Source organism: Triturus cristatus, chromosome 1_2 (genome assembly GCF_964204655.1).
Source record: "Triturus cristatus chromosome 1_2, aTriCri1.1, whole genome shotgun sequence".
In the NCBI taxonomy this organism is placed as follows: domain Eukaryota; kingdom Metazoa; phylum Chordata; class Amphibia; order Caudata; family Salamandridae; genus Triturus; species Triturus cristatus.
The window spans coordinates 292,701,231-292,845,409 of record NC_140580.1 but is presented as its reverse complement, the minus strand read 5'-3'; the positions used below and the strand labels follow the sequence as shown (position 1 = coordinate 292,845,409).

At 45.7% G+C, this 144,179-nt stretch overlaps 1 protein-coding gene across 1 annotated transcript; it reads right to left on the bottom strand.

The window, feature by feature from the left end:
* Positions 1 to 44,266: 44,266 nt before the first annotated feature.
* DNAJC9 (DnaJ heat shock protein family (Hsp40) member C9) lies at positions 44,267 to 102,421 on the bottom strand. The gene is made up of 5 exons (XM_085603775.1): positions 102,018 to 102,421; positions 93,967 to 94,107; positions 74,801 to 75,055; positions 65,836 to 65,922; positions 44,267 to 44,775 (listed from the first exon to the last, which is right to left on the bottom strand). Exons 1-5 carry the CDS (start codon positions 102,201 to 102,203, stop codon positions 44,656 to 44,658), a joined length of 789 nt encoding a protein of 262 aa, XP_085459901.1. The 5' UTR covers positions 102,204 to 102,421; the 3' UTR covers positions 44,267 to 44,655.
* Between the last annotated feature and the right edge of the window lie 41,758 nt (positions 102,422 to 144,179).

The window sequence follows — 144,179 nt, the reverse complement described above, 5'->3', positions numbered from 1 at the left end:
GTTGTGGGTTTATAGGGGAACAAGGTGGGAAGTAATTTAATTATATGAAATTAATTATAAATTATTAGGAATTATAAAATAATTTAAAATAATTTTTGCGTTTAAATTCTGTAGCGGGTTGTGGGTTTATAGGGGAATAGGGTGGGAAGTAATTTAATTGTAATTAAGTAATATTTTTATTTATTTATTGGTATTGATAATTATATTATTGTTAATTAAGTATTAATTGGTAATTAATTATTATTAATTGGTAATTAGTTTTTATTAATTGATTAATTGATAAATATGTTAACTGTATTATTTTATTATTTGAGTGTTTTGTGTGTTTATAGGGGAATAATGTTGGAAGTAATTGAAATCTAATTAAGTAATTATTAAATTTGTTGTTGGGTATTGATAATTAATTAAATGGAGATTAATTATTAATTGGTAAATATTTTACATTATAATAATTTGGTTATGAAAAATAATTTATTGTTGATTAATAATCAATTGGTAATTAAATATGTTTAAATATTATTTATTGATATTTTTAATTAATATACTAATAAGTAATTAATAATTGGTAAATAATGTATAATAATTAATAATTTGTGTATAAAAAATATGTAATTGTTTAATATTTTTTAATTGGTAATTAGTGTTTGATAATTATTTTTTGGTCTAAAAAATGTAATTGTTCAATATTTTTTAATTGGTAATTAATATTCATTAATTATTATTTATTGGTATTTATTAACAATTTATTGCTAATTAATTATTTATTTGGTAGTTATGTTTTTAATAAATATCTATTGGTATTTGTAAGTAATTTTGAGTTATTTAATAATTAAATTATTAATTATTTTAAAGAATTATTTTATTTATAAGTATGATATTTTTAACTTCTAAGCTATCCAACACTTGCCCTACTGTTGCACTCTCTGGAGTTAGAATAGTAATTTTTACCCATACGCAATCCAACACTTTCCCTGCTGTTGCACTCTCTGGAGTTGGAATAGTAATTTTTACCCCTACGCTATCCAACACTTTCCCTACTGTTGCACTCTCTGGAGTTGGAATAGTAATTGTTACCCCTACGCTATCCAACACTTTCCCTGCTGTTGCACTCTCTGGAGTTGGAATAGTAATTTTTACCCCTACGCTATCCAACACTTTCCCTGCTGTTGCACTCTCTGGAGTTGGAATAGTAATTTTTACCCCTACGCTATCCAACACTTTCCCTACTGTTGCAGTCTTTGTAGTTGGAATAGTAATTTTTACCCCTACGCTATCCAACACTTTCTTTACTGTTGTACTCTCGGGAGTTGGAATAGTAATTCTTACCCCTACGCTATCCAACACTTTCCCTACTGTTGCACTCTCTGGAGTTAGAATAGTAATTTTTACCCCTACGCTATCCAACTCTTTCCCTACTGTTGCACTCTCTGGAGTTGGAATAGTAATTTTTACCCCTACGCTATCCAACACTTTCCCTGCTGTTGCACTCTCTGGAGTTGGAATAGTAATTTTTACCCCTACGCTATCCAACACTTTCCCTACTGTTGCAGTCTTTGTAGTTGGAATAGTAATTTTTACCCCTACGCTATCCAACACTTTCTTTACTGTTGCACTCTCGGGAGTTGGAATAGTAATTCTTACCCCTACGCTATCCAACACTTTGCCTACTGTTGCACTCTCTGGAGTTAGAATAGTAATTTTTACCCCTACGCAATCCAACACTTTCCCTGCTGTTGCACTCTTTGGAGTTGGAATAGTAATTTTTACCCCTACGCTATCCAACACTTTCCCTGCTGTTGCACTCTCTGGAGTTGGAATAGTAATTTTTACCCCTACGCTATCCAACACTTTCCCTACTGTTGCTCTGTCTGGAGTTGGAATAGTAAGTTTTACCCCTACGCTATCCAACACTTTCCCTACTGTTGCACTCTCTGGAGTTGCAATAGTAATTTTTACCCGTACGCTATCCAACACTTTCCCTACTGTTGCACACTCTGGAGTTGGAATAGTAATTTTTACCCCTACGCTATCCAACACTTTCCCTACTGTTCCACTCTCTGGAGTGGGAATAGTAATTTTTACCCTTACGCTATCCAACATTTTCCTTTCTGTTGTTTTTTTTGGAGCTGGAGTAGTAGTTTTATTGTCTCTGCTATTTAATATTGTTTTTATTATTTTAGCTAATGTAGTATATAATTAATTTGAACAATATTAAAATTAAATGTAATAGTTTTAATTTGTTATAAATAATTATTTAATTTTTATTTATGTTATTGTTTTATGTGTGTAATATTTTTGCAATTTTTAACATTTTTAAATAATGGATAATTTATTAAAATAATTATTAAAACATTATTAAGTATATATATTATATATTATATGTCTATGTTTAATTAATTTTTTATTAAATTATATTGATTAATTATTAATTTTTAACATTGTGAAATATATTTAATTATGTTTATTTTATTTATAAGTATTAATATGTTTATTTAACATATTTTTTATAACCAAAAAAACCCGATATTTTAAAAAACGATATTTTTGACATCTATATTTTATTTTCGATATTTTTGTACTTACCATGTTGTAGATAGGATGTCGATATTCTTGACATCGATATTAGTGTTGCGATATTTGTGTAGGTCGAATTTCTGACTTTCGAAATTTTGTCAGAGAACCAGGATGATAACCCCTCGGGGCCTCGCTGGAGCTGAGGATGAGGAAAGGCGAGGACCCAATCTGTGAGCTCTTTGGATGCTGAGAGATGTTGTGGAAGGCATCTCCAGGAGCTTCGGAAGAAAAGAAGAGAAAAATGACACAGGATCATCACCTTCGAGGGATTCTGGCAAACCATAAATACGAAGGTTATTCCTTCTATTTCGATTTTCCAAATCCTCAGTATGCTGTTGGAGACTGCGGATTGTTTTCTCCAAGGAGGAGATCCGTTGGGAGTTAGCCTGCACCTCCGGCACCTGTTGTTCCAATGAAGACACTCTGCCATCCATAGTAGACCATTTCTCCTCAAGAAGCTGCATTTTACTGTTGGTTTCCTCAACAAACGGGCGCAACGCACAAATCTCTTCCAACAATAGTTCCAGAGAGACAGGGGAAGGTGGTTTGTCCGGTGAAGGAGGATCTTGTTTCATACGTTTAGTGGAAGAAACAGGTGGAGAAGATTTAGCTGGATTAGAGTGTGAGGAAGAGGAAGAAGTGCGGCCAGTGGTTACTCCAGCCATTTGAGAAGAGTTCGGTGTTGGCGCCACAGGGGCTTGAGATGACATCTTTGAAGGAATAAAAACAAATGTTGGTTTACGTAGGCGGCCCATAAGCAACTGTCAAATCATGAAGGAGACTACGCGCTGCCGCGTTCCGTGATTTCAGTTGAAAATCGGCACACCATGAAGACAGTACAAACCAGTATAGCAAATTGCAGCCTGAGGGAACCTTGGTAGTGCGCGGCAAAATCCTTAAACAATCATCCAAGATAGAATCACAGTTATACCACCCAGAGGGGTTTTCTCTGAGGACCGTACTTATAACTCTGTGATACCACGGTAGTAGGTCACCAATGCAGTTAGGGAAAAAGACATAAAAATGCCCACTCCATCTGTTCCTTAGAAATGCGCCTCTGAGCCCTCTCCGTCACAGCCTCCTTCAGGAAGATGAAAAGAAGACCTCAAGAGGTCTCTGCAGTCAACTAAGAAAAAATAAATAAGTCATCTCAAGGTTCAGCTCCGTGCCCATTCCCAGTGTGAAAGCACTATGGGCTGGCACCATCAGGCGAGGTAGAACCACATAGTCATGTAAGTGACTAAAATTAAAAAGTGTTTTAATCCATGAGCGGGCAATGTTCTAATAGGACTACCTTAGTGGGGGAAACAAAATGAAGCGGGTAAAGATTACATTTCCCAAGTGGATGCGCGAAATCCTCGGAGCCTGAAGAGCGTTAGCAGAAAGGCGCGCACCTAAAATGGCGGCCGCTGTGGAGAATCAGGCGCGATGTCGAAACAAAACATAGCGCGCTTGAAAAATTCTGCGGAATTTAGTTCACCCAGTAGAAGGCATATTCCGACGTCAGATGCCGGTGGGGGACATCGTAGAAGAAGGCTGAAAGGGCATCGGAGAGCGGCGTGTAGGTCCCGGGACTGCGGAGCAAACCCCCTAGGCGGCCATCTTGTGCGGCGTCCCCAAGATCATTTTTTTAAGTGTGCGTTTTGGGACCGTTTCTAGGCAAATTGGGTTTTCAAAATATTCTTTATGCCCTATATCCGTTGCCATGGTTTTGATGTAATGTAACCACTTAATATTTGCAGCTCCGTCTAAAGCTGAGCAGTCAGAAACTACATCTCTGTTTAAGGATGTTTCTGGTGTTACCCAAATTTTATGCCATAAGAGCAATGGGGAAGATTTAATCGTATCATCAATAAAAGGTATCCCAAGTTCACTATGGCTGAAATAAGTAGACATGGATTTGGGGGCTGCCAACAAATAACGAATAAAATCATTTTCAGTTCGTTGTATCTGGTCTGCTTTGACAATCCCCCAAAGTCCTGCCCCATGGGTGCAGGTAGGAATACATTTTGCTTTATAAATTTGTACAAGCTCCTTGAGAAATTTAACAGAGCACCGTTGGCCCTACTGAAGGCCAATTTTCTGGCAAACACTGCCCCTTTCCAATTCCCTCTGCTATCAAAATTAACTCCTAGATAGCAGAAGCTGTCAGTATTTTTAATCTTATCTCTTTTCAGCAAAATTGCCTTACTATGTTTTCTAGAGGTGCTACATGTCATAGAATATGTTTTAGAGACGTTAATTACTAGTCCACGAGTGTTCATATAGTCTGAGAATTCGACCACCGCCCTTTGTAGGCCAATAAAGGTACGTGACATTATTACTGCGTCGTCCGCATACAGAAGAATGGGGATGGATGTTCTGCCAACAGCGGGGTAATCTAACTGAAAGTCCCTAAGATGTTGTCCCACGCTATTAATATATAGGGTGAAGAGGAAGGGTGCTAAAATGCACCCTTGTCTAACTCCTCTCTTGATGTTAAATTTATCAGAACAAGCCCCCCCTCTCCCGTAACGTACCCTGGCCCCTGCATCCCTATATAATTCTCTAATAAATAGAAGGATCTGTTGGTCTACACCCATGTCACTAAGCGTCTTCCATAACATAGAATAATCTACACAGTCAAACGCGGAGCTTAAATCCACGAATGTAATAAATAGGCTTTCCTTCTTGGCTTGAGTATACTTTGCAGTCAGCAACGCAAGATTTGAGCCCTGTTCAATTGTGCCCTTGGCACTGCAAAAACCATATTGTAAATTTGATATGATATCTTGATCCTCTGCCCAAACCTGGAGCCTATTAAGAATAATCCTGCCCGCAACCTTCATTAAGGCATCAAAAAGGGATATAGGTCGGTAACATACGGGGTTGTTCCTATCCCCTTTTTTGAAAATGGGTATAACCACTGCCTCTGACCAAGTTGAAATAAAGCCAGAGGCGTAAGCACAATTTAGTACATTTGTTAATAGAGGTGACCATAGAGATATCTCAGATTTAAATAAATCGATCGGGACTCCATCCGGTCCCGGAGCTTTTCCCGAGGCACTGTCCTTTATGGCCTTAATAACCTCCGCGTGTTCAAAAACAACCCCCAGTGGGAATGGGTTTAAAAGTTCCTGGTTATCCATGCCATTATTATGGACAGGGGTGTTAGGGTTCTTGTATAAGTTACTAAAATGCGTAACCCAGACAGCCCCTGATATGGCTATGTCAATAATATCTGTCTCTCTACCTGACAGAAAAGGGGCATTTACAGCTCTCCAGAAGGCTACATTATCATTTCTTAAACAAGCCTTGTGGAGGTTCTGCCAAATTTCAGTTTTTAACTCAGTTTTTCTTCTGGCTAATGCAACCCTATACAGTTTTCAGTCTGTCTTACCAGTTCCAATGATCTCGGAGTTTCATGTAAGGCCATTTTCAGATTTTGGTGCGCCTTTGAGCAATTTTCATCAAACCAACTCTTTGCTTTATACGTGCGGGTTTTATATTCTTTTGACAACATTTTTTTGATCTCAAAGACTATTGCACCAAGGGCATCAAGAACTTGCTGGTTACTTTCAGACAAAGAGAGGCAGGTTTGTAGCTGATCGTAAACTTTGATAACCAATTTATGCATAAAGAGTTTTGGATCAATTTTTGCCCAGTTAATGTAATAGCCATTAGTACTGGCCAAATTTATTGGTATATCATGAATGACCTCGGAATTTGGTACTGGACCCTTTTGCCCTAGACAAAAGGAAATAGGATAATGATCACTGTGGGAGGCATCTAATGTCTCCCACGACAAGACTAGGGATCGGTATCTAGAGGATAGAAGGGCAAAGTCAATTATTGAATTTGCCCCTCTCCCATTAAATGTTGGTTTAAATTCCGCCATTGGCGAACAGCTTTCATTAATATAGCCGAGATCAAACTCGTATGTCAAGGAATTTAATAGATACCCCAGCCTAGAATGACAAAAATTAGTAGGTATATCTTTCTTATCCTCGGCGAGGTGACAGGTACCGGTAGCATAACTAGTGCATAGGGAGCAATTAAAGTCACCAACCCATAAGAGAGCCAAATCTACATCACCCTTTTTTTCCAACTCTTTCAGTGATTTTCTCAGACTGACTATTATCTCTTCCCATTGGGAAGCATGGGCATTATTATAAAAATTTATAATGGCCATGTTTTTTATGCCCGGCCAGCTAACTAGTAAAATCTGATAGCAATCTGCCGAGATAAACTTAGTGGCTGCAATCCCTGATGTATTGGAAATATAGGTGCATAAGCCCCCTTTGTTTCTACAATGGGTGCTGACATTGGCAGGAGTATTAAAGGTTTGGTATTCCAATAAGTGAGTCTCATGGACCGTCCAGGTTTCCTGGAAACACAAAATATTGTGTTTATTTGTAATCTCAAGCCAGTCTAGACGATCCACTTTGTCCTTTAGACCCGCTAAATTCCAGGAAACTATCAACTGGCCATTTTGGAAAGTGTTATGGATGGTATCAGCCAGACCCTGCCTCTGCCTACTATCTATTAAATATTCATTTCTGGCTGTTTTAGTGTCAGGAGACCATAAAGGTGTGTCATCTTCCCTCACGTTCTCTTCGGTCCAGGTTGTAAGTCAGTCCACTCCCTCAAGACCTGAAAGAGGGGAAAAGCGATTAACAGTGGCAAAGTGCGACATTGGTCTCGCCGTAGGCCTGATATTATGATGTCTTAATCTCAGTATATTTCCTACTAGGGCCCTTGGGTAGAAATAACTTAGGTCTCGGGTGGAAATGCCATCCTCAAAACTCTCTGAATACCAATCCCTAAGATAGTTTGTGGCCCTACGATCCTTACAATTAATAATAATGATATCCCCATGAAGGTCATTTGGTCTTCGACCTACCCATTCCAATTTTCTAACATGTAGGATTTCGCCATCTATATTAGGGGTAGTGGCCTATTCACACTTAGCCATTGTACTACCTTGTTCTTAAGATTCTGATGGGCTTCAAATTTCCCCTTAGTCAGCTCTGGAACCCCTGTAAGTACAATGACGTAAGGTTCTGCCTCCGGTGGGAGATCTATATAATGAACAGGTCCTTTGAGTTTTTTGTCTAGAAGGGGTCTCTTCTCAGTGTATCCCTGTTCGTGTTCCTGCTTTTTACCTTGGACTCTTAATCTCTCTTCCCTAGGGTTTGTTAACTCAGGGGTCAAGTTCGTAACCTTTTTAGCAGAGATGTTATCATGTATGTGAGGTAAGGGATCTGTGCTATTTGCAGAATTAGTTAAGTTCGGCACTATCCTCGGAACAGTGGGAATTAGATCAAGTCTATTTGCTGACATTTCCTTCAATAAGTTTGTGTTGGCAATACCAGTGTCTTGAATGCAACCCAATTGCTCTGCCATTTTCTTTACCCTCTCAATGAGTGGTACCATTAGCGATTTAACCAACTTCTCTATGTTTCCCATTCGAGCTTGATGAGAATGTGCAATTAAATGATCTTGGGCAAATTTACTATCTGAGGTGCCTTTGGTTTTTATGGGGCTAATGACTATTTTAGAATTTTTTGCTCGATTTCCTTTTTGCTTATTGCCTCCCCATTTTCGTTTTATTAGGGGAGCTGAGCATGGTGTTTTCCCAGTAACTTTCTTAATTGGAGGATTGCTCGCAGTCACTACTACTTGCTCCTCCATAGAAGTATCAGATTGAGATCCTATGCTAATATCTATAGTATCAAAGTCCCTACTCCTATTTTGTGACTCTGTGAGATCTTGTAATTGTGGGAGAATACCAATGTCACTTATTAAATCTCTATCTGTGGCTTGGTTAGACGGAGTGGTAGTTAGCTGTATGGATCCCAAGGAGGAACGTTTGTTTAACAGTTCAGAGGACAGGCGCCGCTCAGTAAGCGCGATTTCGCGTTCCAAGACTGAAGCAGCCCTGATCATGAACTGGTTTAGAGTACCTCTAACTGACCCACCCACCAAAGATGCCCTACCAGTTTTTAGTCGAGTATTCATTGTACCGGGGGGAATACAGCTCAGTGTGCAGACACAATTGACAAATACCTTAATAAGGGGGCATAGGATATACAATTGTTCTATAATCTTACATAGGTGTTCTGAGTAAGTCGAGCCAAGGGGGGTGGCCCAGCCCAGCCTTGACCGGCCTCGGATGGCCACAGACGGCCCGCCCTTTGCCCGGGCTTAGCTCGGCCGGTCCCGCGACGCGGAGGAAGCAACGATGATTTAAGCGCCTCCGGGCAGGGAAGTGGGCGTGGGTGGGCGTGTCCGAGTCACCAGGGATTCTGGGATCTGTAGTCCCCCCACTCAGCGGCCGCTTGATGGAAACTGGCGGCGGCGGAGGGGGACAACAGAGAGAGTCACCGCGCACTCACAGCGCGAAGAAAGACATCATCCGAGGGTCTCTGAGTGCAGCAGGGCTCCAGCAAAACTCCCACCTAGAACAACTGCTCTCTGTGTAGTAGAGAGTGTGTAGTAGAGAGTGTGTAGTAGAGTGTAGTAGAGTAGTGAGTGTGTAGTAGAGTGTGTGTAAGAGTGTGTAGTGGGGAGTGAGTAGCAGAGTGTGTGTAGCATAGTGTGTGTAGCAGAGTGTGTGTAGCAGAGTGTGTGTAGCAGAGAGTGTGTAGCAGAGAGCTAGTAGAGAATAGTAGAGAGTAGAGAGTGTGTAGTAGAGAGTGTGTAGTAGAGTTTAGTGTGTAGTGTAGAGTGTGTAGTAGAGAGTGTGTAGTAGAGAGTGTGTAGTAGAGTCAGTAGTAGAGAGTGTGTGGTAGAGTAGTGAGTGTGTAGTAGACTGTAGTATAGAGTGAGTAGTAGAGAGTAGAGAGTGTGTAGTATAGAGTGTGTAGAGTAGAGTGTGTAGAGTAGAGTGTGTAGAGTAGAGAGTGTAGAGTAGAGAGTGTAGAGTAGAGTGTAGTAGAGAGTGAGTAGTAGAGAGTGAGTAGTAGAGTGTGTAGTATAGAGTGTGTAGTAGAGAATAGTAGAGAGTAGTGAGTGTGTAGTAGAGAGTGTGTAGTAGAGAGTGGTGTAGAGTGTGTAGTAGACAGTGTGTAGTAGAGTAGTGAGTGTGTAGTAGAGAGTGTGTAAGAGTGTGTAGTGGGGAGTGAGTAGCAGAGAGTGAGTAGCAGAGTGAGTAGCAGAGTGTGTGTAGCAGAGTGTGTGTAGCAGAGCGCATGTAGCAGAGCATGTGTAGCAGAGCATGTGTAGCAGAGCATGTAGTAGAGAGTGAGTAGTAGAGAATAGTAGAGAGTAGAGAGTGTAGTAGAGTAGTGAGTGTGTAGTAGAGAGTGTGTAAGAGTGTGTAGTGTAGAGTGTGTAGTAGAGAGAGTAGTGAGTGTGTAGTAGAGTGTGTAGTAGAGAGTGTGGTGTAGAGTGTGGTGTAGAGTGTGGTGTAGAGTGTGGTGTAGAGAGTGAGTAGTAGAGTGAGTAGTAGAGTGTGTAGTAGAGTGTGTAGTAGAGTGTGTAATACAGAATGAGTAGTAGAGTGCGTAGTAGACAGTGTGTAGTAGAGTAGTGAGTGTGTAGTAGATAGTGTGTAAGAGTGTGTAGTGGGGAGTGAGTAGCAGAGAGTGAGTAGCAGAGTGAGTAGCAGAGTGTGTGTAGCAGTGTGTGTGTAGCAGAGCGTGTAGTAGAGAGTGTGTAGTAGAGAGCGTGTAGTAGAGAGCGTGCAGTAGAGAGTAGAGAGTGTAGTAGAGTAGTGAGTGTGTAGTAGAGTGTGTAAGAGTGTGTAGTGTAGAGTGTGTAGTAGAGAGTGTAGTAGAGTAGTGAGTGTGTAGTAGAGTATGTAGTAGAGTGTGGTGTAGAGAGTGTGGTGTAGAGAGTGTGGTGTAGAGAGTGGTGTAGAGTGTGTTGTAGAGTGTGGTGTAGAGTGTGGTGTAGAGTGTGGTGTAGAGAGTGAGTAGTAGAGTGTAGTAGAAAGTGTGTAAGAGTGTGTAGTGGGGAGTGAGTAGCTGAGAGTGAGTACCAGAGTGAGTAGCAGAGTGAGTAGCAGAGTGAGTAGCAGAGTGTGTGTAGCAGAGTGTGTGTAGCAGTGTGTGTAGCAGAGCGCGTGTAGCAGAGCATGTGTAGCAGAGCATGTGTAGCAGAGCATGTAGTAGAGAGAGTAGTAGAGAATAGTAGAGAGTGTGTAGTAGAGAGTGTGTAAGAGTGTGTAGTGTAGAGTGTGTAGTAGAGAGAGTAGTGAGTGTGTAGTAGAGTGTGGTGTAGAGAGTGTGGTGTAGAGAGTGAGTAGTAGAGTGTGTAGTAGAGTGTGTAGTAGAGTGTGTAATACAGAATGAGTAGTAGAGAGTGTGTAGTAGAGAGTAGTGAGTGTGTAGTAGAGAGTGTGTAGTAGAGTGGTGTAGACAGTGTGTAGTAGAGTAGTGAGTGTGTAGTAGATAGTGCGTAAGAGTGTGTAGTGGGGAGTGAGTAGCAGAGAGTGAGTAGCAGAGTGAGTAGCAGAGTGTGTGTAGCAGAGTGTGTGTGTAGCAGAGCGTGTAGTAGAGAGTGTGTAGTAGAGAGCGTGTAGTAGAGAGCGTGCAGTAGAGAGTAGAGAGTGTAGTAGAGTAGTGAGTGTTTAGTAGAGTGTGTAAGAGTGTGTAGTGTAGAGTGTGTAGTAGAGTGTAGTAGAGTAGTGAGTGTGTAGTAGAGTGTGTAGTAGAGTGTGGTGTAGAGAGTGTGGTGTAGAGAGTGTGGTGTAGAGAGTGTGGTGTAGAGTGTGGTGTAGAGTGTGGTGTAGAGAGTGAGTAGTAGAGTGAGTAGTAGAGTGAGTAGTAGAGAGTGAGTAGTAGAGAGTGTGTAGTAGAGAGTAGTGAGTGTGTAGTAGAGAGTGTGTAGTTGCGTGTGTAGTAGAGTGTAATACAGAATGAGTAGTAGAGGAGAGTAGTAGAGAGTGTGTAGTAGAGAGTAGTGAGTGTGTAGTAGTGAGTGTATAGTAGTGTGTGTAGTAGAGTAGTAGAGTGAGTAGTAGATAGTGAGTAGTGGAGTAGTAGGGTAATAAGCACGTCGTCATTTCAGTTATTTTACTATGCGCACGTGACGCAAAACAATTACGCAATCACAGTTCTCCACAGAACACTTCCGAGGAGAACATCAAACCCACTTCAATTGTAAGGTTTTCAATGCTGTACTTGTTGCATCCAGTCCACAGACAGTGCCACAACCCGAGAGGTGAACAACAACAAAGACGTGGGACTGGAATTCCATTCAAAGGTGAAAGCATTCAAGTATTACTTACCGACAAGTCACGACATGCATTCATCATACTGCGGGCACGACAGGGCACCCATCTGCAAGAGTATCGCGACATAGACATTCCCTGTTTCATGCGCTTTAGGCATATATGCTGCCAATGCTAGGGAGCCGGTTTATGGGCTTAAACACACATTAAAAAATGCAAATTTAGTTACTAAATGGAATTTGTCCATATCTAATTTTAGCCTAATGTTAAGACCCGTTCGAAACATTGTTGGCATAGCAGACCCATTAAACAGCCACAGGACCTTGGCAGCAATGGATTTACCAAACACTCAGGGGTGCTGTAAAATAACACAACGGTAACGCCAATACACCCGAAACATGCAGAGGCTTTCGATGCATTACCCCCAGACCATCGCATAACATGCACTGCAAAACCCACCGTGCTACAGCATATTTCTCTCCCGACAGGAAAAGCACACACACGCACCCACAGTACAATTAACGAATGTGTACAGCAAAGTGAACAAAAAAGTGCAAGAACTGTGTGTACTGCCGCTGGTAAGAGATCCAATCCCGCAGGGCGTGGATAAAAGGAGACAGGGTGGCAACAAGCAGCGAGTGGCATGACTACAGTGCACTCATTGCACTGGCTTTGGCATAATTTGTGACGCACAATGACGCGCACAAATGAAAAGGTAAGGCAGAGCTGGGACGAGGCTTTTGGAATCGTATCGATTCCAAAAAGACTCGTATGACGAGGCAGCGCATGTGCGCATGCGCTGCCTACGTCAGGCCGAGACCTAAAAAGGCCTCTGGGATTCCCCCTTAAGAATATGCCCATATGTTTTATTGATAGCATGCAGAAGCTATTTAGCAAGGTAGTCCTGGGTAGGGTATAGGAATGGATGGCCTCTAATGAAATACTTACCCGTTGCAGGCAGGTTTAAGGGAGTCAGTTAGTGCCATCAATCAGATTTTCCGCCTCCAATTGTTATATTGGAAAACTAATTATTCTGGGCAAAGGCAGACTATATGTTGTGTTTGCGGACCTTCGTTCCAAGAAGGACCTTGTGGAAGGTCCTTGTTTAGATGGGGGTTTCGGCCTATTTGCATGACATCCTTATGCGGTTACACACCAATACCTATGCACAAGTGAGATGTGGTAGTGCGGGAGAATTAACAGGATCCTTCCTAGTGAACAGGGGAGTAAGGCAAGGGTATAGCCTTTCTCACATTGTTCTCTTGTACATCAATGGCCTTGTTGATTATCTTGAGCTGTGTGGATAATGATGCAACCAGACTGGCCAAGTTGAGGATCCCTGCACTTATGTTTGCGGATGATACCTTGCTAATCTCTAAAACACCTATAGGTTTACAAAGGGTGCTAGATCGTTTCACCAGCTTCTGTAAGAAGAGGGCCCTTGAGATCAACTTATGCAAGAAAAAGTTTAGATTTTGAACCCAGGGAAAAGGGGTCAGTGCCTAGTGGCTGAACAGTAGGCTGCCAAAGACCAGCCGCAAAACTTGCATCTTCCCCTCTATTTTCACTACAGACCATTACCCCAGACCCAAGATCTGCAATACCTATTAAAGGTCCCAATTTAGTTCCACTATTTTGTAAACCCTAAGTTAGCAGGCATCTCCCTTGAGCACGTAACTACATTTGATTATCTGGGTATAACCCTGAAAGAGCGTGTGAGGTGGCACACTTACCTCATTTGCCGTAGGCTTACTTTGGAACAGGTAGCGGGCGAATTATTAAGATGGTACTAATGTCCATGTTCATTCTAATCAGCCCTGCCCTAGAAATATATCATTCTCAAGCATTAGGAACGGTGTGCTGTGGTGCCGAATTATGGGGTAATCTTAAAGTGGACCGATTTATGAGGCAGCTTACAAGATTTCCTGTTAGTACACTTGTGCTGAGACTTAGGCAGGACCTGGGCTTGAGACCAATCTCTGATAAAATAGGGTTATGCCCAATGCTCTTTTGGAGGAGAGTATGGTTTACACCAGAGCTCATTTTCTATCATAGATATTCCATGGATAAGGTATATTAAGACTCCTTTAATGGAAATGGGTCTTGAGAGCTTGTGGAGTCCCTATAGTGCAGTTAGGGACACCTAAGGAATTGCTTAAATCAGTGTGTTGGCAAGCCAAAGATTTTGCGCAGCTCTCTAGGCGGAGCCAAGCATCCTTGGCATCTGCCACTAGCTAGGGGTCTATAGCTGCAGCTTTGGCATTGATCTTTGTCTACCAGCTCTTATAGAGCTAGTTGGGCCCAAAACAAGGAAACTAATGTCGTCCAGTGCTCAATCAGGCACATGCATCGAAGCAAACACCGGTCGCAAACGGGCAGATTCTCAGAATCTGCCCCTTTGCGACCGGTATTTTTGCATTTGGGATGCATCATCCCAAATGCAAAAATCGCAATTTAAGTAATCTCTAAATTGCGATTACTTAAATTGCGATTGCATTTAAGGAATCTCAAATTGAGATTCCTTAAATCCAATGCATTAAAGTTAAAAAATTAGCGATTTCGCTAATAGGGGGAGCAAATTACCATGAAGTTGAACTTCATGGTAATTTGCAAAAACTTAGAAAAATGCACTAAAGTGCATTTTTCAAAGTTCAATTTTACACACACACATGCCCTTGGGGCATGTGTGTGTGTAAAATGTACTCATGTGCAGATTTCAGGGGTGCAACAGGGTGTCCTTTTGACACCCTGGCACCCTTGAAATTGCATGAGCAATTTGCGATTCTCTAATTGAGAATCGCAAATTGAGAATGTCTTCCCATTCATACCTATGGGCCTCTAGGCCCATAGAAATGAATGGGGAGGTATTCCTTAATTGCAACTCGCAATTTGCGAGTTGCAATTAAGGAATGTTTAGAAATCGCTATTTTTTTTTTTTTTTTTTTTTAAACCTTTATTTCTTCAAGAATCTGGACACAGCTATTCAGCCGACAACCCGGAGGTTCGGCAGCTTCGGTAGAGAAGGACAAAGAAGCGTCCACATCGCAGTAAAGGAGCAGTGAAAAGGTTCCATTTTTAAATAAACACAAACACACAACAAACCCCAGCAAGGCAGAAACACTGAATGCCCATGGTGATAGCCCCGCAGGGGAGGCCGGACCCCGATCGTCTAACAGTCACAATACTGTGATAAGAGGAAGAAGGGGGACAGCAGAGGCCCAAGGAGTCAATTAACCATCACATCTTGTGTACTGAGCTGGAAAGAATGTCAAGAAGAAAGCTGTTCCTCGGGGGGATCCAAATCAGGGGCAAGACATATTCCCCCCCTGTATTGATTCCACCGCCCCCAGATGGCGTGCCACTTCCGAGGGCGGCCTCTAGCGCAATATACTGTCTTTTCCCTGAGCATACTCCAGTCCATATTTTCTTTCCACGCGGTCAATGTGGGGGGCCCCACGGAGCCCCACAATCGCGCGATATCCCTCTTAGCGACCATGTTACCCAGAGTCACCCACTGGGTCTGTGCCTCATCGTGATCAGTGGGCCCCCAGACATTCAGGAGACAACACCGCGCTTCCGGCTGCATAGCAATGCCCGTCACCTCCCCCATCACTGCATGGACTCTCCTCCAAAATTCCATGATGACACCACATTCCCAAATGATATGCAGGAAAGTACCCACCATACCACATCCCCTCCTACATAGGCCTTCCTCAGAGAATCCCATATGAACCAGCCTTGGCCCCGTCACATACACTCGATGCAGTATTTTGAGCTGCACCAGCCTCAGACGCGACGGGATCGTAACCTCCTTAGGAGAGGAAACAGCAGACTGCCAATCCTCGTCATCCAACTCGAGTCCGTCCCTAGTCCACTGGTCCCGCAGCCCCAGAAGCATATCCGCCCGAACATTTATCAATTTCTTGTAGATGAGCGAGATCGTGCTCTCTGGCATATGGCCATCAAGGATCCGGTCCTCCAAAGGAGAGGACTCAGGCACCTTCTCACCCTCCACGAGGACTGACCGGAGGGCATGACGCACCTGAACATAGCGGAAAAACTCAGATGTCCCCAACTCATACTCCTTCTGCAACTCTTCAAAGGACTTCACCCTCCCTTTAATCAGCACATCTCCAACCCTGGAGATGCCAATCAAGTCCCATTTATCAAAACCTTTTGTATGCCAAAGCCTACCCAATTTTTCAGATTCAAACAGCGGGGTAGCAAGGGTGAGCCTATCCTTCCAGCCCAGCGAGTCAGTCGCCATCTTCCACACACGCACCGCCACCCCAGTGGGCCCCGTGAGGGACGAGTCCAGGGACCTCGAGTACAACGCCCTATGATAGTTACCACCGCGCAGCAACCATCTGTCCATGGCATAACCAGGGCTGAGGGCAGGGCCATAGAAACCATGATTAATCGCACTCATCTGGGTGGCCCAATAGTAGCGTCGGATGTCTGGAAGCGCAATACCCCCATCATACCATGGAAGCGTCAACTTAGCAATCGCTATTCGCGGCCGCCCATCCCACAACAACGTTCGTTGGAGGCTTTCGACCTCCCGAAAGTAATTGGCCGGTACCCAATCTAGAGTATTCTGCAATGCGTAGAGGAACCGGGGAAGAGACATCATTTTGAACAAGGCGGCGCGCCCGACGAGGGAGAGCGGCAGCCTCCGCCAGCCCTCTACATCCCGCCGCAGGCGCGCCAGGGGGGGGAGCAGGTTCCTCTCATACCGCAAAGCGGAGTCCGTGGAGATAAAGATCCCCAGATACACGAAGCCCTGCTGAGCGATCTGGATCGAACAAGTTCGCGGGACCGGCGGAACCTCGCCACTCAGAACATATAAGTACGATTTACTCCAGTTGATGACGAGACCCGAATTCCTACCGAAAGATGTAAGAACGTCACAGACCACTATAAGTGAGTTCTTGGGCGAGGCAAGATACAACAGGATGTCATCAGCATATAGCGAAATGCGGTCCTCGTGTTCGGGCGACCATCTAAGCCCACGTATATCCGGGTGCCAGCGTATCCACGCCGCCAGCGGCTCAAGGGCGAGGGCGAACAACAGTGGCGACAGGGGGCAACCCTGGCGAGTGCCCCTCCCAAGCTGAAACGGAGTCGATGCCCGGCCATTTACCACCACACTCGCAAGGGGTCCCTCATACAGCAACCGCACCCAGCTCACAAAACCATGGCCAAAGCCGAACTTGGCTAGCACAGCCCACAAATATGCCCATTCCACCGTATCAAAGGCCATCGTGGCATCGAGAGACGCCACGATAGCTGGTTCTCGCAGCGTGCCCGCCCTGGCGATCACACCATGAAGGCGCCGAAGGTTTAACGCAGTGTTACGATGCGGGATAAAACCGGATTGATCCGGGTGGATCAGGTCTCCAAGTACCCTGACCAATCGGGCCGCCAGGATTTTAGCCAGAATCTTCGGCTCGGCGTTAAGGAGTGAGATAGGCCTATATGAGGCACACTTATCTCGGGGTTTACCATCTTTGTGTATAACAACAATTGTCGCCAGTCGCTGATCCAACGGGAGGGTCCCACTCCCCCGCGCCTCCACGAACATGGCGCGCAGGTGAGGGGCAACCCTATCCGGAAACAGCTTATACAGGTCAATCGGCAAGCCATTCGGGCCCGAGGCCTTGCCCGAGTTCAGCGCGCGGATAGCTCCCGCCACCTCATCGACCGTTATGTCTCCATCAAGATCATCCCTATCTACGTCAGAAAGACAGGGCAAAGCGATATCACGTAAGAGGTCACGCGAGTCCTCGGGCTGCCTATCCGACACTGAGGCATAAACCATACGGAAATAATCCGAGAAACACTGTACAATCCTCTCAATTTCCACAATCACCTCTCCCCCCTCTCCCGTCAACTCCGGCACTACTCTATTAACCCGTTCTTTTTTGTCCAGCCAAGCTAGGAGTTTCCCGGCCTTGTCACCAACATCATACAGGCGGCCCTGCTGTTCCCTACTGAGGGTCTTAGCGGCATTTGTCACCAGGTCCTTATACTCGGCTTGCTTCAAGCTCAGCTCATGCAGTGAGGCCTCTGTAACCTCCTCCTCTAGCGCTCCCTCCAAAGCCACGATCTCCTCCTCCACCTGCATAACCTCGCCATCTCTCCGCCGCTTGGCCGCCACTACAAGGGAGAGGGCCTCCCCTCGCAGCACGGTCTTAAATGCTTCCCACAACGACACTGCCGAGTTCACGGACCCCTGATTGTCCTTGAAAAAATTATCAACTGTCTTCACCAGTGCGCTGCGCATCTTGGGGTCTCGAAAGTACCAGGGGTTAATAGGAGCCACCCTTCCCCCTCCCTCGCGGCCGACATCCAGCCTGACCCACACTGGCGAATGGTCCGATATGCCACGCGCCATGTGCCTGGCCTCAGACACCAATGAGGCGTGCGCAGCCAGAGTGAGCAGGTAATCAATCCTAGAGAGGCTACCATGCGCCCCGGAGTGGAAGGTGTATTGGCTCTGTGTGGGGTGCCGGAGCCTCCAACAGTCTATCAGGCCGAGTGTGTCTAGAAAGTCTGGAAGCCACTTCTGAGCCCCCCCAGTGTCTCTGGGCGGGTACCTATCCAGCAGCCCAGAGCCGACAGCATTGAAATCACCCCCCACCACTAGCATACCCCCCGGGAGATCCAGCAAGGCCCTACCCATCAACAATGGTGGAGTCCACCTCAAATGGTAGCGAGGCTCTGACTAGGATGCCCACACCCCTGGACCCAGAGGAGAATCCCGAATGAGCTATGAATTTATAACCCTTCCTATTAAGAGCATAGCACGTGTTCCCTATAAGGTGTGTCTCCTGCAGTAGGGCGACATCCGGCAATGACCGTTTCAAGAATTGCAAAACAATCCCGCGCTTAATGCGATCCCCCAAACCATTAACATTCCAGCTAATAACACTTAAACCCCTACCCCATCCCCAAGCACAAAGAGGCCCACCCCACACCCGAAGAGCCACCATGGAACAGTCCTGAAAATGATCACTACGCCTTGCAGAAACGAACCCCCCAACAACAAACCCAAAATCCCAACTATCCCCCCCACCCTGCACCCCTGCTGCAGCTTACAAAGCCCCCCCAACTTGCAGTGTGCCTGTCGCCCTACCAAACCCAAAATCTACAAAAAGCACCCTAAGGGAGGAAAGAGCTCCCCTCGTCCTCCCGCAACCCTCCGCATTTACTGCACGCTGTTCAAGTCATTAGCTAGAGTCAAATCGAGTCAGTCCGGCTCCGAAGACATCAACCTTGCCCATCCCGGCCACTGTCCCCGTCTGCGGCAGTGTCCTCTCCCGTCCGTCGTCGGGGCAAAGCGTCCAGCCATTCATCGGCCATGGCAGGCGACTCAAAGAAGAATGTTCGGTCTTCGTACACCACACGTAATCTGGCAGGGAAGAGCATGGCATACTTCAGGTCCCTCTCCCGAAGCCGCCTCTTCACCCCCAGGAAGCCCTGCCTCTGCCTCTGCACCTGCTGGGTGAAGTCAGGATAGAAATTCACCGACGCGTTCTGGAAGGGGACCGGGCCCGTCACCCTCGATGCTTGCAGGATAGCGTCCCGATCTCGAAAATGAAAGAGCCGGGCGACAATCGGCCTCGGTGGGGCTCCCACCTTGGGGCTCCCACCCGGCACTCTATGGGCCCTCTCAACTGCGAAAAACTTCCCAAGACCCTTAGGCTGCAGATGGTTAAGCACCAAGTCCTCCACGAGCAGGTCTACAGAAGTCTCATCCGAGGACTCCGGGACCCTGATAACGCGCACGTTGTTGCGCCTGGCCCGGCTCTCAAAGTCCTCCAGCCGACGGGCGGCGAGATCACTCTCGGTCCGCAACTTATGGACCTCGGTCTGTAGTTCCGAAACATCATCCGCGAGGCCCGTGGTCTTTAGGTCCAGGGTTTTAACTCGTTCATTTGTTTTGCCCAAATCCGCGCGGATCAGGTTAACGTCCACCAAGATGGTATCCACTTTGTGCGCCAGGGCATCAAACTGTCTCCCAATCGAAGTCTGCAGCCCTTCGAGCGCGCCCATGACATCCTGCAGCGAGAGCTCCGGGGCCAAGGGTGAGGCAGTCTTCTGTGTATCCGGCGACTGGCTCGGTCCACCCGGTGACCCCTTCTGCTGGGCATAGCGGTCCATATTATTGGCTTGAGTATAGGCTCCCCGCCTGGTGGCCTTAGGCTTCAGCCGATCCACCTCTGCTTTGCCCGACATGGTTGGCACCAAGCAGGTCGGTTCAAAAAGGACGGCCCTCTCTCAGCGAAAGGAATCAGGAGTGATCAGTCCTGCAATGGGCCGCCAGAGTAGCGGGCAGAGCGTCCAAAGGATAATAAAGCAGCCGAGAGCACTCCCTGGGCAGGGCAAACAAAGGGCGAGAAAGTGAAAGTGAAAGGACGGGGACCTCTGTCCGGTAGTTCACACCTCGCCTGGCCGCTGTTGTTCAATTAGAGGTCGGGCATCCTGCCAACTCTAGCCCCTGGCATCCCTCGGAGATAGGCCTCAATCTTCCGCCATGCATAACTCCGGTTCCCGGTGGGCGATCCGACCTCGGGTAGCATCAATCGCCTCCCTGACAAGTCATCTGCACGATGCCATGCATACAGACAGGATTAGAGACAGGATAGTCGACGGAGGGCACGAGGGTCTCGGGAGCTCAAAGCTCACGCGGCCATCTTGGTCAAGCGCTAGGCTCCTCCCCCCAGAAATCGCTATTTTTTAAGCGATTTCTACATGCATAGCCTTTTGCCATTCCTTATTAGCGAATCCTTATTTTTCGCTAATAAGGAATCGCAAATGGCATTGTTGATGCATGTGCCAGAATGTGTGGTGTTTCCAAATAAATCGTTAACCAGGTCTTGTGTTTTTTGTCCCCTTTATAGCACCTGCTGGAAAAGATGGATTATTCCACTGTGTCGAAGATTGGGAGTAAGAAAATACACAGAGGCCATTAGGATGTTTAAATATGATGACAATCATTTAATGTGTTTTGGTGTTAGTAGGTTCCTCTTGTTAATATGGAGACAAAGACAAAAGATGTGTTCCGATTTGGTAGAACAGGTCATGTAAATCATCTAGTGTATTGTTTTCTATTTCCACTACTGTATACATGTACTAGTGGTATGTGATTTAGGTGCCATTTTACCATCATTATATTCGGTAACATCCTTCTTATATTATGTACGCTAGAGCGGGGAGCTATAATCGATTTTGCACTAGTCACTTTAAATGTTGATGTGTATTTATAATTGTCTTACTATTTATTTAAGTAGAGTGTTTTTATGTGAGTGAGACACCGTATTTTAGCCCAGGATTCAGTGGAAGTAGTATTTAGAATAATGGACGGCCCTGTTACCCGCAAAACTTCCCACACCTAGCGTAGACACATATTCCCCGTTATCACTACCAATACCACAATGCATTGGGATAGTAGTGTGATTGTGTGTGGTCTCATGACGCCGAATCAGATCACTTGTATCCTTCAAATAGAGGACCGCCCCTCACATTCATTGCTTGGCTTCTCCATTCCGTTGGAAACCCTGCCTGTCCAGATTGCTTCGACTTGTTTGTTGTTTCTATCGTGTTTGACTCTCTGCACGCCGCGTGAGGCATCCTCGTCAAGTATACTGAGAACATCTTAGAGGTGTTGCTACAGTATCTCTGTTTGACTCTGGCTTGTATCTCTGCAAATCGTTTAAGAAACTACCGAGTGATACTATTTGTCAAGCCGGTTACCCTTTCAAGACCGGAACGAGAAAACTTCCTTTTGTTCAGCTGCATTGCATTTGCCTGAGCGCTGCAGCGAGCGGACTTGCTCGTAAAACCTTCGACACCCGCCCTTCACACATCGCGGAAGAAAGCATCGGATTACTTGGATATTTGGCTTCTTTACACGCTTCACCAACAAGCAACCAAATTAGCGAGTGGACATATTTTTTGTGGAACATTCAAACCAATCTGGGTGATATTCTTTCCCGCAGCTGCTTACTAATCCAATAGCGGCAAACTAAAGACGGTATTGCAATCCAGTAGCAATACTGTATCACCTCACAGTACTCACGCTCCCTGAGGACTTCTATCCTTTGTTCTCCCTCGGACCCTGCTCTTTGAATACTGCAATAACGGAACCTTTATGTTGAACTACAAGTGTTGCAGACTGAATTAGCATTTAGACTATTAAGTGCACAAGCCCAAACTTGGAGTTTAATCTCTTGCCTTTTTTATTATCATCGCTTGGTCCGAGTCTCAAGATACAACAGGTGAGTTGAGACCATACACAGTCCTACATTGTATTAGACAAGAGTATATACCTCACCTCCTGTAACATGTATAGTTCTATTGTAATTATGATTGAACGTTCCTTTTTCTTTTTTAGTACCTACTAGTGGGTTCCTAGCCCATGGTCCACTCCTGCGCTGTGCCTTCTTCATGGAAGTTCCGAGTCTTCTCATCGCTCCCTGGGAATACATGTAGGCTTCCTGTTATGTTGAATTAGGAGGCTTATAGTATCCCCGGGGAAGGTGGGATCCGGTCTTCGCTCCTGAGGATTGTAGGTGGTAGACACCCTCGAGCACTGACAGAAAGCCAAGCCCACGTATATATAGATCTCCTGAGCGAAGTATGGATAGAGGTACTGCATTCGAGGCCCTCGTACCAGGAGCTTCTGCCCCTGTGACTCCTGAACTGTCCATGGCTGATCTCGCGGCTGCAGTAGTTAATCTGCAAACAGAGCTTAGAGAAGTAAAAACAGAAAACCAAAGACTAGGCTTAGAAATAGACGTATTACGAAGTCAGAAACCTATAGACTTAGACTGCGGATCCCCATATAAAAAACCCTATATTCAACCTGCTCGTTTTCATGTTCCTTCCTTCCCAAGCACATCTGCTTTAGACAACACGACTCCCCCCCGCTGTGAATGTCACTGTAGTAACAGCACCCCAAACACCGTTAGCCATGCCTGAGAGATTCGCTGGTGATAGCAGTAAATTCGCTGTCTTCATGAATCAGTGTCATCTACAGTTTCTAAGCAAAGCGGCGGCATTTTCTGACGACGCTGCAAAAATAGCATTCATAATATCCTACCTAACGGAGAATGCGGCACTGTGGGCCGTCCCTTTAGTGGAAAATGATGACCCTATCTTGTATAACTTAACTCGGTTCAAAGACAGCATGAAACGCCTGTTTGCCAGACATTCATATATGCAGGCTAGCGACAACGAGCTACTTGGGTTAAAACAAGGTTCCAAAGATTTAGTAACATATATAACAACATTTAACAGACTAGTTACTGACACCCAATGGCCTGAAGCTAAGAGAACATCCTTGTTTTACAGAGGGTTAAGGGACGAATTAAAAGACATATTGTCCCAAATAGTAGATCCCCCTGAAGATTGTGCATCTTTCATAGATTTAGTAGTAAAATTGGACCACAGATTGCATGAACGAAAAGGGGAAAAAAATCTAGGTTGAATATCCTCGACTTCAGATTCCCAGGGTAGAAAAGAAAGATCTGAAAGACACTAGTGAGCCGATGCAAATCGGAGGCATACGAGGCCCGTTAACACAAGAAGAAAAAGACAAGAGGAGAAAGTTGAATCTATGCCTCTATTGTGAGAAAGGGGGGCATTATGCCCAAGAGTGTCCCGTCAAACCCAGCGTAGGAAAGAAGTCTCCCTTGAATAAAACAGTCTCTGTATTACATTCGGAAAAACTAATAGACTTGGAAGGTCATGAGACCATTCTTCCAAGTCCGTCCTTTATTCAGGTCTCACCATTTTTAGCCAATACTTTCTCCCCAATATCAAGAGATTTGACTATTTCTGTGGTGCTTATTTTATCCCCGCAACATAGAAAATCCTTATCTGTCATGGTTGATTCTGGAGCCACAGGCAATTTCCTTGACATAGCCTTAGCCAAGTCTTGTGGTATTGATTTCATCAAAAATCTCAACCAGAAAAAGTTAGAGCTGTTGACGGATCAGCACTATCCTCGGGGCTGGTGACTTATCATACCCCCGAGCTTCTTATGACCTGTGATAATGGACACACTGAAAGAATAATTTTTGATCTGATTGACACCCCTCATTTTGGGGCCATCGTAGGAGTTCCTTGGTTGCAACAACATAACCCCAGCATAAACTGGGTAAATAGAACCCTCACGCTGAATTCTTCTTATTGTATCGAACATTGTTACCAAGACATAATACAGATGCACGTTCCCTTGTATTGTGCTGGATCTACTTATCCCTCTACTCTTCCTGTGGAATATCAAGACTTTGTCAAAGTGTTCGATGAAATCAAGGCAGTAGAATTGCCCCCGCATAGACCTTTTGATTGCAGAATAGACCAAGTACCCGGGGCAGAATGACCTCTTAGCAGAATCTATGCACTTACGGAACCTGAAACCAAATATCTGCATGAATACCTCCAAGATATGCTTAAGAAAGGTTTCATACGCCACTCGACCTCGCCAGTGTCCTCACCCATCTTTTTCATACCTAAGCAGGAGGGTGGCTTAAGAGCTTGCTTGGACTATCGCGCCTTAAACAAGGTGACGATAAAAAAATAGATACCCTCTTCCACTCATCTCCACCCTTTTAGATCGAGTACGCAAGGCCAAAATCTTTACCAAACTTGATCTCCGTGGGGCCTATCATTTGATTCGCGTACGAGAAGGAGATGAGTGGAAGACAGCATTCCGTACCAAATTCGGCCTGTATGAGTACTGCGTAATGCCCTTCGGATTATGTAATGCTCCAGCGGCCTTTCAATTCTTCATTAATGAAGTTTTGAGAGAATATCTAGATGTATTCGTAATCGTATACATCGACGGTATCCTTATTTACTCCCAATCAGAACAGGAGCATATATCTCATGTTAAGACTGTTCTTCAATGTCTACAAGACAATCACTTATTCGCCAAGTTAGACAAATGTCTTTTTCATGCAACCAAGGTTGACTTTTTAGGTTTTGTCACATCTGCTGATGGGTTGCAGATGGATCCGGCTAAAACATCTGCCATAATCAATTGGGCAAGCCCTCAGAACGTGAAGGAAGTACAATCCTTCCTAGGGTTTGCAAACTTCTATAGGAGGTTCATAGATCATTTCTCTGATCTCATTCGTCCTATTACGAGACTTCTAAAGAAAGAGATTCCCTTCTTATGGGACAATGCAGCTGAACAGGCTTTCCAAACATTAAAAGGCAGATTTACCTCTGCCCCCATAATACGTCATGCTGATGGGACGACCTTATTTCATCGAGGCCGACGCTTCGCAATATGCGGTCGGAGGAATACTATCTCAAAGAGATCCTAAGTCAGGAACGCTCCATCCCATAGCCTACTTCTTCAAAACCATTCTACCGGCTGAACAAAACTACACTATTGGTGAACGAGAACTTTTAGCCATTAAATTAGCTTTTCAAGAATGGCGCCATTATCTTCTTGGTTCCCCTCATGTGATCACAATCTACTCCGATCACCGCAATTTACAATTTTTAAAATCGGCTCGAGCCCTTACACCGAGACAAATGCGATGGGTTTCCTTCTTTAGTGAATACAATTTCATCATTTCTTTCCGTCCTGGAAACAAACATGGTAAAGCTGATGCTTTATCTCGAATGGGTATCGATTCAAAACAATCCATTGACAATCCAGTACCCATCATCCCTGATAGCAAAATAGCGGCAATAGGTGACAAAACACAAGAGGTCCCTGACTCATTCTTTACAAAACTCTCGGTGGAATACTCCACTATGTGTTCTGAGGATTGGTTATCCGATCCCCTCAATACTATAGAGAACGGTATCTTTTTCCATGACAACTGTATATATGTACCCTCTGAAGAACTCCGTAAAGACATCCTTCAATGGTATCATTCTCTGCCCTTAGTTGGACATCCGGGTAAAGAAAAAACCCTTCAAATATGTAAGAGATGGTTTTGGTGGAGAGGAATGAATCAAGACGTGTTTTCGTTTGTGGGGGCCTGTCCCACATGTGCTCGACAAAAACCGTTGCACTGTGCACCTGCTGGACTATTGCAACCATTACCTATCCCACCAACCCCTTGGCATTCTATTAGTCTTGATTTTATCACTGACATGCCTAACTCAAGAGGATATACAACGATTCTTGTTGTAGTAGACATGCTCTCCAAAATGTCTCATTTCATTCCCTTAAAACAGGTGCCCAAAGCCCGAGAACTTGCAGACATATTCATAGAACAGATAGTCCATTTACATGGTTTGCCTTCGATCATTGTGTCCGACAGAGGTCCCCAATTTGTTTCTAGATTCTGGCAAGGGTTGTGTCAACCTTTACAAATAGATCATCGCCTGTCCTCAGCATATCATCCTCAAACAGATGGCCAAACCGAGAGGACAAATCAAACATTAGAGCAATATCTTAGATGTTTAATAAGTACCCTCTCGAGTGATTGGGTCATGGCATTAGCCCTCGCTGAATTTGCTTACAACAATTCCATGCATTCTGCCACCAAGATTCCTCCTTTCTTTTTTTCTCATGGTTACCACCCCAAATTCTTACCTCTACACCTCCCAGTATCCCTATCAGAAATCCCTGCCATTACAGAACATCACACCAATTTACAGAATATATGGAGTCAGGCAAAAAAGGAACTACAAGAGGCTAAAATGCAAATGAAAACACAAGCTGATAAACATAGACAAGAAGGCCCTAGATATGAAATAGGGGATCAGGTGTGGTTAGCAACCAAGAATCTTCGTCTAGCAGGGACTAGAAAATTACAACCCCGATATATAGGGCCCTACCAGATCATAAGTATTATCAATCCCGTAGTAATGAAACTCGAGTTACCCCAAGAAATGCAGATACATCCTGTATTTCACATCTCTTTATTGAAACCATATATCAAGCCTTCCTGTCCTGAGCCACCGCCTCCTCCCATTACAGTAGAAGGGGAAATCGAATATGAGGTCGAAAGAATAGTTGATTCTCGAAGATATCCAGGAAAACTTCAATACCTCATAGATTGGGTAGGTTACACCCCAGATGATAGAACATGGGAATTAGCAGAACATGTACACGCTCCTTTGCTAGTACGCAGATTCCATGCCCTCCACCCCAACAAACCTCGCCCGGTTAGGCTACCTTTAGGGGGGAGAACTGTTACCCGCAAAACTTCCCACACCTAGCGTAGACACATATTCCCCGTTATCACTACCAATACCACAATGCATTGGGATAGTAGTGTGATTGTGTGTGGTCTCATGACGCCGAATAAGATCACTTGTATCCTTCAAATAGAGGACCGCCCCTCACATTCATTGCTTGGCTTCTCCATTCCGTTGGAAACCCTGCCTGTCCAGATTGCTTCGACTTGTTTGTCGTTTCTATCGTGTTTGACTCTCTGCACGCCGCGTGAGGCATCCTCGTCAAGTATACTGAGAACATCTTAGAGGTGTTGCTACAGTATCTCTGTTTGACTCTGGCTTGTATCTCTGCAAATCGTTTAAGAAACTACCGAGTGATACTATTTGTCAAGCCGGTTACCCTTTCAAGACCGGAACGAGAAAACTTCCTTTAGTTCAGCTGCATTGCATTTGCCTGAGCGCTGCAGCGAGCGGACTTGCTCGTAAAACCTTCGACACCCCCCTTCACACATCGCGGAAGAAAGCATCGGATTACTTGGATATTCGGCTTCTTTACACGCTTCACCAAAAAGCAACCAAATTAGCGAGTGGACATATTTTTTGTGGAACATTCAAACCAATCCGGGTGATATTCTTTCCCGCAGCTGCTTACTAATCCAATAGCGGCAAACTAAAGACGGTATTGCAATCCAGTAGCAATACTATATCACCTCACAGTACTCACGCTCCATGAGGACTTCTATCCTTTGTTCTCCCTCGGACCCTGCTCTTTGAATACTGCAATAACGGAACCTTTATGTTGAAGTACAAGTGTTGCAGACTGAATTAGCATTTAGACTATTAAGTGCACAAGCCCACACTTGGAGTTTAATCTCTTGCCTTTTTTATTATCATCGCTTGGTCCGAGTCTCAAGATACAACAGGTGAGTTGAGACCATACACAATCCTACATTGTATTAGACAAGAGTATATACCCCACCTCCTGTAACATGTATAGTTCTATTGTAATTATGATTGAACGTTCATTTTTCTTTTTAAGTACCTACTAGTGGGTTCCTAGTCCATTGTCCACTCCTGCGCCGTGCCTTCTTCCTGGAAGTTCCGAGTCTTCTCATCGCTCCCTGGGAATACATGTAGGCTTCCTGTTATGTTGAATTAGGAGGCTTATAGTATCCCCGGGGAAGGTGGGATCCTGTCTTCGCTCCTGAGGATTGTAGGTGGTAGACACCCTCGAGCAGTGACAGGCCCCCTTTATATTTTGACTTTCTGAATATGTTTTTTTGTTCTATTTTATCAATTGGTGTTTTCTGCTTTCATGGCTCTGTGCCGAAAAAAAGCTATTCTTGATTGATGGGTTGTTCTTATGACCACCTCTTTTGGCCTTCGTACAGGACATACTCAAACCCATGTGCCGCTTTGTCGCTGTAGCATTGCTCCTCACCAAATGGGAGATAGCCATACACTGGGGGAGCAAACACTCACCTACAGTAGCGGCATGGATTAACAGCTTAATGTACCGTCAAACCAATAGTGTGCTGTACACATCCCTGCGGCCACCCACTTTCAGACCAGGGATATCTGGCAGCCACTGAGGGACTGTGTGCTGACGTTAGACTCCTCAGACACCACTCAACCGCCATGAGCAACCGCACTATTGGCCTAGAAAGTGCTACATGACCCAACCTCCTGAGGCCGGCAAACACATGGAATATGCAACTTGTGTTTGTGCCATTATAAGGTGAATTGTGGTGTTTCTAGATTCATTACTGTTGTATGCAGATGCGATACGCCCAAAGGGCTAAAGGGCTTCAACCCCACCCCCGTCGTGTTTCAGCCCAAGCTGCTTCACCTCAAGCTGCTGTGGGCTCGGCTGGGCAGTGTCTGGAGTCCTATCTCCGGCACCCATGAGTTTTTCACAGGTCTTTAAAGACAATTTGCATATTTACATACTTTTGTAAACTGGTTACCGAGGCTTAGTATTTTTTTCTGGTTCCAGTACCCCCTGGGCCCCCAGTCTGCCTAATCCTTACATTTGTATATTAAATTTACTGCTGTAGTGTGAGAATGCATTTCATGAAAAGGAATATAAAGAAGGGTTGCCAAAAGAAAAATGCCAGCCATGTGCTGTTTAAAGAGCCTGCAAAGACCTTGTCTTGACACTAAATAGGATTATAAATAAAAAAGTAGTTATTCATTTGTAATGTGACTTTTCAGTCTTTGTTCACTTTCATTATCAGTCATGGATCATCCAGGCAGCCCTAGAACACAATTAAAAGTGCTTTCTATTTATATTTGCGGTTCGAAGTATGCACAGATAAGTGCTGAAAATACGGCTTTTGGTGACTGTTTATTTTTATACCGTCCGGGACATCAAAATAATGAGCTGGCAACCCTAATCATAAGAGTGGAAATTTGTTGCAGTATCAGCACATTATTTATTTCCTCCACCTGCGATCCCTGATTAATGCCATAAAAGCAATAGTTTAAGTTATATCTGAAACCCTACGCCACCGTCAATAACATGCGGAGTTACTTGAAGTGTGTGGGAGTGCACCCTGCATTCAGACAACTCACTCCTCATTCTCACTCTTCACTTTTCATTCTCACTCTTCACTTTTCATGCTCACCCTGCACTCAGTGATCACAATGCACTCACACTGATCACCATGCACTCCCACCATTCACCCACTCACCCTGTACTTACAGTGATCACTCTACACTCACAATGCACTTGTGCTGTTCACCCTGTACCTCACCTGCAGTCACACGAGTACACAACTCACCCTGCACTCATGTGACACTTCACTCACCTGTCCCCCCTCACTGCTCAATCTGAAATCTCACTCAAACAAGCTCATCATTAACCGTGCATTAATTCTTCCCACTCTGCACTTACATCGGCACCCAAATTCATATGGTCACCTCACTCACCCTGCATTCAATTCTCTTACCCTACTCTCACACTGTCGCATCGCTCACCGTGCACTCACATGGGCACTCCTGCCACCCACACAGCGCAGAGGGTTAATGTGCCTGCTACAAAGAACGTGTACCATGCAGATCACAGAGCTGAGTACGAGTAAACTATCACTTTTGCCCCCTGCCACTATAAAACCACCCTAAAAAAAACACTGAAAAAAAAGCTTGGTGAGGGTTTTCACACCTATAAATGTACATCGGCTGTTCCAAGACTCCAAAGACGAGCTGGAAATCCACTAAGCAGCGGTTTGCAGCTCCGTTTCACTGCCACTGTGGAAATCAGCTCCTCACCAGGTGACCGTGTGAAAGAAGCCAATACCGTGTGAGTTGGCAGGTCTGATAGTCCGAGAGGGTGAGTCGATTTCCAGTAACAAAAAGCCCAATACAACGAAAATGGGCTTCTGCATCTTGGAAAAGTTCAATCCCGGTATGTGCCAGTTGGAGGGTCTAGTTAGGTTTTCAACTTCTCTCCAAATGAAATGTAGAATTAACCACCTAATTCTTCAACTCCTGAAACTCACTCTCTTTACACTGCTCCTCCAGGCTCCCCCTCCCTTTTTCTGATGGGCACTTCGCCTGCAGATTACTCACCTTACGAATAACCTCCAGGTACCAGACTGCATCTGGGAATATTTTCCCCAGCGGTAGCTTTCCAGAGGTGCTAGGTGGTTTCATGCGGCTTTCTTTTAAATGTAACTAGGTCAAATGTCTCTCAAGATTTCAAATCCCATCATATATGTCACAGAATGTTATTATTTGACCTACATGACACCTCCATGTGGTGTTTGGGTCTGAACATCAGGTCTCACAGCATGCAAATCCTGTTCTGCGAGGCACCTGAAGGCTATCAGAGTGGGATGCCAAGTTATATAAGTGTTCCTCCTTCAGGTAAGTCACTTAAGAGGGAGAGATCTCCCAAAAGATGTTCCATACAAAATACAAGCATTGGCAAAGACAATAGGTCTGGGCAATGCAAGAGTTATTGGCGTTATCAATGTCTTTTAGCCATGTTGTATAGCAGGACGGCTGCTGTTCAGCATGGTTGAAAGGCCTTGAAAAAAGCGCAATGATGTGACCAGTGCTAGGCGTGTTATAGCACATTTTTGTCTGGAAGCAGGGGTGGGAAAAGCAAGACAGCACGGAGACAGCGTACACAACACGGGTGAGGTGGACGGCGGGTGGAGAGAAGGTAAATGAAAAGGCATTTAGTATTTGCTAAAACGTTGCCCACATGTTACATAAATTTGACCATCCTTGTGGTTAGCTGCATCACATTACACCAACTACAACCGTCTTTGAGACAGCGATTGTGCTGTCTAAACAAGAGCTAAAAAGGGGTTTAAACCCAGAAACTAGGAAACAGTGCTTCACTTAATAATGTACTTATCATAGTCACTTAAAAGGACGCGACAGTCAATCACCAAAGTATGGTTAAAATAATCTCACTAAATAAAGCATGCGCATAGAATGTGCATTGAAACAACAAGGTTCTCAAAGAAACCTCAAAACACATATACTGAATAAATCAGATTGGATCTAACACGACGTAACCCAAAGGTGGAGCACATCAACCAGTCTCACTAAAGTCCAAATGGATTAAAAACCCAGAAAAATGAAACGAAAGAATTTGCATCATTTTGAGGTTAAATCAGGAAACCAGACTAGCTTTCCCGTCACTTAAATAGACGTGACAGTCATTCACTCAACGTTAATGTAAATATATTAAAGCAGTGGTGGACTTAAAGGAATTACTCAATACATTGATGTGAACAAAAAATTCTTACCAATTGCTTTTGGAGATGAGTAAATTAACTGTACTATCTCCTTGCTGTGTTCGGAGATAATGAAGCGGAGCACAGGAGTCCCGTTAGATATACTTGATGCTGGTGCATCCGCAGCATCAGCGTGCACGTTGGTCAATGCTCAGGAACCTCATCCTAAAATGGTGGCTATTTGGAGGCGGTCTAGGCAATGTACGATTCCAAGTATGCCGAGCGCGGTGAGTGGCATCAGCAAACTATTGATAAAAATCAATACTTTACAAAATCGTAGCAGGTCGCAGGTAAGATAAAAGACACATTGTATCCCCGTAAAGCCAAGCGCGAAGACAGACATGGGCATAGAAATGAAAAACTATTGTTCAATCATAAAATGAAAGGAGCAGGCTTTGGGTGTGATGTGTCAGAGGCCACATTGTAACCCAGCCGTGCACGAAGGCTCACATTGGCAAAATAATTTTAAACTAAAGTCTGATCACTGAATAAATGGAGCGGGCTGCAGCTATGGCGATTCATGTAAGATACATTGTATGCCTGTACAGCCGAGCGCGATGACGGTGTCTTGTTCCAAAGACAGGCTGATGGATCCATTTGACCTCAGTCTTTAAATGCACAGAAAATGTGACGAGATAAGAACAAGATTTACAGACCTGTTTACAGAAACAGAGCTTGGAGTGATTGAAAATACGAGCGCTAGAGTGAAGTGCTCTTCATCAAGGGAAAAAGTAGTCCCTAAAACTATTGTTAAAATGGGAGCAGTGGATGGGTACTAGTAATTGGTCCATGCTCTCGGGGAGGGCTAAACACAGGAAGAGGCATGACACATGCATGATACGGACAAATGAGAAGAAAGAATATGGACCATAGAAAGGAGAAATCCTCCTCCTCGATGAAATGATCCTGCTCCTGGACCCATAGAGAGTCTCTTCCTAGTCATCAGAGCATATTCACACATTGAAAAAGAGGAAGCCGCAATTCTCAACTCCATTAGCAGATGCCTACCGTGCTAGTAGAGGCCTTCTGGCAGGTCTATTTGGATATCTACATGGCTGCTTTGGTACATTCTGGGCCACTCCACATGCCTTCAGTCTCCCTGCCTGTTAGACTTGGCATCTTTTGGCATGTTTCCCCTGAGTTTTTGCTTTCTGACCTCCCAGTTTTGACTCTGATTTTTGCTGGTGTAATGATTCTGCGCTTTTCTCACTGCTGACCAGTGGTAAAGTGCAAGTGCTCCTGTAGTAAAATGTGTTATGGATTGGTGTTTCCATGACTGGTCTATTTGATTTATGTGTTAGTCCCTAGTAAAGTGCAATGTGCGTGCCAGGGCCCATAAATCAAATGCTTTTGGTGGGCTGCAGCACTGGATTGTGCCACCCACGCAAACAGCCTGTAAAGTGTAACTCTGGCCTGCCATTGTAGAGCCTGTGTGCAGTCTGGGACTGCCATGTCGACTTGGCAAGTGCGTCGACTTGGCAAGTGCACCCACTTGCCAGTCCCTAAACCTTCCCTTTTCTACATGTTGCCACCCCTAAGGTAGGCCCAAGGTATCACTGTGGGCAGGGTGCATAGTACTTGAAAGGTAGGACATGCCCTGGTGTGTGTGGCATGTCCTGATAGTGAATTACAGCCACTTTCGTTTTTTACTATTGTAAGGCTACCTGTTCCCAAAGGCCAGAATGGGCAGTTTGATTATAACATCTTATAATCCTACCTTACCCAGGGAACATGGTAGAAAAACGAATTTAGTATGCTTGAACTCAGAATGATAAAATACATCTTTTAGTGAAGTTGGTTTTAATATTCTGCGTTTGAAAATACCACTTTTAGAAAGTAGGTATTTTCTTGCCTTACACACCAGTCTGCCGCTGCTAGCTTGTGTATTGTCTGTCTGGCTTGTGAGTGGCAGGGGAGACTCCAGGAGTCCGGGTGAATAGACCTATCGGTATGTAGAGTGGTGGGAGGAGTAGCACCTGATTCTGAATAGGGCTAGGCCTGCCTTCCACAATGCTGGCTCCGCCTCCTGTGGTGCGTCTGAGGACCCTGGCCCACCCTGACAAAGGAAGAAGGTGTACCTACTTGTTACCACCTACTTGAAGTAGGTGGTAAAATGTGAATATTTTGTGACCTTATTTTGGTCGCAAAACATTCACACGTACCACTGTGATTTGGTATAAGAAAGGGCACCCAAAACATGCCCCTTTCTAATTCCAAATTGCACACCCATATTGCAATTTGGTAATAGGTTACCGAATCACAATTTTTTTCCCGCAAACAAGGAGGTACCAAATTCATATTACAGCCTCTCAAAGCATAAACTATTTGAGATATACTGCACATGAAAGTGTGGGATTATTCTGATCTGAATCTACTTGCGCAAACAGAACACAAGAAATGTCCAGACTTTGCCTCCGGTTATTAACCAGGAAAGAATGGATTGCCCTTTAATCGATTGGTCAGGAAAGTTTCTGTATGCAATTCCACAGATTTCCCCAATTCCTCTAGTCATCAAGCTAACATACTCCAGAGGAAAGTTGGTGGTTTACCAATCTTCACCTTTCAAGCTACCACACATAATGCTTATGGGCACCTCAATCCACCCCAAGCTTCCGTTGGGACAATGTGGGCGGCCTGGAAGGCCTCCAGTGGGATGCAGTATCTTGCTTGGTCACTATAAGAGCAGTACCAATACAAGCTTGGTCTGCTTGTGTACCTCCCAATCCATCAAGTACCCCCAGCAGTATCGGCAGCGGGTAAAGGTTCACCTCCCAAGCCAGCAGCTCCGATACTACGCAACCACTGCTTCCATGTATTGCTGTATAATCGAACAGGCCCAGACCATGCAATAGAAATCTGAGGGAGTAACAAGGGAATTCGGGTGTGTAAGGAGACCCCCTTAAATAGAGCTTTGGGAGTGAGATACGCACAGTAAAGGTAGTACGTTTGTGCCAATCAGAGTCTGGAGGATATTGTGTTATCACTCTAGGGCACATCGATGCATCTAACCAATCTGCATCCTCCAAGGGTCCCAGTAAGCCCTCTCACCTGGTTCTAAGGTGGCTCCTTGTATCCAGGGCGTTGATGATTAATGTACAACATATCTGCAAGAAACCACCTTTCCCCAGTGTGCCCATCATAATCTTTACCTCAACTGGGCAGAATTCCGGGAGTGTTGTACCCTGGGAGATGTGCGTGTGTAGCGCATGTCGTAACTGTAAATATATATGAACCCCACTTACAGCTCCTGAACCAAGCGAATATGTGGACCCAACCAAACCTCTCCCAATTGCGTGATACCAATGGTGTCCCAACGATTAAAACCTTCCAGTGCTGCCACCTCCCTGAGTGAATGTAGAGCTCCATCCCGTATGGTGAAGTGCAGCTCTCCACCCAAGAAAGACCATGCGGGTCACCGCCAATAGGGCAATAGGTATGATGGTACATAAAGCATCAGCATGATCCGTGGGAAGCCTAATGAGGCAAGCTCCACTCTATAGGCTGAGACAGACCAACCCCCAGTAAGCTAATCATTAATTACCAGGAGCTGTGATGCCAGATAATATAGGTATAGGTTAGCCATACATAGGCCCCCATGGTACGGAGCCCACTGACAGTTGACATAGGCCAGGAGTGGTCTAGAGTTACACCAGAGAAAGGAGATAGCAACTGAGTTAATCTCACGAAACCAGTGGCAGGGCAGCATCTGTGAGATGTTTCGAAAAAGAAAGAAATCATGGCAGCAGCATCATTTTACATACGGCTAGCCTACATATTGCATTCAATTGGAGGGATAGCCACTTCTTAAGGTCTGCCCTAATTCAGTGAGTCAGGGGAGTGACTTTAAGAGATCATGTCAGGGTGGAGCACCACTTGAATTCCTACGTAACGAAAACTCAGACAACGCACTGGAATTGTAGCTTGCCATTCAAAACAAATCCTTGATTATGACAATGGTACCAAAATAGACTTGGCTGGGTTGATATTGAATGCCGAAGCCTCAGCAAAAATCTGCAAAAGCTTAAGACACCGGGACCATTGCTATCTGCATTTGAGATGTACATGAGGAAGTCATCAAGGTATAACACAATATGGTCCTTGTGACCCGTGTCTCATTCCTGTTCGCTGGCCTGTGCATCACACCGTATGAGTTGAGCAAGGGGCTCAATTGCTAGCGCAAAAAAGGAGGGGGGAGAAGGGGCATCCCTGCCGAGTCCCCCAACTAATGGAGAATTCGACAGAGACCACTCCAATAATCTGGAGATGGGCAGTGAGTAAAGCACACGTACAAAGTTACTAAATCGGGGTCCAAATCCAGCCCTCTGTGGGCTTGTGAGCTATACCCCCAAGTCCTGTGTCTAATGTTTCTCAAAATCAATGAGAAGCAATGCCAGCTAGGGTGTGAGGTGGTGACAACGAGCGAGGGCTGTGTGTAGGCACCGCAAACAGTGTCTCATGCTCATCGGCATAACGTCAAATTAGTTTGGGTGTATTAGTGTCTGAAGGACTCGTCTAAGGCATGAGGCCAGAATAGCAGTGTAAATTTTAACTTCCCTGTTAATGAGGGAGATGGGCCGATAATCCATACACGAGACCGATAGAGGATGTACATTTAGAATCACTGCAATAGTGCTCTGGTCAAGCCAGTCTTTACCGCTCCGTTATAGAGGTTAAGGTGTAAGGATCTCCCTGCATTTGGAGTAAAACTCCACAGGATAGCCACCAGGGACTGTCTCACCAGGCACAATGGCCGAAATAGCGGCCTTGAGTTCTTTGGTCGGGAAGGGTTGGTCTAGGTTCTGTATTTCCTTTGGAGAGAGCTGTGGGAGAGGCATCTCCATGAGGAGGGTGCAGTGTAGAGTCGGGTGTAATATGCAGAGGTCAGTGCAATGAGGTGAGACTTGTTGAGGGGGGTGGCCACTTGGGCCATTATTTCCAGCACAAAATACCAACCAAGGACCTGGAGGCTAACCAATAGAGTAATTTACAATTTTTGTGCCCCCCACCTGTACACCCATGCAGTGGACGCTCGCCAGATCGGTTTTGCCACCTCGAGCGAGAGGAGCCAAATTTATTCTTGAATCAGGGTCAGCTGTCATGTGAAGGTTTCTTGGGGCTCTGTGGGCGGTTGTGTCTCCAGATGGGGGTCGCAGGCCTCCAACTGAGTGATGTGACAGTGTCTCACCTACTCTTTTCCCTTGAGGAACCCCCTAGCACAGCCTCTGATGGTAGCCTTAGAGACTGTCCAAAGGGTGCCTACGGACCATACTGTGCCATTAGTAGTGAGAAAATAAAATTCTTGTTCTATTGTGTGCGCATAAGTCTTGTCTTGGAGGTACCATGCATTGAGCCTCCACATGGAGCACTGAGCATCGCCCACTGCACCTATTTACACAATCACTGGGGCATTATAGCAGATTCTGCATGAGAGAATCGGTACTTGAGCGACCGACAGTAAGCAGAGGGCATTAAGATCATGTAAATGCACACATGGGTGTGATGGGCTGCTGACTTGTGTGTATACTGTTGGTGTCCAAGGTGCCAGATTCTCCAAACGTCACACAAACCCAAGGTGTTTCCCCAGTTGCACAGGTGGTCTGTCAGAGGGCTGGTGGGTCAAGGACTGCGATGAATTCCCCCTATAAGTGTAAAACCTGCATGTAACTGTGCTATCACTGCCGTGAGCACATTAAGGACAGTGTGTGAGCGGCATGGTAGGAGCATAGAGGCATAGGAGGTTCACTGGTTGGCACTCGTCTACACAAGTGAGAGTAAGATCAACCCTGAGGCTCAGACTAGGTCCAAGCAACCACCATAGGAAATAACTGCGCTGGAGGATTGCCACCCTATGAGACCCTCTAGCTTAACCAGCATTATAGATGCGGTTGTAGCCCTGACATGCCAGGAACGGACATTTTGTACCCATCAGATGAGTCTCCTGCAACATCAGGACCGTGGGCAGGAAGCTGTGAGTGTAATTCAGCACTGCAGAACACCTGACCCGGTCTAGAAGGCAGTTAACATTCCATATCATAATGTGATAAGACGTCATGCTGAAGCAGGAAGTGATCATGGTCCTTAAGGAGGTTTAATGAGAGAACCTTTGATACGGTTGTATGAGTGTGATGTGACAATCTGAATTAAAACCAGCATTGGCATAGCCAATAGGTCTCGCTTTTGGGACCTTATAAGTGTTTAGCAATGCAACAGTTGTTGATGTTGCGCCAAGGATATTCGACTGCATAACTAAATACTTATAAGGTCCCAAAGGCGAGACCTATTGGCTATGCCAATGCTGGTTTCTCTTTGAATTCTGAGACTTGTAGTCTTGTGTATTCCATTATAAAACAGGACTATACGTCCCAGAATTCAAAAGAAAAGGACTGGACCTAGGAGACTTGGCAGCCATGCAGAGTATATACTGCAATTATAGACCTATAGCAAAGTCCTGGGAGATTTTCTCCGGGCATCATTTTTAGCATTCAGAAACTGGGTTAAAAAATTAACTAAAAAAAAACAGACTCATCTAAACAGGGAAGAGTTCACAATCACGGAGCAACAATTTTAGCAGCTCAACTAAGCAGGTGTGGTCAAGTTAGCCCTATGCTGCAGGGTGTCGGATACTGACTTTAGAATCGAGTGCTTTGAAAAGTGTACTTGTGAGTGAGGACGTGCAGGCCCGCCCGATCTGACTTACACTGAATGTAGTGTCTGTTTGTCAGTAAGTTTTTCGCCCCATGGGCCCGTCCCTGCTCTGCTGGGCGTGTACGTGTGGGGACGAGGCGGGGACGAGGCAGGGACCAAGGCGTGAAGGGGACGTCTTATCAGCAGCAACAGCCAGCAACTAAACCAGTCTGGATTCTGGGTCAGATTTGTAGCAATTAACCCTTTTGGCAGCTGGATTTATGTCGTTCACTAGGACGGCTCCTTCACAGCCCCCTTTGTTCTCGATTGCCACGGGGGGAAACACATCTAGGTGTCAGATTCTAAAGCATTTACAGATTGCCCCTCAAAAGAGTGAAAAAAACCCATAAATGCCCGTGTGTGTTCAAATAAAAAAAAATGTCGTTAGTGGAGAGTGCTTGTTTTAGAAAGACAAGACACAACATTCTGAAAAGCAGAGCAAAGGGAATCAAGGTTACCGGTGTGTTTATAAACTAAAAATACTGCGTGCAGTTGCAAAATAAAAATACCATCAACTGAATGCATTTGCTTTGGAAAGCCAACAAACATTACGAAAACACGAGCTGAGCCAATCTAAAAAACAAGCATTGGCATAGCCAATAGGTCTCACCTTTTGGACCTTATAAGTGTTTAGCCATGCAACAGTTGCATAACTAATATAAGGTCCCAAAAGCGAGACCTATTGGCTATGCCGCGAAAGTGATCGCGAACAAACATCAAAGCAGCCAGAAAGTGAAAGTAATCGCGGTCAAAGCGGCGCGCACACCCTCGCACATGCACTGTAGCTCTAGGCTGGCCTGGTAGCACTTTTTGGAGCCCTCTCAACAAGTCACATGCGCCAGGCGAGACCTAAAGAAGGAAACACATTGTCAGGTAACAAAACAACAACCTCTGAAACCCAGTTCCAAAGAAAGCCCTACCCCCTCCCAATGCTCCCCCGCCCCATACTTCCCCCAGAGAAGTATCTGTCGCCCTGTTACTTGAACACAGAGAACAAACATATGCTCAGGTGTGGAGTGGTGGACCCCTCCCTCATGCAACATCATTACCTTTCAATAGATCGCAATGTGTGGGTTGGTCACAGGCACTCCTGCGAGTGGCGTGCAACTGCATTTCTGTGGCCAGGCGCTACTCAAGTACAGAGCCATCTGCGTTCAAGGAAGAGGGGGGCATGTTCTAGTCCATCCACCCCTCTTCAGACTAAATGAGGCTGTATCTTTTCCCTTGTTGAGCGGCCAAGCAGAACTTTGGGCCGGAGGGACTGAGGAACCAGAGCTCAGGGAGGGCGAATGGTCTCCCACACCACAATGCTTTCAACAGGAGCAGGTACAGACCCGTTTTCGGTGCTGAACCACCTCCAAGGCAGCTGTCGCCAAGGCTCCAGTGGTGGGAGGAGGCGATCAGTTAATTTGGTGGGGCGGTCTCTTCTGTTCGCCAGTCCCAAGAGGATTCTGGAGTCTCAAAGAAATGTGTTTTGTTAGTGTAAATCACTTTAAGGCGGTCTGGGAACAAAAGCATTTATGTTTAAAACAAAAGAGCCGCTTCTTGTATAATGACCTAGGTGCTATAGTGTTAATTTGTGAGTGCAAGCATCTCACAAAAAGTGAAAGACTGGTCTCACACACCACAAGGTATCATGCTTCATCATTGTCCAGTCCTCGCCCTCTAAAAACCTGGTTTGATAGAGGGCGGGCATACACCTGAAGACAGGGATGCACTTCTAAAGCTAAGTTGGGGCACTTACAAAAAAGAGTGAGGTTAAAATGCCATTACAGAGGTAATACTTATGTTAATGTAACTGCCATCTGTATGAGGTTTAAAATCAATGGTCGGTGTGATGGAGATTCTACTGTCCCCCCACCGTACTACAAGTGGTCAACATGTTTCGGCCTGCTGGCCCCAAGGGGTCCGTGGCATTCATCAGGACCTATACTGTATAAACGGGCTCTGCCCTTACCGTGCTTTGCTGACGAGGGTTCCACATGGTGGGGTGAGCAATTTCACTCGCCACCGTATATGCGACTAAAATTAACACCTGTAGGAAAAGAAAGCAAAAGTGAAGTCCAGATACAAGTGATACAATGACAAGTCTGGCAAAGGTCATCTAGTATGCCTCATACTCATGCAAGAAATAAGTGCGTGGCTATAAGTGCATTGTCAGGATCCCTAATGCGAGTTTCAAAGTGAAGCGCAAGGGGTTAAACTCAAGTGGTGCCACAGGATTGACCAGGCATCAATGGTCGAGTTGGTGGCATGTCCGCAATTCCAAGATGGCCGCCAAGGTGCTGGGGTCGGCGGTCTAGTTGTTGCAATCCGGAGAGGCTGATGTGACGCGCGCACGCCTGAAGTATTGCGCACTTCACTAAAGACTTTCCCACAGAGAAGACTGTTTTCCGAGTGTTCCCAGTTTGAAGTGTATTACCTTAGAGTAAGAAGTTTTCAGTGTCTTACCCCTTCGAGACCAATCCCTTAGTCAAAGAAACAATACTTACCTGAAGAAAAAAGAAGACGCTTGGAGTTCGTGTTGAGACTTACCCGAGTAGAAATTGGAGACGCCCCGTCTCTTCAGTTCCGAGTGAAGATTCTGCTACACCTGACAGCGAACAAGCAGAAAGCTAAGTGAATTACTGGAATGGTTGAGCTGAAGAGCCAGGTCTTGAGAGCCTTGCTGAAGGAGTTTTAGGAGGGGGCAGGTCTGATGTCTGTAGGCAGCTCGTTTCAGGTCTTGGCTGCAATGTGAGAGAACGATCTTCCGCCTGCTCTGGCTCTGTGGATGCACGGGTTTCAGCTAGTGCGAGGTTGGCAGATTAGAGGTTTTTTGGGTACGTGGAAGTTTGTCGTTGAGGTATTTGGGTCCGCTGTTGTGTAGGCATTTGTAGGCGTGAGTGAGGATCTTGAAGGTGATCCTCTTCTTCACGGGGAGCCAGTGGAGTCTCCGCAGGTGTTGGCTGATGTGTTCGTACCGGGGATGCAGAGGACGAGTCTGGCCGCAGCGTTCTGTGTTGTCAGGAGTTGGTGGAGTAGGGACTTGTTGATGCCGGCGTAGAGTGTTTCCTTAGTCCAGTCTGTCGATGATGAGTGCGTGGGTGACTGTCTTTCTCACCTCTGGGGGGGATCCATTTGAAAGTCTTTCAAAGGATGCGGAGGGTGTTGAAGCAACGTTTATAGGTTTGCTAGGTTTCCCTAGTTGCCCGCAGAGCTAGGGTTCAAAATCCACAGCTTGGCACTTTGCAAAAAAAAACAAGCATTGGCATAGCCAATAGGTCTCTCCTTTAGGACCTTATAAGTGTTTAGTCATGCAACAGTTGCATATCTAAATACTTATAAGGTCCCAAAAGCGAGACCTACTGGCTATGCCTAGCGGCCATTTGGCCGCGAAAGTGATCGCGATCACAATCAAACATCAAAGCGGCCGCGAAAGTGAAAGTAATCGCGGTAAAGCGCGGCGCGCGTGCCCGCGCACATGCACTGTAGCTCTAGGCTGGCCTGGTAGCACTTTTTGGAGCCCTCTCAAAATGTCTCGCCAGACCAGCGCACGCGCTGGGTCAGGCGAGACCTAAAAAAGGGGCCGTTTTCACTGTGAAAATGTGGTGAACATGTTACGTTTTGGGCCATTTCCTGTCGCGGGCACTAGGCCTACCCACACAAGCGAGGTACCATTTTTATCGGGAGACTTAGGGGAACACAGAATTGCAGAGCAACTGTTATTAACTATTGACTTTCGATGCATTTCTGCCTTCCAAATGAAAGACAATGAGTAAAAAGTCACTTTGAAAAATGTCCTATAATTCTCATGCTAGTATGGGTACTCCGTTTTAGAAATGTGCAAATAGCTACTGTTTCTAAACTCTATATTTTGTTCCAATTTCAGAAATACACAAGTGTCTTTCATTCTGATTTTTCACTATATATCTTCCCAAATGAATTACTATATACCCGGTACATAATAAAAAACCATTGCAAGATGCAGCTCAGTTAATGGCTCTGGGATCGTTGGATCTTTGGTGAACCTACAAGCCCTATATATCCCCACAACCAGAAAGCTCCAGCGGATGTAACAGTATATTGCTTTCAAACATGTCATAAATAAATTACAGGTGAAAAAGTTGGCACAAATGGCTGTTTTTTTCAACTCATTAGGTCTCGCCTGACCCAGCGCATGCGCTGGTCTGGCGAGACTTAAGAGGGCACCAAAAAATGCTACCAGGCCAGCCTGGTGCTACAGTGCATGTGCACGGGTGTGCACGCCGTGCTTTACCGAGATTACTTTCACTTTAGCGGCTGCAAGGCCGCTTTGATGTTTGATCGTGATCACTTTTACTTTCGCGGCCCCACGGACGCTTTCCATAGCCAATAGGTTTCGCTTTTGGGACCTTATAAGCATTTAGTTATGCAACTGTTGCATGGCTAAACACTTATAAGGTCCCAAAGGCGAGACCTATTGGCTATGCCAATGCTTGTTTTTAATGTTTCCTATTTTCAACTGTTAGTTTCTATAAAGAAGCTTTGAAGGATCTACACAAATGACCCTATGCTGAATTCAGAATTTTGTCTGTTCTGAAATTTATAGCTATCCAGGATCCATTACAATGCCAAAATTGTGTAAGAAATGTTGGTTTTCTGACAAGTCTGTCATTGCCTGAAAGCTGGTAATGGTGATTTCAGCCCCACAAACCCTTTGTTGATACCATTTGCAGGTAAAGAACAGGCGCTTTCATTTGCAGCACTTTTCTCCCCATTTTTCCCCAAAAACCCTGGGTACCTTTAGAATCTCCCCTATATTGGAAGGACGCAAATTTGGCATGGATACCTTATGTGGTCAAAGTTACCTAAGCGTGACCTATCACAAATAGCCAAAAAAAGACTTCGCACAAGGGCGTGGGGGTGGCAGCCTAGCAGCAAAGGGGTTAATAATATGGATTGTTGAGTTTACAGATTGTATGATTTTAAATAATCAAACTAAATTAAATTGAATATCACCGGAACCCTTACACCAGTTACCCATTATGTATTTTGGATATGTACTTGGTTTATTTTAGGATAGTTGGCTTGAAAGGCAGTTTTCTGCAAAGTGCAACAATGGACACTAATTGGAATTTAAAAAAAGAAATTGTTGTAAAGCAATGGACGATGTCTAGGGTATGTGGATGCACGCAAAATTCTGGGACCCTTACCATTTGAAGATTTCACAAAAATGTAGTTTCTAGCTCAAATGGATGAAAACAGCTAGAGACTGTTTACATAAGTTGCATTTTTGATGAATAATTTAGGTAAACCTGCAGCATTTTGTTTCCTCCATGCCACGTAATCATAGTAGCTGTGACAAAGAAAGCTCTGAAGAGCGGTTTAGAGATTGTCAATATGTTGCTGAAATCAGTGGTTTGAATGTGCAGGTACTGTCCGGTACTGGGAACCTACAATTCTTCAAACTGAACAGAGTACATCCATTTCAAGAGCAGTACTTCTAGAATGCCATTTAAAGCACTGGCCAAAATCCATATTTTTTTGGGAACTACAGGTTTTTAAGGCAGGTTAGAAAAATTTGCTCTTGTGATTGCCTCAATTGTTTTCATCAGTGAATTTATTCTTAAATATGTGAGGCTTAAAGCAGTTGCTACTCAAGTCCGTTACACTGCAGTACATGAAATTTGACCTTTGCACTGTTGTAACACATGCATGAAGGCATGCTTATTACAAATAGTCCTGCAAAAAGCAGGTTATAGTGGGCGAAATTTTCATTGACTATGCACATACACATACCAATCATACTGCTGAAAAAGTGACTGGGTAATTTAAAATATTGGAAATTGTGCTTCAGGGTTGGAGAGCACCAAGAACACATCTACTTGCATAGTTTTAGAAAGTTGGACAGCCCACTGGGCACTACAACGTCAGAGTGAACCCTACAGTTAATATGCTTTAACCATTACTCCAAAACTATAGATGAGATTTTTAAAACATTTATTTAAAAAATATTATAACATTTGCTCAGAATCAAACCGATATGAACAAACCAACATGTAAGTAACTATGTGAAACTGTGACAAAATGCTTCTGCTGCTATACAGATGCAATCACAACGCCAGATAAAATGTTCCCAATTACAGATCTTTGCAACAAAGCACAATTACTATCCAGTCCAGCTATTTATCCTTTCAACCTTAGTACGCAATTAACATGGCATTTAAAATAAATTATGCTTAACAATCTTCAAGTGCTTAGAAAGCCTAAAACATGAAGGGCTTTCAAAATGGTGCTCCACCAGGTGACTCGTGTTCCACAGTGTTGTCATGCCAAAATGATCCTCCAATGGATGCTGTGCTTGAATACTGCTCATTTTTTCCCACGCTTTGAGTCAGTATTTTTTTTTGACTTCTTAGAGGTATTGCAATATTTTGCTTCCATGTCTTCCAAAAAATTGTCCATTTGCTGTTTCCGGTCTTTCTGTCTGCTCTAAAAAGGATGAAAAATAAAGGGTATTAGTCTACGACACAATGCAGTTTAGTGTTACCCATTAACATAACATTACTTCACAGCATGCCACTTGCTGAAACCAGCAACCATTTCTACCTTTGCACATTCGTGGATAGGTATCCCATTATGCGCTACAGCTGTAACTGAAATGTATCCATGGAGATGGTTAAACCCTGTTTGCAGTACTCCGAGAATAAGCCTAGGAGAGCAATACATAGTTGAAACGGTAAACTACTGGTTCATGTATGTACTCAAGGAAGTATGCTGGTTAACTGCACAAAACTTACACTGTACTCCAATTACATGTTTAACGCTTTCTACATTTCAAAAAAACTGGTATTAAATGATTTGCAGGGTAAAAAAAAAAAAAAGCACATTTAGTTTGGGAAAGAGTTGAGAGATAAGCGGTGGTGTATTATGTGTCTGGCTGATTTTTTTAACGGTTTCTTTGTAAAAATGTTTTGTGGCCAAGGTAGTCCCTGACCGAGGAGGGACAGTAATGAGACTACTAATCTATCAAAAGCATAGCACCCTCATGGCTTATGCTGTGCGTGTGAGTTTTCTGACTGTGTCTCAAGTGTATCAATTCTTGGTGAAAGTTAGGTGGATTGCATGCAAATCCAGGTCAACTCTAGATGCAAAAGGATTATATTACTTACCCTGTAGGCATCTGTTCTTGGCATCTAGAGCTGTGGAGTCACATGCTTTGCATACTCCTGCCATCTAGTGTTGGGTCCGGATGTTTGCAAGTTGTTTTTCTTCGAAGAAATCTTTTCCAGTCAAGAGTTAAGGGGACTCCTCCTTTTGGAGACAGTGCACATGGGCATCTACTCCATTGTTAGATTGTTTTCCCACAAGAGGGTAAGAATGGAGTAAATGCGTGTAGTATAGAGATGTCCATGTGATGTAAATAATATGAACTGCAATGACCACTGGTGACTGAAGAGGAGAGGACACGTGAATCTACAGCTCTACATGCCAATAAGATGCTTACAGGGCAAGTAAAATAATCCGTTCGAGGCATGTGTGCTGTAGATACACATGCTTTGAAGAGACTGTATAGGAGTTCCCTTCAAAAGCAGTTGCTAACCAGTATGCGTTGCAGTTGTTTGAAAAAGTGTTGTCAGCACTGCCCGTCCTACAGTGGCTTGTTGACGTGCCAATACATACACACAATAATGTTTGGTAAATGTGTGTTGTGTAGACCATGGAGCTGCTTTACAAATATCTACAGGAATATTACCCAAGGCGGCCATGGATGCTCCTATTTTATGAGTAGAATGTGCTTGAGGAGGGATAGATCATGTTCTTTTGGCTTTAATATAGCATGTTTAGATGCATTTAACAATCCATCTAGAAATGCCAGATTTTGAAAATAGGTTTTCCTTTATGAGGGGAACAAAAGCAACAAACAGTTGTTTAGTTTTCCAAAATGTGTTGTCCCATCAATGTAATATAATGCTCTTTAAACATCTAATAGGTGTAGTGCTCTTTCTGCTATTGAATCAGGTTGAGGAAAGAAAAACAGGTAACTCAACTGATTGGTTAATAGGAAAAGCAGAAACTACTTTTGGAAGGAACTTTGCGTTAGTCCAAAAAAACACTGTCTTTATGAAGTTGAAAGAATGGTTCTTCTAAAGTGTCTGGAGCTCACTGACACGTCTTAGTGAAGGGACAGCAATTAAGAAAGGAATTTTCCAAGAATGGAATTATAGCGGATAATTATTCAAATGGTTCAAAAGGTGGACCCATAAGTCTTGTTAGAACAATGTTTAGGTTCCATGCAGGTGCAGGTGGCATTCTTGGTGGTATCACTCTTAAGGCCTTCCATAAATGCTTTAATCACTGGTACTTTGAATAAAGAGCAGTGTTGTCTGTTTTAAAGATATGCTGCTACTGCTGCAAGGTGTAAACACATGGATGTATAGGCAAGGCCTGCATGTTGTAGATGCAATAGATAACATATCTGGTGTATTGAAGCATCTAATGGATCAATGATTTTATTATTACAATATAGAGCAAATCTTTTCCATTTTGCTGCATTGCATGCTCTAGTAGGCTTTCTTGCTTCTTTAAGAATTGTAATACAATCAGATGGTAGATTTAAATATCCAAACTATGACTTCAGGAGCCAGGTTGAGCTACCTGGGGTTTGGATGTCTGATTTCTCAATGGTTCGGTGTCAGAAGGTCTGTGGTGAACTGAAGCTTCTAATGTGGAACTACTGAAGGTTCTAGAATGTGGTGAACCATGGTTGACGAGCCCATGTGGGAGCTACTAGAATAAGGGTGAGAGATACATGTCTGAGTTTCCGAACCAGAAATGGAAAACCACAAGCAAATCTTCCTAACCAATTCATCCATAAGGCATTGACTTTGGATAGAGGGTGTGGGAACCTGAAGGCAAAGTTTGGGCATTTTGAGTTCTCTGCTGTTGCGAAGAGATGGATTTGCGGAAACCCCCATTTGTGTAAGTATGGGAGGAGAACTTGAGGGTGGTGGAGTTCCCACTCGTGGAATTGTTGCTGCATCCTGCTGAGAAGGTTGGCAAATTGGTTGTCCGTTCCTGTGAGGTGTTTTGCTAACAACTGGATTTTGTGATGTACTGCCCAACACTTAATGGTCTGAGAGAAATGATAACTGAGGAGAGCATGTCCCCCCTCCATCCCCCTTTCTGCGTATAGTAAATAGCTGTCATATGGTCTGTCTGGGATAAGACAACTTTCCCTGTCAGGTAAGGTAAAAACGCTTTGAGCGCTGGATGGACAGCTAGAAGCTCCAGGTAGTTGAATTTTTCTGTGATTGGTGCACCAGAGGCCCTGAACTGTTAGATGCTGAAGATTAGCACCCCATACTGTAAGATACTTCCGCTGTGAGAACGACTTGTGGAATACGGTCGATAAAAGGCCAGCCTTTTGCTAAGTTTTGGGTGTTCCACCACTGCAGAGAGCGATGGGTATGGCTGTTCAACACCAGATCTTTTAGTTGACCCAGTGCTTGATTCCATTGTTGATAAATATTCCTGTAGAGGACGCACGTTTAATCTTGCACGAGGTACTATAGCAATGCATGATGCCATCAGCCCAAACTGTTGCATGAAAGTTCTTACTGTCCGATATTGGTTGCTTTGGAACTGTAGTAGTAGTGTGTGGAAATTATGAATTCCGGCTGCATTAGGATAAGCTAAACCTGTTTCAGTGTTTAGTATAGCTCCGGGATATAGTTGCAGCTGTGTAGATTGAAGATGGGATTCGGATTCTTGCAAATCCCTTTTGGCAAAGGAGATTTCTTGTAATTTGAGTGTGTTGTAAACACTTAAGAGGAGTGTTGGCTTTGATGAGACAATTGTCTAGCTACGGGAAGACATTAATTTGCTGTCTTCTTAGATGTGCTGCTACTACTGCAAGGCATTTGGTATATACTCTGGATGCTGTAGTTACTCTAAATGGGAGCACTTTGAATTCCTTTTGAACTGATAATGCTTTCCTGCTACCACAAATCTGAGGTATTAGCAATGTGCTGAGATGTGAAAGTATGAACACATTCATTAAGTCTAGTGCCGACAGTCATTTTGTTGGAAGAGGGGAAGCACTTGTTGATAGTATGTATAAATGTAGGGGTCTGAGATCGAATATTGGTTGGAGAGATCCATACCCTTTTGGGATTAGGAAGTAAAGTGAAGTGAATAAACCCCTGGTCCTTGGTGTTGTATTGGAACTGGTTCTACAGCTCCTTTTGTTAGAAGAGCTTGTACTTCTTGTTTGAGCAGTTGTTGGGGCTCTAAAGAGTTTGTGAATGCGAGGTGGAAATATTGGGAGGCATTGCTTGTGCGCTCCAGACAACCATATTGGATAATGTCGAACACCCATTTGCCTGATGTTATTGATTGCCAAATGGGAAGAAACTGGTGCAGTCTTCCCCCCAACAGGTGTATGATGGTCGAGGGGGATTGTTACTGAATAACTGCTTATTAGGAGATTGAGTGGTACATTAGTGAATCTCTACCTCTGCCTTTAAACTGGTTTCCTTTATAACCTCCCTTGTAGAAGCCTCTACAGGAGGGAGGATGGAGTCTGATTTTTGTAGTGTTTGCATCTGTGGAGTTCCTTTTTGAGCCTCCCCTATAAAAGGAGCGACAAAAGGAACCTCTATTTGAGGGTGACCGTAGTACCTCCATGGATTACACTACTTCTGTAGCTTTAATTTTTCCTAGTGATTCATCCACTTGAGGACCAAATAAATGTTTATCAAATGGGGCCTTTAGTATGGCTTGTTGTACCTCTAGTTTAAAACCAGAAATTCATAACCATGCATGTCATCTGAGAACGCATACCCAATAGAGCCATTAGAAAGAAGTTTTCCCTCTTGTAGTACGTCCTGCCCTCTTTTCCTGTGTTCTTCTGGGAGGAATTGGAGTAACTCCTCCATTTCGTCCCAGTGGGCCCTGTCATACCTAGCCAAAAGACCTTGAGTATCGGCTATACGCCAGTGGTCGGCTGATTGTGCAGCTACTTTTGCCTGAGGCATCTATTAATTCGGACTCTTTGTCCAGAGGTGGTGCATCTCCTATGGTTTGGGAGTATGCTCTTTTACGAGCATTGAACACAACTAAGGAACCCAATGGAAGCGATCCCTTAATAAAAATTGGGCCAGATGGTGGGGTTTTTATATTTTTTTTATCCACTCTAGGCATTATAATACATGCCCTAACTGGATTCTTAAAAATGTCACCAGCATGCCCCATCATATCTTTAAACATAGGCATGATTGAGTTGTCCTATGTGTTGTTCCTAATGTTTCAAATAAGAAATCTTCCAAAGATTCCTTATGTAAAGCAATTCAACAACACGTTACTGCTCTAGAAATGTAACTCCTGGTATGAAGTATTGTCATTGGGAGGGGGAAGGTTTAGCAGGATATAGATACGGATCCGTGTCTGTAGGAGGATATACACTGCAATCCCATGGTTCAGGTGGAGGTCCATAATTGTCCTCCCCATGCCCTGTATCAGGATCTATATGTGGGAAGCTCTGTCTAGGGGGTCTGCAGGTGGTACAATAAGTACTGTCGATTAACGTAGAGGGGTATGAGAAATGGGATGAATAGGGCTAGTAGCTATATCTTTTACTTTAAGAAGAAATCTATAATCAGTATCCATCTTTCGCTTGGATGATGGTATCACTTGTCTTACTATAATCTTTCCAGTGTTTGTATTTATGTGCAGTTTTTTTCTGTTTTGGATTTAGCTTTTGTTGCATAGTTTCCAAAATTGGCACTAGAGGCCCTTGAAGAGCATCTTTTCGTTGCCGATATTTTTGGTGCAGAGCTCGATTTGGCTTTTTTGCCCTTTGGAGCCAAATCTTTATGTGTTGAAATAACTCTGTTCAAGCCAGAGCCAGAAGGCTTGATGTGTGCTTTCGGTGCAGAGCTGGAGGGCGGGCGTTAGAAGCAGAGGCCTGGTGCCTGCCATGGCCAGATAGCACTGGTGGCTCAGAAGCCTCACGTTTTATGGAAGGTGGTTTTGCGGGTAACTGTGCTTTGGTACTCACTGCACCTTGACCAGCTGGAATGTCTTGAGATTCAAATTCTATCTCCAGCTCGAAATCGGAATCTTGGATGGTGGAGGCCTCTTACGCTGCAATTTCTTCTTGTTCGAAATCCTCTCTCAAGATACCGGGAGAGGGGGAGGGAGTATTCTTCACTGTTTTGTCTCTTCATTTCCTTTTGTCGAGCCAGATGGTCTCGGAGAGTTTTCTTTGAGCGGAATGACCGACAGGCGTCAGTCTTGCTCCTTGTCTTCTGGAGATAAACATAAGTTACAAACGTTGTGAAGGTCAGTGTGCAGATACAAGAGTGGCGCCGAGGGCAGAAACTGAGGCCGCTCCATCAACGAATTTACTCAATGTTTCAAGAGGGATTAGAGAATGGGCTAGGTCCGAAGGCCGCGGTTGGAGGTTGTCGATCCAACTGAGATTTTACTGATTTGACACGCAAAGGATGGGTTACACGCCCGAAACAATACAGACAAGGGATAAATGAATTGTGAACCGAAGGGACCCCGAAGAACGGTTTGTACCCGGAGCACAGCAAACCATGTCCGAACCCGATGGCGGAAAGAAAACAATATAACAATGGAGTTGATGTCCATGCGCACTATCAGCGAAAGGAGGAGTCATTTCCTCGTGACTGGAAAAGACTTCTTCGAAGAAAAACAACTCCCAAACATCCGGCCCCAACACTAGATGGCGGGAGTATGCAAAGCATGCATATCTCAGCACACATGCCTCGAACATGTGGTTCCCGGTGAAGAAATCATGTTTTTTCTGCAGGAGTTTAGTATAGATTTGCCTTGTATAGGTACAAGACCAGAAGCATGCCATCTATTGTCCTGGGGATCTGTACCCACAAAGCTGTTTGGACTTGCCTGCTAACCGCAAAGAAACTAGACATTTCAAAGAGCACCACCATCTCCAGTAGATAGGCACGGGACCATTCAACTTTTAAAACTACCCAGAATTATAAACTACGTTCTTATCCACTGGTTCATACTCTGTTGTTACATAGCTCTGTTTGCGCAACAGAAATGCAACTACATTTCTTGTTGTTGGGCGTAAAACAAGAATTTGTGGGTGGATAGTTCAGAGGTTAAAATAGTTTGGGCCAAATTCATAAGAAGCGTTTATCCCATCCGTGAGTCATGTAATGAATTGAGTACTGTAATGACCGGATTACTTGCCAGCAATCTTTTACTCGTGTTCCAATTCTTCCTAGTCACCTGCCTACTTGAGCTTGTCCTTATCTTGATAGACATCTACACCCTTCAAAACTATAGCATTTCAAAGAGCTATGCCAGTATTTTGTGTCTATATAGCCCAATCCCTCTCTACCATCATTACCCTTGCTGTTTTGTCTTTCATCCCGATCTTACCAAGCATTGAGATGGGGTGGGATTTAAACTCTGACAAGGAAATCCTGGACCAGAAGTACTGAAGATTACTGATAAGTAATCAGACCATTATCCCCCTCCCACCTCTTACTCAACAGTCCTAGCTGGTTAAGGATATACAAATCCTTTAATGTCATGGTGTTATCTTTAAATATATCAGTTTGAATGCTCCTAATGGTTTTAGTGCAAAAGAAGAGAAAAAGAAAATAAAGCAAGATAAAGGTGACAATATTTTGACTTTCCTACACATGTTGGAAAACCCATTGAAAGAGCAGCATGCGCTAAGGTCTGCTACTTTGAGGGGACAAAACACAGTGGCATAACGAAACTTGGGAGGGGCCTGCAAAGTACATGCAGAGGGCCCGCACACTTTGGACTGTCCAGAGCTCTGAAGCCAGGGACCTGCCAGTGCCGAAGGAGGCCCCCCACACCACAGGGGCTTTTGTTATGCCACTGAAACATGCCATCAGGTGCCACACTGGGAAAGGCAAGAAATCTGCCACAATATCCACCTAGGATGATTTGGAAAGGAAACAAAAAAAGTGGATAGTAATCGTGTAACTGCACTTATAATGTAGGTCTTTGCATTTTTTACATGGCTCACCACTTCCTCCTAGGCCAGGGGTCTTCAAACTGTGGGGCGCGACCCCCAGGGGGGCCGTGGAGTGATGCAAAGGGGGTCGCGCCTTCCCAGTCACACTTCTGCCCAGGCCCAAGGGCTTCAGCCCCCACCCCCCACACTTCCCCCGTCCTGTGTCTCAGCCCGGGCTGCTGCAGTGAAACTTGAGCTGCTGCGGACTCAGCTGGGCAGTGTCTGGATTCCTATCTCCGGCACCCCCGTGTTTTTTCACAGGTCTTTAAAGACCATTTGCATTTTAACATGCCTTTGTAAACTGGTTACAGAGGCTTAGGTTTTTTTGCTGGTTCCAGTACCCCCTGGGTCCCCACTGTGCCTATTCCTTACATTTGGATTTTACATTCACTGCCGTAGTGTGAGAATGCATTTCATGGAAAGGAATACAAAGTTGGCTTCCTGGGGGCGCCGTGTGTGAAAGTTTATTGTGCTTTTGAAGCACCTGCTGCAGCGTTTCTTTCCCCGGCAATTACCTGGCCTCGCATAAATGTCAAGATAACTTGTGTGATTAATTATCTTCCTGGAGAGAGATCAGAATTTTGTATAGTTGAGGTTTTGACTTAGGTGAAGTTAGTGCAGAGGGTTAATATGCCTGCTGCAAAGAACATGTACCAAGTAGATTACAGAGTGTGTATGATGTGAAGAGATCAGCAGGTTACTGCTTTCAAAAGAGACCTCCTTTTGTTACTTGCAATTTATAACTTAAAGTCCTAATATAGAATAGTGAGCTATTAACTTTCATCCTAGAACAGCATGCACACTACAAAGAATACATTATTAGACCATTGATTAATGTTGCAAAAAGGGTTAATTTGGCTAGAAATCAATTCTTATTATTAAAGGAAACTCCCAACTATGCTGTTTCTTTTTCGGCTCGGAGTTTGTGCTTCTCCACACCAAGCACTCTTGAACTATACTGCCTGCCAGTATGGATGACATGTGACTCCTATACTTTTAGTCCTTTGGCTTATGTAACATTTCCTATACACTGATTTACACACTTATGATTGATTGTCTCTGTGTAATGTGTGTGTGATGCAAAGTGCGGACACCCTACACTGGTATGAGTGGCACTATATAACTAATTCAATGCATCTGAGAGTGTGGGGTTATGGAGACTTGGTCACTGTTAAAGGGTGCTAGTGAGAGAATCCGTGGTGGGGGTGGTCACTGGGGGGGCACCAACAAACATTGTCGCACAGGGCACCACCAGCACTAAAGCCGGCCCTGGGAAGTATGCACAGATAAGCGCTGAAAATACCGCTTTAGGTGACTGCTTTTTTTTGTACCGACTGGGCCATCAAAATAATCTGCTGGTAACCCTAACCATAGGACTGGAAGTTTGTTGCAGGATCAGCACATTATTTATTTCCTTCACCCTCGATCCCCGATTAATGCCGCAATAGTTTAACTTAGATCTTAAAGTCTACGCCCCCGTCAATAACATGCTGAGTTACTTCATGGGTCTGGGAATGTACCCTGCATTCAGACAACTCATTCCTCATTCTCGCCCTTTATTGTCACGCTCACCTTGCACTCAGTGATCACAATGCACTCACACTGATCACCATGCACTTGCACCATTCACCCGCTCACCTTGCACTCACAGTGATCACTCTGCACTCAAAATGCACTTGTCCTGCTCACACTATACCTCAACCTGCAGTCACACGAGTACACTACTCATCCTGCACTCATGTGACACTTCACTCACCTGTCCCCCCCACTACTCAATATGCAACTCACTCAAACATGCCCATCAGTAATCATACATTCATTCATCCCATTCTGAACTTGCATCCGCACCCAAAATGAGAGAGGACAGCAAGGGAGTGAGAGAATTTGATTGAAGAGGTCAGGGATGAGGAGAAATGTGAATTGCCGAAGAGAAGTGTGGACACGCAAGAAGTGAGTGTGATCCAAAGGTGAGGGCTTCTGTTAGAACAAAGGGGAGATGTGAAAGAGGAATGGGGGGACTAGAGAGGTGTAAGATACAAATAGACAAAAATTTGAATGAAGAGACGAGGTGAATGAGAAGTGCTGATGGGCACGGGAGGTGACAGGGCCAGAGAGGCCATGAGATAAATGTGAGAGACTGTTAGAGATGAGGGCAGTGAAAGGACAGAATGGCAAGAGGTGATTAAAGGTGAAGTGAGAGGTTGAATGGGGAGAGTTCAGAAGTTGTAAAAAGGGGTGAAAGAAAATGACCTGCAAAGTGAGAGAGGGATCCGGGGTTAGGAGAGGAGAGAGGAATGGAAGGGAGGGGGTGAGAGGAAGGCTGCATGGGTAAACAGCTTAACTCAACACAAAACCGCCAGGGTTTTAAGGGACCCCTGCTTCTTCCGGTCAGGGCCAGGTGAGCTTCTAATGTGGCAGCACGTATTGCTGCAGAGTGGAAGGCCCTTCACAAAGGTCGACTTGAAATCTTTGATGATAATTGCTGTATTTTGGTTATAAATGGGTACTGATTGGGTGAAATCTTTCCTCAGCGTTACTGTGTGTAACAAATATCAAAATAATGAAGCAATGCTATCCCAAAATACGCGGCATCACATAACCTCATTTACATTTTCATCCCACGCAATTTAGTCAACAGGTTTAGACATTTTTGTCAGGAGGGGGTCCTTACGCCTCAAAATGTTGACAGGGGGGTCTCGGCATCCAAAAGTTTGAAGACCTCTGTCCTAGGCGGACTAAAAGCATCTGGCATAAAGGTAACCATTAACTATACTGAATCCCCACCTCACCAAAAGATATAGCAATTTTAAAGCAAAGCCCCTTCAACCGGGCAAAGCCCCTTCAACCGGGCATGCTTCAACTAAACAGATAGCCATTGATTCTGAAGCTGGAAACAAGCGATCTTGATAACTCAAGACTATACTACGGTCTCAGAGCTGTCAACTCAAGAATGCCAACTAACCCATTGACCTTCGTATGTCAACTACGTAAGTAAAAACTTTACTTTGATTATAAAAAAAAAAAACATAAAAGAACAAGACAACATTCAACAATAAGAAATAAATATAGCAAAGTCATTAAAACCATAGAATATAAAATAGTGGTGTTTGATATTCCAGACAAGAGATTTGACATAAAGTGACACGTGCATTAAAGTATCATTTCCCGAACAAATTCCTCAATCTAACTGCAGTAAATAGTATGTTAACTAAATAACTTGGACTCAACTTATCCGAAACAGAGATACTTGTAAGTGGAGACTGACAGAACTACAATTCTCAAATAATCTGTGGCATTCAAAGTGTCTTGGGCCAAACAGTGTCAAAAGAAGAGCAACCTGGGAATGGCCATGGGTGCCAACCTGCCCTAGCTAAAATATGTCACAAAATCTACTTTCTACACTAGATGGAACTGAAGATAAATGTACCCCTCAGCTTGAACTTTTATAGCACGTTCATTACGGTGCTCAGAATCTTCGATTCTCTCTTGATTACGCCAACAGGCTTTACTAAGGGGTTTTTACTTTCCGTAACACGAAAGCTATGAACAAACAAAATGCACCAGTTATACTACGGTTACATGTAAACATATGTGACCAAATCTAATCTGCCACAAAATGCCTTTAATGGCTTTCACTCCCTCGATGCTTAACCTTCAAGATCCTGTGGATAAGGCCTTCAGTGGCAATAAATCTGTCTTCCTCAAAGAAAAGCTCAGAAGATAGTCACCCAATAGAATACTCTGTACTAGACTGGACCTTCTACCGATCATCAAGATCTACAATTGGTTATAAAACAGAGGTGCCACCACCTACCTACCTACTCCCCACCCCCATATAAGTGGCTACAATCTGGACCTTACTTTCAGTAAAGCTTAAAAATAAAAAAATAAAGTAATTCAACCATCTGGAGCTCAAGAAGACCGATGACCTGGCATAGGCCCTGCACACCCGATCACACAACAGTATACCTTGAAGCTAGCAAAGCATGTTATATCCACACTATGCATGGGCAGAGTCAGGCAAAAGGTCATGCCCTTCACTCAACTACACACAAGATTGTGTACACACTGCACCGCAGGTTATCGTTCATGCCATCGTCAGTGATATCACCAATGCCATTTGTGATGCTATGCAAGCATATTCTGCAAAACGAAATCGATGGACGGAATGCTTGACAATGCAATCATTCACCCCCAGTCACAAGGATCTGGGTTAAATCAATCATTCTTTTGCTCCCCAAACCGCCCCAGTTTGGACCCAGCCATATGCAAATCAGTCTTGGCCCGGTTCCTTGTGGGAACAGTCCAGCCCGAACTGCCAAGCCAGGTCCTCCCTGGACCGGAAACAAGCATCCTGGGACCGGTTTCAGGGCATCACCCTTCTTCAGCCAGGCTAGCTTGAATCCAGTGGTGTAGTGAGCACGGGACCCACGTCTGGGCATCTTCTGGCAAAGAGAGTTGTGTTTTGTATAGCTTACCTTAACAGGAGAATTTAATACTGGTTAGGTTTTGCACTGCAAAGGGATGCCATTTATTTGTACATGGTTATTCTAAATTGTAGGTGTACCCATTTGAAACTTTTTGTATTATTTGTCTTGAAGTAAACTATTTGAATTGTTTCAAATAAAAAACGAAACTTCATATATGCACCTTTTCCAACTTGCCGTAAGCCATTTGTTGACCGACATCCCCTCCATCCTAATCCTCCGTACGGTCAAATTCCAGTCCTGCCAAGTATCACGCATCAGGCGTGACGCTAACGCATTTCAGAGTGGTGTGCCGCTTCACCGCACTGAAATGCATTGTCACGCATAAGGCATAGTGGCTGAGTTGCCTGTTAAGTGCTGCCTACAATCTGCATGTGTCAGCTGTCAGTGTAGTGCACTGCCTGTGACCTGCCTGTGCGCGCTGTCGCCGCAGTCTTTGGGGCGCTCCCAGCAGAGTTAGCTAAGGCCTGGATGGCAGTGCTACAGTGTATCTTGTGAATGATCCCGCAGCGCAGCTTTGAGTCAGTGTGTCAGTCTACCTGGCGCCACTGCTGAGTAGTGCTAAATAGCTAGTACCGCGACAGCCGTGGCCCAGTCAGACTGTGTGAAACAATTTATGGACTTGGCGCCGTGGATGTCACGTCCTGCTGCATTAGATCAGGGAGTATGAGAGAGGCAGTTTGCGTGTAGCTCTGGCCGCAAATTAGTCATGACTCGGTCTGCAGCGCTGCTGCTCGCACCGGCCGGGTTGCTTAAATACCACCCGTTGCACGTTGGCGAATTTTCTAAATTAATTTCCAAGCCCGCCTGGCCGCAGGAGAGTGCAGTGGATGGGCATTATGGAGTCAATGAGTGACTCACTGACCGTCACGGTCGGTTGCAGCGGCCGCCAGGACTCACTGAGGAATGAAAAGCCGGCTGCGGCATGGTGCACCAAGCAGCAGGACAGACTAAGGTGGATTGCCGGGAGGGCAGCTCGCTCGCGGCCTGAGCAAGCCAGCTGAGCTGTCACCGATGCTCCAGCCACACTGCCTGGCTGATGATCAAAAACTGAACAGCAAGTAGTAAGTTGTACGTTGTTAATGTTTGCCAGTCACTTGCCACCACCACCCAAATGTGTGCCGGTGTCATAAAATTACACAAACTACATTTCCAAAGACTTAATTTTTAGAAAGTTCACTTTTCTAAGTGGAGGGAAATACAACTATTTTTACCCCGTTAATGCGAGGAGAAAAGGGCTGCCTGCATCTCAGTTTCCTCTGACGCACCTTGATCTCAGCCATCTGCAACTGCACCCCATCGCCCCCTCCCCATACCAGTCAAATCATCGTTATGGAAGTCTCTTCATCAGCTTAGAAAGTGTCAATAAACTGTAAGGAGCCCCCCCCACTCCCTCATGAATGAAAAAGATCAATTCAACCTTTGTTAGCTCGAAGGGGACATATCCAACACTGTACACTTTCCAGTCAGTCTGGACGTTCAACTTCCTTTTCTGTTAGAGCCATCTGTAAAGCGTGCTCCTCCGTTCCCAACTTATTCACTACACCCTCTGGTCCTAGACTTCACTGATAATTCACTGTTCCAGGACTGAACCCTTAACTTGACTATGCTCGGCCTTGGTTCTGCCTGTACATGTCCAATTTTCCTGCTTCTAGCGTTTGCGATTTTAGAACTTTTATGCCCACTTTTAAGGTCTTGCTGGGTCATGTGTGAGCCCTCTTCTGCAACCCTTTACCCCAAGTTCCAACTTGGCTTCTTTCTCTTGCTGTTGTTCAGGCTGTATGCGGGTTCGGGACCAGTCTGTTATTGGCAGTGGCACGTTGTATGTAGTCTCCTTTGTGCATGTATTATTTGTGCTTGCTGTGTCTACTGCCCCCGCCCGCAGTGATGGCGCGGTCCTGTTATTTACCGCAAGTTACCAGCAGCTTTTAACTCATTGGGCAGGGCCAGCAGAGAATAGCATTTTTAGCTGCTTCAAGGTTCCTTGTGGATTCAAGTGCGTTAGTGACTGAGTAACTATGATAATTTATCAGAAGGCAGCTGAGATCATCTGCACTGGGGCCTCTCCCATCCTCTTTGGTACAGTCTGTTCTCACAGTGCCTTCCATTTCTGGTGCTTTACAGCAGTATGAAGATGATCTCAGAGCTTCCTGTTGCTCAATTATGTGTAATTTCTGATATGTATAGATTTCCTGCATCTTCATCGCTTGATTTTGCTCGCAAGAAAGTGTCAGTCATATTTACACTGAAATTCTGACAATGTCACACATAAGCAATCGGAAAGCTATGAAATTCCCATGTTTAGCCAGGTTTCATTTTCATGGTTTACAATTTTCCAGCTTCTTTAATCGTATAGCAAAAAACATGGAATTGCAAAAAATGCCCACTAACATGGAGAAGGAAAGATGCACTGCTCTTGAAAATTAGTGCTTCATTAATATTTATTACAAAAAATGCAGGATATTAAATTCCGTGATTTCAATGGGGTAATATGTTGGCCTATCATTTACTTGTTTCCATCTGGTGATTCTTAACTATTTACGCTTCATAGATTCTGATGGTACAAGTGGAAACAGGATTATAGCAAGAATCAAAAAAGGTACACCTTGGTTTTAGTGAACTACGTCGTTTTTAAAAGAACAATTTGGTAATAAACCATGTTTCCCCACAACACTTGTCATTTTCAGGTAGTATTTTCTGCTGTTGTACTTGACTGGGGCTTAATTATAATAATTTCATATTCTGATACTTTATGTAAAGTTATGATGCTCTTTGCACAGACACACCCATCCTCTACATAGGCAACACAATCATATTGCACAAAGGCAGGATTCAAACATCCAGACAGCCTAAAAGATTCTTAAGACGGATGCATGCTGTGAAGGGAGAAGAAACAGTCTAAAATTCCTCGAAATGGGGAAATGGTTTAATATCTAAAATCTATTTGTCAATGGGCAAATTGACTGGTTATTGATATAGCCCTCTTGGATATAAATCCAAAAGCTGAATTTTCAAATATTAAGATCTTTACACATTTTTTTCGGGTCAGCCCATAGCCTTTGCAGTCTCAACTTGCTTAGCCAGTCAGAAACCAATTTAACCCAGGGTACTGATTTGGCACCTCTTGCACCAAGCAAGTCAACAAGGCAGTCTCTGAACTTTTAGTTCATGTGTAATCCATAAACAAACTCAATGGACAAGTGGTCTAAATGCGGCCAGATCTGCAATTCTTTTTAATCATAGGTCAAAGAATAGGGGAATTAACAGTGTACTGTTTAGAACGGAAACCAGCTGTCGGACGAATTTATTTTCTGCAGTGGTAAGTGGAAAAACATCAGTACAACCCCAAGTCTCCGCACCATGAAGAGCGACCCCTTGTGCCATACCGCAATATACTTAAAGGGCCGGTGAGACAGCACGGGAGCTCGTTTGTCTGTGCAACCTATTCACAGCATTTGCTCTGTGCTCGACTGATAGTGTGCTTTTGCTAAGTTGATCTTTCCACTTGAAGTTCTTAACTACTTTGACTCCCAGGTAATCGAAACACACACGAATGATTGAAAAGATACAAGGTAGTAGGTTTAATTCCCTTTGAGGGGTCAGTAGGTCTAGGAACTTGGTGTCTGGGAATAGGTTGCCAAGTCGGTGGACTCTCCAAATCTGCAGTGTCTGCCCAACCAAATTTGGCCCTTGCCAGGTATATCAGAGCCAAGTAGGTTAGTGGTTGGTGGTTGGTTCGGGGAGTGGAAGATTGGATAATTTAATCTTTTGCGAATCCAGGCCCATGTTCACTGTGTACCAGCAACCAAGTTTATTTCAAAACAACTATGTGGGGGCGTCTGGACAATCATTGCACAACTTCATTGTTCGAAGCTGGTATGAGTGTGAGAACCATCTTTGAAACTCAAATTAGGCTTTTCTTTTGGTGCAGAATTTGGCTTAGTAAGCCAAAGATATGATGGTAGGGTTGATATATAGTCTAACAGCCAATATGTTGAAATATTTTCTAGTGTTCACATTACTCGTAAGCGTTGCATCTACTATTCAGTTTGGCTTTGTAAAACTTACATTTAGTGTGTTAACTGGTATAAGTTTTGGATTTTAAAATACATTTAACATGGAGCCATCGTTACCCAGTGAGCTTTAGAGTACCTTTTAAATATGAAAGAGGGGTTTGGATTTTTCAAATTATCCTTGTGATTCTTTATAAACCCGACGTTTCCTGAAACACATCTCCAAGTACTTCTCAGTGAGTTGCTGGGTAGTGGCAGTCCAACCGGCCTTCTGGCTCGTGTTTGCACATTGACCAATTCCTTTGAGTTTTATGATGCGGTAGACAAATCCATACACAGGGCGGTTGAGAAAGCTCTGGCCCCCCCATGGAGGAGCGCCTGGCAGGGCAGATTGCATGCTAATGTGCAAAGTGGGCTCAGCCCCCGCCGAATACCACTGAACGCCCGCAGACCGTTTGGGGACTTAGCAGATTCTAAAGCTGGGGCTGTGGCCCAAGGAGGATTATTTGGAGAGCGTTATTAAAATGCTTGGAATGTTTGTCAATACATTCACATCGTCAGATAAAGCCCAGTCTTCTATGAAGTGCGTTTTCTCCTCCCAGGTTTTCCATAGGGCTTGATGCTGGAACTCCAGACCCAGGCAGTTCCAGGATCACGCCCGCTAAAACAACTAACCCACCAACGGAAGGGGCTTAAGGCTTGTGGCTTCAGTGGTGGCGATGCTGCCTCTACCTCCTACAAGTGGGTGGTTGCCTTGCCAATTTTGTACATGTATGCAAAAAGGATCATAAGCGATGCTTGGGTGTTGCAAACTCTGCAGGGGTTTCACAGAGTTCTGTGGCAACCTGGGGCAGGAAAGGAGGCCCAGGCCTATCCAGCTTGAGGCAGGAGGCAGAAATGGTGTATGCTGGGACCATTTGCTTGATTTCACCTCACCCGTAGGGCTTTGTAAGCAACATGTTTTGGTGGACAAAGAAGACGGGGTCAGTGTGTTTTTTTAAACTTATGCACATTCAGCGAATGGCTGGTTTACAGCCATTTCAAAATGGAGGGAATCCTCCGAGAGATGCCCTGCGACCAGCAGATTGGATGGTCTCTTTGGATCTGAATAATGCGTACCTCACTACTCCGATCTTTACCCCATACAGAAGGTTCCTGCAGTTCCTCTGCTGCCAGCAGGCGTACCAGTTCTCTACTACCTTTTGGGCTTTCCTCCACTTTTTTGTGCTACACGAAGGTGTTCGAACCGGTCATGGAACAGCTTCAGGCATGGGGAATTCGCCTGTCTACCTTAACGATATGCTTCTTTTGGCGCAGGATCCCCAGCAGTTAAGGCAGCAGTTACAGCTGGTGGTCGACCTGTAGGAGAGTCTTGGTTTTTTATCATCACCGTCAAAAAATCTCTGCTGGTTCCTACTCAGAAGGCAACCCCCCTGGCTTTCGTTATAGATTCTACCAAGACTACTCTCAGCCTTCCTTCGCTGAAAATGTCCAAAATCCGTCACGAGCTAGACAGGACATTGGTCAAACGTTGGGTGCCCATCCAGCTGGTAGGGCTGTTGGCTTCTTTACAGGCCATCTTCCCGGGCCCATTGCATTATCAGTCACAGCAAAGATTGAAGGTGGGACACCTGCAGAGAGGCCTTCCTTACTCATTATGTTGCCCTGCCTGATGAAGAGAGCGAAAAAATTTGGATGTGTGGAATTGACTAGCTAAATGTGGTTCGACCCCCAGACCTGGTTATAGAGTCAGAGGCGAGCAGTTCCGCTGGGACACCCGGTGTGGAGATTTTTTTCACAGGAGGGTCTTGGTCTCCGCAGGAACAAACACTGCACATCAATTGGGCAGAGCTTTTGGCGGATCCTTTGCAGTCTGGTGCTGGACCAGGTACAGAATTTAGACATGACCTGCTAAAGATGGACATCTTGGTGGCACTTGGTCGAAGATTCTCTCAGATCTGGTGACAAATGTTTGGCAGTTTTGCCTCGACCACCAGATTCAGTGACTGTGGAATACCTCCCTGGGTGGGATAATCAGGCGGCAGACTGGCACTTGTGCTACTTTCGAGATTCCAGTCTTTGGAGGTTGCACCCGGAGGTTTTTACTAAGCTTCAGGACTGATAGGGCCAATTCTCAGTAGATCTTTTAGCTTCCAGACTGGATCTTCAGATTCCACAGGGCTTCAGTTGGAGACTGGATCCTCTGGCAGCTGCTAAGGATGCATTCCTGCAAGATTGGAGTCCGGAGCGAACCTATGATTTCCCACCCTTTGCGATGATCACAAGAGTGTCAGCTCAGACCAGGTGGCAACATGCGGAGATGGTTCTCAAAACTTCAATTTGGAGGTCGCAAGTTTGAGTTCCAGTTCTTCTGGAACTTTCCTGGGATTTTCCAATCCGTCTTCACCAGTTTCCAGAGCTTCTTCTCGACCCGGATCAGGTTCCGCATCAGATGGTGCCGGATGGTCCCTACACCAGATGGCGTTTAGGATTACAGTAGTAGCTGGTCGATTCCAGGCCTTTCGGCATACACTGGAGACCTCTTGTCAAAGGCCTGGTCCAACATCACGATCAAAAGATACCAATCAGCCAGGAGGCGATGGTGTCGGTGTGTTAGATGGGGGTTGTGATCCTGAGGGCGCCGACGAAGTTAGTCTTGAATTTTCTAGCACGTTTGGCCGAGCAAGGTTTGGTCTATCACCATCAATACTTTTCGTTCCACCATATCGGCGGGCCAGGTTCCGGTGGAAGGCTCCCCTGTTGGGGGATTACCCTTTTGTTGGCTTCTGAGAGGTATACGGTTATTTCTTCCACCAGAGCCGCAATATTTGGAGCTGTGGGATGCGGCTAGAGTCCTCAACCTTTACTGGTCTTGGCAACCAAATAACTTCTGGTCTTGTAAGGAGCTGTCGGCGAAGCTGGCAATGCTCTTCTGTTTGAATTTGTGTAGACAGGTCTCAGATGTTAGAGCCCTGGATATCGCAGGAAGAGTTTACTCTCCAATGGGGTTTCCTTTTACGATTTGTCAGCAGACAGATGTCACACCAGGGTGAAAGAGTACCCTCGCATTTCCAGAGTCTCAAAAATTATGCGTGGCGCAATGTCTAAAAGCGTATAAGGAGAGGTCGACAGAGCTTAGGACTACTGGAGAAAGACGATTTCCGATAGCCCTTTGGAAACCTCATAAGGCAGGTTAGTCTCCCACTATTTCATGATGGGTGCAGTGAGTCATGCAGGAGGCGGGCATTGAGATCAGGATTCTGGGAGCCCATTCTGCTGGGTGGCTATGGCCTCCAAGGCTTTCAGCCTATGTACAAGACTTGAAGACATTATGAACGCAGCGGACTGGTCTTCAGATTCGACATTTAAGCGGTTCTATTTAAAGCCCATTGTTGATATGGCCCATTTGTGGTAATTAAGCTTTAAACTAGCATAATCCGAAGCCTCCGTCTGTACACAAAACGGAAAATTTCTTAGCGAACGGAAAGGAAAGTTTCATTTTATTAAGGACTCTGAGGTGAGGATTATCTCACCTGCGAATGTGCTCCAAATTCCCTTCCCGTAAATATAAGTAATCTGGTTTGTTTGGATATTTACACGTGCTCCAAACTCCAGATGCTTGGGTAAGTAGAATGTTTTCTGTGTTTGGAAAGGTCTATGTCTTTGAATAAATAGCAGGTTTTCTTTGTTGAGAAATGTGGATATTCTTGAATGTACTCAATCCTCTTCAAGTCCATTTCTAGTACTGATTTAACTTTTTTAGTTCCAGGAGGAGATACTGGAAATCAAGGGGTGTAGGAAAATACTAATGGCGTGAAGAACGAGGAGGACCAGGACACAAAAGAGGGGCTAGAAGGTGTATTCTGGGCCCATGATGGGACTTGAATTGGATTGCGTTTTTCTGTTCTTTGTTTTTACAAATTTCCCTGGGATTCTAGGAAATGTGGATTGATTTACTGTTAAAATGGCTGCTGGTAAATTCAAGTGGAGAAAGACGAGCATAATGCTCGCCTCAGAGTCCTTAATAGAAGTAAAACGTTCCATTAGCTAGGACACTTTTCATTCTCCTGCTGAAACCTGGATAGCTTCTATAATGCTTCATTACCAACCTTCCCTCCAATCAGGTGGATGAAGTGCTACATAAACGCAGCTTCAATAAAATGAAATCTGGAAAAGAAAGAGTGATAACATTTCATGCAGGCTGTGCTCTAACCTGATTTACAAGGACAGACTACGCATTAACTTGACTAATGGGCGGACAACTATTTAGCCGTGCCACCATCTACCACTAAACAAGACCGCAGCTATGGCTCGTGTCTGTTTCTCTGCACAAGGTGGTTGGAGAGTTATTCGAGACAGCAAACAGAGGTAGAGCAGGGTTCTGCATTCTATATCCTTGCTAAAGATAATCACACTAACAACGTAATCCAGTCAACACAGTTTTTGGAATGGAAGAACTAGGATCTAATCCCCTCCCCTCCCAACAAACACACAGACAAAATAATACACAATAAGAAAAACGATCTTTAATACTACCTGTAAGTTTAGGACTTCACAAGCAGTTAACTATATATTCTTTTAATTAAATTTCAACAAAGCATTACTTGAGCATTAGTGCCCACACTCACAGGCAATAACAGCTGGTATTGCCATCTGTATAGTTATGGGCCTAATACACAATAGTTTTAGTGAAAAAAAAAAATGTATGAGTTCTATCAGTAAAAATCAATGAGGAGCCTAAACAGCCATGTGTAAACAGAATGCTTCTGAAGAAGCAGGGGGCAATAGAATCATTTCCTCTACCCCTTAAGTTAAGAAAAAGCTTCTACAGTGCTCCCAGGTCCTACAGTACACAGGAGGGATGCTGGGAGAATGCTACCTTTGAAGACCTACAACAATACCTATAAGCACAACGCGTGCAGTGGGATTGGCTGGTCAGCTCCCAGTGTTACATTATTACACTAAATAGATGTCCAGCTCAGAAAGCTGAATTCTGACTTACTTGAATTAATGCTGACAAATCATCCAAACCCTCGCCTAAACCAAGTTCCTTCTTCATCTCTTCAGCTTCTGCCGCTTCTGCCAGGGCCTGCAAATATACATTAGAGATAAACATACATAAAGGTAAATTAGGTCGAACATTTACTCAAAATAAAGGATGCGAATATGAAAAGCAAAAATAAGGATAAGCATATTTGACACATCTTGTCCAAAAGTGGATGCTAACCACAATTGTTTTTGACTGCTAAGAGCAATGAAGTGCCACAACATTTTAATTGATATCCAGACAATGTACACAGTTATCAAAGTGCCCAAAAACGAAATTCACATAATTTATATGGGCAATACAAACTTCTAATGCACAGTTATTAAGGCCCCAACACTGCTCAGCCACAGACCCTGTCCATCAAATGACAAATCCAGGCACCACTGCTATCTAGTACATTGCCATAGGAAAGGACCTCTTTTTGGCAGGTTCACCTCCAAGTTTTTGGACTGATCAATCAATGAAACATTTGTAAAGCGCGCTACATACCCGTGAGGGTCTCAAGGCGCTGGGGGGGGGGGGGGGGGGGGGGGGGGGGAGAAGGGGGTGCTGCTGCTGCTACTGATCGAAGAGCCAGGTCTTGAGGAGTCGTCTGAAGGCTAGCAGGTCCTGGATCCGACGTAGGTTCGTAGGGAGGGTGTTCCAGGTCTTGCCAGCGAGGTAGGAGAAGGATCTGCCTCTGGCGGTGGTTTTCCGGATGCGTGGAACTGTGGCGAGGGCGAGGTCGGCAGAGCGGAGGTTGCGGGAGAGGATGTAGAAGCGGAGTCGGTAGTTGAGATATGCTGGTCTGGTATTGTGAAGGGCTTTGTGTGCGTGGATGAGGAGTTTGAAGGTGATTCTCTTTCTGACGGGGAGCCACTGCAGGCCTCTCAGGTGGGGTGTTGTGGCTGCGTCGGGGGGACGTCGAGGATCAGTCTTGCTGAGGTGTTCTGGATGCGTTGCAGCAGTCTCAGGAGCTTGGTTGTTCCTGCGTAGAGGGCGTTCCCGTAGTCCAGTCTGCTGGTGACGAGGGCATGGGTGACTGTTTTTCTCGTGTCGGAGGGGATCCATTTGAAGATTCTGCAGAGCAATCAGAGGGTGTTGAAGCAGGATGCAGAGATGGCGTTGACTTGCTTGGTCATGGAGAGGGCGGGGTCGAGGATGATGCAGCTGGTTTTTCGACTATGGCACTGGCCTCTGCTGTCCAGGCCCCAGTGCATGTGTGCAACAGGCTAATACAAGACTGGCTCATTTAATTTACTTTTAAGTCCCTAGTATATGGTACAAGAGATACCCACAAATATCACTAATGGACTGCACTACAGTGACAAAGTGAAAACGAAACTCTAGGCCCAACACTGCAACCTAATCGGGTGGTTTTAAACCTGCCAATTCACCATGGTAAACAAATCCTATTGCCACGGTCAAAAGCCTTCCTTTTTTATTATTAGTAACCCACCCCTAGGTAAGTCCTGCAAAGCCCACCAGGCAGTATGCTTAATATTAAAGGCATGCTTCTTTTGTATCCAATATGCCCCGACAGTAAGAACACAAAATTGCTGTTTTCAAAGTCGCACGGATGGCGATATCAATAGCTAACATAGTGCAGTGGCTAGTGAAAGTAAGTGTCAACTTCCATTTTTGACTACCAAAGACATTACTGCAAAGTCTAGGAGGGTTCGGATGTCATTGGTGGCTGTGATCAGTGCGGTTTCGGTGCTGTGATTGCTGTGGAAGCCAGATTGGAAGGCGTTTAGTAGCTGGTTCTGCTCCAGGTGTGTCATGAGTTGATTGCTGATGATCTTTTCTAGAACCTTCGCTGGGAATGTGAGTAGGGAGATTGGCCAGTAGATTTTGAGTTCGCTGGGGTCAGCAGTGTTTATGACTCTCCTAGGCAGTGCTTACGCTGTCTCTTCGAGACAAACTGTATTCTCATAAGCTCCACCACTCTCTGCCCATCTTTTTTATTGGCTGCTGTGACTGCCCTTAGTAAATGTTGGCTTTTGACTGGTTAATAGGCTTATTAGTCCCTCCTCAGTACCTCCCAGTCTTCTGTCGTTACCTCCCATAAGGACAGACCCTTTTACATGTGTCCTTACACCCTAGATTTCACTAGCAGGAAGGCAGCACTATTTACTTAATTCAGGTCTTATCGAAGCAAGCACGACAGACTGCATAGCAATGGCGTCCTTCTGCTTTCACTTCAATAATGGGTGCCGCTTATCTTAGATGCAGCCCACAGCACTCGTGAGTATTTGCAGCGCTTCATGCGTGCTTCCACTTTAACAATAGCTGCCACACCACACAGCACTTGCGGCCTGAGAGTACAGTGTGGGGCAGAAACTATTCTTAAAATGAAAGCGCGCATTACTTTTTGCTCCCCATCTGTTAAGCCAGCAATGGCAGCCTCTTGATTGTATTTGCAGAGGGCCATGGGCACTATCACTATAAGAATAGATGTCGCCCCTCACAGAATTCGCGTTAAAGTGAAAGTGTGCATGGCATGCTGAAAATACAAACAAGTGGCTGTCAGTCCCAGCATAACAGACGGGGAGCAAAAAAAAACACACGGAACACCGGCCTCTGCAATAACAGCTGCATGTTTGCAATTTCCAAAAGCAGCCGCCCCACACAGTACTTTATGCCATGTTATTGTAATTTAAAGCTTGCATATCACAAGAAAAGTGGGAAACCTCACAGATACAAATGGTCTCTAAAAAACACTTCAAAACCTCGTCCATTTGCCTTGAGTCTCGCCCCTCTGGATAAACATTATATCTTTTACCCTTTGGTCCAGACACACATAAATAGAGTTGATTTTTACCTTGCGATATCAGTTAACGCACAACACTTCAGAGAAACACTGCTTTTTTAAGTAATAGTAGTCTAAAAAGGCAGCACACGCCTGCAAGCCAGGCATAGTTCTTTGAAAAGCGCTTTAATAGATAAGCGTATATAGAAACGAAACCATTTTTTTTTTTTTTTTTAAAAGCGACACGCACCGACTAGTAAAGCCCAAAAGCCAGACAGTGCCCAACGTGGACAAGTAAAATAAAAAAAAAAAAATAGCAAAACAGACAGCACGCCTTTTATACGTATGTGTTGGACTGGACCCTTTTTGCAGGGTGATCCCAGAACGTTTTGCCTTACTCCTGTATTTATTCTGACCGGTTGTTGGTTTTATGACTCTGGACACTTTACCACTGCTGATCAGTGTTAAAGTGCATATGCTCTCCCTATAAATTGTTGTTATGGATTAGTGATTCCATGATTGGCTATTTGAAATACTTGTCAGACAGTTCACCATGTGTGCCCAGGACATGCAAATAAAATGCTGGTGGTGGGCTTGCAGCACCGATTGTGCCACCCACAGAAGCAGCCTGTAAAATGTGTCTCAGGCCTGCCATTGCAGAGCCTGTGTGCAGTCTGGGACTGTCATGTCGACTCGGGAAGTGCACACACTTGTCAGTCGCTAAACCTTCCCTTTTCTACATGTTAGTCACCCCTAAGGTAGGCCCAAAGTACCCCTGTGGGCAGAGTGCATTGTATGTGAAAGATAGGACATACCATCATGTGTGATGAAGGAGAAGAGCCAGAGAAGCCGAGGAGTAATACGGTCCCTGTGCGGTTTGCTGTCTGGGGTTGGCCTGCAGTGGCTGCTTGCTGCCAAGGAAAGGAGAAAAGGACTTTGCTGTTGGCTTTGTCACCTGCTTGAAGGAAGATCTCCAAAGGCTTGAAACTGAGCTTGCCTCCTGTTCTGAAGTCTCAGGAACACAAAGACTTCACAACCGGCTCCCTTGAACGTCCTTGCTGGGAGTTCTGTCCTGCAAAGAGGTGCCTGCTGTTGTTTTGGACCTCAAGAGACTATTTACCACTGGAAGAATCCATGCATCATCCCGGATCATCGCATCAAGTTTGTCGCATCATTGGGAGACGAAGGAAGAAAACGGTGCATCACCTCCGCACGCAGTAAGAAACCTACACTTCACCTCCTCTCCGGTAAGTAACAGACGCATCACCTCCCCCGGAGCAAGGAACAGACGCAACACCTTCCCTGAGTGTAAGGAACCGGCGCATCAACTTCCTTGCAGCCCGTTTTGTTTGCGTGACACATCCCAAATACTTTATGTGAAAAGTGCAATTTGCTTTGAACTGAACTATTTCTACCATGTGAAAGTCATATTTATTACTGTATTGTGGATCTTTGTCGTTTGGTCTTGTTTTGGTTTAGATAAAAGATTACTTATTTTTCTAAACTGATGTGGTGTGCATTTGTAGTGTTTTCACTGTATTACTGTAGGTGTTCACAAATACTTTACACACCGCCTCGGAGGTAAGCCTGTCTACTCGTGCCAAGCTACCAAGGGGGTGAGCAGGGGTTATTTTAGAAGTGTATCCCCCTTACCCTGACTAGAAGCAAGGGTCACTATTTGGACAAAGGTACCTACCTCTGCCAACTAGAGACCCCCATTTCTGACAGTATGTCAGACAAAGGATCTTTCATGCAAAGTGTACATCAGAATACTCTGCGCAATGGCGCCTGCAAAATAGGAATCTGCTTAACTGCCCTTTTACCAGGTGTGAAAAACCCTTTATTGTCCTGAAAATGGCCTGTTTAACCTGGCAAAACCAGAGAACAGCAAGCTTTGAAGTCTGTAATAGGCCCTTAAATAAGCTGAATGTTACTTAATAATTTGCACTTTTCCTCTACAGTCTGTAATTAAGGAAGGAGAAGGCAAGACATGAGTATCTGTTGCCTGACCTGTACTCTTTGTGGTGTGGACAAGCTCTGTTGTCCTCCTTACAGCAGGGAGGCCTTTTTTGTTCTTACTTAGAGTAGAGCTTTTGATGATCTGGGGAATTAGCCAGCTATGCAGGAGATGGTCTTCTCTGAACTCATAGAGGTCACACCACCCAGAAATTCTCTCGCACAAATTTCTCATAGTGCTGGTGCTCAATTGTATTAATGGGATTGTCACGTGTGAAACTAGGTTCAAGCCTTGGCGTAAGCTCCGCATACTGTGTTTCTGGATAAATCACTTAATCTCCCCTTGCCTACTAAAAATAAGCATTTGAAATGCAATAGGTCTTGCATTTGCTACGGTTTGAGCAATTGGCATTGTAAATGACAATGCCTTTTATTTAGGTGTTCAGAAAACCTACAAAGTGCATCTTTACTTATGCTTGCAGGTTTTCAAAACACATAAAATACAATGTTATTTACAATGCCAATAGCTCAAACTGTCGCAAATGCAAGACTTATTGCATTGCAAATGCTTGTTTGAGTAGTCACCTGACTTTGGGGTGTTTCCAGGTATCGAGAAATGTTGCTGTGGTGACACGTGATGAGTAGGGTGGTGAGTTCCTGGCTGATCCTATGGTTTCCAAGGTTGAAGATGTGTTGTGAGCATGAGTCTGTGGGAGCTCCAGGTGGAAGGATTTCATGGTGGAGGTGGGGTCCTGGGTGGAGAGGATGTTCCAGGTGGTCAGTATGTGGTTCATGTCTGTTATGGTTGTGGCGTGTCGGTCGAGGAAGTCCGTAGGTGTAGGTTGGGGTTCAAAGTTTCTGTATATGGTTGCGATCTTTTTTGTCGAAGAAGTGGGTGAGGTGGTCGCACAGCTCCTGTGAGGGTATGATGTTTTCGCTGGCAGCTGAGCTAGGAGAATTCCTCAACTATGTTTAAGTTGCTTGGTGTTGTTGGTGCCGGTTTTGATGCGTGCACCAAGGTCCGTCTTTTTTGTTACCCTAAGCAGGAACTGGTAGTGGTTGAGGGAGGACTTGCAGGCTGCCCTGTCGGAGGTGTCCTTGCTGGCACGTCATCTCCTCTGCAACTGTTAGCTGTCCTGTTTCGCTGTTCTAAGTTCTTGGGTGTACCAGCTAGCCTTTATGGATTTTCTCTGTATGTTGCCCTTGATGGGGACGATGCTGTCTGCACAACTGGTGATCCAGGTGATGACGTTTTTACTCCCGGTTCTAGGTTGGTGGTGGTAGCTGATTAGAAGATAGTTTAACTGTGCAAACAGCCCAGTTGCTTCCTTCGAGAGGCATAGCACAAATGTGATTAGCTATTAATACCCATCTGTGCCCTCAATGGCAGAGTAGGTAAATGTTCAGTTCCAGAATATAACTTTCTATTTAGTAACAAGCATTGGCATAGCCAATAGGTCTCGCTTTTGGGACCTTATAAGTATTTAAGTATGCAGCACAATATCCTTGGCGCAACAACTGTTGCTTGGCTAAACACTTATAAGGTCCCAAAGGCGAGACCCATTGGCTATGCCAATGCTTGTTTAAGTCAGTTTACGTGCACATTAAAAAGGAGTCTGATCTGAAAATCATACTTTTAGCGCGGTTGCACATCATACATTATACAATTCAGGCAAAATTCATAGCCAAGTTAGTTTACTTAGCAAAAGCGACATTGCGTTTTTGCCAGCGATATCTTAGGAAAAAGAAGTGGCAGAACATAATTTAGAAGACATAGGATACCATAAATCTGAAAGGTGGTTGTCGTTTTGAACAAAGACGTTTATGGAGAAGAGACAGTAACGCACCAACAAAGAAACAAAACTAACTACACATGAAATATTTGGATATATGCTACATTCATCAGTAATGTTTGAAGCAGACTAATGTTTTTTTTTTTTTATTGTTTTGTGTAGAGCGGACGGATTGCACCTTTGTAATGCTTGTGGTAATGAAACAGCAGATTTTGTTGATTATTTTCCCCTTTCATGAGTGATAGTAAAGCAAAGTAGTAGGCAATAAACCATCTTCGGCTGTAGTATTCTACAAAATGCGGACAGTGTTTTTGAGTGGGGATGTGTGTGTGAAGAAGCAACTGCACAGGACTGGAAGAGAATATGGCGAGCACCTGTGCCAGCAAAGTTGGGTGGTGCAGTCCAATGGGAGATTGGAAGGTGGGTGTTTGGAGAGAAACACTAAAGGGGCATTTGAGATATGCAACGTCACCCTGCTCCTTTGGTTGGAACCCGATAAAAGTCTTACCTGACAGCACCAGTGATTATCCATCATTAAAACACTGGTGACGAGTTGCAGAGTTGTGGAGCGGAAAGGCAGGTTTTGCCTGTGATAATTCACGCAGTTAGGAGGACTCAAGCACTAAACATTTGGTGCAAGAGGACCCGTGCTTGGTGTGCCTGTGGCATGCACTTGGACCGCTTGGTGATCTCCTCAGAAGCAGAGTAAAGCACCGAAGGACCGGAAGCAGAGTAAATAATACAAAGCTAATATGGGGAAGCAATCACCCGGCCGCAACGAAAAGGAACTAAAAGATGAGTGACGAGCTGTGCCTACTAAAACCGCCATATTTAATACTAAAGATAAAGCGTGGAATGCTGGGCAATGAAGAAATAAAGCGCCATTTGACTCCGCAACAAAAAGCACTCTAAAAAATATGCAATTTGACCAAAAGAAAAAAGTAAACAAGCAATAGCCGCGCGGCCGTGAAAGTGAAAGGAAAATGAAGCGTGGGAGAAGGGAGTGGGAGAAGGGAGGGGATTCACGCGTGCGCTTTAAGGCTTAATGAGCCATTACAGAAAGCCAGATGGCAGCTGTGCAAGTCACGCGTGCTTGTGCGCGTAACAGCAAGCTGGTGGCTGGCAAAAGCCTGTGGGTAGCACTTTTAAAACCCAGCTACTAAATGTCTCGCCAGAGCAACGCATGCGCTGGCTCAGGCGAGACCCAAAAATATGCAAGGGGTTGAAGGCTGTGCCATACTATACCAGGTCTCTTAGCAACATATTTTGCAGATGATGTTACTTCCTATATTTCAAGGTTTGAAGCAGTTTTCTTTGCCTTCCAATTCAGTTGTCACCAGCGTTGGTGAGGAGTAGTGGTGGTCCAAGAGGGCAAGTGTCATGTCAGATGTTCTAAATATATCGCATAACAGGGCTGGCTGGCCTTTCTTAGCTCGGGATATCTAGGCATTATTATACACAAATTACATCTACTTATTTATTCTCACACCTAGAGTACTCAACAATCAAACAAAAAAATAACAAATTAATTAAAAATAAGAGATACATCCTACACATAAAACCATAATAAACCTAACCAAGCAGACTCAACATTCATCCTTAATTAAAAGTTAGAAGAAAAAAAAAAAACTTGTAAGAGTCATCCATGAAACATGAGGTACATCTTGTATCACAATATTCAAAACACATAATAGAGTATCTGTTCAGACTCTTATCTTCTGGCTTTCTTGGTTTGGTTTATTGTACATAGCGTAATCACTTCTAGTCTTCATTCAGGACAGGGGAAATGGTGGCTATGTATGTACATGTTACACCATATTGCGGAGATGTTATGTACCTCAATTCAGTCAAAAATCAGGGTTACATAGGTTGTCTTGTTAGTCGGAGGATTGCAAATCTTAACTTCATAAACTTCTCAAGGCAGGTATACTCTCCCCAGCGTAGGTGACAACCATTGTTGGTCCAACAAGGCAAGTGCCATGTAAAATGTTCAAGATCTCACTTTGGAATAAGTGTAAAAATAATAAACAAGGAAATCACAGTATGTGGTTATTCAGAAAAATCTAGTAACACTACTACAGCCATCACAGCTTAACGTTGGCCAACCCTGTAGTTCTGCCACTGCATCATTACAGATCAGAATCGATATTGCAAACACACGTACCACAGGAAAGAAATAGTATATACCAAATGAGGAAATGTTATGCAAAACTGGTGAAATGTCCGTTAGCACTGACGTGTAACGATAACACCGATCTCTGAAAGATTTGAGTGAAGGTGGGTGTAGCTTGGGAGTCATACTCTGGCTTTTAAGAATGCCAGTTTAAAATAAGAGATTGATTTACTATTGGTCTTCGAGCCATTCTTCTTGTCTGAAAATAATTCAAAAACTAAAGTTAACACACATATACTGAGTGATCGTAATCTAAATAAATCCTACCCTTTTCTTACGGTCCATGCGTTTTTTCTTAGGCTCCTTTACAAAGGTATCGTAGGCAGAAACCTCTCCAGAATCAATGGCTGCTTGTATTATCTTCCTTATCCTGGGCTCATCTTTATAGGTAACACAGAGCACAGACTCCATAATGCGGTCCATATCTCCCTCAAAGTCCACATAAGCTTCTTTAACATCAGCCAACTCCTCTTCTGAGCCAATGTACTCTTCTTCAAATGCTTGAATATCTTCTGTAGTGATCTAAGGGAAGAAAAATATTACTGATTATTCATTCTCAACAGATCTGCTAAAAAACTGTACAAGTACTAGAATTTTATGCAGCTATTAACGTAGGCTGTGGTACTGACAAATAACACTTAAGATGAAAGCCCAAATTACACTTTCATTAATGAAGGGCACAGAATGGTCATCAGAGAGTTGAATAATTAAGCCATCAAAGCAGACTCTTCACCTTGAGCAAAAATACATTTGGGAAAATTACACCTTCATAACGTCACCAAGATAATATTTCAGGCAAGCAACCAGAATGGGAAGGTAAAAAGGGGGTGCTATTCTGTGGCTGATTCTATTGAATTTCTACGCTTTAACTCGAAGGCATGACTTTGTCAATCCAAGACAAGGAGTTACACTCCTGCCAATTCTCTTCTGAGTCACGTAATAAATAATCTCAAGAGGCCTTGTATGGAATAAAACGTATAGGCTGTGTTGTATGCTATTACTGTATAAAAACTTAATACAGAGGAGAGAAGAAATTACCTGAAAACGGACTCTTAATGGTTTTGCTATTTGGCATATATATTTTGTATACCAATACACGCCTATGTTTGGTTCACAATGAAGCACTAAGCTGGATAGGGTTAAAGGATATCACACCTTTTAAAACGGGTAAACTTTTTGTGTTTGTCAAATCATGACTGCAATGTTCAACTAGCAGTTTCTTCAAAAACATAATACAAACTGAACCGGCCTGTCAGTAAGTAAAAGTCCTCAATGGTGAAATAAGTTTATTTCAGAGGAAAATACATTAAAAACACAACTGTTGCCAATTAATTTAAGATCGAACGGCTCAATTCATGAAGACTATAGGTCAGAAATCTATAGAACAAGTCGTTTCTGGAAGTGTGAAGATATTGGACAGCTCAGGGATTCACAAACATCAACTGAAGCAAGGATGGAAGTCCATGCAAGAGTTATTATATTTCTATTGAGGTATATATATATGCATGACTGCATGCAAGGTGGAAAGTCTGTTTTAATACACCCAATAAAAATCAGCATTTATTTTATTTAGCACAATGATTCCCCATCAGTCTTCACGGTCTCATTTGTGGAAACGAATTTCAATGCACTCACTTGAAATACTGGGCTCTGCCTTCCCTTGTCTAGCCGATACATGGCACTTACTGCTGACTGACTTTTTTAGGATATACTGCACATGCCTATTCAGAGAGAGAAACAATCTTCATAATGTTTTTTATCCACAATCTTAGGATCTTGTGGGGGGGGGGGACGGACGACTGCTGCTTCCTAGCTGTAAACCAGGGTCAGATTCTGTAGCAGTGGCGTTATCTGCATCAAGTATAGCTTTGCCAAATAATACAGAAGATTAACAGATTTCTTTTCTCTAGCTTTAATGTTACTATTTAAAAAAAAAAAAAAAAAAAAACCACACCCACACACACCAGCTCTCACGCTGTCCCACAGAGATCACCATGGGCAGGAGAGCAGAATCCTGGGAAGCTTAGTTTTCCCAGGATTCCAGCCTGCCTCCAAGAGTGTGCTGTAACTGGATTCATATTAAGTCTGGGCGGTGAACTCCACTCCTCGAGTTTTCCGTACTCCGCATTACATGGAACTCGCAAAAACTCTGTGAAGCAGTGTTATTTTCCGCTCACGTTAGTCAAGGTGGCGAGCGTGGAAAATCCACCTCCTGGCGAGATTTTTCCTCATTCGCCAAGATCAAGTTGGCAATAGAGAGCGTGGAAAGTCAACCTCCCGGACAGATCTCTCATTGCGAGTGGTCGCATATGCTCGCGACTGCCCGAGCTGAGAAACTGTCCACGTTGAGAAAGCTGCCGCTCGAGTAAAAATCTACTTGAGCGGCAGAAAAGAAGCAGCGCCCGCTTGCGCTGTGCATGGTGCCGTTCGCAATCATTGAACAGTGCGGACAAGCATCTGGCACTGAAAGTCATCGGACAGCATTTCTCTAATGCACTCCACCGCTTGCGGAGCATCGGGTAGCACGGCAGAGGTTTTTTATGCACTTCGCGGAGTTTCGAGAACTATGCCCAGGCCTAATTTATATAGCACATGCTTGCTGAGAAAATTCACGTTCTATTCAACTGCTCTGTAGCAAAGCTGAGATGCTAGGGTTTAATTTGGGGCAGAGTCGATTTAAAGCACACATGCAAAACAGGTGAGAGGCACTGACCACTAGTGACAACCATTAGCACTTAACTGTTAAAGTATGTAATGAGCAGAGTGTGATGAGGTGATTTATGGAAAATTTTGGAAGCACTGGGTTTGCACCTCCAAAACCTTCATTACAGCTGCACGGTGTATAGTATTCTCTGTGCCTCAGACCCTTCATCCAATTTCAACAAGCATTTGCAATGCAATGGGTCTCGCATTTATGAAAGTTTGCGTTTTTCTGGCCCCGGTGCCACTGCACCACCATTTAAATCAAGTCCCTTTTAAACTGCAAGGAAGGTCAAAAGCACAAAGAGGAAGGCAAGCCATTAAATAAGAAGCAAGAAAATGAGAGTGACAATAAAACTAATCAATGGGTAAGCTCCATGTCTATTGTAGTTTTTGGTAAGACCACAAGAGGCTTTCGCCTACAGACACCTAAAAGGTTCTCTGGTAGGTGTGACCTAAAAAAGCATACAGCATCACATTTGCTTGAGATGGGGGTCAAAACAGTGTGGAATTTCACCTTCACAACCACCTTATCAAAAGGTATCTATACCCTGTGCTTTAAATGCTGCTTTGAACGCAGTGCTAATATTGCGTGCATCAATGAAGTACCTTTATCGTGTTATTTTAAAAATACATAATACATGGGGGAAAAAAAACTAATGTGAATCTAACAGAACTATGGGGCCCTGCATGTCACCATTCAAAAAAAAAACAAAAAAACCTTGGATTATGAAAACCTCTACTCTATTGTACTGAACTATAGTAGCATTTATATAGCTTTCCCTGGAATAGGAATACCAAATAGTTCTTAGCTTATTCCTACACAACTCCAATCCAGAGACGCTCTAAATTATGGCTCTCCCAAAAAATATACAAGGCAACAGCCAATTAAACAACTAATCACACCCAGGATGTCAACACCCACGTTGGAAATACCGTAAATCTGCCCGCTATAAAATTGCCTTAAGACATCAACAAAACAGCAACATACAAAATAACTAAAACAAAAAAATAGCAAAAATGTACAAACTCAATCCAAACCAGCTAAAAGCTTTACATTTTCCCCAAACGAAGCAGCCCTCGTGTTAATGTTCACTGTTACTGATAGCCAGCAGTAAGAGAAGACACAGATGCACTACGGAGTACATAGGCTAAAACAGATCAAATGACTACCACTGTGATTCAATACTTAGCAGGGGGTAAAGAGCCACAAAACGACAGTTTACATTTTACAAGTTAGAGAAAACTTGCTATTAGACATTCCTGTCCAGCAAAAACAGTGGTTTTGTTCAATCATAAGCGGACTACGGAAATAGATCTCTCCTCACTCCTAGAACATATCAGCAGTCCTGTGATTGTTGGTTCTCCTGTGAATCGTTACACTTTTACTGCCATTATCTCGACACACATTCCTCTAGGGCATACTTGCGGGCGACTCAACAAATTAAATAAAAAAGAGTGGACACCAAGAAAAGTATCATGTGAAATTAGGGAAACAAAAGAAATAAAGACTATTTTCTGCAGTATAATCTATCAGTGGTTTACACAAATGGAGGCCAGAACACTAAAATGTCTCTTCTGTTAAACAATTTAACCTCTCGTGCTCCAGGGGTTGTAATTGCTCATAAATATACACATTTCTGATGCAGTTCGTAAAATTAAACAAGCATTTACAATGCAATGGTCTCGGCAATATTATAGGTAGAGCTATTGGTATTGCTCATTTTTTTATCATTTTTGTATCCCTAAATAAATGGCATTGTCATTTCTATTGGCATTAGCTTTTTTTTGCATTTACATTGCAATGGTCTTGGCATTGTTAAAGTTGGAGCTATTGGAATTGCTCCTGACATTATCTTGGTTAATGTTTTTGTTTTTAAAACATTTAAAGAAACAGCATTATTATTTACAATGTCAATAGCTTTATCACTCTCAAATGTGAGACCTATTGCATTTGCACCCAGACACAGAGCCACACACAAAGCCACCCACACACAGCCACTCACAGAGCAACCCACACACAAATAGAGCCACCCACACACACACACACACACACACACACACACACACAGTTACCCACACACTGACAGAGCCACCACGTATAGAGCCACCTACAAAAAAAAAACACCCACACAGAGCCACCCCCACACACACAGAGCCACCCCACACACACAGAGCCACCCCACACACACACACAGAGCCACACACACACACACACACACAGAGCCACACACAGAGCCACACTTTCAAAGCCCATACATGACAGTAACCAGATTCAAGGCCCCATTCTCCCGATTTATATTTTTTAATCTCCCATTTTGCTCTTCTGAAATGTTGGCATGTATGCCTATGGGTGTGTGTGTGTGGGGGGGGGGGTGTTCCTTGTTTACCTTGTGGGCAAAGAGATGCTGAGGCTCTGACAGACGGGCATAATGAAAGATGGGTATAATGGCATCCAGTACCCCACAACTTCAAGCGTTTTGTGGAGGGGCGCCCTCGCAGCGCACACGAGAGGTGAACAAATAAACGACATCCCCATGGGGTAGACACCGGGGCAGCTACTGGAAGTCTGCAGGCCGGGGAAAGGGTAACTGGGGAAAACGAAGGGGACAGAAAGAGAAAAAAAGGCACAGAATCACGGGGGCAGCGAAGGGGACAGAAGGAGAAAAAAGGCACAGAATCACGGGGGCAGCGAAGGGGACAGGAGATAAAAAGGCACAGAATCACGGGGCAGCAAAGGGGACAGCAGGAGAAAAAAGGCACAATATTTACATTACACATACGGGCACGGGGAGATTAAAAGTTGCAATGTCCGCAGCTAAGAAGCCCCGATCTGGTCTATTGTGCCTTATAAATGAGACGAGTCACGGTTTTGGCACCAGTGCTTAGTGCGTTAATGAAAAACGAGTCCAGGGAACCAGGGTTTCCACAGGAGCAAACACAGATGCTGCCGGGGCAGTGATTATCGGGCTCGGGCAGGAGGGGCGGGCCAAGCTGCATACATTACGGCTCTGATGGGCAAAGGTGTGCAGTTCCCTTTGTGGGTCATGGCAAATCTTTTTAGGGACCTGAACGTTGAGGCCACAGCCCAGAGACTCCTTGCATCTGTTCCTCTGACTCCTGAGCCCTCCGCACCAATGGCGCCCCTGCGGGGAAGCCATGTGTGTTTCAGGTTACAGCGTTATGCAAGTGTACACGAACATGCAGCAAGAGTACCTGGGTGCAAATGTTTTTGCGAGGAGTCAGGTCACCGAAAGCAGACATGCAGCATTGTCAAAATACACGTGAATGAAAAAGAAAACGATGTACTCTGCTGTTGCAATTAGAACACAACAGCTCAAGGAGGACTGCAGGCATCACACACAGGGCAGCACAACAGCAATGTGATGTTCCCAGGTACTCCCATCATAAATAAGGCACTTTCGATGTCGGGATATATTAAGTAAGGTGTTTTGACCACTCATCTCTTCGATTGGTAGTTAAAACACTGCTGTAACTGTGGAGCAGGTCCCGCTCACATCTCTGGGTCCCGGTGCCACCGACCTGTTGCACAATGAATAACCAAGCCCTTGATTTGGAGGTATTCCCACATAAAAAATAAACGAAGCAAAGGTTTAGGATTTCACTGCATGCGCCTTTCTGAAAAGTTGGTAAAAGGCAGCTCAGTGGGTAAATGCGCCCACTGCAGAGATATGTTTAGTCTGAAGGTTGGAATAAGAGACAGCCGGGTAGAAGAGGCACCGGCAAATTCCGGCGCGCCCCACGACTCCTGTGTGCTCCGGGGCTCGCGGCTGATGTATGAGGCGCCTACTTAGACATGGGAGGTGTGTGGAAGGGGGGTAGGGGGTGCGAATGGGGGTAGAGAAGGAAACAAGTGCTGGAACTGACTAGCAAGCGGGGAGGGGAGGGGAGTCAGTGAAAGGACAGAGAGCCACTGAAAGCAAAGACAGGGAGGACTGGCGTGTGCAGGTAGGAAAGGCTCGGAGAGCTCGGATTTTTATTTTATTCTTTGCAGTCTTAGATAGCGCAGATTTGATCCCAGGGCATTAGAGCGCTTTCGATGACCTCCAGATTACATTACACAAAGTCACATTATTATTATTTTTTAAGACACCTGGAGATTAAGTGATTTGCCCAGAATCACAGGATGTCGAGGCCAAACGGGGACTCTGGACTGGTTTCCCAGTGCCGAAGCCAGGCAGCAGCTCGGCCCAAAGGCAACATTGGGCATAGAAGAGCGAAGTGCACGCGCTGTACTTTATGGAGAGGGTGGAGAGCAAAGGAAGGAATGAAAGACAGCCGGGTAGAAGAGGCAGTGGCAAATACCTGCGTGCACAGCCTGAGAGGACAGGCGGAGGAGACCAGAGCAGCAGCAGGACACGGGAGCACAGAGGGAGCCATGAAAACCACCGCCTTTCTCCGAGGCAAAGCAGAAATGCCTCGGAGAAATGCAGTGGCGTTTTCGGATTCGGGGGGGCGTTTCTTTTTCTCTCCTCTTGCCATTGGCTGGAGGAGAGAAAAACACGCCTAAAAAAGGGCGTGGCTAAAAAGTGGAACGAACAGCACAGAACACGCCCCCGAATCTGAAATAGACGGAGCCTATTTGGAGGGACGGCTCTCTCCTCCAATGGCTGGCCTCCGTTTAGGAAGCCAGCCAATGGAGGAGAGGCAAAAAGAGAGGCGGGCTAAATAGCCACTCTAAGAAACATAAGATCTCCTCGTCCTAAAAATGGGCAATGTATAACGGAAACTGATCTAACATGTGAACATTATTATTATTTTTTAATTTTGCTGCACTGTTCCCAGCGCTTTAGGACAGGGTTTCCAATTAGGGAAAACAAGCCTGTGCTAAATACACAAGACTGTCTTGCTCACTTGTAAACAAGGGGAGGGGTCACCAGCATCACGCTGGCTGCATAGAAGAGAGCCTGACAGACATCAGGGAGGAGGAAGCAGCTGCAGCATGGAGAGGGAGCAAAGAGCAGATGGTCAGAATAAAAACAAGCTTTGAAAAGGGGGGGGGGGGGGGGGAGGTGTTGTGGGAAGGGCGCAGGAGATTAGGTGAACTGGTAACAGCGGCGAGGAGAATGCGGAAAGACAAAGTAGTGCACTGAAAACATATGGCCCATAGTGAAAAGATCCATGTAGCAGGGGAAGTCTCCACCGTGGAACAAAACAGCTCAAAGGTGGAACAAATGATTGCAAGCAACCAACATAAACTAAGGAATTTATAAAGGAAGACCAAAGAATAAATGGAAAGCACTGGGCGTGTTTAAAGCCCATAGACCAGAGGTCTTCAAACTTTTGGATGCCGAGACCCCCCTGTCAACATTTTGAGGCGTAAGGACCCCCTCTTGACAAAAATGTCTAAACCTGTTGACTAAATTGCGTGGGATGAAAATGTAAATAAGGTTATGTGATGCCGCGTATTTTGGGATAGCATTGCTTCATTATTTTGATATTTGTTACACACAGTAACGCTGAGGAAAGATTTCACCCAATCAGTACCCATTTATAACCAAAATACAGCAATTATCATCAGAAATATTTCAAGTCAACCTTTGTGAAGGGCCTTCCACTCTGCAGCAATACGTGCTGCCACATTAGAAGCTCACCTGGCCCTGACCGGAAGAAGCAGGGGTCCCTTAAAACCCTGGCGGTTTTGTGTAGAGTTAAGCCTTTTACCCATGCAGCTTTCCTCTCACCACCTCCCTTCCATCCCTCTCTCCTCTCCTAACCCCGGATCCCTCTCTCACTTTGTAGGTCATTTTCTTTCACCCCTTTTTACAACTTCTGAACTCTCCCCATTCAACCTCTCACTTCACCTTTAATCACCTCTTGCCATTCTGTCCTTTCACTGCCCTCATCTCTAACAGTCTCTCACATTTATCGCATGGCCTCTCTGGCCCTGTCACCTCCCGTGCCCCTCAGCACTTCTCATTCACCTCGTCTCTTCATTCAAATTTTTGTCTATTTGTATCTTACACCTCTCCAGTCCCCCCATTCCTCTTTCACATCTCCCCTTTGTTCTAACAGAAGCCCTCACCTTTGGATCACACTCACTTCTTGCGTGTCCACACTTCTCTTCGGCAATTCACATTTCTCCTCATCCCTGACCTCTTCAATCAAATTCTCCCACTCCCTTGCTGTCCTCTCTCATTTTGGGTGCGGATGCAAGTTCAGAATGGGATGAATGAATGTATGATTACTGATGGGCTTGTTTGAGTGAGTTGCATATTGAGTAGTGAGGGGGACAGGTGAGTGAAGTGTCACATGAGTGCAGGATGAGTAGTGTACTCGTGTGACTGCAGGTTGAGGTATAGTGTGAGCAGGACAAGTGCATTGTGAGTGCAGAGTGATCACTGTGAGTGCAAGGTGAGCGGGTGAATGGTGCAAGTGCATGGTGATCAGTGTGAGTGCATTGTGATCACTGTGAGTGCAAGGTGAGCGGGTGAATGGTGCAAGTGCATGGTGATCAGTGTGAGTGCATTGTGATCGCTGTGAGTGCAGGGTGAGCGGGTGAATGGTGCAAGTGCATGGTGATCAGTGTGAGTGCATTGTGATCGTTGTGAGTGCAGGGTGAGCGGGTGAATGGTGTGAGTGCATGGTGATCAGTGTGAGTGCATTGTGATCGCTGTGAGTGCAGGGTGAGCGGGTGAATGGTGCAAGTGCATGGTGATCAGTGTGAGTGCATTGTGATCGCTGTGAGTGCAGTGTGAGCGGGTGAATGGTGCAAGTGCATGGTGATCAGTGTGAGTGCATTGTGATCGCTGTGAGTGCAAGGTGAGCGGGTGAATGGTGCAAGTGCATGGTGATCAGTGTGAGTGCATTGTGATCGCTGTGAGTGTAGGGTGAGCGGGTGAATGGTGCAAGTGCATGGTGATCAGTGTGAGTGCATTGTGATCACTGAGTGCAAGGTGAGCGGGTGAATGGTGCAAGTGCATGGTGATCAGTGTGAGTGCATTGTGATCGCTGTGAGTGCAGGGTGAGCGGGTGAATGGTGTGAGTGCATGGTGATCAGTGTGAGTGCATTGTGATCACTGTGAGTGCAGGGTGAGCGTGACAATGAAGGGCGAGAATGAGGAATGAGTTGTCTGAATGCAGGGTGCATTCCCAGACCCATGAAGTAACTCAGCATGTTATTGACGGGGGCGTAGACTTTAATATCCAAGTTAAACTATTGCGGCATTAATCGGGGATCGAGGGTGAAGGAAATAAATAATGTGCTGATCCTGCAACAAACTTCCAGTCCTATGGTTAGGGTTGCCAGCAGATTATTTTGGTGGCCCAGTTGGTACAAAAAAAAGCAGTCACCTAAAGCGGTATTTTCAGCGCTTATCTGTGCATACTTCCCAGGGCCGGCTTTAGTGCTGGTGGTGCCCTGTGCGACAATGTTTGTTGGTGCCCCCCACAATGACCACCCCCACCACGGATTCTCTCACTAGCACCCTTTAACAGTGACCAAGTCTCCATAACCCCACACTCTCAGATGCATTGAATTAGTTATATAGTGCCACTCATACCAGTGTAGGGTGTCCGAGCACTTTGCATCACACACACATTACACAGAGACAATCAATCATAAGTGTGTAAATCAGTGTATAGGAAATGTTACATAAGCCAAAGGACTAAAAGTATAGGAGTCACATGTCATCCATACTGGTTGGCAGTATAGTTCAAGAGTGCTTGGTGTGGAGAAGCACAAACTCCGAGCCGAAAAAGAAACAGCAAAGTTGGGAGTTTCCTTTAATAATAAGAATTGATTTCTAGCCAAATTAACCCTTTTTGCAACATTAATCAATGGTCTAATAATGTATTCTTTGTAGTGTGCATGCTGTTCTAGGATGAAAGTTAATAGCTCACTATTCTATATCAGGACTTTAAGTTATACATTGCAAGTAACAAAAGGATGTCTCTTTGAAAGCAGTAACCTGCTGATCTCTTCACATCATACGCACTCTGTAATCTACTTGGTACACGTTCTTTGCAGCAGGCATATTAACCCTCTGCACTAACATCACCCAAGTCAAAACCTCAACTATACAACATTCTGATCTCTCTCCAGGAAGATAATTAATCACACGTTATCTTGACATTTATGTGAGGCCTGGTGATTGCCGGGGAAAGAAACGCTGCAGCAGGTGCTTCAAAAGCACAATAAACTTTCACACACGGCGCCCCCAGGAAGCCAACTTTGTATTCCTTTCCATGAAATGCATTCTCACACTATGGCAGTGAATGGAAAATCCAAATGTAAGGAATAGGCACAGTGGGGACCCAGGGGGTACTGGAACCAGGGATAAAACCTAAGCCTCTGTAACCAGTTTACAAAGGCATGTTAAATGGTCTTTAAAGACCTGTGAAAAAACACGGGGGTGCCGGAGATAGGACTCCAGACACTGCCCAGCTGAGCCCCCAGCAGCTCAAGTTTCACTGCAGCAGCCCGGGCTGAGACACAGGACGGGGGAAGGGGGGGGCTGAAGCCCTTGGGCCTGGGCAGAAGTGTGAGGATTGCGGTCGCGTGAGTTATAGTTGCCTGCACTAACTATAACGGGGGAATTTCATTGGTTTTTTATCAGTAAAATTTCCGCTAACTATAACATGTGTGAAACCTATGGTTTTTTCAGTGAATATATATATATACACACACACACACACACACACACATATATATTGTGTTTTTTTGTAACTTGGTAGGATACTGCCTCTGATAGGTTTGCCTAACATATGCCCAACTTGGACATACTGGGACAGTTAATACAAGTTAGACTGTCCCAGACACAATGATGGGCATTGCCCGTGCTGTGGCTAATATCCCTGTCGGTCTCACAATTTTTCTGTAAGTCGAGCCATCAGTGACTGATCTGTGTCACACTGTTTCAGCCACTGGCTGAGGGAGGACCACAGTGCCTTAAGTGGCCAGAGTGAGATGTCCTCCCACTGTACAAGAGGTGTATAGGTACCTATATGAGAGTAGCATTTTTTAATTGGATAAAGTAGCTGGAGCAATGGTGTACTGTACAACAGAGCTCTAGAAGCATGTTTACATCTCTAAACATGCTAATCAGCAGGAATACAAACACCTACAGTGCAACAACCCTTCACAAGAGGTACAAGCCATCTGCCAGTAAGAATCTTGGTCTATTGGATTGAAGGTCGTGATCAACTTGTAGACTGACTGAATAGGAACCGCTCCCCCTTTGCCATATCTTGATTCATAATCAGTCAAGCCAATTCACGCACAAAACTTCAAGCAATTGTTTCATGTCATCCCACAATCCAGACAGACTCAGTCACTGGGAGGTGGGTTTGCTGGATGATAGGCCTGCTGAAGGTATGTGTTTGCTGAACAAACTGTACTGTGTTTGTAGTGTGTGTGCATGCTTATAATGCATGCATGTCTGCAAAAATGATGTCTCTTAGAGTCTCTGTTGAATGACTGAGTGAATCTGTGCACCTACAGAGAGTTTATCTGGATACAGGTGTGTTTCCGTTTATGCTGGATTGTGCATCAGTGGAAGGGGTTTGGACATCTGTGCCAGAATGTGAATGGAGTATTTTGCTGTGCTGAGGGGTGGAGCAGAGAGGCCTGTAGGTGTGTGCTGGAAAGGGTGGAGGTGCGTGGTTCACGTCTGTGGGTAACACAGACCAAGGGTCCCAAGTCATTGTCCTCTTGTTTCAAATCCCCCAGTTATTTGGTGGGTGTTCACTCCAAATGGGTTTAGACCCTTAACACCCCAATTGTACAAATGTTCAGAATAGAACAGGTGTGTTTTCCCATGACATTGAATCATAGATGTATCCATTTATGAGTGGCTTCCATTCTTTATTAGAAAGTAGATGGTTTGATGTGCAACAAGAATTGAAGAACAGCCAAAACGTGTTTTACCCCCTCGGGCTAACCTGCCTGGAGCTTCCTCAAGTCTGTGAAAATCAAAGCGTAATGAAAGTCACACTGGTTTCAAATCCTGGTTACCAGGGAGACCATCACCATAGGCAAGTGTGAAGGGCAATCATTCTTCTTGTGTTGTTTCATGAGAAGTCATGATTAGTCCTTAACCTTAAGACACACAGGTTATTATTCTAGTACTTCAGTCGGTGTCCGGTATATGGTCTACATTGACTCATGATCATTCGTAGGTACCACATATTTGAGAGATCAAAATGGGGGTCAAGGGAACCTTCCAGCTTTCTTGCAGGCTCACACAATCAAAAATCTATTAAGATCCGTCCAAGAAGCAGCCCTTTCACATTAATGAAGAAATATTTGGGCCGATCTTAAGGGGTTGACGACGAACATGAGCAGTGCACTGATATCTTCTCACTAAGGCCCAACTAACAATAGCCGAGACTATCTAAAGATGGTACCGGCAAAAAAGCTGGAAGGTTCCCTGAACACCTTTTTTGATCCAAACATTAAAGATGAGACATCTTTCTGATAACAATATGATAACTAGTGAGCTTTAACATTATTCAGACTAGAAGCACCAGACCCTTCTCACCATTTGGGGATCTTTGGGGGCGATACTAAGGTGTTTCTATGACAAATTAGAGCATTATACCATTGTTGACTCACTGGAGTTCTACCAATATTAGCGGAAACTCCTTAAAAGATGGCGCCCGCAAGAAAGCTGGAAGGTTTTCCTCACCTCCTTCCTTGAGCTAAAACATTAAAGATGAAATATTTCCTTGACAACAGTAAGACAACGAGCAACCATTAACATCTGCATTTGATTGTTACGTTTAATACTTGTAGGGGGTATCCACATCCTACCTCTACTCGAATTAAAAGAATCAGATTTATCTAAAAAATTAGAGAGGTTGTGTTGACCTGCAGATGTATATATTACTCCTTACGAGCAGTAGACTATTCTCGGTTGGGTCTGGAGCCCAACTATGAATAGTTAAAACTACATTTCAAGATGGAGCACATAGGAATACTGGAAGCTGCCCTCATCTTTCTGCTGTAAACGCTAAAAATGCTGAAACAAATATGGCGACGGCTTAGAATGCCAAACGCACTCGGTGGGGGAATTTAACCCAGAGATACAGGTAGGATCCTTATGTTATTTTGGAACGGCACTAGTTTCTGCTTATTTGAAGCTAGTATTATTCCAAGTCTCTGAAACCCAAAAAATCTGTCTCGTAACCGGGGTGCTCCTACAGAGCTACGCCTCACAAATTATTGCCAACTCGCTGCTGAGCAGAACATATGCTGCACCTTATGACTTGACCATACGATATGACACAACAACATACTTGGAATAACTATAAATTGATCACATGCAATAGACCATGATCCAATTATGGATCTACCAGGATACCTCGTTTAGCCTCTCCGTACAAGACTTTAGCTCTCCTGTGCTCGCCAACTTGTCATTCATTTGTATTTAAATACCTGTAATGGATCTCATCTCTCAAATGTATATGTGGTATCTACAAATGATTATATGAGATAGACAATGTAGACCATATACCGGACATCAACTGAAGTACCAGAATATGGGGATATTTATTTCCGGTCGCTTTTATATTCAGATATAGACAGAAATGTAACTTTATATTGACTGAGGAAGTGAAGAAATTAACTTTGTTGTTCGAAAAGTAGGACTTGATGTAATGGTTGATCTATATCTGGTATTTCAGCTCTTATAGTATTCACATAATTAGATATATGAAATTGAGCACCAATTGATCTATTTGCTAATACACAACGCTGCTAAAGAGATTATTGAATAAATGGAACACACTTAAATCTTTACTTCAACTGACCTTGTTCAAATATCATTCTAATCTCAGGCACCCACAAATGAGGCACTTAGAATTTTTCTACCACTTACATCATGGTCACCAATGTCTGTTACTAATAGCCCTCGAATCTTTTAGCTCACTCTTTCAGACCCTCACTGCTTCCATTCTGAGGGTACATAGTTTCCAAGCACCCAATGCATCAACCTGCGCTCTTGAAACTCACTGCACCAACCGGTGTGTTTTAACCCCTTTCCTGTTGCCCCCCGTGCCAAGCCTTTTTTTGGCTATTTGGGGCAGTTTGCGCTTAGGCTCCATATAACTTTTTGACCACATACGGTATCCACCCCAAATTTGCATCCTTTTCTTCTAACATCATGGAGATTTTAAAGGTACCCAGGGTTTGTTGATTCCCCTGGAGGGGACCTAAAAATTAGCCACAATACAGCTAAATGTTTTTTGTTTTGGGGAAACATGGGGGGGAAAAGTGCTGCAGATGAAAGAGTCTAGTTTTTTCCCCTGCAAATGGTATCAACAAAGGGTTTGTGGTTCTGAAATCACCATCTTCCCAGCTTTCAAGGACAGACCGACTTGTCAGAAAACCAGAATTTGTTTTACACAGTTTTGGCATTTTACTGGGACTTAGCCTATTTTGGCTATTTTTTGTGCTTTCAACAGTCTTCCAGTAAATGGTAAAAATGGGTATGAAAGCAATAATGGATGCTGGAAAGCTATACATTTCTGAAAAGTAGACAATTCTGAATTCAGCAAGGGGTCATTTGTGTTGATCCTTCAAGGTCTTCTTATAGAAACTAACAGTTGAAAATAGGAAAAAGGAGTTGGAGGGAAAAAAACTGCCATTTGTGCAAACGTTTTCACCTGTAACTTCTAAGAATGATAGATGTTTTAAAGCAATGTACAGTTACACCCGCTGGAATCTTCTGGTTGTGGGGATATATAGGACTTGCAGGTTTACTAAGAACCTGAGGAACCCAGAGCAACGTCTTGCAATGGTTTTTTATTGTGTACAGGGTATATAGCAATTCATTTGGGAAAATATAAACAGTGAAAAATCGGTATGAAAGACACCCATGTATTTCTGAAATGGGAACAAAACATAGAGTTTAGAAACAGTAGCTATTTGCACATTTCTGAAATTGTGGGTACCCATACTAGCATGTGAATTAGAGGACATTTTTCAAAGTGACTTCTTATTTACACATTGCCTTACATTTGGAAGGCAGAAATGCATCAAAAGTCAATAGGTAATAACAGTTGCCCTACAAATATGTGTTCCCCTAAGTCTCCTGATAAAAATGGTACCCGACTTGTGTGGGTAGGCCAAGTGCCAGTGACAGGAAACGGCATAAAACGCAACGTGGACACCACATTTTTGCAGTGAAAACTGACCCTTTTTTTGCAACGTGCCTAGCTGTAGATTTTGAACCCTAGCTCTGCCGGCACCTAGGAAAACCTAACAAGCCTATACATTTTTGTAAACTAGACACCCAGGGGAATCCAGTATGGGGTGACTTGTCCGGCTCTCACCATGTTCTGATACCCAGAATCCCTTACAAACCTCAAACTTTGTAAAATAAAAAACACATTTTCCTAACATTTCTGTGATGAAAGTTCTGGAATCTGCATCGATCCACAAAATTCCACCCACCCAACAATCCCCAGTCGTCCGATAAAAATGGTACCTCAATTGTGTGGGTAGGCCTAGTGCCCGCGGCAAGAAATGGCCCAAAACGCAACGTAGACACACCACATTTTTATAGTGAAAACTGACCCATTTTTGCAAAGTGCCTAGCTGTAGATTATGAACCATAGCTCTGCCGGCACCTAGGGAAACATAGTAAACCTATACATTTTTTAAAGCTAGACACCCAGGGGAATCCAGGATGGGGTGACTTGTCCAGCTCCCACTAGACTATGTTACCTTGAATCCCTGGCAAACCTTAAACCTGGTTTAAAAAACAAAAACCTCACATTTCTCTGATGGAAAGTTTTGGAATCTGTGTGGGTTCACAAATTCCCATCCACCCAGCATTCTCAAAAGACACTGGCTATTTTTGTGGGGTGGGGTACATTGGGATGTCCATTCTGGGCAGCCCCCACGTATAAAAGCCAGCATAATCAATGGCACCTAGCGGGCTCTCTGATTCCTCCTCCCCCCCCTCCGGTAGCAGATCAAGGGCTAGTTCCCCAATTTGCCTCCTGGGGTAGCAGAAAGACTGTGGCATCTTTTTTCGGGGCGGGGGGCATTGCATACCTCTTCTGGGCAGGCCACTCCCCTGAGTTTTTTGAAAAATATATGTCCAGGTACATAGTGGGCTTTCTGCCCCCCCCCCCGCCGAGGGGGCAGATCGGGAACTACTGCCCCATTTGCCTTTGGAGGGGGGGGGGGGAGGGAAGAAAGACTGGCCTTCTGGGCAGCCCCCACCCCAACGTATATAAAATGGGTTATTGCCCCCATTTGCCTCAGGAGGGGGCAAAAAGTATTTTGCCTTCTTTGGGAGTGGGGGGGGGGGGGGGGGGGGGGGGTTCATTGGGCAGCCCCCACCCCTGGCCTATAAAATAATTCATGGCTTCTAGGGTGCTTTCTTTCTGACTGGGGGGGGGGCAGATTGGGGGAACTGTCCCCAATCTTTCTGCGGAAAGAAAATTATGGGGGTGCAAAGGCCCTTGCCCAAGGGGCCGCTCACCCCTCCTTGGTGCTAGCCCTCCTGGGGCAATCCCGAACAAGGGATCCATTAGGGAAGGTTACCATTGGAAAGGGAAGATACACCCCATTGTAATGATACCTCTACCATGTGTTTCGTTGCTCGGGGGGGGGGGGGGGGGGGGGGGCGCTGAGATAGTTTCAGCTTGGGTGCTTGTGGGGCTAAGTTCCCGTTTAGTTTTCGTTTAAATAACAGCCCGCCATGCGCGCGATCGTCATTACAAGGAAAACCAAAACCATGCTTTGGGAGGTTGGGGAAGCTCTTCCCCACCTCCCAAGGCAAAAAAAAAAAGGGAAATCCCTCTGCTGTTTACAGCAGAGGGATTTTTTGCAAGTGTGCTCATGACGAAATGGTTCAGTAATGAGCACACATGCACTTGTGCTCATGACAACCATTCCGTCATGAGCATGGAAGGGGTTAAGGACTAATAGTCACTTCTCATAAATCCGCACAATGAGAATTATGCCCTTCACAATCACCTATGATGATGGTCTCCCTGGTAAATAGGTTTCGATTTTCACAGCCCTGAGAAAGCCCCGGGCAGATTAGCCTCAGAGGGTGAAAGATGTTAGCTGTTATTCAATTCTTGTCGCACATCAACCCATAGGCTTTCTAATAAAGAATGGAAGCCACTCGTAAATGGACACATCATGATTATTTCATGTGAAATCACTCCTACTATATTCTGAACAAGGTATGTGCAGGGTGTTTTGTGTCTGCAAGTTGAGTAGGTCACTCGCCTGAGAGGTAAGAGAGAAAAGAAAAATAACCATCTGGGAATGAAGTATGAACAAAGAGAAATTTGAGAACTACACTTATCGTTATGTTCTTTTTTTGCAGTATTGCAAAGTATTAAATGCATCAGTTAAAAACAATTGTATCTATATATAGCTATACACACGGGTTTCTCTATGAGCCCATATGATTTATGGAGGAAGTTGGTAGGGCAAGGGGTTTTTACAGGACATGTAGGTTTTTATAGCATTAAGTCCCTGCGAAAAGTGGATTTCTAAAATTCTACTCAGCTGTAAAAAGAAAATTAAAGAAAGGCAAGAAGAAACCCTGCATGGTCTAGATAACTCATTGCCCTGAGCAAACAGCCCCGAACCTTCTGAAGGGGGCAAGTGAAAGGTTACATTTTGGAGTCCCATTAGGAAGATAATTTGCTACAGAACAGTCCTGCCAGAATAAGACAATATTCTCGGAACCATTATTGTGAAATCTACAGCTTACATGAGTGCATCCCTAACCAGATCCAAAGAAAATCAAGTGCTACCTACAGACATAGGAAACGAAATTGCAGTACACCAGTTAGAATGGGACTTTCAGGTAGCGAGAGGAGGTTTCTGAACCAGTAGGAGTTAGCAGTGGCCATTCCCAAAAAGATTGCAGCTGATGAGCCTCAGTAATTTGCGCTACAAGCTCACACAGTGATCCTCTACAATCAGTGCTTCTCTCACTAAGGTCAAGAATCATGATGGGCTAGCCAGGCTTGGGGGAGGGAAGGAAGCAGGAGGAGCCAGGAGCAGAAATCACCCAATTTTGCATAGCTTGCTCCAAAATGATTTAGCACAAATCATGGGGCATTGCTTCAGACACTGCAGTCTTCGCCATCCTGGGACCTGTCTTACAAGGGAATCTCAGTTATAATCAAATAAGAAGAGATGATAGATTTGCAAGGCATGACTGTTTGCAGACACATGAATGGTTTATTCAGCAACCCACGGTGTGATTCCTTGTCTCAGACCACAGTACCCAATTTGCCCAATATATGAAGTGGCATCACTATTATGAAAGTTGCAACATTAGTAATAGCCTTAGACATTAAACTAATATAGCAAGACAGATGCAGAAGAGTTAATTTCCAAGCACCACACAGCATAGTATTTTGATTACTACAATACATGCTGCCCAGTGGCACCTCATACAAATATATACTCCAAGAAATAATTAGTTGACCTGTACAACGTCTAAATTAGTCACATTCTCTTTGCTTACCAGTTGGTTTCCCACTCAGAGGAAATTTGAATGTATACAAAGCATGCAACCTCACCTGGAATTTAAGTAGGGCTAACAAGCAGTAACTGCTTACGACTCACAGGACATACACCCTCAAAACGCTAAATCCATTTTTGTTGGTCCCTGACATGTCTTTCATATGGATGATGACAAATAACCTTTTAACTTGAATTTAAATTACACTTTAAAGCAGCGTCGATTTAAACAGGAAATTCTCAACTGATACATTTTCATGTGTACCTTTTTGAAAATAAGTCGCCAGTATTCTTCCCAGTTTCTGTCTTCTTTTAAGACTTCTCCTTCCTCATCAACAATTCCTTGTTCATCATAGACTGCCCGCTGCTCCTTGTCACTTAAAACTGCATAAACTTTACCAAGGGTCTGTGGGGGGAGAAAACAGCTTAGATACAAAAACTCAAGAAATCCTAGGATAGCATCAGCGAGGACTTGCTATATTGCATGGCTTCTGTGGTTGATTTAGATTTAACTGAATAACCCAGCTCTTAAAATCAGAGCATTCATACGGCAAGCTTTATGAGGCTGGGGCGTGGTCATCGCCGGCCCTCCTTTTAGCAGCTGCAGAGGGGGTGGGGTTCTTGATTGATAGGCTTCTTCGGTCTGCAACTCAGCAAAGACTCAAATACTGTGAAATGGTTCAGCGAGTGAATGGATGGCTGGGTGATTGGATGGATGGATGAGTGAGTGAAAGGATGGATGCATTAGTGACAGGGTGGATGGATGAAAGAGTGGATAAGCAAAAGGCTGAATGGATGAGCGAAAGGCTGAAGCTGGGGTTATGAACCCCGAACTTTAGCAGCTACTGAGGCGGGAGGACTTCTTGATGAGCCTCTTCTGCCTGTAACTTGACTGACAATGATGAATGAGTGAGAGAAAGGATTGGGGGGGGGGGGTCGAGCGAGAGGGTTTATGGATGGACGGAGCTAAAGGGTTTATGGATGGAGCGAAAGGCAGGGTGGATAGATTAAAGGACGGATGAGTGAGCGAGAGAAAGTGTGAATCAAGTGGATGAATGAGTAAAAGTGTAGATGGATGCGTGCACGAATGAACGGATGGATAGACTGAAAGGATGAATGAATAAAAGGATGGATAGATGGGTGGATAGGCAGGTTTGGATATGGATGGGCAGACTGACAAAGGTGAAAGACTGATGGATAAAAGAATGATTGGATGACAGAAGGCAAAGGTGAAATTGTGGATAACAGCAGGTGGATGGAAGGATGAAAAGGACAAATAGATAAATGCTTGGATGGAAAAGTCAAGAGCTCTTCTGGGGAGGGCCGTGATTACTTGCTTCATTTGCTTGGTGCCATATGAGCTTTGATTGAAAGTTGGGGGTATTTGAGTTTTCTGGCTAGTCCATTGTTATGACCAGTAGCACATAATGGAAGAATGCGGGTAGCATCACTATGGGTAAATGGTACCAGTAAGGTTGAAGTTTAAAAATAAAAAAGCGGCGGGGAAAATGTGTTTGACAGGGGGGGGGGGGGGGGGTGTCTGGGGGGGGTCCACAAATACACAGTCACTGGAAAGATACAAAGGTTACGGAAATGTTCCAGTTAGGCTCAGGTTTCACTCATAATAAAACCCAGAGAAATTCAACAGTTATAGTTAGCGGAGCAAACTAACTTGCGCCCCCGCAACGCACTGCTTATGACCTCACATTACATCACTCCTGACATGGTCGGTGACATCACTGATGACATCATCCAGTAACAGTGTTTTTAAAAAGTTTATTAGTGATATATATATCTCAAGGTGTATTGGTGAATCAGTAAGGTTATGAGTGCCTATATGGATGATTCAGTGGTTGCGTGACTGACTGTATAAGTGCGTGAATGTATGGGTGAGTGACTGGTTGTGTGAATGTCGATCAGTCAGTCAATTGGTTTCAAAGTGGCTGTTCAGGTGTATTAGTGAGTACACAAGTGGTTGTCTGAGTAAGTGTATGGATGTCAGAGTGTCTGTGTGGACTGTCTGTATGGATGAGTGAGTGGGTGAGTCAGTGGCTGTATGGATTAGTGATTACATGTGTGTAGGGCTGTGTTGGCGAGTGTGCACGTGTGCGTATATGGGTGAGTGGATGTGTCAGTGGTATATGGGAGAGTAACTGGGTTTGTGAAAGGCAGCACAGGAGAGTGATGGGGTAAACAAGTGACTGTATGGGTGAGTGAATGTGATAATGGGGTGAATGTGTGCTTTTGTGAGTAACTGTATAAGCGAGTAAATATGCGTTAGTATCTGTATGAGTAAGAGTGTGTGTATATCTGTATGGGTGAAGAAGTGGCTGTGTGATTTTTCTGTAAGGGTGAGTGAGTAGGTGCGTGAATAGCTCTATGGTCGACTGACTCACTGTGTGAGTGGCTGCATGGGTGCGTGAGTGGATGTCAGTGGCTGTATTAGTGAGTGAATGGGCATATAAGTGCTTGTATAGGTGAATGAGTGGATGTGTGTGTAGATTTATGAATTAGTAAGCGAGTGTGCAAGTACTGGTATGGGTCTGTAAATGGGTTTGTGAACTGTGTGGGTGTATGAAAGGTTCTATGGGGTATGAGTGGGTGTGTTAATCATTTTCGGGATGATGTCAATAACCAGGTCATGATTGATATAATTTTTGAGGTCATATGCAGTGCATTGCAGTGGTGCGAGTTCTAGTTAGCTCAGCTAACTATACCTGCTGAATTTCACTGGTTTTGTACAAGTGAACCCTGAGCCGGACTATAACATCTTTGTACCCTTAGTTTTTTTTCCAGTACATTTCTAAGGTTTTCTTCATTCCATTTCCTAAGTATAACGTCCCTCTAACGTATGTTTTGTGTGTGAATTACTATGGTTTTAGGTCGAGCCTTGTCAGCGCACGCGCTGTTCTGCGAGCCATGCTGTATTGTACTTGTAGCCCGCCCACATTTGCCATTGGCTTGTGTCACTGACCTTCGTAAATGCTAGCTTCTGATTATTAGGCTTGTTTATCTCTAACAGAAAATGTTGTTACTGATGCAGTATGTATTGTCACTTAAAATGTATGTAACAATAAAAGGAAAAAAGCTAATAAAGATATTTAATCAGTTCATCATTCATTAGATCCAAAAAGTGTCAGATTACAAACATGCAATGCTCAAAGGTAGCTAAGACTATGGGTAGGGTGCTTATATTCATCACAATCTCCCGCATGTCACCCATCTATTAAAATATGGTTATAGAAACACTTTTACAGTTATGAACCTATGACAAAAATAGCACAGGATCATCAACACTTGTTGCAATAAAGTACTATTTCCACACTAGGCTCCTCATTCTCACAGCTACATAGATGAATTTATAAATCAGACAGACAGACATGTTCGGTTTGTAAGAGCTGTAAGTAAAGCAAGGCCGGTCTGCACCTCATAATGTTTAAATACCTTAACAGCTGGATTACACTTTTTTTCCATGGATGCATCATAACTTGAAGGGAAAAAAGCGCAGCATAGACTGCACTGAACACGGGTCACAGAAGCATAGTTGGGGAAGAGGGTCAGTGTAAAAATTGCTGTGGTCTGAAAATAGGGGGCAATGGTAAACTTAAACCTAATTAGATAGGGGTGTTGTGAGTGGAAACAAGATAAGGCTCCATTGAATCTGTTATTACTAGTAGAAGGTAGCCGGACACCTTTCCCATCACCAAACCTTCTTATCACCTTTTAGAAAGGGCTGAATAATCCTGTTTTAACTGACGTTTGGAAACAGTGGAGCTATTCTGGGGGTGGCCAAAACAATCAGCTTTCCCTAGCATGGCAAATTGCTCCTTTATGTACCTCAGCCATGGGATGCTAGGAGCGTAATCAAGAAATAAACAATTTATTCTTGATTAAGTAGGGTTTCTTGCTTCGTCCAATTTGACTACCACAGGATGAGTGGGGCTAGTTTAAAACGTTCTTCCGGGGTCCACAAACCTAGCGCCGAATGGCAGAGAAATATTGAGAGGCTGTTGGGCACAGACAAGAGCCTTCTACGGAATACATTCTCTTTAACCTGTAGTTTTGAAATGTCACAATATCCCCAAACACCAGCTCCATCCATGTGCGACAGTAGAGCAGCAACGTTCGTCAAAGATATCATCGCATCCAGGTTTGGAGCCCAGTTTCCGGCAAATCTAAAAGGGCCTCAGTGGTTCTCACTTTGTTCATAATCTCTCACAATATTTTCGACAAGTACAACACAGAGGTCTGGCCATTTAAAGAATAGCTTAGTTGGTTAATGCAGACTGAGCTATCCTTTAATAGAAACAAGAGAACAATGGAAGGTCCCAGGTTCAAAACATATTGGATCAGAGTCAAAAACAGCTTTTTGTCTGAAACACCTAATATTTACATCATATAACAAGTGTGCAGCAAACACCGAAAATGTATGTGAAAATGGATGCGGGAAAAGGAGCTTGTCACTTTTTGAAAGTGGTGGTGCCTGAAAACGTATTTCAAGGTGGAACTTAAACTTCAAATTGTAAAGTCTTATTGCAGTGCTTGTATTTGTATACAGATCTTAGAAGTATTTATTGCCAATTACCAAGGTGCTACATAGCCTGTTGGAGTTTGTCGTCTGTGGATTTCAGTTATACTCAGAACGATACGCAAATGGAGTCTTCCATCAAATACAGACAGCAGTTCACCCTCATTAGGCAGACCCGCCAGCATTTTGTGATTTTCACGCTATATTCAAGTCCTGCTATGCCCGCGTAGTTAAACTTGCCACGAAAAATTGACCCAGCGCGCACTTCCATGCTGTGTTTTTTTGTTATTCTCATGCTCCAGTGTTGTCATTAAGTAATGCTTTCCCTTGCCTTTGATGTGAGGCACATCATTATATGTCTCTGCCCGTCTTCAAGCAATCCTTGGTGTTGGCCCCAGAGCAGTCTAATGTCTCCTTTCTCAACATGCATTCGCCTCTACCCGACTGGGAAGTCATAGGACGGGCAGAGAATCTTCATATGTTGTTTCCCAGGGAAAGAAAGCTGGCTTCTCCTGGCCGCAATAATATGGGAACTGCTTTGAGAAGAGAGCATAGAAGCCCACAAGGCCCTTTTATTATGTTTCCCCTTATCTGCGCAATCCCCGACATACCAGACGTAAACTGAGCTAATTTTAAACTATAGGTTTGTGTTGTAAAGCGCTAACTGTTAGCGTTTGTAACAGTACAAAAAGAAACCAATGGCCGATTTGAAAATAAGCTTTTTAAAGGTTTCATATTTCAAGGCATCTCTCAAGCAAGGACTGCTGTTCATGATAGGTACACAGAGCCCTGGGGAAAAGGTGCAGATATAAAGTTATGTACTTATAATCACCACGTTCTTATGTGTGAACTAGAGCCAGGTCGGGTAATAGTAGGGTGGGGGTGAGGTGTCATTGGCGATAGGGAAGAGGGAGAACAATGCTTGCAGAAAAGAACCCAAACCTGAGGGAAGTGAATGAAAGGCTTGGAGAGGTAGCCGGAGAGAAGATTGTGGAATTATCATGCAGACTGACCAGCAAAAAGGTCCAGACCTGGGCAGTCATTAACTCATAATTCAAGTGTGCAAACCTATTCAAAAGGAAAAGACATAGCGGACAATGAGGTTTGCGATTGTCCGACTTCTTGAGCATCACTTCATCACTCATTGTTAGGTCTCGCCTGACCCAGCTCTTGCGCTGGTCTGGCGAGACTTTAAGTAAGGGCTTCAAAAAATGCTACCGCCGGCTACAGCTTGCAGTGCATGTGCGCGGGCACGCGCTTGAGCAGAGGCGCCATATGGCATTCCTCATGCTCATTAAGCGCATCGCTCGCCGCGCGCTTGATCGCGATCACGGCTGCCCACCACTCCCTTTATACTCTTCCTTGTTTTTTACTTTCAGTATGCGCGCACAAAACACCCGGGCTTGCACCCTCCCTCACTTTTACTTTTGTTGACTTGTTTTGACTCGCTCACACAACTACAGCAGTCTTGATTCTTGTTGTCTGTCTATCCGAGCTCGAATCTAGTCAGGGGAGCCAAGGTAAAAAAAAAACTAACCAACAAGAAAAACATCATGAGGGCAGAATACTAAGAAGCCCGGAAAACAGCACTGTGACTACTGCGGTGTGTGCGTGTGTCATGTACACACATCTGCAAGTGCGCATGGCGAGGCACTGCACATCCCTGCGATTCGTCATTGTGTCACTGCAAGAAGCTGGCTCCAGAGGTTGTTTTTTACTCCCATTTTTTAACGGTATCGCATTAAGCCACCCACTGTTGAATTCCAATTTACATATTCACATTAAACAGAAGATTGATTTAATAGTGTTTAAGTCTTAGCTGCTAATTCTTCTCAATCCATTTTACTTTCTATTAAATGCCATCCGCAGGCACAGCGCGCGGGATTAGAGGGCTCCGCTCACCCAGACAGACGGAGGCAGACAGAGAGCACTGCATTTTATGAGCTGCGCATCATCCCGGCTCACCTTCACGCGCACCCAGGGCCAGCGGGTCGGTGACAAAACTCGCATTTAAGGCGGCCCCGTCTAGACATCCGGGTGAAGAGCCTTTAAACCGTCTCACTTCAGGGGGTGGGGACCACAGCCAGCTCAGACATGTTAAACTGAGAGCGCACCTGCCAGAGTTAGAGGATCTAATCTCCTTACTGATCACGGTGCGGGCCTTCGTCTGGAAGGTGGACGTGGGCAGAAGTGAGAAAGACAAGGCCTTACTGTTGGAGACTGCTCAAAAATGCAAGAGGAAGCGGCTCTCCCTGCCTGGCTTTATGGCGCTCGGAAGCCCAGCCATGCATTTCAGCTTTAATAAGCCTCCCATCGTTGGAGATTACATTTATGTTAAAGTTAGGGGCACAATAGCAGTTCACTTCGAGGAATATACTTAAAAGGGGTACTTTGTGCTGTAGGACCACGGTGGAATAGCATACCAGTCTTTTGTACCTGCCTTGCTCGGTTAATACATCTGCAATCTGGCAACTGCATAGTCACCACCTACGTCTAGTCACCTTGTGCAAGCAGGTCATATCATCACTCACAGGAAGGTTGTTGTGTAAGATACAACGAATGACATAGGTCCTCGGAGCAATTCCCTTGCACAATTCCAACCTACAAGAGTGGTGTAAGGATTGCTTCACCCTAGGCGAATTGACTTATTGACATGGTCAAGATACTCCTTTTAGAAGCTATTTGTTGCTACTCTGCTTTGGGCTGGGTAGAATTGCCTCGCACTGCCCAGCACAAGGAACAAGCATTGGCATAGCCAATAGGTCTCGCTTTTGGGACCTTATAAGTATTTAGTTATGCAGCACAATATCCTTGGTGCAACAACATCAACTGTTGCATGGCAAAACACTTATAAGCAGGGCTCGAGTCGGGGTACCACGCGGTTGGACGGCGTCCCCCCACTTATTTTACCAGGTTTTAACGGGTGGATGCCGTCCCCCCTGCCCAAAAGCTGGACTTCACTCTTTGGCATCATTGCGGGGCCCGATGCCAAGAACAGCACAAACATGCCCAACAATGTAATGCCGGACGATTTGTTTTCGCCAGTCGCGAAAGCAAACTCTGTCACCAAGGAAGCCGTTCCACAAACGGCAAGATCTCCTGACATACTGCAGAGCTCGAACGAGCAGCTACACGAAGAAGTATTGGGCCTGACATCTGAGAGACACTCCCACTGCGGGGGGATTAAACGCAGCCTCCGCGAGGTAGGGTGCAGACCACCTTTCATCTAAAGGCATATGAATACCCATGAGATTCCTGTTGTGACGTCACTTCCGGTGACAGCGTCCCCCCACTTCTTTTTTTAGGACTTGTGCCCTGCTTATAAGGTCCCAAAGGCGAGACCTATTGGCTATGCCAATGCTTGTTTTTCAAGTCTGCTTTCCTGCTCACTTCTGAATGATTAGTGCTGGGTTGGTGGATTGATAATCAGTGTTTTAAAGGGACAGGACATGTAGGTATGGAACAACAAAGTGCCTCAAAAATCCAACAAATTGTGTGGCGCCAAATTTCTACTTTGTTGCCGCACATGTGCCCATCAATGCCGCAATATCTTAGAGGGGGGGCGCATCTGATTAGGACGCTCTTAAGGATTGCAAATTAACCATTCTGGACAACACCCAACTTTTTCCAATACGTTTAAGCACTAAATAATAAACATTAACCAACATGGATGATCCGTAAAGTACGATTACTTCGTATTTACTGGGCACAATGGGATTAATATTCACGGTTCACACTGCGGGGGCACTTTGTGATCTGTGCTGCCTCCCAACTATCAAAAGCCATACCTGGAACTTCGGTGTTGCCTCATCCTTCTCTTCCTCTGGGACTCGGTCGGGGTGCACCTTTAGAGAGACACGATGGTAGCCGCGTCGGATCTCGCCTTCGCAGGACGTCTTCCCCTTCAACCCCAACACCCGGTACAGGTCTGTCGTACCGAAGTACTGCTCGCAGCGCTCCATGAGGCCCGGCATGTTGGCTTGAAACTAACAGATAGCGTAGAGAGCGAGGAAGCTAGCACTACTATCGGAGCGTCGCCCTGCACGTTGCGCACCTGTCTCGGCTCAGCAGGTGAAGACTCCCGACCACTAAAAAAAAAAAACACTATCACGGGCTTTCCCCGTTAGACGAAAACCCTGATAAATATTTCGCGCGAAACCCTTCGACTTCCTCTGTACGTCAAAGCCAGTCTGCCTATCGCAAGCGTGGACATAACTGGCGAATGAAACACAGCATAACAGAAGTAAAGTAAGCGCAACACTTTCGAAAAATATAGAGAACAAGCCGAACCCAACATAAAGATGGTAAGCGGTTAAACTATGTGAACTATTTCATATGACAGACTATGTGAACTAATGCATATGACAATGCTTCGTAGCCACAGGGGCGTCGCGGGGGAGGGGATTTGGAGTTTAATTACCCCCCTAAAAAACAAGCATTTGCAATGCAATCGGTCTTGTCTTTCGGACCTTATAACTATTTAGCGATGCAACACATTATGCTGGGTGCTGTAAAATCTACTGGTATTGAACATGGAGGCTTCGACACTAATAAGCAAATTAGCCACCCTCAACCCTCCCACGGTCCCGGAGTCTAAACGTTTAAAGCTGATTTATGACCAAAACAGTGGAACAACACATTAGCCTTACAGTCAAAATTGCTCTTCTGGGAATACGGGAAGCATCATGAGCATCTGCACAATGAATGGGCTGCTTAATTGCAGAGAGGGATATTGCACGAAAGTGGAGAAGTGAACTCCCCCCTCTTTACCCCAAGAGTGGGAAAGAATTAAAAATTTGCTAACATTCGTGACAAGAATTTTCAATTCTATTAAGGACACGGAGGCGAGGATTATGCTTCTCATTTTCTTTACTGAAAATCTCAGCAGCCAATCAGAAAGTAGAAAAAAACATAACAAGTACTACAATACCCATAAACCTAGAGGGTATCACGTCATAACCATAGAGTAGTCCCCTATAAATACATCACAAGAGAATACCACTTCCTCTTTCTTTGTATGAAAAGTTAAGGCAAAATATAGTCACAGTCCAGAAAGCGAGGAACTGGAAAAGTCCATTTAACCAAGAGAATCCAAGGGCCAAAGGCAGCAACGAATGTGAAGACAACTTCAAAGGAACAGCATGTCCTGGAAGACGACGAAGATTCTTCTTTAGGATGAAAAAGGCAGCAGAGCTCACTTGAGATCAGAACCTGGAAATAGAAATATAAAGCCGTAATACCATAGTCCCAAGAAGGAATATAGCAAAAAAGGGGGGGGGGAAAACATGAGCATAAATATACATTGCATTATAAAACAGTGCAAATCAACAGTACAATACTGAGTATGGGTGGGATAATCCTCGCCTCCGTGTCCTTAATAGAATTGAAAATTGTTGTCACGAATGTTAGCAAATTTTTAATTCTATGTCAGGACCGGAGGCTCCGATTATGCTTGTTCAAAGCTGTGCCACCACAACAGATGCAACATTTACAATAGGTTTATAATACAAAGTTTTAAAAGTAGATTCAGAGGACCAATCAGCAGTCTTCATAATGTCCACTAAAGTGACACCTTTAGAAAAAGCCTTGGATGCCATAGCACCACGAGCAGAATGAGCACCAAATTTGGAAACATCAATACCAGCTTCGCTCATGAGCCAACGCACCCAACGTGCCAGTGTAGCTGGGGTCACTGGACGAAAAGGTTTCTGGAGAGCAATCAACAATTGTCCAGTCAAATCTTGACGAAAACCTGCAGTACTTACCTCATAATCTCGGATACATTGTACCACACATAGTTTGGGATTGTCAGGAAAGGCGGTATATGTGACAGAATTGGTGTTGGTTTTTGTGCGTCTGGTGACCAAAAAAGTAACCCCCTCAGGGGAAAAACTACGACCCGCTAGATCGAGAGCGCGAATATCAGATACGCGTTTACATGATACCAAACAAAGTAGCATCGCTAGTTTGGCAGAAAGCTGTTTGCGAGATAAACACTGATTGACAGGCCAGGAATCCAAGAAACGGAGTACAATGGAGACATCCCAGAGCTCGGAATATCGAGGACGCGGAGGTTTCACCAACCGGATACCCCTAAGTAATTTACACACCAAAGGATGATCACCAATAGGTTTGCCCTCAAGGGCCACGTGACCTGCCGAGATGGCCGATCGAAAATTATTAACAGTACGATAAGCAAGACCTGAAGCGGCTAAGGACGCTAAGAAGTTCACTACCAAGGAGACATCTGCTGCAGAGGGATCCAAATCCCGTGAAGAGCACCAATCACACCATCGTTTCCATGCTGAAGCATAACGTTTGTGTGTGTTGGGGGACCAAGCCTCATTGATAAATCTGGTAGCGTCTCCCGAAAGGCCAGGGACTTTCCAACGATCCCCGAAATTCGCCAGGCGACGAGCCTTAATTGACCTGAGGTTATCAACGGATGCGGAGATTGGAGAGGGTCTAGCAACAGATTCCAACGAAGGGGAAGAAGAACCGGAACTGCACAGAGCATCTCTAGAAGTACCGGGAACCAAGCTTGTGCCCTCCATAGAGGAGTGATCAGAATCAAGTCTGAGCGATAACATTTGGTTCTGGCTAGTACCCTGGGAATCATTAGAAATGGAGGAAATGCATAACACATCACTGGAGGCCATATATGTAGGAAAGCATCCGTGGCCAGAGCCTCCGGATCCGGACGCCAGCTGAAAAAGTCCGGAAGTTGTTTGTTGAGTCGTGAGGCAAACAGATCGATCTGGCAAGGGCCCCATAACCTGTCCAACAATCGGAACATTCGAGGGTGAAGCCGCCAATCGCTGAAATCTCGGAGATGTCTGGAATTCCAATCCGCAACTTGGTTGCTGCACCCTGGAAGATACTCCGCTACTACAAAAAGACTGTTCTGAAGGCAAAAGTGCCAAAAGTCCTTGTCAATTTCTGCCAGAAGACGGGACCGAGTCCCCCCCAGCTTGTTGACATACCGAACCGCCGACACATTGTCCATGCGGAGAAGGATGCAACAATTTGTCTGACGGGGAGAGAGACAACGAATCGCAAAGGAGCCCGCTAATAGCTCCAGACAGTTGATGTGAAGGTTCAATTCTTCCGGAGACCAACGGCCGCCCGTCGACACTTGACCGCATCGGGCTCCCCAACCCCACCGACTGGCGTCGGATTCGATCACTACTTCCGGAGTGGTGCCGAAAAGAGCTCAACCGTTCCAAGATTCCATATGTTCCAGCCACCATAACATCTCCCACCTCGCCTCCTCTGAAAGAGGAATCTGATCGGAATATTTGAGGCCTTTCTGGAGATGGCGGATTTTGAGGCGTTGAAGTGCTCGGTAATGAAGAGGACCCGGAAAAATCGCTTGTATAGAAGAAGCTAACAACCCCACGACCCGGGCTACAGACCTCAAGGACACAGTCTGCTTGTTCAAAATCAACCTCAACTCTCTCTTGATCGATCTGATCTTCTGTTGGGGTAAGAGGAGCTGACAAGATAGGGAATTGACAAGAAAGCCCAGAAACTCCACCGACTGAGATGGAGTCAACCTTGACTTTTGAGGGTTGATCAAGAATCCTAGATTCTGCAAGAGATCCGTGGTCCAGGCAAGATGTTGTAAAAGAAGACGAGGACATTGACCCATGATGAGGATGTCGTCCAGATAAATAATGAGGCGAACGCCTCTGGCCCGAAGAAACTCGACCACAGGCCTCAGGAGCTTCGTGAAGCACCAAGGTGCTGACGAGAGGCCGAAAGGAAGGACTTTGTACTCGTACCATAGACCCTGCCATTGGAATTGGAGAAATCGACGATGAGGTCCGAAGATGGGAACTGGCAGATAAGCATCCTTCAGATCTAGACGGACCATCCAGTCCCCTTCCTGAAGAAGATCGCGAAGAAGATGGATTCCCTCCATCTTGAAATGACGATAGACGACCCATCCATTGAAGTCCTTTAGATTTAAAACAAGCCTGGATCCAGCCCCCTTCTTCTGAACTAGGAAGACGTTGCTGACAAAACCCTGAGGGTGACGAACCGTCCGCTCTATGGCCCCTTTTTGGAGAAGCGAATCTATCTCGCTGGAAATGAAGACCCGATCTAGATGGGAAAAAACCATCAGACGGGGGGCAAGACTCTGAAAGGGAGAATGAAGAAACTCTATCCTGTATCCCTGCACCGTATCCAGGATCCACGCATCCTGCGAGATTTCTTGCCATTTGTGGAGAAAAAACTGGAGAGGGCCCCCCAAGAGAACCTCTGAAAAGGGAATCAAGCTCACCTGAAGGAGTGGCATCGCGGTGACCTCCTTGGTTGCCTCCAAAACGTCCTTTTCTGCTGGAGTTACGGGATCCCCGTGTGGGGTAGAAATTGGCGGACGAAGTGGACTCCTGATATCTGCCACGGTGAGTGTCATAGCCTCGCTGGGTGCCTCTTTGGAAACCTCGGCCGAACGACCGCCCCCTGTATCGTCCGGTCCTTCCAAAAACCGGGCGGAAAGACCGCTTTAATGAGCCTTGTGCTTTATCCAGACAACTGAAGGTCGCGACAAACTTAGTCAGTTCTTTTAAAAAGGGTTGACCAAAAAGAAGACCCTGAGCCAAAGGGCCGGACTCCGAGGAAGACAATTCAGCTAGTTTGGGATCAAGCTTTAAAAGGATAGAGCGACGGCGCTCACTGGACATGGCACAGTTTGCGTTGCCTAGGAAGCATATTGCCCGTTGGGCCCAACCAATTAAATCATCAGGGTTGATAATCTGCCCTGAGGCTTTGGCAAGATAACCCAAATCCAAAATCTTTGTGAGGGGGCCGGATAAATCCAGCAACTTATCTTGGCAGGATCTCCATGCCCGATCCAGACCCCTCTTCGGATCCTTAGTATATTTTTTAAGATAGGTAAACATGGAAGGATCCACATCAGGGGTATCCGCTATCTTGTCCGCCAGGTCTGGGCGTGGACATTCCGAGCGCAAACGTGCTCTGACATCCTTGTCAAAAGGTTGACGCAAGTGGGAATGGACGTAGGACGCAACCTCATCCGAGGGGAGCCATGAAGAAGAGTTCGGATGAACAATTTTAGAAGGTTCAAAGGTCAATAAAGAGGGGTGCGAGGGGGCGTCCACAAAGCGCTCCTTGCGTGATTTCTTTGCTGGAGGAGGAGAAGACTCGGACTCCGAAGAAGTACCAGAGGAGGTATTACCATCATCTCCGGGGGGAGAGCTAGAAGGAGTAATTTTGGACGTGGATCCATATGAATGGTCTGAAGTCATGGTTTTAGCGAGTTTCGCAAAATCTGAAGAATGTGGGTTTTTGCGTTTTACCCCAGAAGAAGTGCGGGGCGAGGAGGCTGGAAGCCACCCCTGTTGTAAGGCATAGTTGCATAGATGGCGCTTCAAGGGTGCAATAGCCCTGACCATCGCTTTATTAACGGAGTGCTGAACTCCCACATCAAGAGCTTCGACGAGCTCATACTCCAAAGACCCAGAGGGTTCCTCCTCATAATAGTCCGCCTCATCGTCATAATAATCGGACATTATAAGCACTAAAAAGTGACCAAATCTACCCACAGGAGGAATTAAAGGAGTAATATGCACTGTCCGAGATAGCAAACTGGAAAAAAAAAAAGAAAATGAGACAATGATAAATAAGGGGAGTGGCCAAACCCTTGGCAAGCCAAACCACATAGGAATGTGTAAATTCCAATGTGAATTATGCAAATTTGTTAAAATGTGGAGGGAGGGCTTGCCAAATAATGCCACTCTAGGCAAAGCCTATGCAAATTATACAGCCCAAGCCCTCTGGTGGACTTGGACGTCACTGGGGAGCAAAAACTGGCAAGTTCGTGGGTTTAGAGCAATAAAAACGCTGCCCCTGCGTTCAACACCGGTGTTATGAGGAAAAAATACGCCGGTAAATGCACAATATGCAAATATGGCCGCCGCGCATGCGCGGACGACCAAACAAGCCAGAAGAAGGACTGCGCTAGCAACGCGCGCGTGTCCTCGCTCCCCCTGCTCCCACTCCACTAATGAGCTTAACAGGCGAAAAGCGCCCGAAAGCGGAAGGCGAGAGACGCGCTCCCAAAGCAACCGCGACCGCAAGCAGCAACGAAGCGAGAAGCTCCGACACTCTGCAAAAGTGCAACGGAGCGCGGAGCAAAGAGGCGGAGTCTGCCGAAGGTTTCAGAACGTGAATAATCAGCAAGGCGAGCAGCGCGCGCCGCAACCACAAAGTACAACAAGTAAGCAAGCAATATTAACAGTAAAAAAGCATTAGCAAAGGTGAAAGAACTTAACTGGCTGCGGAGCAGCAAAGAAAGAGGAAGTGGTATTCTCTTGTGATGTATTTATAGGGAACTACTCTATGGTTATGACGTGATACCCTCTAGGTTTATGGGTATTGTAGTACTTGTTATGTTTTTTCTACTTTCTGATTGGCTGCTGAGATTTTCAGTAAAGAAAATGAGAAGCATAATCGGAGCCTCCGGTCCTGACATAGAATTATTGATTGCTGTTCAATTTTGGAAAATAAATTATATGGATAGGGAATACCCCCACAAGCACACACATATTTGAGACATTGGGAATACTAATACATGAACGCCACAAATGCAGGGAAACCCCCAAGATCAACGTATCAGGGCCCATTCACACAACCGATTGCACACACCACTAAATTAAGAGACATGTACTCATCCACACATTTCCTGACGTGGGGGTTCTTCTAATTCCTAGCTGATCAACAATAAGAAATACATTTGAAATCAAACTCATGTTCTGTAACACCGTTTATGTTTTATGGATACTGTCAGCCAAGAACGTGCCTGTTTATTTTATGTTTTGTTTTACCATGATTGAAAATGAAAACTCAATAATGTTTTGTTTTAATAAAAAGTAGGCCTAGGATGCAAATTATCATTCTAATAAGTGTGGACCACTTGCACATCATATGACAACTGAATTAACTTCAAAACTAAACAACTAATGATTAGTCACTTTAAAAGACACATTAGTATTCTCACACCGCAAAACGTTAGTCTGTTAAACCATGTAACTTATTGATCCCCACCACCCCCTGCATTCCTACTGCAGCTGCTACTAGGCACTGAGATCTCCCTCATTCGGACACTGTAAATCTGCTTCTCGTATGGCCCGTAGCAGTTCAGGAAGATGGTAGGGGCTGTGGCGTAAACGCTCGCAGCACGGCCCCCAATTAGCTACCCAAAGGTGACAGGAAGGTCGCCTACTACCAAAGTAAACGCCTGCTCAATGAGGCTGACAGGTAGCAGCAGCCCATCCAATACCATTGTCCCATCTTTACTGCATACATAGTGCCAATATCGGCAACACTCCCCATCCCTCCCAGAGCAATATCCTGGAGAAATAATCAGACAAGTCACATTCTTAGTGGAGACATTTGCTGCAGGTTTATTTGCATAACAAATATGCCAACATGGTGGGTTATCTTATGGGCAATCCCAGGGCAGGCAGCCCCTCGCCGCCTGCCCACCTGATGAGCCAAATTACACCGTGGCCTTAGCCAACCCGTGTTTGTTAGATTTGGGGAGGGGATAGCCCCTCCCACTGGTGGTCTGCCAGTCCACCCCCTTACTCATGCCCCCCAGCAAAGGGGGCAAAGCGTTGCAGGCAACCCCCGGTTGCTCAGGTCCACAACCGCCCGTAGGACTAACGGGGCGCCGTCGCTCCTCCAGGGTCCAACGCAAGGACCTTCCTGGGGATATTTGGCTTTAGCATTCTTACTGTGCTCCTGCAGAGAGTACCCTTCTGTACCTTACAGCCTCTGGATCGCCCTGTAACTCCGCCTGCAACACAAAATAATAAGTTAGATAAACACCCCCCCCGCCTGTACGCCGGGTAAGCGGTGGGGAGGGAAACGGTGTCAGGGCAGCATCAAAGAGGGCGACCAGTGGGCGGGAGAGGTATAAGTACCTCGCCCCGCCTGCCGGGAAGTGAAGCGGGCATGGGGGACCCTCGAGGGTCCCAAAACCTGGGAGGCCGACTCGTGTGCCATCCTGTGGCACTAAGGGGGGGCCGCCCTCTTAGGAGGGCCCCCTTCATGGGCCCGGGGCAGCCCTGCATAGTGCCAATATTGGCAACACTCCCCATCCCTCCCACAGCAATATCCTGGAGAAATAATCAGACATGACACATTCTTAGTGGAGAAAATTGCTGCAGGTTTATTTGCATAAGAAATATGCCAACATGGTGGGTTATCTTACGGGCAATCCCAGGGCAGGCAGCCCCTTGCCACCTGCCCACCAGATGAGCCAAATTACATCGTGGCCCTAGCCAACCGGTGTTTGTTAGATTTGGGGGAGGGGATAGCCCCTTCCTCCGGTGGACCACCAGTCCACCCCCTTACACACGCCCCCCAGCAAAGGGGGCGCAGAGTTGCAGGCAACCCCTGGTTGCTCAGGTCCACAACCGCCCGTAGGACTAACGGGGTGCCGTCGCTCCTTGTGAGAAGTTGGCCTGGTATATGATGTTCACTAATTAAAGTGACCACCTTGTGCCATGCCAAGCAACCCTTATGGTGTGGTTGTAAGTCAACCTTTTCGGACTAGCTGCCCTAGTGGTAGCGTAGGCTAAGCAGTCTTTGAGGCTAAACTCGTTAAAGCGTGTTAAGCAGGCTGTTTTACCAAATGTAACCCCCCTTTATACCAATGAAAGGACACCACACAGATATATATTCAAAATATATATGTATTTATTACTCAAAGTATCCCCTAGACTCTTTATGAGCACAGGAGCACAAATCGTTAAACAAGACAACGTTATAATATACAGAAGTTGCACTTTATATGGATGGGCCCTGGTGGCCACTCAAACCATATACTAAAATAGTGGTATAAGTACCACGAACAGGAAAGGGAAAAGGCCTAGGGCCTCTAGAATCGCTGGGCCTACAAGGAGCTAACTTCAGTTAGTGACCAGGAGGTCCACGGGTCGCGTGTGCAGTGAGGAAAGTTACACGCGGGCTCCCATAGGTTTTCAATGGGTGCGTAAAAGTTTAAAAGTTACTGCAGAAAGGGTCTTCTGGATGGACTACGATCTTGAGATTCAAAACACAGACACTAGAGATGTTTCTCTACACTTGGGCACCGGAGTGCCAACTTTACCTCACCCACTGGAAGCGGGTGCATAGGTCTCGAAGTGCGTCGGGTTTCTTCTATCGATTCAATGGAGCCTGATGACAAAGATGCTGCAGGCGGTCGGTCCAGAAGAGATGCGGTGGATCCAAGAGTGGATCGGAGTTGTAGAAGACCTGAAAGCAGAGGGGACAGTGTTCACAGTCACTAGCCAGTGACCGGCGTGGCACCAGGTAGGTACCAGGCGATGTCGGGTGCAAACAGGTGGTTAGGTGTAGCTTGTCTCCGCAGCCACGTGGTCCCTGAAGGTCGACGACGTCCAGGAGTCGAGTCACGAGCTGTCCCACGCAGGCTCTCGCTGTCGGCGGTGTCGGCGACTCGAAGGAAGCAAACAAGCCTTGGCAAAGGCAGGAGTCGTGGAAAGAGAGGAAAGCTGATTGTTCTGACCAGCAAGGTCAGAGGGGCTGCTCTTTTGGAGAGCAGCTAGGGCCAGTCTGGAGCAACCAGACCAGCATCGTTGATTTCAAAATAGGTCGCCAAAATGGCCACTAGCCAACGGGCCAGGGACCGGGCAGGCGCGTCGAGATGCAAAGTGCAGAGGGGCCCCACGCAGATCGTGGAGATGCTGGAGGGCTCACCTTTGGTGCAGATGCTGCTCGGTGGTTGGGCTTCTCGGGACCCAAAGCACAACTTGGAGGGAGCCTCTGTCGTTGCGCTTGCAGCTTGTCGTCGGTCTTCCAAGATGGCTGGCTCCACGTGTCTCGGTGCCTCCACGGGTTCCTTCTTTGCAGGGACTGTGGATCGGGCGGTGAGAGGTCTGGAGGTCCAGGTCTTGTCGGGCTCTGGGCTCGGGCTCCGGCAGGAGGCAGCGGCAAAGCAGACGTTGAATAGCTGGTTGGTGCTTGCGTTAGCAAGATGGTCACTCCCTGACCATAGGGGAGATTTCCTTCTGTCCTCTGTGCAGCAGAGCGTCGAAGTTCCCGTCTTCTTCTTGTGGTTAAGTTGATTCCAGGATGTCTGAAGTCTTAGGACACAGCTCCTACCTTTAAGCGGATTCTAGGGGCCGGACTACCTGCTAGGTCCCTCCCTAAGGGTGGGACCAGGAAGGGGGGTGGTTACACCCTCAATCCTTTGTCCAGCTCGCCCCAGGTCCGGGGCTGGTGTGCCCCAGGACCGTATTGAACTGGCATATGCACCGAGGCTCCTTGTGAGCCTCAGGCATGTCTGGTTTCTTTCAAGCCCTACCTGACCAATACACAAAATCCTGTCTGGGGGGTGCTCGCACCTCCCCTGGCAGGAAACCCTTTGTCCACGTCTCCCAAGCTGGAAGGACTCCCAGCAGCAGGAGGGCAGACTTGTGTCTGTGGTGGCAGCATCCATTTTGTGGAGCTGAGGCTATGTCTGATTTTACCCGGGTTTCAGGTACTGTACATGTCGTATCCCTCTAGAAGGGTGGAATGCTAACCCCGTCACCAGAATTGGCGAGGGGTTAGTATTCCAATTCGTATGACACCTCACTCGACATGTTTTGATAAAGCCAAACCAAAGATAGCATTTAACCGCGAGGTTCATAATGCACTTAAGAGTATATGGTATGATGATATCTGGAAACGGTAGAAGGAAGTTGTTCCGACCACTGCAGACAGGCTCAGCTCATGCCAGAGCACCATCTCACATGGAACCAAGCCCTCTGCCTTCAGGATTGTCAAGGCCTGCCATAGGAGTGACTTATAGGTTAACATGTGTCCCATTTAAGGTATACTACACCTAAGTAAGAGGTGGTTACACCAACTTACCCCAGCTGAGTGATCAGCCAGTTGTGTCAAATTTGTTAGGCCAGGGGTGGCATAATACATGCTTCAGCCCCTGGTAGGCCTTAGATACACCAATGCCCTGGGTACCTAGTGTACACTGGTACAGGGGCTCACAGGGTGATCCACTTCCAATTGGTTATGCACCTAGGGTGCATAGTGTCAATTGAGTAGAGAGAACAGCAGGCTGGGGGTCTGATTAGCAGGCCCACAGCCTCAATATGTCAAAAACCACCAGTGAAGCAAAAAGCAAAAATTTGGGGTGACCATAGGATAGCAGACCATACTCTCCTACACTCCTCCAGGGTCCAACGCAAGGACCTCCCTGGGGATATTTGGCTTTAGCACCCTTACTGTGCTTCTGCAGAGGGTACCCTTCTGTACCTTACAGCTTCTGGATCGCCCTGTAACTCCGCCACAGCACTGGGTGTGGCCATCGTCATCCCAGGGCCCACCTGCCACGATAAGCCTAGTTACCTACTCCCTGCTGATTCCAAGGCCTCCCCAGATCAAGCAAGAACAGGTCTATTCCCACTTTGGACAGGTGTATCCCATCTTCATCAAAGCCCCCTGTGGACTTGGCGTGCAGTAAACGATGCCGAATGAAAACAAAACCCCTTTGCTCGGTGAATTTACGCATGGCGCTGTTAACCCTCCTGCGCGAGGTCTCCATGTTCTCCCCTGAACGCGCCCCCTGCCATACCTGCCGGGGGCTTATTTCAGTCCACCATAATTCACAGGGACCCAGTTTGTTGCTCAACTCCCACATTGTGGCCCTCATTTCTTAAAGTCGGGCCCTTCTACCCAGGGAAGCCAGATCATTACCTCCCAGGTGAATCACCAACACATTGGGTGGAGAGTTTCCCCCCCCCGAACTGCCAAGCCATGCCTTCCCTGGACCGGAAACAAGCATCCTAGACATGGTTTGGCAGTTCGGGCTGGACTGTTCCCATGAGGCACAGGGTCAGACTGATTTGCATATGGCCATGTCTGAACTGGGGTGGCAGAGTGGGCTAAAGAACGGTGATGGATCAAACCCAGATCTGTTGACTGGGTGTAAATGTTTGATTGGCTCTGATGCTCCGTCCATCACCACCCCCTTTTGTACCGCTTTGCTCGCCATAAGTTGGCAGGGTATGCTCAGACGTTGAGTCCCTTGCTCACTTTGCCACTGGATTCAAGCAAGCCTGGCTGAAGACGGCTGAAATGCCAGAAACCGGTCCTAGGAAGCTTGTTTCCGGTCCAGGGAAGGCATGGCTTGGCAGTTCGGGCTGGACTGTTCCCATGAGGCACAGGGTCAGACTGATTTGCATATGGCCATGTCTGAACTGGGGTGGCAGAGTGGGCTAAAGAACGGTGATGGATGAAACCCAGATCTGTTGACTGGGTGTGAGTGTTTGATTGGCTCTGATGCTCCGTCCATCACCACCCCCTTTTGTACCTATTATTCGAATGGGCATGTGAACTGAAATGCTATCATACATGTCTTTTATCCAAGCTGCCCAGGCCAGTCCAACACTGTCCTCAAAGCGTTGCAGGCACTATCAGCCTCAGAGTCTTTATTTATGTATTTTATTGATTTAAAGCAGCATGTGACACGGCCTGTAGATATTTCAGCTCTGAACAAAATAAAATGGAGGTCAGCGAGCAATGGTGAGAAAAGCGCAGCGGCTGCAAATAAAATGAAAGCGCAGCGCTTTAAAGCTGCATATAAAAGGAAAGCACAGTCCTTGTAAAATCAGCACCACACTGATTTAAATTTGAGCATTTTTAGGTCGAGCAGTAATGGGCAAAGGAGAGCCATAAGATTGCTGCCCACTACTTTACTGGGACCCTCTGAACTTTACAGGCCCTCTCAAGTGCAGTGATCCATTTATGGATATCATCCCCTGACTGATGGGGGGGCACAGTCTTATGCAGGTTCCTATTGTCAGGAGCTTTTTCACTAACTCTAGGGGTATTATTACTGCCACCAGGGGTCTCTAGACCCCATTTTCTTGAAGCTTTCTGAAGCTCCAGGGACTCCCTGTCTAATGCTAACTGTTCTCTCCTGAGCTGAAGTATAGCCTGCTCAAACTGGATCAGTCTGCATTTCCTCTCCCTGGAGGATTCTCTTCTCTGAGAAGAGGCAGAGGTCCTTTTGGATCTCTCAGAATGGTTGGACCCCTCTGAGGGGGATCTGTGCCTTCTGTTTGGATCCACCATTCTCCCATTAGGGATGGAGGGAGGGCCTCTTGGGCCATCACCTCCATGTTGTGAATGGTCTGAATCATCCAGGTCAAGTTCATCTTCCTCTTCCTGGTCCTCATCAGAGTCTACCACCTGGGTGTCCTCTTCAGCAGGATGCCCACCCAACCTGTCTATCCCTTCAGACACTAGAGTCTGCTTGAAGTCTGCTATGAGCAGGATTTCCCTGAGACGTTGAGTGTTGGCACCCCTGTTTGTCTTCCGTTGCCTAGCAGTGCACATCTCCCTAAGCTCTGCAAAAGAGAGGTGGTCATACTTGTCGACTAGGACCCTTGAGGGTCCTTCCAGGGCCTTATGGGCTCCTGAACCTGAAGACATTTCTAGTGTAGTGGTACTGGTGTATCTACCTACACTAGGTGTGGCCTACTGAACCCTTTCTTGAGTTGTAGTCAAGGTATGCTACACACAACTCCTAAGTTCAGTAGAACTTATTGTATTCTAAGCTTAAATTTATAAGTACCTTAGTACCAAGTGGCTTTCACTTTAGAAATTCAATTTATCTGGTAAAACAATGGCAAGCTTGAATCCAACCGCTGCACACCAATGTGAGAAGTTGGCCTTGCATATGCTGGTCACTAGTTATAGTGGCCACCTTGCACCAGTCCAATACGACTCTTAAGGTGATAGGTTAAATACAACCTTTAAAGAAAGCTATCCCAGTGGTAGCTGTGGAGAGCAGCCTTCAGGCTAAGTCTTGAAGGAGTGTTAAGCTTATTGTTTTACCATAGATAACCTCTTGAATAACCAAATGAAAGAGTAGTCCACACGGGTATATATAAAATATATGCATGTATTTATTCTAGGAATAACCCCACTAGTCTCTTTATGAGGCTAGAGGTGAAGATACAATTCAAGCAAGCATTGATAGTTACAATAAATAGCACTGGAATCACAAGGCCCCAGGGGGGACCAAACCATATATCAAAAAAGTGGTATAAGAACCACGACAATTCTACAGACAATGCCTAGGGCATTTAGGGTCGCTGGCCCCCTGTGAAACCACCCAAGGTAGAGAGGAAGGGGACCCACGGGAGACGCGTGCAGTGACTAAAGTTACTGTCGGGATCTCTATTATAGCCTTTGGAGAATGTCGCGGTTGAATTTTACAAGTTTAAAAACACTTCTAGCAGGAGTTCAAGTTCAACACTTTAGAGTTAAGCTTTTGAAGGGCCACACCCATGAGAGTACCGAGGTACCACTGTTACCTGCCCCAGGGAAGCCGGGATCATAGGTCGTTTTTGATGTCGGGTCGCGGGCTGATTTTCAATGGCAAAACGTGAAGAACTGCTGCTAGCCAAAAGCGTCGTCGTCGTGAAGAATGAAAATGTAGATCTTGTAGAGAAGGACCTGAAAGCAGAGGGGACAGAGTCTGGGTCACAGCACAGTGACCAGGGGGCTCAAGAGAAGGAGCCCTTCAATGTCGGGTGCTTCCAGGTGGAAGAGGTGTAGCTTGGATCGTCAGCAACGGGGTCCAGGAGGCTTCAAGGAAGGCCAGCTTCTGGAGGGCAACTGTCCCACAAAGGATGAGGGTCGCTGCGGTGTTAGTGTCCGGATTGGATCCACTAAGCCTTGTCAACCGCAACCCACGCAAGAAACACAAAGCAGCTACTGGTGCAGACCCACGAGGTCTGAGCGAGGTCTCCAGCAAGGAGACTGAAGAGCAGGCCTGGAGCAACCAGGGGAACTCTTGGAATTGAAGATTGACCTCCGCTAGGGCCCACAAGTCGAGAGACAAGGGACCGCGGGAGGCAGTAATTTGGCGTGCGTAAAGGTGCGCCCACGGGTCGCCGGAGCGGGCTAGGGCGTCGATCTTTGGCACAGATGCTGCTGAGAGGTTGACTCAATAATGGGCCAAAGCACAACTTCCCCACTCATCGGGGTCGGGTGCTGTGTAAGAGGTGGCCGGTGTCCTGGGGTATTGGGGATCTCGGCACCCACGGGGTCCACGGTGCAGAGCTTTGCTGTGCATACTCACTGGCCTCTGGGATGCTTGGAAACCCACCTCAAGGTAGGAAAGAGTCGACGATGTCCGCAGGAGCAGCGAGGTTCCAACCGGGTCACTTGCAGTGTTTCAGGTGCCTGCCAAGCAGGGGGATAACTCCTTTACCCCAAGAGAGATTTCTTCAGGTAGCTGTGCGGCAGCAAGTCGAAGGTCAAGACTGTGAAGTTCGGGGCGTGGCCAGGCGCCGTACGAAATGGCCGCCTGATTCCAGAGCTCCGCCGGGACCGTAGGTGTCCTCTCCTATCCGTCATCGATCCGAGCTGTGGGGCTGGCCAGTGAATGCCCCCCCGGCTCCCCCCAGGCCCAGCGATCCAGCGGAGCGCTTTTGCGGACCCCGAGGACCCACGGACGGCTCGGCGTGGCGGCCGCGACTGGCGGCGGCGGTCGAGTGCCTCGCTCCCGGAGCTGCGGTGCCGCTCCTGGTGCTACCTGGAGCCCCGGCTTCGGCCTGACGCGCGGGGCGCACGGAGGGGCGCCACCGAGGGACGGCGCCGTTCACCTGCGGAGCCGAGGGGCCGCTGGCCTCCAACTGCCAGCCAACGTCGTGTGAATGCCCCTTCAGCCTCGGGGGGCCGGACATAGAGGAGTGGTGTGCGGCGGCAAGGGCCCTGCTTTACGGCACTGAGACGGGTGGCGCCAGGATCCCGGAGGTGGGCCGGCCGTCTTCCAGACTGCTGTCGCCGGGGCGAGGAAAGGAGACCAGCTGCTCTGGGGTGACCTGTGTGGCCCGCCGGCTTGGGGCCCTTGTTCGCGGCAGTTGGTGCGGCCTGGACGATTTAGAACCGGCGGCGGGAGGCGGCTGAGGTCGCGGACCCCATAGCGGACGCGCAGGGTTCGTTTGGGGACCCCCCGCCCTGAGCTTCGACCAGGGGAGTGCCGGCGGTGCCAGGGTTGCGCCCGGACTACACGTGGGCGACCGGAGCTGTCGCGGCCCCCTGCGGGCGCTTCCGTGCGAGGGAGGAAGGAGGGACGCTGTCCCCAGAGGTACCGGCGGCACCATGCGGCCTAAAGGGGGAGCCGCGACCCAGTCCAACAAGCTGGACAACTACACGGTGGCCAAACCGGCGGCGCAGCCTGGAGGGACGGCGAAGGAGGCGGCAGGCCAGGCGGAACCCTCCCTGACGTCCATAATGGCCGCAATTCAAACCCTGGGCACCAACCTGGAGACGAAAATGGATAAGATCACAATAGAGGTTAACTTGCTCCGGGCTGACTTGGGGACCACCACCGACCGCTCTAAAACCAATGCAGCTGACATCGCAACCCTGCAGGAATCCGAGAAGCGGCTCGCCGGGAGGGTCAACGAACTCGTGCACCAGCATAGGCTGATGGCCTTGTGGCTCGATGAGCAGGAAGGCCGGGCCCGGAGAAGTAACATCCGTGTGGTAGGTGTGGCGGAAGGACTTGAAGGGGACTGTATGGAGCTCTTTATTGAGGATTTGATCCTTCAACACCTCAAACCCAAGAGACTATCTAAGCTGTTCACTGTCGAGCGGGCGCACAGGGCCCCGATCCCGAAACCTAAACCAGGGGCCTTCCCGCGAACAATCATAGCCAAAATATTGAACTACCGAGACCGCGATGCAATTCTCCAGGCTGCTAGACAACACGGTGATTTGAAGTACGAGGGCGCCACGGTTCGCTTCTTCCCGGACTTCACGCTCCAGGTTCAGCAGGAGAGACGCTCCTTTCAGGGGGTGAAGGCGGCGCTACGAGACCGCGGGATTCGGTACATGATGTTCTTTCCCGCCAAATTGAAGGTCATAGCTGGCGGCAAATCCCATTTCTTCACCTCGCCTGCGGCGGTGCAGGAGTGGCTGGACTCGGAGGATACTTTGGGGGCCCCCCGGCGAGACGGTGCACAGTGGAGAGGCGCAGGGCACTCCTCCCCGGGGTCAGCGACGGGGCGAGTGGACGGAGGAGAGCAGAGCCAGCGGTCTTGGTGGTCAAGATCGAATAGTCCTCGCTGGGACACACCAAGAGACGACGCAGCGAGATGAGTCACGAACGCTCGACTGAGAAGCCATCGGACAGTAAAGTATTAAAGTTGTTGTCTGTGAGACTGGCTTGCTCCATGAGGTGCTTAGACTGCATGCCCGCGGTTGCTGAGCCGGGCTCCCTATGTAGCAGATATACTGTGGGCCTGGGGGCTGAGTAAACTGGGCACCACGGGCGTGCGGCCAGGATGGGGCTGGCCCACGAACTTTCCACGTAGAGTTCCTCGGTGGGCTCTCACCGGGGTAGGGTTGGGCGACAGGCGCTCTGCTAATTGGGGCGGTGGGTAGTTTGGAGCCCACGGAGCAGGGGGCAGGGAGGGGGGGTTTGTTGTGCAAGGGGGGGTAGGGATGTTGAGGATTGTTGAGGTTGGGGGGGGAGGGGGGAGTGTGAGGGTTGTCAGGTCCCGGACCGCGGGTGTTGATTGCTCTCGTGGGGTGGGGATAAGGGAGGGGCGGGGAGTTGGGGTTCATTTTTGGTCACACGAACTATGTCATCACTTTGTCAGCCGAAACACTGGGGTGGTGGGACGAGGCACCCTGCGGAGCAAGGGCTATGGATAGCCGATGGGAGAAGAGCCTAAAAGTCCTCAGCTGGAATGTCAACGGGTTAGGGGACAGGCTTAAGCGCACTATAGTCCTGCAATTCCTCAAGCGGCACCAGCCGGACGTGGTGCTATTGCAAGAAACTCATTTGATGGGTAATGTCTGTCAGGCCCTCAATAGGTATGGCTACACGTTGGCGGCGCACTCTGGCTTTACCTCTGGTTCAAGGGGAGTGGGGATTCTCCTGCGGCGCTCACTGCCCTTCCATATAGACCTTATCAAAACTGACCCGCAGGGCCGCTTCACGGCGGTTTCTGGACGGTGGGAGGGCCGTACACTTACCCTACTCTCTATATACATCCCGCCTGGCCTCCAGGCCCGGGCCTTCGCGGATCTGGGTGCGTTGCTCCTTTCCCTTCCCGGAGGTCAGTTGATGCTGGGTGGGGACTTTAACGCCGTGGTGTCAGGAACCCGAGATAGGCAGCCCCCCCGTGAACTCCCCCGAGGGCAGGGGTGGTTGGCGGAATTTCTTGAGAACTTCGGACTTACAGACGTTTGGCGCCTGCTCCACCCTACGGACACCCAATTTACCTTCTTCTCGGGGTCGCATCACTCATTCTCCCGATTAGATTATATCCTTACCCTTCTGCAACATGATATGACAGTCCGGGAGACAGAGCTTCTGCCTAGAGGTATTTCCGACCACTCACCGGTCCGCACACACATCGTATTTGGTAATCACCGGGAGGGAGGTATAGTACCCGTTAACGCTTGGCAATTAAAACATGAGGACACCAGGAAACATGTGTCCGACTCCATCTCCCAGTACTTTGATGAGAATGTGGGCTCTGTAGACTCCCCGGTCACCTTATGGGAGGCATTTAAACCCGTGATTAGAGGGGAGGCGCTCTCGGTCATATCGGCCAGGCGACGGGAGCGGCGCCTGCAGGTTACTACGATCGAGGCGGAATTGGAGGTTCTGGAAGGGGAGGCGACGGAGGGTGGGGATCGGGAAGTTAGGCACAAACTGCAGTTGAAGGCGGCGGAATATAGGGCTCTGGTTACCCAGGAGGCTCAGACAGTGGCTCAGCACAAGCTAGGCAGGATATATGACCAGGGCGATAAAGCCGGGAAATTGATAGCCTGGCTGGAGAAAAAACAACAGGCCAGTAAGGTGGTGCCTGAAATACGTACTGAGTCTGGGAATGTAGTGACAGAACCCCGGGAAATAGTGGACCAATTTGCGAGACACTTCCAGCGGGTCTATCGGAGTGAGTCGGACCGGCCGGAGGAGGACTCCAGGGTCCTCTTAACTGATATTCGCTTGCCCTCCCTCTCGGAAGAAGATTGGGAGGCTATGGATAGCCCGATCACCGAGGCCGAACTGCAGCGTGCAATAGGGGAACTTCGCCCTGGAAAGGCTCTCGGACCCAATGGCCTCCCGATAGAGCTCTACAAACTCCGGCCTGACGTCACTAGCAAATACTTGAAACTCATGTTCGAACGAAGCAAGGAGATGGGGGTCCTGCCCCGTGATCAGCGCATCGCGACTATAGTGGCACTCCCTAAAGAGGGGAGACCCAAAGACTCCTGTGCCTCCTACAGGCCAATTTCGCTCCTCAACGCGGAGCCCAAAATACTGGCAAAGACGCTGGCCAACAGGCTCAAGGCAGTGCTTCCTTCGTTGGTCCATACATTCACCCCAGTACAGAGATCTGGGCCTAAATCCATCGTTTTTTTGCTCACCATGCCGTTCCAGTTTGAACCCAGCCATATGCAAATCAGTCTTGACCCTGTGCCTCATGGGAACAGTCCAAAAAATATAAACAAGGAAACCCTATTGATCAGAAGGGACCAAGGGTACACGGTTATTTAGAAGAAACAAGGTCCCATTCAAAAATAGATACAATTTTAAATATCACAATTTTCCAATCAAAAATTGGATTTAATGTTTTATTCAGAAGATGAATTAAGATATAATACAGTTGCTAAGAACAAGAATGCACGTGGTGAAATAAGTGAGCAGCCCGTGAGTAGTCAAGGAAATCAGCCGATTTCCTAACCGCAGGCAAGTGACTTAAAAAGTGACTTTTTGTGTATCAGAAATAAAGATTATTTAAAGTCACAATTGAGAAACATCTCATACTCTGAATAGAAAATTCCAGTGTAACATCAAGAGATTAGAGATGTAGGTCGACGACGTTTCGATCCCCAATTGGATGGTGGGATCTCTTCAGGACTACAAAGGTGATGGAATGCCTGGGAAAGTGAGCCTGGGTGGGTAAGGAAGAGGGGGGTGGGGAGAAAAAGGGGGGTGGGGAGAAAAAAGGGAAGGAGTTAATTTGCGGGAAAGGAAAGGTAAAGGAGTTGTGGGTAATAGCATAGTGTGGTGCATTGAAGCATAAAGTTATGCCGAAGGGGGAGAGCGGTGTATATCTTAAGGATAATAGTAAGAGGGATTGAAGGTGAGGGAATTTACCGGAGTGGGGGTGTGAGTGAAGGAAATAAACGAAGGTAGGGATAACCAGAAGGGGCGTGGGATGAGGTGGTGCCAAGAGAAGAAGGGAGGAGGAAAAGATAGAGGAACTTACTGTACAGGGGACAGCTGAAAAGGCAAATTAATGCAGGAGCCGTACTAGGCACGTTGTTCAATTGCAGCAGAGAGTGCAAATCATCGCGCACGTTACTCGATAGCAGTTCTGGAGAGGTGAGGGGTACTCCTGTGTTAGATAGGGAGAAGGGTGGGAGAATAAGGAGTGAGGGAGTGTCACTGTGTCGTTCTGGTGCCAGGGGAGGGGAGGGGAGGGTGATAATTACCTGGAGGGATAATGCTTCAAGCGCTCCTGGATGAGCCTGTGCGGGGGGGCACAGTCGTGAGAGATCGAGCGGTGGTTGTTCTAATGGCGGGAAAAGGGGAGGGAAACGGTAAGGAATTGCCGAGAATGGCGAACAGTAATACCAGAGCGGTGGCCGGTAGTGAGGTAGGATCGCAATTACCTGGAATTAGAACAAGGTCAGTATGGAATCTTCCTGGTGCGGCAAAAACGGCAATAATTATCCGCGTGTAAGTAAAACTTCGTGCCAGAAGGAATTAGAGGCAGCCCATGATGGCGGATCTAGGGGTGGGAATAAATAGAATGGTTGCTGCTGAGGCGGACAGGAATGAAGGGTGACAGGGAACCAGTAACCGTAAGTGAGGCGATTGAGTTACCTGAATGGACACCATGGCTATGGTCAATCTTGTAGAAGAACTCCCCTTTGACCCTCTTAACCATCTACTATGCACCCTTGATGTGGAATCATTATACACAAACATCCCTCAAGAGGAAGGCATTGACATAATTGGCATTACCCTCAACTCCAGACCCAACCCCACGCTGTCCCTACCTCTTTTATCGTAAAACTCCTCAAAATTTGTTTGACGAGGAATTTTTTCTTATTCGATGGTAACTACTATCAACAAGTGAAGGGTACCAGTATGGGTGCCGTTTTTGCTCCAAATTTTGCCATACTTTATATGGATTGGCTTGAAACACACCGCATACTATCTCCCATGAATCCCTTCAGAAATTCCATTCTAGAATGGAAGCGGTACATCGACGATATTTTCCTGATCTGGAACAACAGTGAAGAGAACCTATCTGAATTTAAGGATTGGCTCGACTCACACTGCAATGGCCTCAAATTCACTGCAAATAATAGCAAAAATGAGATTGCCTTTCTTGACCTATCCATTATAGCTTACAATGGCGGTCTTTATACCACACTTTATCGCAAACCCACAAAAAAAACACCCTACAACAGCCATCATCCCAGAGCCTTACGAGACTCCCTTCCCTACTCACAATTCCTAAGGATACGCCGCAACTGTTATCTTAAGAAAGACTATTTTGCGGAGGCCTCTATCCTTTCCAAAAAATTGACCAACAGAGGCTACCCACGTAAACTTGTGAAAAAAGCCCCCAAAAGGGCATGGTACTGCCCAAGGGAAACCCTACTTAGTCTCAAAGAAAAAAGAAGGGACGATAGGATAGTCTGTGTGACCACCTTTTCACCTATCTCTAACACAGTTAGGAAGAGTATTCTTAAACACTGGCCTACAATTAATGCCGGCAGTTTGAAGTTTGAACGCCCCCTTTTCGCTTTCAAAAAAAGCAAAAACATAAAAGACCATCTTGTCAGGGCCGCACTCCCCACCAAAACTAAGGACCAATCCCTCAGAGGTGCCTGGGGTCTACCACCACTATTAGGCCATTTTAAGTGCGGGAACTGCAGTGTTTGTAACTTCACTAAAGACACGAAAAAATTTGTGCATGGTAACACTGATGCCACTCTTTCACATTTCTCAAATTGTAACACTGCCAATGTGATATATGCTATTACCTGCCCTTGTGATTTGATTTATGTTGGACAAACAACCCAAAAGATCAGGATCCGGATTTGCCAGCACAGAAGTCGTATACGCTGTAAAACACCGAATGCGCCACTTGTGGACCACTTCATCACCCTGAACCACACGGAGGACGACATCAAATGGCAAGTCATTAACGTAATACATCAACCCATAAGGAACACTAACATTGCTGTTATTCTGGACAAAGAAGAACTAAAATGGATAATTCGTACTGACAGTTTACACACCGGGCTCAACCGCCTGGAGGACTGGTCCAATCTTCTGTAATATTATCATTGTATGATTAATTTGTACACCTACTGTGACTGACCTTAATCCCAAGCCAACGAAACCAACAACAAACCCCCCCCCCTTTTTTAACCTTTATTCCCCTTATTCCAATTCTAATCCTAACCCCCCCCCCCGGCACCCCACCGTTCCCCTTCCTCCCCTTTTCCCGCACTCACTGCATTCTACTCCCCACACCAACACTACACTCCCTTGCCATCAGTGCCTTTTCTTTCCCCCTTTCCACCCACCTCATACCTTATTTACTGATTCATCGTCCTTCCTCCCCTTATTACCTTTCCCTACAATCTCCTGGTCCTTCCTGCTTATTTCTCTAAATTTATCTTATCACTGCTCGCCGGGACCTTCTCCCTGGTGCACTGCACCTTTCTCCTCATTCCTCTCTGTATCCACATGACACTGCTCCCCTTCCGTGTCCTTTCTCCCTTTTCACATTATCCACATTCAGGACACGCCCCCACCTCCTACATAGGAGACTTCCTTATGACTGCCCCTTCCGGTCCGTCACTAGCTGCAGACCCGGAACCTCCATTCGAGTATCGTCCTCGCAACGTAGATTGTGCAGACTGAGCCGATCTCCATTCAGGTAACTCAATCGCCTCACTTACGGTTACTGGTTCCCTGTCACCCTTCGTTCCTGTCCGCCTCAGCAGCAACCATTCTATTTATTCCCACCCCTAGATCCGCCATCATGGGCTGCCTCTAATTCCTTCTGGCACGAAGTTTTACTTACACGCGGATAATTATTGCCGTTTTTGCCGCACCAGGAAGATTCCATACTGACCTTGTTCTAATTCCAGGTAATTGCGATCCTACCTCACTACCGGCCACCGCTCTGGTATTACTGTTCGCCATTCTCGGCAATTCCTTACCGTTTCCCTCCCCTTTTCCCGCCATTAGAACAACCACCGCTCGATCTCTCACGACTGTGCCCCCCCGCACAGGCTCATCCAGGAGCGCTTGAAGCATTATCCCTCCAGGTAATTATCACCCTCCCCTCCCCTCCCCTGGCACCAGAACGACACAGTGACACTCCCTCACTCCTTATTCTCCCACCCTTCTCCCTATCTAACACAGGAGTACCCCTCACCTCTCCAGAACTGCTATCGAGTAACGTGCGCGATGATTTGCACTCTCTGCTGCAATTGAACAACGTGCCTAGTACGGCTCCTGCATTAATTTGCCTTTTCAGCTGTCCCCTGTACAGTAAGTTCCTCTATCTTTTCCTCCTCCCTTCTTCTCTTGGCACCACCTCATCCCACGCCCCTTCTGGTTATCCCTACCTTCGTTTATTTCCTTCACTCACACCCCCACTCCGGTAAATTCCCTCACCTTCAATCCCTCTTACTATTATCCTTAAGATATACACCGCTCTCCCCCTTCGGCATAACTTTATGCTTCAATGCACCACACTATGCTATTACCCACAACTCCTTTACCTTTCCTTTCCCGCAAATTAACTCCTTCCCTTTTTTCTCCCCACCCCCCTTTTTCTCCCCACCCCCCTCTTCCTTACCCACCCAGGCTCACTTTCCCAGGCATTCCATCACCTTTTTAGTCCTGAAGAGATCCCACCATCCAATTGGGGATCGAAACGTCGTCGACCTACATCTCTAATCTCTTGATGTTACACTGGAATTTTCTATTCAGAGTATGAGATGTTTCTCAATTGTGACTTTAAATAATCTTTATTTCTGATACACAAAAAGTCACTTTTTAAGTCACTTGCCTGCGGTTAGGAAATCGGCTGATTTCCTTGACTACTCACGGGCTGCTCACTTATTTCACCACGTGCATTCTTGTTCTTAGCAACTGTATTATATCTTAATTCATCTTCTGAATAAAACATTAAATCCAATTTTTGATTGGAAAATTGTGATATTTAAAATTGTATCTATTTTTGAATGGGACCTTGTTTCTTCTAAATAACCGTGTACCCTTGGTCCCTTCTGATCAATAGGGTTTCCTTGTTTATATTTTTTGACATAAGCGCAATCGCTGGATTGCAAGGCATTCGTACTGTATTCCCCCTTACTAAACTAGATTTAGTGGGCACCCCTTCCAAACAACCAACTATCCCCCCCCCTTTTCTTTTTTCCCCCCCTTCCCTCACCCCTTCCCATTCCATCACCACCTAGTTGGTATGGCACAACATGCCCCTCTATATTCCGATGAGTATATTAAAAGAATATTAGAGGGTCCCTCGCTCTTCACCGAGACTACAAATAATACGAGTACAGTTGAGAGCACTATCTTTGATCAACTAGAAAAATTGACCAAAAAATTTATAAGGTTACAACTTATGGTTCGAATGCTAACCGTATACCTGAAGTCAGACACAATACCAGTAGGCCTACAAGTACGCAACATACCAGGGGTCTTCACTGAAATTAAAAAATATCTGACAGGATTTAGTCACATTGGCACAACCTGCTCAAGGCACTGGATGGTGCTGGGCATTGACATAGCCAATGAAGAAGCCAAGAAACTAGAGTTGGAAATCAAAGACATTGAAAAACAGATTAAAGAAAACAGTAGTATCCCAGACACAAAATTACTCCTAGATAAAGTTGAGAAAACCTTGTCAGAATTCCACAGAATTGAACAAAATAAAAAAATCACCAAAGTCAAACGAGACGTGAAGAACTATAAGATAGAGAGAACATACCCCTATCTAGTTGAAGACTTCTACACAAATAGAGCATACCTGGGCCCAAGAATACAGCGCCCCTGGGGAAGATTTAACAAGCAACAGAATATAGTCAGCTTTTCAGATACATCGGCCGATTCATCTGAGAACTCAGACTCAACTGAGGACCCCAGTACATCCAGAGGTAGAGGAAATACACATTTTTTAGGCCAAGAACAGGGCCGCCAGCCAACTCGCGGAAGATCACGTCCACCTCGTTGGTACAGTACTCCAGGGGACAGGCAGACACGCCAGAGATATTATCAGTGGTAAATCCTCAGCTATCTCAATCTGCCCACAATTTCGCCCATATTACTAACACCAGGCCTCACCACAACAACGTACCTAGTACCACCATGCCTGCCCCAGAAGCCATTCCCATTTTTAACCTTTCCAATCACCAACTCTCGGAGAATGAAATTGCGGTACTAAGCAAAGGACTTTCATTCGTCCCTACCACTAGACCAGACTTCCTACAACTACAGATCGAACTGTTACGGTTCTTTAGGAAAATACGCCTACAAGCATTCTTTCAAGATACTCCCTATATTCCTTCCACTGCTTTCACGACATTCCGCCCTCCCTCAACTTTCGCCCCACCCAACAACAGTATTCCAGCTGAGATAGTCACCTTTGAAAAACGTATTCTTAAGGAAATCTCAGAGCTTGAACACACACGCAGATTTATCCCATACAACCTCACAATTCAAGAGAAGTCTGCTTTACAAGAACTCAAGCATATGGACAAGTTAATTATCAAGCCTGCTGATAAGGGTGGAGGGATTGTTCTCCAAGATATAGATATATACAAACAAGAGATCCTAAGGCAACTATCTATACCTGAACACTATCTAAAACTTCCCTGTGATCCCACCAGTGAGATACAAAAACTGATCCTCGAGGCTACAGAGGAGGGCATTCATCAAGGCTACCTGAGTAAAAAGGAATATGTGTACCTTAATACAAAATCTCCACGTACACCGGTTATTTACACCCTACCGAAGATTCATAAAAACGCCACCACCCCCCTGGGACGACCTATCGTCTCTGGGTGCGGTTCCATACTTGAACCCCTTGGGAATTACATTGATTTTTTCATTAGGGACTTCGTACCCCAAACATCTTGCTATATCAAGGACACCATGGCTATGGTCAATCTTGTAGAAGAACTCCCCTTTGACCCTCTTAACCATCTACTATGCACCCTTGATGTGGAATCATTATACACAAACATCCCTCAAGAGGAAGGCATTGACATAATTGGCATTACCCTCAACTCCAGACCCCAACCCCACGCTGTCCCTACCTCTTTTATCATAAAACTCCTCAAAATTTGTTTGACTAGGAATTTTTTCTTATTCGATGGTAACTACTATCAACAAGTGAAGGGTACCAGTATGGGTGCCGTTTTTGCTCCAAATTTTGCCATACTTTATATGGATTGGCTTGAAACACACCGCATACTATCTCCCATGAATCCCTTCAGAAATTCCATTCTAGAATGGAAGCGGTACATCGACGATATTTTCCTGATCTGGAACAACAGTGAAGAGAACCTATCTGAATTTAAGGATTGGCTCGACTCACACTGCAATGGCCTCAAATTCACTGCAAATAATAGCAAAAATGAGATTGCCTTTCTTGACCTATCCATTATAGCTTACAATGGCGGTCTTTATACCACACTTTATCGCAAACCCACAGAAAAAAACACCCTACTATCCTACAACAGCCATCATCCCAGAGCCTTACGAGACTCCCTTCCCTACTCACAATTCCTAAGGATACGCCGCAACTGTTATCTTAAGAAAGACTATTTTGCGGAGGCCTCTATCCTTTCCAAAAAATTGACCAACAGAGGCTACCCACGTAAACTTGTGAAAAAAGCCCTCAAAAGGGCGTGGTACTGCCCAAGGGAAACCCTACTTAGTCCCAAAGAAAAAAGAAGGGACGATAGGATAGTCTGTGTGACCACCTTTTCACCTATCTCTAACACAGTTAGGAAGAGTATTCTTAAACACTGGCCTACAATTAATGCCGGCAGTTTGAAGTTTGAACGCCCCCTTTTCGCTTTCAAAAAAAGCAAAAACATAAAAGACCATCTTGTCAGGGCCGCACTCCCCACCAAAACTAAGGACCAATCCCTCAGAGGTGCCTGGGGTCTACCACCACTATTAGGCCATTTTAAGTGCGGGAACTGCAGTGTTTGTAACTTCACTAAAGACACGAAAAAATTTGTGCATGGTAACACTGATGTCACTCTTTCACATTTCTCAAATTGTAACACTGCCAATGTGATATATGCTATTACCTGCCCTTGTGATTTGATTTATGTTGGACAAACAACCCAAAAGATCAGGATCCGGATTTGCCAGCACAGAAGTCGTATACGCTGTAAAACACCGAATGCGCCACTTGTGGACCACTTCATCACCCTGAACCACACGGAGGACGACATCAAATGGCAAGTCATTAACGTAATACATCAACCCATAAGGAACACTAACATTGCTGTTATTCTGGACAAAGAAGAACTAAAATGGATAATTCGTACTGACAGTTTACACACCGGGCTCAACCGCCTGGAGGACTGGTCCAATCTTCTGTAATATTATCATTGTATGATTAATTTGTACACCTACTGTGACTGACCTTAATCCCAAGCCAACGAAACCAACAACAAACCCCCCCCCTTTTTTAACCTTTATTCCCCTTATTCCAATTCTAATCCTAACCCCCCCCCCCGGCACCCCACCGTTCCCCTTCCTCCCCTTTTCCCGCACTCACTGCATTCTACTCCCCACACCAACACTACACTCCCTTGCCATCAGTGCCTTTTCTTTCCCCCTTTCCACCCACCTCATACCTTATTTACTGATTCATCGTCCTTCCTCCCCTTATTACCTTTCCCTACAATCTCCTGGTCCTTCCTGCTTATTTCTCTAAATTTATCTTATCACTGCTCGCCGGGACCCTCTCCCTGGTGCACTGCACCTTTCTCCTCATTCCTCTCTGTATCCACATGACACTGCTCCCCTTCCGTGTCCTTTCTCCCTTTTCACATTATCCACATTCAGGACACGCCCCCACCTCCTACATAGGAGACTTCCTTATGACTGCCCCTTCCGATCCGTCACTAGCTGCAGACCCGGAACCTCCATTCGAGTATCGTCCTCGCAACGTAGATTGTGCAGACTGAGCCGATCTCCATTCAGGTAACTCAATCGCCTCACTTACGGTTACTGGTTCCCTGTCACCCTTCGTTCCTGTCCGCCTCAGCAGCAACCATTCTATTTATTCCCACCCCTAGATCCGCCATCATGGGCTGCCTCTAATTCCTTCTGGCACGAAGTTTTACTTACACGCGGATAATTATTGCCGTTTTTGCCGCACCAGGAAGATTCCATACTGACCTTGTTCTAATTCCAGGTAATTGCGATCCTACCTCACTACCGGCCACCGCTCTGGTATTACTGTTCGCCATTCTCGGCAATTCCTTACCGTTTCCCTCCCCTTTTCCCGCCATTAGAACAACCACCGCTCGATCTCTCACGACTGTGCCCCCCCGCACAGGCTCATCCAGGAGCGCTTGAAGCATTATCCCTCCAGGTAATTATCACCCTCCCCTCCCCTCCCCTGGCACCATAACGACACAGTGACACTCCCTCACTCCTTATTCTCCCACCCTTCTCCCTATCTAACACAGGAGTACCCCTCACCTCTCCAGAACTGCTATGAAGTAACGTGCGCGATGATTTGCACTCTCTGCTGCAATTGAACAACGTGCCTAGTACGGCTCCTGCATTAATTTGCCTTTTCAGCTGTCCCCTGTACAGTAGGTTCCTCTATCTTTTCCTCCTCCCTTCTTCTCTTGGCACCACCTCATCCCACGCCCCTTCTGGTTATCCCTACCTTCGTTTATTTCCTTCACTCACACCCCCACTCCGGTAAATTCCCTCACCTTCAATCCCTCTTACTATTATCCTTAAGATATACACCGCTCTCCCCCTTCGGCATAACTTTATGCTTCAATGCACCACACTATGCTATTACCCACAACTCCTTTACCTTTCCTTTCCCGCAAATTAACTCCTTCCCTTTTTTCTCCCCACCCCCCTTTTTCTCCCCACCCCCCTCTTCCTTACCCACCCAGGCTCACTTTCCCAGGCATTCCATCACCTTTTTAGTCCTGAAGAGATCCCACCATCCAATTGGGGATCGAAACGTCGTCGACCTACATCTCTAATCTCTTGATGTTACACTGGAATTTTCTATTCAGAGTATGAGATGTTTCTCAATTGTGACTTTAAATAATCTTTATTTCTGATACACAAAAAGTCACTTTTTAAGTCACTTGCCTGCGGTTAGGAAATCGGCTGATTTCCTTGACTACTCACGGGCTGCTCACTTATTTCACCACGTGCATTCTTGTTCTTAGCAACTGTATTATATCTTAATTCATCTTCTGAATAAAACATTAAATCCAATTTTTGATTGGAAAATTGTGATATTTAAAATTGTATCTATTTTTGAATGGGACCTTGTTTCTTCTAAATAACCGTGTACCCTTGGTCCCTTCTGATCAATAGGGTTTCCTTGTTTATATTTTTTGGACTGTTCCCATGAGGCACAGGGTCAAGACTGATTTGCATATGGCTGGGTTCAAACTGGAACGGCATGGTGAGCAAAAAAACGATGGATTTAGGCCCAGATCTCTGTACTGGGGTGAATGTATGACATTGTTCTGCATTCTGTCCATCAATTGTTGTTTTTGCACAAGCGGGACCTCCTCTGGGCAGGGTCGCCCCGAATCTCGTTGACTAAACTCACATTGGGGTGGTACGACGGCGGTATTGCCCTCCCTGACATTCGTAAATATTACTGGGCGGTTCATCTCACAGCGATCAATCACGGGACATACGGCGACGGGAAAGACCCAGCCTTCGGTATGGATAGGTGGCGGCTTCCCGGAGGGAACTATGAGAGAGCACTCTACTCCAAACGAGGTACACATAATCTCACTGGCCCTACACTTCACTCGGTACAGGTCTGGCACATTGCTCAGAGGAAGCTCGGATGGGCGGGAGTCCTAACGCTAGCCACGCCACTCTGGGCGTCTGAAAAACTGGGCAATCTTGGACGCACCAAGGGCTTCCGGAACTGGGACTTGATCGGCATCTCCCAAATCAGAGACATCTGGGGCCCCACGAGGATCCGCACGTTCGCCCAACTGCAAGACACATATGAGCTGGCACACACTGAATACTTTAGATACCTGCAGGTGCGGCACTCCCTACAGGCCAATATTCCACCGGAAACTAAGCCACCGCAAGCCTCCCCGCTGGAAGATAGGTTACTGGATGGGCATCTCCCAGAACACGCCATATCCCTCACATACAAAAAACTAATTAACAACCCCCCTGATCTGCTTCTGCCCCTTAGAGAAAAGTGGGTCGCTGACGGGCTGGAGATAGACGACGAGGAATGGCTCTATGCTTTAGCCTCCCCCAGGGAGGTCGCGATATCTGCCCGACTGCGCCTGATCCAACTCAAGCTTTTACATAGAATCTATATCTCCTGTACTAGGCTACACAAAATGGGTAGGGCGGACACAGTACTTTGTAGAAGGGGATGTGGGGGTACGGGTACCTTCTTCCACGTGTTGTGGGACTGCCCTAAGATTCAACGCTATTGGAGAAGGGTGGTACAGTGTATGGAGGAGGTATGGGAGGTGGAAATTCGCCCGGAGGCCAAGAGGTGCCTCCTTAACATATGGGAGCCAACGGACCTGCCACCGAAGGGAAGGCTCTGGGTGACGCTTGGTCAAATGGTGGCGAAAAGGAACATTGCCAGACTCTGGGGAAGCCCTACTCCACCAAAACTGTCGGACTGGCACGGCGACATGGACTGGTGCAAGCTGCGAGAAAAGACTGTATATGTAGCAAGAGGGTGCCCCCGGAAGTGGGGGGAAGTATTGTCCAAATGGAATGACTTCAGGGGGGGCATTTGCGAGCCGCCTGCCGTCGAGCAGGACGGCGCAGGGGCTATATAGGACTCCCAACGATTTTTGTTGCTCCTGGGGCTGGAAAGTGGGTGCCGCGGTCGCCCATGGGTACGGAGTATTTATGCTGTTCGAGTGGTGACTGGTTTTAGGGGAGTTGGGGGGGGAGTAGTTGATCGTTAGGCGCCCGGCGCCATTGTGGTGTTCTCCGCTTGTTTATGGCTGTACACAGAGAAAATGAGTCCTGCATTATCCTTCTCTAACCGGTGATACGCTTGCACCTTCTATCGCCGCCGTACCCCCGGGTTGACGGCACTGGGCTGTGTTAGATACGACAAAGTGCATGTATACAACTATGCGGCCGGCCCGAGGGGTTGTAGGCCAAAGCTGTGTATTGGGAAGGATAACAATAAAGGTCTTTCAAAAAAAAAAAAAAAAGACTGTGAAGTTCAAGAATAATCTGAGGCTCTGGGGACCCAGTATTCACCTTTATCCAAAGATTAGGGGAGTGTTCAGATCAGAGCCCACCAATGAGAGGTTGGGCGGGAAAGGGTGGCTACACCCTCTCCCCTTTGTGTGTTTCCCACCAGGTCAGGGGACAGGATGCCCCTAAACCGGTTCCAGGCAGTGTATGCAGAATGTAGGCACTGGAGAAGCCTACGTGCAACTCTGAAAGGTATCCTATGGTGCACCCACCCAGTTCCAATCCACATAGTCTGTCTGGGGAGGTGGGAACACCTCCCTGCAACAGGATCCCTATTGTCCAGCTGCCGTGGCTGGAGTTATGCCCAGCAACAGGCAGCCAGAGTCGTGTGGGTGGCGGGTAGCATCCATTTTGTATTTTGCGTGCACTTTTAAATTGGTGTCTAAATTCTGCCGCTTTTCCCATATCGCCCCTCTAGCAGGGGGGAATCATGCCCACAGTCCCATGGCTGGATTGGATTCCTACATGTTTGACACCAAACACGATATGGTTCTGTGTAGCCATTCTCAAGTTATCACGCTATCGCAATATACTTATAATGTGGTTAAGAGTATGTGGTATGGCTACACTACAAACAACTCAGTAATGATTTTACGAAGGTTGCAGAGGGGCCCTACTCAGATAGGGGTCCCCCCTCACACATATCTCAGCACCCTGCCTTGTAGGATTAGCAAGGCCTGCTCTAGGGGTGACCTATGAGGATATATGTGTTGTATTAAGTGGGATACAGGATACCTATATCCCTTTAAGGAGTGCAAGCACCACCTTACCCAGACTACAGTAGTGGTCTGGTGGTGTCATTTGGTATGGCTGTCCCAGGGGTGGCACAATAAGTGCTGCAGCCCCTGGTAGGCCTCTGAGGGACCCATGCCCTGGGTACCTAGGGTACCATCTACAAGGGGCTGGTAGGGTGTCCTCAGTATCCAATTGGAAGGTACCTGGGGTACTCACATCAGTTTAGAGAGGAAGCAGATAGGCTGGGGTCCTGGATAGCAGGGCCACAGCCTGGCTAGTGTCATAAAACAGTCAAAACATCAGCAAAAAGTTGGGGGCAACTATGCAGTCGATGCATGCCACTCTCCTACACTGCCCTAGAGGCAGTAACGAAAGCCAGTGTACCAAATTCTAAAGCTTTGCATCGCAGTGGATACAATGGGCCACTTCTTTGACGTCTCCGGATGTCACTTACACCTTTGAATCCTCATTGCAGACTCAGGAGTATTTGCAGTATGAATTTGTTCACCCAGCTCCTCTGTCCTTGCGCCCGCTTGTGGAATACCATTGCGTCATTTACACTGACGGTTCGGCGCAACCGGCGACGGATTCTAAGCATGCTTATTCGGCAGCCTGCGCAATAGTGGCTGGTACTTTCGTGAATGGTGAATACAAATCTGATGTCGTGCACACGCAGTCATTGGGTGATTGAACCGCCCAGTTGGCAGAGCTTCGTGCTCTTGTGCTTGCACTGGAGTTTGCTGATGCTCGAGTTACTACTCTTATAGTGAGTGACTCTTTTTACTGTGTTCAATCTTTCAACAACAATTTATTCTTTTGGTCTCAAAATGAGTATTGTGATTCCAAAGGTAGCACAATCAAGCATAAAATGCTTTGCGTTCGAGTCGCAGAACTTAAACAGCGTCTGCCACTTGTGAATGTAATTCATACTCTTGGGCACCAGTGAGTAGGTGTCCACGTTGTTGGAAACAGTTTGGCTGATGAAGCAGCGAAAACAGCAGTGGCAACATATCTAGTAGCAGCGGTTACAAGATCCAATAGTAAAATTGATGATGACATCTTGGCAGCTATTGCTGCGACAGAGAAGGGTGATAATTACCCTGGGGGTTTCCCTTCTAAATACTCTTATCATTTAAGTCCTGATAAAGTTCCCTATGTGAGAATTAACGACGTTGGTGACAGATTGATTCCCAACGCGGACTGCAGGCTTTCCCTGATAACAGCAGCTCACAAAGGTATGGCTTCTGCCCATGCCGGTGTTTCGGCGACTGTTACTCTATTACAACAACTTTACTGGTGGCGCGGATTGTATAAACTGACTTATGCTTATGTTCTTAGTTGTGACATCTGCCAGCAGATAAAGCCTTCAACTGCTGCGCAGCCACCTCAAACACAGTTGTTCTAATAAACCACTTGGGTGCGTTTATTTAGATCACTGCGGTCCTTTCTCCTCTGATACTGCGTATAAGTACCTCTTAGTTGCAGTGGATTCGTGCACACGTTTTCTTTGGGTCTGGCTACAACGGAGTGCTGATGCTCGAACTGTCATCAGGGATTTGCGTGTCTTTGTGGGAAATTTTGCATGTGGTACCCTTCATTCTAACCAAGGTCCAGCGTTCGCCTCTAAGGCGTACAAAGATGCCATGAGATCTTTGGGGGTCCAAGTCAAATTTTCGTCTCCATACCGGCCTGAGGGCAATAGTGTTGTGGATCGAATGAACCGTAACTTAAAGCAATCCCTGACAGCTAGAGTTTTAGGTACTGGCAGGAACTGGTTGGCCCATTTGTATAGCGTTCAACTTGCACTTAATAATCTCCCTAGAAGGTCTCTGGGTGGGCGGACCCCATACGAAATGCTCTTCGGCATAAAAATGTTTGTCCTCGACCTTGATGGTCTAGACTAGTGGCGTCAGCCGCACCCTTTGACGTAGATGATCACTCTGCTGTATTACAGAATCTACAAGAGACCAGAGAAAGTCTTGCAAAGGAACACTTGCCCTCCACAACTGATGCTGCGCTTCAGATTCCGGTAGTTGGCTGGCTACCTCGAGTTGCTGACCTGGTCCGTGAGAAGGTGGAGAACAAGAAGGAGTTCGGCCCCTCTTATCGTGCTCCAGTACCAGTGCCTGGCGTGCAGGGTACGAGAACAGTCATTTTACCTCCACTTCCTGGTCGCAAGGTTAACAGGTACATCTCCATTGACAATGTCAAACTACAACGAGTGGCCGATTCCTCTTAGTATGACTCCAGCGGTCTCTTGTCCAGCAATGCTGAGAAATTCTGTTTTGGCTCCGGCAACTTCCAACAGGCCTGACATTGCCATCAAGATGCATACAGTTACTAATCCTTTATTGCCTCCACCGGCTGGTGGTCCAGTTGAAGATACTGAGTATACTTATCCCACAGATGTGTCGTTGCCTGGTTTACATTCAAGTGCAGTCACGTTTTTCATTTGACACTAACTCTATGACTTCTAATGCCCCATCGAAAGTTTCTATTTTTGCTGCTTGCTTTAAAAGACATTTTTTAATCCCCCCTTGGACTTACATTTGGCTGATGCTCATAACAATTTTTTTGTTTATGTCCATTGGATTTGTGGTTGTATTTTTTCGTCTAGTAAATGGACACTATCTCACTGAAAGATCTACAATTGGTTTAATTGATGGAACTTTGGCACCCCACTCCTCGTCACACATCATGAAGAGGGACCAGAATTGTGTTAATATTACTGCCTGGCCTGTGTTAAATGGGATTGTATGGGATGCTGTTAAATTTCAAATTCATGGTCCCACAGAGGTAATTAATGTCCCCAATGTACTTCGTGTTTCTATGGGTGATGTTGTGAAACAGGACATCCACTCTGATGATTGGGATGTCCAAGCCGTAGAGGCTCTTTTTTTCTGATTTGAAATATGCTGCTTTTGATGCTGAAGATTTATATTTAGACACAGCTAACTACGGAGAGTTGTTTTGCTACCAACACTATGGCAATCACTTCCTGCATAAAGCAAATACATTTAGGAATTTTGTCAACTATACACAATGGGAACATTGTCCAGCACCAATTGAAGGCAGCTCCAAAGCTCTATTGAGGACATTTACATATTTTACTGACTTCAGCGTGTCTAAACCTGAAGCCTTTTATTTTAAATTGGCTGCTGAGTCAGCTTCAAAAGTTAGACTGACCCACACTAAATTACTGTATTCCAAGTCCTTTATGGATGAATTAGCTATAGGGGGCTATGAGCTGTGGAAAGATACCGTTGATCTTAAATCTGTTTGGGACTCTAAAGCGTGGGAGGTACAAGGTACAGAAGCTCTGCATCGTGCTTGCCTTATCCCAAACCACATGTTGTTTTTGAATTCTACCATTTTTCAAACCACCTGCTTTGGATTGGCTACTTCTAAAATGATGAATCCTCTACTATTCCTGATCTGGGAGTTTATCCCAGTTGGGATAATCACACAGATCTGAACATTGATGCATTGCAGTCATTTATTACTAATACATCCTTCAACATTTCCAACTTAGATCCTGAAGGATGGTTAATATGGCAGAAAAACTCAGATTCCTGTCAACATCGTTTTCTGGGTCTGTACCCTGGCTATACACAGGTTAGGGTGGACCCCCGATTTGAATCTTCCCATTCTGTAACTACCTATTCTGTAGGGAAGTTATGTCAGACCTGGCTGCAACATTCCACCTTGGCATCTGTTAAACTTCATTTATCCAAATTAAATGACAAAGTAGATTTGAATGATTTTGTTAAGGACCCTGTGGGTGGCAGGTCCAGAAGATGGGTGTATGCTATTTACAACGAAGTTTGGAAATTATCTCAACTAGAAGCTGCATCTAGATTACGGGCTATTGATCAAGCCAATTTAGAAAAAGTGCTGGCTGTCATGGATATTAGCATTAACACCCTTTTTTCCAGAATTTACACGTTGGATAATATCGTTTCATCTGTTGTGGATATTGTTTAGGATAATATGTCTGTTTTATACCATGGTCAGAATCAACTGCGTTCTATAATGCAGTTTGCATGGACTTTACAAACATTAAAGGCTGGGAAAGTTCTACATGAACACATCATCTTTATTCCTGCCATTTAATCTGACTGCAAAACAACAGTTCATGTCCATGAAAGATGCAACATACTCATTATTGCATATTGAAAAGTTAGAACCTTTACCTTTTTCTGTGGCCGAATCAAACTTAGCTGTGTGGCTTATCCATGGTTTAATCATCTTACCATTTTCTAGGCAGATACGAACTTTTGGGTACTGCTTTCCTGCATGAAGTTTGGTCACTCCCATTTACATACAGGTGCATACGAGAGGGTAAAGAAGTTTATTTAAAAGGAGAGGAATGCACTTCCACACCTGATCACTCAGTAGTCTGTAGGAACCTCCAATTGCATGGCGCCTGCAACGTTCAGGCACCGAATTTAGCTTGCATTCTGAAGGGAAATCCTGTGCCAGCAATTACACCCACTTTTACATTATTAGCTAATGGTAGTTATTTGCTTTTAAATAATGAGGCGTGCTGCGGGATGCTAGTGGGGATTCCGTACATTGTGACTGTCTCACATCACGTAGTCTGTTGTAAAAATGTCCTTTTCCCGCCCCCGCATGGGAGACTAGGTGTATCCATCTGGCCTTCCATCCCAACCTTGAAAGCGGAGTTCAACAAGATGAGCAGAATAAGGGCTCTATTGTCTCAAAAAGATGTCACTCTGACTTCATCCCGTGAAACATTCGTCCTTCACGTGGCAAACACCCGCACCGAGTTGCATGCGCTTTTAAATACTGATCTCCCCCTTCATTTCGGTGCTCTGATTCATACTATATTCAATGCCTCAACAACAATTGGCTTGGTACATTTTTTACAAAGTTGTGGGCTCCGGCCTCGTGACCTCCTACCAAACAATATTTGGTGTGATACCGGCATTTTTTCATTCTATTTTTTCCAGCGTCTTCGGAGGGCTACCATTGATTCTCGCTCTGACTGCTGGTGTGCTCCTGTTGGTTTGTTTGCTCCGCAATGGCTGCACGGTCTGTAGCACACAACAACCCGCCACGGCTGCTACAGCTGCGCAACTGGATGCTTGAATACTATGGAACATTACCACTGGCCACTTTAAGCGTAGCATATGGATTATCCTTCCGGTTCTCTTACTTTACTTGCGTGCCACCTGTTTTCCATTGCCTAGATTGTCCATTCGAATGGGCTCTGGATTTGTGCCTGTCGAACACGGCGTCTCCTGCCCCGGATTATGATCGTCTAATGAGTACCTTAGTGGCTAATGAGTTGGACTGTTCTGGCATCGGGATTATGGCCTGTGGAGCGGCACATGGAGTCCTGGGGAATTGGGATATATATGCGGCAGCATATGACTTCTTGGCAAGAAGTTATCTTGAAGAAAACGCAAGTTGTCCTCTGATTGTACTAGAGGCTCCGGTTATCGAAGAACATGTATGTTCATTTACTTTACTTGACTGGATGGCTGAATCTTTTTATGAACATTATAATGACTTCCTCTTGGAGACAGTTGCTAATTATTGTGCCTACACGTTGATGGATTAAATTATCAATTGTCCGTCTTCCGCACATCCTAATCAACATTTTTTTACTCCACATTGGGCTGTGTCACGCCCCTGCGAGATGTTTTAATTTTTTACTCTTTTCCAACAAGTTTTTCGAACTGTCACTACCAATTATATGGATTGGCAATACATGAACTTGGTTCTGTCTCAATTGAACTTGAACTCCGTGTTCCTCCTTTGCTTCCCTATTTTGTTCGTGGTCTGATCAAGGGAGGGTGTAGTGGAGATGGAGTTCTATGTACACACATTGCTATGTTAGCATAAGCACCTTAGATGTAAAACGTCATCTTGTCACTTTGCTGCTTTTGCACACGACCCTGCAGGTAGCTGTTATTGCAAGAAAAACTGCTTGCCTGCTTTTTCTTCACATGAGAACTGTCTGTTGTTCACATCCCTAGACGTGCACCGTGACCTTAGTCTGAACACTGTGGGCAGAAGCCGTCAAGGTCAAATAACAATGTATGCTTTTGAATTCAGATTGATCGGCCCACGCACTAGCCATAACACGCACACAGCTGCAAATATCTGAAATTCGGGTGCCTTTAATATTGCATTTGCATGCATGATTCAGACACTTGGAGAAAACCTTTCCAGACACAGAGAGCAGAGCTGATCCTGTGATGTGATTCACCTAAGCTGATATTTACGGTATGGGGTTCCCCATTCAAGCCTAGAGACCTTCTATTAGTTTCATAAAACTAGCTTACTAGCGAAGGGAGGGTGGTTGTTTTCCACTCATTTATAATATGATTTCTCCCTTCATTTTCTATGGTATTGTAACAATGCTGATGGTTTTGTTTTTAATCATTTGTCTGCTTATGTTGGCCAAAGTACTGCACCTTAGGGCACGTAGTTAAAAATAAACATTTTAAACTTTACGGTGTCTCTGATTCCTCTTGTTGTGGGCTGATATGAGAATAATAACGAAAAGGTGTTTCTGATTCCCACCATTCCTGAGAGTACTTTAAGTCGCTTGTTCTGGGTTATCAAATCATTGGTAGCTTCGAAATGATACGGAGAACGAATGAGACACTGATGCTAGTCGGATAGGGGTTCTGGGTACTGAGGTGAGGTTTTGGTACACCGCAATTCACTGAGGTCCTGGTTTCCTGCGCATAGTTCTGTGCATGAGCAGAAACCCTGTAACAGCCCAACTGTGGTTGTCTAGTTGCGCTGACCTGGGACAAAGTCACAAGTTCAGGCTAACCATGATGGAGCATGGGCTGGCTATAGGGACCCACTTGGGCACTCTAAACATGGTACTTTCAATCCTGGTGTGCGGTCTGCAAGGAGTTGCTTTGTGAGGCTTTGTGGCGCATCCGATGAGGTCCACAGAGGGGAAAGCACATTATATGCACCTTAGATCTACTTCCAAGGGTCCAGGGCCGGGGTGGTACCACCTGGCAGGGCATATTCACAGATAGCAGAGTCCAGATGCAGGAGCAGGTTGGCTGGAAGTCTTTTGTGTCCCTGAGACTTCAGAAAACAGTAGGCCAGTCCGCTTGGCGTCGGTTGTAGAGTCCTTATCACTCTCAGGCAAGGGGGCAGCAGGCAGTAGACAAGAGTCCTGCAGAGTAGTGGTCCAGCAGACAGGTAGTCCTTGTATGTATTCCCTTATTTATAATCTTTGAGTAAACTTTAGCCCTTGACTGTTTTCTTACTGGGAATGTTTACAATTTAATTCTAATGTTTGGGATTTAATTAAGTAGGAGCAATTGTGCACGGAGTAGCTCGGTGAGGCTGAGGACCATGGACCGAAGACGCCAAAGGTGCCGAATTCACCGAATTCACCAAATACACCAACTGGGTACAAGGTACGAGGTTCAAGCAACAAGGAAGGGGGCAGCAGCAGGGGCTCTGAGCGCAGCACCGTACCTGCTGCTGCAGAGTGTGAGCCGTGGGTCACAGCAGAAGCGGCCCGGCTAGGTCGGGTGCGGCTTGCATCACTCCCGAGTGCTCCCTCTCGGGCCTGCGCTCCCATAGTCCCCATTACAGCCACCTAAACTCCTGCAGCAATGAGAGGCACATATCAGGCCTCGGCCACGATCTCCTGAGAATGAGAGTCTGCTAGGTATTTAGGCAGCTGCAGGAGGGGGTGAGAATTCTTTGCCTAACTTATTGCCTCAGTAGACAACATGGCCATCTCGCCGCCACCATTCCGCTGTAGCGCCAGGAGGTGCTAAATCCAGCAAAATCCCCCACGGTAGCTTGCAGTTGCAGCAAAAAGGGGCAGAGATTCTAAGCCCCATTAGACAAACCGGGTTGCTTGCCCCCTCAGCTAATCTTCTTAATCATCAGCTACGGTCTGCCCGCTACATCCCTACCTCCTGTAACGCTTGAAGCTTTTCCCACCTCCAAACAAAAACCTCCAAACACCTCGAAACAAAAACTTAATAACACACTAACCTCAAAGAAGAAGTAACACCATGCCGGAGAGAGGTCATTGCCGCTCATAAGTTCACCTGGCTTGAAAGCTACGAGCTATGAGATCTGCTGGTTTTAGGCATAAAATCGGTAAATCAACATAACCACAACAACCATAAATAAAAGATATCAAGAAGCCTAACAGTACACCATGAAACCTTTACCTCACAAAGGCTTACAAAAAATTAAGAACACACACACGATCTTTATGAAAAGACTTGGTACACAGCAAGCTGCAGGAAGGGATAAGAATTCTTTGCCTAACTTATTGCCTCAGTAGGCAACATGGCCATCTCGCCGCCACCATTCCACTGTAGCGCCAGGAGACGCTAAAACCAGCAAAATCCCCCATGGTAGCTTGCAGTTGCAGCAAAAAAGGGCAGAGATTCTAAGCCCGATTAGACAAACCGGGTTGCTTGCCCCTCAGCTAATCTTCTCTAACATCAGCTACGGTCCGCCCGCTACATCCCTACCTCCTGCAACACTTGAGAAGCTTCTCCCACCTCCAAACAAAAACCTCCAAACAAAAACTTAATGACACACTAACCTCAAAGAAGAAGTAGCACCGTGCCAGAGAGAGGTCAATGCCGCTCATAAGTTGACCTGGCTTGGAAGCTACGAGCTATGAGATCGGCTGGTTTTAGGCATAAAATCGGTAAATCAACAAAACCACAACAACCATAAATAAAAGATATCAAGACGCCTAATAGTACACCACGAAAACTTTACCTCACAATGGCTTACAAAAAATTAAGATCACACACGATCTTTATGAAAAGACTTGGTACACAACAAGCAATACGAAAGCGCGCCGTTAAGACGGCCCGCATAGGAAATTCTGCTGGGAAAGCTGAAATAATTTTTTTTACAAAATCAATTAAAACAGAACAAGTGAAGTTACGAATCGAACAGGAAAAACCGCAGAACATAGGGGAAGATAAAGTGGCGGATTCCAGCAACCTAACCCAAAGTCATAAAGGCTATGCAGGAGAACTAATCAGTGACACTACAATTCCAGCAACTGCAAAAATAGATGAACACCAAGGACGTCCTAACCCATCGCCTTGTCTAGTCGATCATAAGATACACCTTACCAGATATAAATATAAACAACACTCTCCTTTGCCAGGTATCCAAAGTAACAAAGGAGTTGCCGACAATTTATAATAGTACCCCACAAAAATCACCCTAGTAGGGGATCTTTCTCATTCACCGGAATTTCTGTCTATAAAGAATATGCAATCTCCTAACGGGTATACTCCAGTGTCCAATTCTTTATTTACTTTGCAAAGAATTTTGGAATCAGTTTTATCTCTTTTAGGGAATATAATGGAAAACTACGACCAGATGTTGGATACACAAATAGGCATGCTGCAATATTTAGTAGATAAGAAGAGGAAACATCAACTCAAATATCAATTACTACTACCAAAAGGAGAAGAAACAATTGCCAAAAATCCTTTCACACCTAAAGTCACCTCATTAACTGATGACTTACTTCCAGTGAAGAAAGAATGGCGACCCAAACGGGTCGGATGATACAAAAAGGAAAAAAGAAAAAGTCAGAGAACAACCAAATCTTTTCCCTCAGAAA

Coding starts and splice junctions, on each gene's coding strand:
- DNAJC9 (XM_085603775.1), bottom strand. CDS start 102,203: ATGCCGGGCCTCATGGAGCGCTGCGAGCAGTACTTCGGTACGACAGAC. Junction 94,108..102,017: donor AGGCAACACCGAAGTTCCAG/GTATGGCTTTTG, acceptor CTCCCCCCACAG/ACCCTTGGTAAAGTTTATGC. Junction 65,923..74,800: donor GCATGGACCGTAAGAAAAGG/GTAGGATTTATT, acceptor GTATATTTGCAG/GCCCTGGCAGAAGCGGCAGA.